The sequence below is a fragment of the Marmota flaviventris genome, chromosome 3, assembly GCF_047511675.1.
Source record: "Marmota flaviventris isolate mMarFla1 chromosome 3, mMarFla1.hap1, whole genome shotgun sequence".
NCBI classification, from domain to species: domain Eukaryota; kingdom Metazoa; phylum Chordata; class Mammalia; order Rodentia; family Sciuridae; genus Marmota; species Marmota flaviventris.
In genome coordinates, this window is record NC_092500.1 from 167098745 (window position 1) to 167242923 (window position 144179).

General features: G+C 39.8%; 1 protein-coding gene across 1 annotated transcript; it reads left to right on the top strand.

The window, feature by feature from the left end:
• Window positions 1-23126: 23126 nt before the first annotated feature.
• On the top strand, window positions 23127-83039 carry Adam7 (ADAM metallopeptidase domain 7). Its single transcript, XM_071609321.1, has 23 exons — window positions 23127-23179; window positions 24102-24207; window positions 28138-28214; window positions 30339-30417; window positions 31619-31695; window positions 33138-33327; window positions 34441-34494; window positions 35994-36065; window positions 42708-42877; window positions 45420-45504; window positions 47353-47483; window positions 48989-49163; window positions 50606-50695; window positions 51561-51756; window positions 52157-52259; window positions 53178-53364; window positions 58465-58545; window positions 59800-59878; window positions 60398-60503; window positions 60870-60969; window positions 64929-64994; window positions 67768-67824; window positions 82668-83039. The coding sequence occupies exons 1-23, from the start codon at window positions 23127-23129 to the stop codon at window positions 83037-83039; spliced, it is 2706 nt and encodes a 901-aa protein (XP_071465422.1).
• Window positions 83040-144179: the final 61140 nt, after the last annotated feature.

Consider the following 144179-nt stretch of genomic DNA (forward strand, 5'->3'; position numbering starts at 1 on the left):
CCTTTTTCTCCAGAAAGCTGAATTAGAGATTTGGACAATTTTTAAAGTTTGTGCATGATTGATACATCATCAAATAACCAATTTAAATGAAAATTTTCCATTGATTTTACCAGCGGTCATAAAAATTTTCAGAAAAAAAAATAATTCATTACTAAGATAAAGAATTAAACACTATTTTTGGAAACTTCCAGATGACTGACATGTTGGTAGACCAAACATCTGGATGGTTTGCTTTGCTGATCGGCAGTGTGCATCCAGCCCAACTCTCACATAGCATGCACTTGAAAAGCTAGCAATGACTTTTCACGGGCACAGTTCTTTTTCCAACCTCAGCAAAAACAGAACACAGCTTGCATCTGTTCCTTGCATAAATTTCCAAAGCATTTTCACTTCTTTCATCTAGTTTGATAAGGAAATGGATAAGATGTGCAGGCAAGGCATTATTTTATCTTATTGGGGGAGAATCTTGGCCAAAGAGGTTAATAAGTGATTTGCCTAAGGTTCCATAAAAAAAACTTATGACAAACTTAGAACTCCAGTTCAGGTCCTAGGTTCTAATGCTTCATGCCCACCATTTTATCCTCCATTCAGATGGGATTATCCCTAGAGATGGATGACTTCACACACTAAAGCACCCAGAAAGAACTTTATTTTTTCAGACTTACAACGTGTCCTAGATCCCAAGGGAACCCAGGGTGACGCTGGAAAGTGCACATGAGCTCAGAGCACGGGTGTCAATGGACAGTGCTCAGTGATTTGCTTTCTAAAGGTAATGTTGAAATGGCCTAAACTTGTTCCTTGCCAAAATTGCCTGACACTAGAAGTTTATTGTTAAGATGAACAGTATCCAGCCTTGCAGTACACACGTGAAATTGAAGTATAATTTATCAGAAGAAAACTGAGTTCACACAAGGATAAAGCAATATACCCTTCTTTGGTAACTGAAAAGCACATTTTTCAATTAGACATTCCACTCTAGAATAGATGTGTTCTAGATGGAAGCTTTTGGATCTCTACTGCATACCCAGCACATCACAGACAAGAAAGGCAAAGAGTATTTTTTTTCTCCACCAGAATTTTTATTTGAAGAAAACATGAAATATCTGCACATGAAATATTTCCAGGATAATAATAGAAGGAAGCAAAGGTGACAGGTAATTTTAACTTCTGTACACATTGATAACTGTTTTAAACTCTCAAGTACTCTATGTAAAAAAATAAATCAGAAACGTGATTATTGAGGTTTACTTAGAGTGGAGAAAATTTAAAAAAAAATAAAGATGAGAGAACAGATTTTGTGATGCATTTGCCTGCGGGGTGTGTGTGTGGGGGGATCTATATTTGTTTTAGGAAGGAAATCATCTGGAGTCCCTACCCAACAGCTAGAATAAAGCACAGTAACAACCGCGATCACATCAACAAAGTTAACACTTGTAATTTTGACAATTTGCAAACAAATGTTAAGATTCATGAAAATGAAATAATTGACACTCCTATGGAAGAATTCTTTGCAATCCATAAGAGGGCTAGTGTGAAAGGCACGTGCTTAGTTAATGAATAAGCCAAGCCAGGCCCAGGACAGACTCCATGTCTCAGTGTGGTACCATTTTGCTGTAGCGGTCTGTTGAATGCCCAGTTAACTCTGAGAAATGAGAGAAAAAATAATAGGAGATAATAAGGAAAGGGGGTGGGAGAAACAGAGAGTTGTCTGTGAGAGGAGAGAACGCTGAGAGAGCTCAGATTAGCATGTTGCCCTCATCTACAGACCTAAGAATATGGTGGGAGGCCCAGGCAGTGGCCGGACTTAGGCTCAATCAGCTACATGTCAAGATTCTCACCACCCCTTCCATGGGTTCAGTTAATTGCTAGAGACGCTCACAGAACCCAGGAGACACGTTTACTGGTTTATCTCAGAGGACGTTACAAAGAATACAGCTGAGCAGCCAGATGGAAGAGATGCTTAGAGTGAGCTTTGGGAAAGGGTGCAGAACTTCCACTTCCTCTCCAGGCCCAGGGTCTTTCAGGAACTGGAAATCCCACAAATGCTGTCCTTCCTGGTTTTCATGGAGACTTTAACAGGAGGCATGACTGATTGCACCTTTGGCCACTGGTGATCAGTCTTCAGCTCCTCTCACCCTGGAGGGCGGTGCTTAAAGCGCCACCCTCCAATCACAGGGTTGTTTCCCCTGGCAACCAGCTGCCCTCTGGTGGCTATCCTGGGGCTCCCACCACAGTCACCTCATTAGCACATAAAACAGTGTTTACCAATTTGGAGATTTCAAGGGTTTTAGAAGCCATTTTTCCGGTAAAGGGGGAAAAGACCAAATATGTTACAGGCCAAGATGTTATATCTGAAAATCAACACAAATAACCCCTAAGTCATTGTAAGCCTCATACTTTTCAGACCTTCTGGAAGACCAGTGAGATCGATTTGACCTCATTCCTTTTCAGCGATCCTTGAAAGCCTTGAGTGCTGTCAATTAGAAATGGGTTCCAATATCATCAAACTGGAGCTTTCTTTCTATGGTGGTTTCTGCCTCAATTTCTATGCTCCCCCACTTCTGTCCATTCTTGAGATGTGACATATTCCTTTTTACTGACCTTTGTCTCGCTGTCTGTACCTTTGCACTGTCTTAGTGGTGTCACCCACCTGGAATCTCTGTCTTCCTGGCCTGCCTCTGCCTTTCCAGTTAAGCTCTGACATATTAACCTCTCCTGACCTTAACGGCACCACCTCTGTTGCTCAGATGGGCACACGGCCCTGTCTAGCTGCACAGTCACTCAATCAGCTGAATTCAGCAAGGGTTGCCAGTACTCTTCAGAGTTTCCTTAACCAGTCTCCTGTTGGGCTTCTGAAATGCTCCCCACTTGGGCTGGTTGACTCACCCCCTGCCTCCTCTTCTCACATACTGACTGACTGCTCTTCTTACAGAGATGCACCAAAGCTCTCCCAGGTCCAGTGTCTTCCTTTGCTGGCATCAGGCCATCTCTAAGTCCTCATTTCTGCCAGGACCAAGTCTCCCTGACAGCTGAGCATCTGCTCTTTCCCTAGGGCCGCCTCTAAGAGGATGAGTCTTTCTTTATTTTAGTGTAGACTCCTTCACCCGTGTGAAAGGAAGGGAAGGGAAGGGAAGGGAAGGGAAGGGAAGGGAAGGGGAGGGAAGGGGAGGGAAGGGGAGGGCAGGGGAGAGGAGGCTCATTTCCTGCTTGACTGCCTTCAGGATGACTCCACTGGAGAGGTCCCTCTCTTTACTGACTTCACCTGTCTGCATCTTCCCTCTCCATTCTCAGCACGCTCTTCAGTCACTCCTCCCCGTCCTGTTCCTAAAACCCTCACCACAAATCCTCCCCAGCTGCTCTTCTGCTTTCAGTTGTCCCTGGTTGGTTCCCCTGGCCTCTCTCTCCCTCCACTTCCCCTCCTAGAAACCTGCTGAGAAGAACCCTCTCCACAGACAACCAGTGGGAAGGAGAGGAGTTGGGCAGGCAGCAGGGACGTCTTTTCAGGCCCCTTTGAAGACAGTTCATTTCTGAGTTGCCGCCCGGGTGCACAGGAGCCACACATGTTACAGAACTTGTGCTTGTTTTTCTCCTGTTAGTCTGCCGCTTGTTAGAGGGAGCCCTAGTCAGGAACTCCTGGAGGGTGGAGGAGACAGCTATTTTCACTCCCCTACATTTCCCTACCGCATCATCCTTTCTTAGCTCCTTGAGAATGTGACTCTGACCTTGGTGCAGTGTTGAGTCTCCTCCACTGCCTTTTCTCTGCCAGGGTTGCTTGCTTTTTCTGACCTCCGTCTTACTTTTTATGGCTGTGGACTCTCTCGATCCCCTCTTCCCACTTGAAACCTCTTCTGCTTATATTCTAGGATGCTGAGATGACTTTCCTTCTCCTTTTCCCATTTTCACTCTGGGAAATAAATTCTGAACCTTCTAAACTACCTTAATGATCGACTTGACTAGGCCCAGCTGAGCACAGCATGTGTCCTGTGCACCTGCTTCCTGAGCTGTGGCCACCAGTACTCCTAGGGACCTACTCTACATCTCCTCTGGCTGCCTGGTTTATATCTCCAATTCATAAGGGAGATGAGGTCTGATGATTTTCTCCCCCAAAGAGCCTCATTTTCATGTTTTGGGGAAACCTTGAAATCTTTTTCCCCCCTCTCTTATTTAGAACCACCTGGTTAATCAACAAACTGTAAGACGCATGCTGAGAGCTGGGACAGAATATAGAAGAAGAAGCAAATTCCCCGGCTGGGGCTTGCTCGCCTTCTCCTGCAGACCCACCATGTCTTCCTTTGCTGAACTCCGGATAGGTTTTGCTTTTTTTTTTTTTTACACACACACATCTTAGAGGATGAAATATGAAAGCAAAATTAAACAAAGGGCTTTCACGGAAATAAATCCACTGTATACTTAAAATAAAGGCACACAATCAACAGTATAATAAAACACAAACCTGGAGGCATCTTTCCAAAGTACAGCAGTCTGCTCTTAGGACAGACTTCAGCCCAGAGGACAGGTGACTCTTTCTGTAGGGCGCCTGGCCCGCTTTCTCCTCCTCTTGATTTCCAAGCGGGGAATTCGGACTAATTCCTTTTTACTACTGACGACTAATCTTTCTTATGAGCCATCCCCATAAGTCGTCAGAGAATTTATGGACTAATTTCCCCATAGGCAGCTCTCTTCCATGGACCCTTTCCCTGGGGATGGCAGCCACTTAGCCAGGGACAGGGGAATGCCCCAGTTTCGCCGCCAGGGGCCGCTGTGCCCTGGCGCAGGGAGGGCTTCCCCTTGTTCCGCTGAGCTGCAGGGACTCCTCATCTTTCCACTCCTTCACAGGCTCTCTACCGTACCTTTTCTTGCATCAGAAGGGCAAGGCAGTGACCAGTTCCTGAGCAATGGAGAGGACTCCAGAATGAAGGCGGGTGGAAGCTTAGCCGGGGCTCAGGCCGAGCCAAGGTTTGCGGACTCCAAGTCAACTCGGGCCTTTGTTCACAAAATCTAGGGCTTTGTGCGCCCTCCTGTGGCCACGATGCTTACTGCAGCAGCGCCCTCATCTACATCCTCTGTTCAATCCTCCATGATGATACAACTGTTCTTATAATTGGATATAAAGATTTTTTTCCTCCTGAAATAGCCTTGTAATTAGGTTTGCTAACGGAAACCAAAGAAAATATCTTTTATTTTTCATTACGTAGGATGTGCTATTAAGAGGGAAGCACTACCTCTGCCCTAAATCAGTGTGGTTGATCAATAATCCCTGTCTAGAGGACTGGTATTTTGTCCCTGGACGGGGGTTCAGAAAGAGAAGACGATGTATTGCCCGGACATATAAAAAGAAGAGATGGGCTGGGGGTATAGCTCAGTTGGTAGAGTGCTTGCCTCGCATGCATAAGGCCCTGGGTTTGAATCCCCTGCACCGAATGTATGTGTGTGTGTGTGTGTGTGTGTGTGTGTGTGTGTGTAAAGAAGGGAGATGGATTAGAGGAGTCAGAGGCCTGTGTTAAAGACCTTGGGGGCGGTTTCTTGCTGCAGGCCGTGGCATGTGGATGGAGACTTCCTCCAGGGTCTGCCTGGTCCTGGAGCTTCCTTCCGCGCAGTCACTCCCACAGACTTCTGCCAGCTCTGTCCCGTAGACTTGCATTCGTGAACCCTCCCGAGTCTAGTTATTAGGGACATAACTGGCAAGGGGGCACATTATCCTGTTCTTCCTGAGAATTAAAACTGGGGACTAAATTGGAGAAATTTGTATCCCCTGCTCACATAATCATGTCAAAATGAGCCCCAATATAACGTGTAAGTGTAATGTGCTAATGATTTTTTTAAAAATCAGTCCAATCATGGTGTTTCCTATTTTAAGGTTCATCGAATTTTCCTTTCACCCTAGAGTAAAGGCAAAGCTAACCAATCACATCCTATGCATTCTCCTCAACCTCAGTCTCAAGCCAAAAACGCAGAATGGCTTCTTGGTTGACTTTTCCTTGGTGGTTTTGTGGGGAGCTGGAGTCTGCCTGATTTGTCCCCCAGGTTGAATCTCATGGATACTATCTCATAATATTATCTATTATGAGAATCTCATGATACTATCTATTATGGTCTTTAGGACTTACACTCTAGACCCAAGTCCCTATTTCATATGTGTATTGCAAATATGTCACATCAATATATATCTACACACACACACACACACACACACACATTTGGTGCCCGGGATTCAAACCCAGGGCCTTATGCATGCGAGGCAAGCACTCTACCAACTGAGCTATATCCCCAGCCCATCCCCTTCTTTTTATATCAATATTTCTCCCAGGCTAGGGTCTACTTTTTTGTTTTCTTTATGTTGTCTCTACAAGGCTTAAATTTTTCAATTTTGATTAAATCGGATTTATCATTTACCCCCTTTACATTTCTTATTTGCTCTGAACCAACACATCTCCCTTCCCCCTGGGTTGCTCAGATTTTCTCACTTGATCTTAGCCAAAAGGCCGAGAAGCGATGCTCAGATTTTCTCATGTTTTCTTTCAGGACTTATATTCTCTTAGCTTCTACGTATAGGTACATGATACATTTCAGATGAATGTTCACAGTGTGGTGTTTGGTAGAGTTCAGTGTTCATTTTTAACAAATGTAGTCAGTTGTTCTAGCAGCGTTCTTTGAAAAATAGTATCTTGTTCCCATTGAATTACCTTGAAACATTTGTCAAAACAAAACAAAACAAAAAATCAATGAGCAAATGTGTGAGACCCCATTTCTGGCCTCTCTGTGCTGTGCCATTGATTTATGAATCCATCCTGCAACCTTGATAAATTAGCTTATTGTTCTCCACTGACTTTCCCCAGTATTTCCACACCAGTGACCACTCCTAAAGCAGTTTGTGCAGCCAGCGCAGTTACCACCAGCCCTTGCTGGGCCTGGGCCAGGCCTGGGACTCTTGTTGCACACCCTGGCACCCCACTCTTTCCTGATGTCACCATGAGATGACCCTCTGGACTACACACACCACCTCCCACCCAGGTTGACAAGCGTATCATCCACTCTTCTCCTTCCTCCAGGTCAGAGACATCATCTATATTTTGCTTAGGCATCAATTTTAGCCCAGTGTTTAAGTTCAGAGATCTTCCAGCTCTTATCCGGGAGGGGGTGACCTTCGTGGAGAAAACAATAAATCCCAAATACATTGGTAATTGACAATTTGCAGGATCAATATTTTTCTGATTTATTTTAATATTACTTATTTATTATTGTTTAGAGTAATATTTCTTCCTCTCAGGAGATAAACAAAAGAATAAAAGAAATAATAGATTTGAAGGAAATGTACTTGTGATGGAATATACCAGGGCCCCCTTTTAAGATGCATCTTAAAACATCTTTTAAGATATGCAGCTGCTGTCCTGCAAAAGAACACTCACATATAGAAAGACTTCCTAACCTTAGCTAAATGGAGGGCTCGGGATTGAGTATGAGAGCTACCCTATGCAAACTGGAGTGCTAATTTCCTGTCGTAAAAGAAAAAGAATCCATGCAAACAGGATTTACGTAAAGGCACAGGAAGATGGAGCCTTCTGTGGACTACTGGCAGGTGAAGATCCTCCTGACCTGTTGGATATTGATCATCATCATCCAGAGGTGGGTAGCTGGCTTGTTTTCCCTGCATTAATTGAGTTCCCACTATGGGCCAGGTAGCAGGCCAATCAGCACTGAGAATAGAGAGCAGAGAGAAATCCTTCTTTTCCTCCTAACCACCCCGAAAGTGCAAGTTGAAGGGAACAGTGCCACCTGTCCAATTAGCGAGTCGCTCAGTGCCCAGCACCATCCACCACTGTAGGCCCTGCTGCCTCCCAATGCTCCACCCCTGTCCCAGCATCCACCAGGAGGAGCATGGGCACTGGGCAGGGGAGCCTCTGTTAGAGGAAGGCAGAAGTGGGCACAGGACTGTTGGCCAGCCAGGAAGCAGACATAGGGACTATGGGACTCCCAGAGAACCTCTCAAACAGCAGGGGGTCAGTTGTCCTATTTCTTCCATGAAACACTCCTTCCCATTTTAATTTGGGATACAGCTTGAGGTGTATTTTACACACATGTGCACACACACACACACACACACACACACGCTTTATGAGGCAGGTAGTGTCCCTTTGTTCCTTCAACGATGGCTAAATCAATGCTGCAGTCACCAGCATGCTACCTGTGAGCTGGAGCAATGCCCTCAGGATCCTGGGGACACTAACGTTAGTGGCACCAACAAAGTGTGTTTTACAGCCCTATTAGGAGGTGATCAGTGCCTTTCTCTTTTGTATTAGCATGCTTCTCGTTTATTAGGCAATTGTGACACCTGCTGTCAGAAATAAAGAACTTTCCCTCCTGTCAGGAAGCAGGTTCTTGAGGAAAAGGCAGAAGTATTGCCAGGCCACGGAAAATTCTAGGGAAAGATGAGAAGATCACAGTAAAATTTGCCCTGGTTATTAAAAGTCCAGTTTTAAGCAGGTAGTGTTTTGTGCTAGAACACTGTAAACAGCCCAAGGCCTCTCTCTACCTCCTGTCCCCGATTTTTCCGGAGGATAAGGTAATAAGCCATTTTGTGACCACTAGATGGACAAACACTTGCATTCATCCACCCAATCTTTGGACTGGACCATAGCATTCTCCCCTAGTTTCTGGCTCCCTCTGTAACACACACACACACACACACACACACACACACACACATAGTTTTAAGCAACTTTACTGAGTTATAATTTATGCTATTACCTGAACAGCGTAGTTCAATAAACTTTGACAAAATGTAACCACTCTCCCAACCAACCCACAGAACACCTCCATTCCCCCTTGCTCCATGTCTCTACCCATTCAGCCTCGGTCTCACCCAGGACCCATGCATCACTGACCTGTTTTCCATTACCATAAATTAAGTTTGTCTTTTCTAGAAGAACAAAGGAAATCATACAATATGTGCTTTGTGTCCAGCATCTTTCACTCACAAAATGTTGAAGAGATTCATACATTGCTGCAGTTACTATTGCTAAATAAGTAGTTTCTTCAAACTCGTGGCATTAGTCAGTTTCCGTTACTATAACAAATAAATGAGGTGAACACTTATAAGAAGAAAATGTTGGCTTTGGCTCACGGTTTTGGAGGTTCCAGTCCATGACTGATTGGGCTGATGGCTTTGGACCTGTGGTGGCACACCATGGCAGGAACATGTGGAAAGGAAAACTATCTACTCCTTGTAAAGAAGACAAAGACACCAGGGTCCCACAACACTCTTGCTTCTGCTAGCTTGCAAATTAGTTATTCTTCTCTTTCTAGTTAGTTAGGTTTTGGATCTTTCTTCCTTTTTTATGTATTTACGATGATAAATTTCCCTCTTGGGACTTCCTCTCTGTCTCCCATGTGTTTGGGTATGGGTTTTCCTTTGCATTGGTTTCAATACATTTTCTGATTGCCTTTGTATTGATTGTTTTAGAGGGTGGGGCTTAACAACATACAATTGTGGGGTTTCCAGTTTACTTTTTGCTATCATTTTTCTAGTTTCATTATGTTGTGACATGAGAAGATACTTGATATGGTTTCAGTTTTTTTTTTTTTTTTTGTAAGATTTGTTTGGTGGCCAAAGTGTGGTTTATCCTGAAGAATGTTCTTTGCACACTTGAGAAAAACACTATTTATAGAGTGCTGGATGGAGTAATTGGGTGGAGTTTTCTGTATTTGCATGTTAGATCCAGTTGGTCTGCAGTGATGTTCAGGCCCTCGGTTTCCTGTTGGTCTCTTCGTCACAGAAAGTAGGGTACAGAAGTCTCCTGCTATTACTGTCAAGCTATCCACTTCCATTAACGCTTCCCGTATTTACGGGCTCTGGTGCAGGATGTTTACAGTTGTCATATTATCCTGCTGGGTGGACCCTTCCATTGTTGTTGCTTGTGTTTGTCTTTGTAGGTTTTTGACCTGAATCTCTTTCACTTGGTCTTAGTATGGCCCCACTTGCTCTCTTTCTATTTGCGTATCTTTTCTACCCTTCCTCAACCTGTTTCTTAGGTGAAGGAAGTTTCCTGTGCAGGGCATACAGTTGGACCCTGTTTTGGGTTCTGTTTTGTTATTTATCTATCTATGATTGAGGAATTTATCCCATTTACACTGAAATAATGACAGACTCACTGTTGTCATCTTGTAATCTGTTTTGTCTAATAGATTTTATTCTTAATTGCCTCCCTTACTGCCTTTGTTTGGGTTAAATTGATTTTTCTTTTGTAGTAAAATGTTTTGATTCCTTGTGTATATAATCCACAGTAATTTTCTTTTGTTTTCCCCTGGAGATTACATGTATAATATTCTAAAGCTATAACAGTCTAATTTAAATTAATATCAACTTTATATTTCTTCCTTCCTCTCATGGTATATAATTGATAACACAAGTAATTAGATCATTATACAGAATAAACCCATTACCAGAGACTAATAATTGTTTTATGCTTTTCATTTTAAATCCCATAAATGAATAAAAACTGGAGTAATGAATTAAAATTATAATTCTCATTTATGTGAGAATATTTGGTTATACTAAAAAGTTTGTTAATGTATGGCCTCAATGATTCTTCTTGGAAAAATTTTAATTCTATGAATATTTGGAAAATTTTCATGCATTTAATTTTAAAAGATTAATGAGATCTGCAGTTAGTATAGTCAAATATTTAACTTATCACTTGCAAATTTAAATTAGCTTCATTTATCCTATATATAACCTTCAACAAAATCCCTCAGTGTGGAACTAGTACAAATAAATATCAGAGCTCGCTGCTTAACTTATGGATCTCTTTCTGTCTTTGTCTTTTTATGTCTATTTCATCTCTTCTTCCAACTTATTATCTTATCTACACCAACCTACTTATTTGTACATAGTTTTTTTTTTAAGTTTAAGATAACTCACAGGGGCTGGGGCCATGGCTCAGTGGTAGAGCGCTCCCCTAGCATGCACGAGGCACTGGTTCAATCCCCAGGACCGGATAAATGTAAAATAAAGATATTGTGTTCACCTAAAACTTAAGAATAAACATATTAAAAAAAAGATAACTCACAATGGCAGGTGATGTGCAAGAATAAAACATAAATATGAAAGAAGTAAAGAAGAAAAGTGAACCTTGGGTTTTTAATATTCATTATTATTACTTTTACTCCTAATATGCATAAGAGGTGTCCTGGATGAGAGTGAGGTTAGTTACCAGTATTTTCATAATAATAACACTGCCCCCTTGTGGCAGCTCTTACCCTGGGATGACACAATGACAGCCTGATGGGAAGATCCCCTTTGTGAGGGCCAGACACTCCCTAGACAAGGATCGGGGAGATCTGGGTTTTCTTTGCTTGCATCTAAGAGAAGGCCCAGTGCTTCTTTTACTTTTAACAGAAGAAGGAGGAACAGCCTTTGATCATCTCAGACAGAATGAAAAAGACCCTGGATTTTCACTCTAATCTTTTGGGATGTAAAAATACACTCACCGAAGTCTCCAGCTTTGCTAGGCTGGGTAAGTCTCCAAGGTCCTGGGACTCCTACCTACAGTTAGGCACACTCCTCTGGATTCCCCCAACCACCACCTTATTGTAAATCACCTCCAAGCCTTGCTCTCAGTCCAGGGTATGTAATATGTTTAAATTTTATTCAGAAAATTCTAAATCTTCAGAAATTTGAAGATAATTTTTATGCATCCCACAGAAATCTAACAGCAAACCCATGAAATTAATACTAACGAGAAAAGTAGATCTAAATACTGCTGGTAAAGTCCTTGAAATTCTCTTTTGGAATACATCCCAGAAATCCACTAGTTTCCGAGTTAACTGACTCTCTGGGATCAAATGTATCTGCATATAGACCTGCGGATGTACACACAGGAAACAAAGGTGTAAAGCAAATCCATCATTCTTACTCCAAAGAAAAAAAGTGACTACATTGTTTGTTGGTTTTGTTTTTGTTTTGCATCCACTTGGGAAGTTAAAATAAGCTTCATAGAAACAGAGGACCCAAATATTCTGTCTGTAGATTAGAGAGAAAGCCTCATTGGGTTTACTGAAAAACGCTCTTTCAGTAATTTTACTCTTTGAGAGTGCTTTTTACAGAGCGCGTGGTTGAAGTCAGATTTATTATTATTAGGAACAGAACATTTTAGAGCTAGGAAAAAACTTTCACTACCTAATAACCTTAATGGATTCGGAGCTAATTTTAGAAAAATGGACACACATCGATCCTGGTGCTGATGAGGTTTGTGTTTTCTTTAGATATATATGCTCCAATCACCTTTCTGTTTTTCCAGTTACTCAAATGAAATTTCTAACTGGTCTGAATCAGAAGTTTCCGCAGGAGAAATGTGCTTGGGTTTAACAAAAAGATTATGTACCTTTGAAAGAGGTCAATGTGGTCTTCTGACCAAACCTGGACCTTGCAGGAGAGATTGAGATGGAACCCTTATGCTCACTTAGGACATGGGTGGGACTGCAAAGCTATTGGTTTGCTGGTCTGTGAAACCCCCAGCAACACCAAACCCACTGCACAGAGGAGGACCCAGGTTCATGAGCATGGGAGGAAGCACAGTCATCTTTTGGAAGCTTTGGAGGATTTAACATTTAGCTGTGTGTGCGGGCTACAGTAAGCGCTCAAATCAGCGAAAGACGATGTTAGTAAAGGTCACTAATAGAGGTTGTGTTCATTTTGTCTGATCTTAGAGGTGATGTCTAGATTTTCTTGATTTTTCCATAGTGCCATTTTTCTTTTCCTTGCTCTTTTCATTGGCCCGTGTGTGTGTGTGTGTGTGTGTGTATGTGTGTGTGTGTTTGCACGCCCCTCCCCATGGGCGTGTGTGCAGTGCTGTTATATGGCTCTTTGAGAGGTCTTCTACTCCTTCTACTCTCCAAATTCTCCTTTCAGTTCTTCTTAACTAAAATGTAATATAAGAACCTTCGAGGGACAAAAAAATAATTCAAGACAGAAATATACTCTTGGGAAAATGATTCCTGCTTTTCTCTGCCATGGCTTCCATGTAATAAAATAGCCAGTTCCAGATGCGGGTGTGTAATTATAGAAGGTCTGCTCTAGAAGGGGTATCCTGAAGCAAAGCACTTCATGGCTATCTGTTTCAGTCTGATGCTTATTTCCTTGGAGTTTAACCTGCCTAGCATTAATTTTTTCAACATAAGTTTGAGAATCTGTTTTATTTGTTCTTTTTAGTTATACATGACAGTAGAATGTATTTTCACATATTATACATACATGGAGTGTAACTTCCCGTTCTTGGGGCTGTACATGATGTGAAGTTACTCTGGTCATGTATTCCTATATGAACATAGGAAAGTGATGTCCAATTCACTCTACTGTCTTTTCTATTCCCAACCCTCCTTCCCTTCATTCCTCCTTGTCTAATCCAATGAACTTCTATTCTTCCCCACCCCATCCTCCTTATTGTGTGTTACAGTCCCCACATCGGGAAGAACATTCAGCCTTTGGTTTGAGGGGACTGGCTTATTTCACTTAGCATGATAATCTCCATTTCCATCCATTTACTGGCAAATGCCACAAATTCATTCTTCTTTATGGTGGAGTAATATTCCACTGTGTATATATACCACATTTTCTTTATCTATTCATCTGTTGAAGGGCACCGAGGTTAGCTCCATTGCTTAGCTATTGTGAATTGAGCTGCTATAAGTATTAATGTGGCTGCATCACTGTAGTATGCTGATTTTAAGTCCTTTGGATATATATTGAGGAGTGGGATAACTGGGCAAATGGTGATTTAATTCCTAGTCTTTTGAGGACTTTCCATACTGCTTTCCAGAGTGGTTGCACTAATTTGCAGTTGCAACAGCAATGTATTGAGTGTACCCTTTTCCCTACACCCTCACCAACATTTATTGTTTCTTGTCCTCTTGATAATTGCCAATCTGACTGGAGTGAAATGAAATCTCAATGTAGTTGTAATTTGCATTTCTCTGATTGCTGGAGATGTTGAACCTTTTTTCATATATCTTCCTACCTTTGTATTTCTTCTTTTGAGAAGGGTCTGTTCAGTTCCTTTGCCCATTTATTTATTAAGTTATTTGGGATTTTTTGCTTTTTGTTGTTGTTGTTTGTTTGTTTGTTTGTATTGGTGTTAAGTTTTTTGAGTTCTTTGTATACCCTGGAAATTGAAACCTAATGATTTTCTGTGATACTCAGTAATGAGAGGATGGAATAGTAGAACCTTATAAACTAATTCTTTAAGAGACCTGGGCTTGCATGAAGCTCCACCGTTTGCTGATTGTCTTTAAATTTTTCTCTTGAGTCTCAGGTTTTTATTTGTAAAATGTCTCAATAATAGCTAACACTGATTGTTAAAACTGAATGACTAAGTGCCTTATAGAAGCCAAAGCTCTGAGTATCAGTTTTCTTTCATCCTGGCTGGAGGGGTTAATTCAAACCTGAATCCAATGTGTGCATTCTGACCTAAGGAATCTCTGGGTGCCCAAGTACCCTCCGTAACTCTCCCTGGTGTCAAAGTTAGCAGTGGGGAGTTCCTGGCACAGGCTTGGGGGCCTCCTCGGCCTCTGACCCTTGATCAGTGAAGTGCTGCTACTCCAGGCACACAGAGATCCAACTGTGCCGGAAGGTACACTTGTGGGTGAGCGCAATCTGCAGGCCTTGAATGGGCAGATCACAGAGATGCCCTTGCTTTCTTTTCTATTTTCAGATGAAAAACATGATTGGATGTCCCAGCGATCTCAGATTTTAATATGACCTTGGCTCCCAGCATTTGATAGTCCACAAATAACCAGGGAACTCTGGGGCTTTTAAGCAGTCTTGGGTTTACACTACAGAGACCAGGAGTGGTCCAAATTTTACTAGAAAAATGAAGGTTGCAGTGAACACTTTCAGTCACAGTAACAAGCGATAGTGATAAAGTTAAGATAAAATAATCAAATTATTGAACTCCCATTTGAGTCTCCGTATCTGTGAGTATAGCATGCTTGGACTGGTGGTGTTAGACCCTGCACAGGACAAATGGATAGGAGCCACAGATTCTGTCTTCCAGAAGCTTGCACATATTTCTAAAGATAAAAATCAAAGTTTTCCTAATAATTCCTAATTTTACTAATCACTTGCAAATACTTTGGAACAGTCGTAGGCAGAGGCAATGTGACTTTACAGATATGACTTTAAGATCTAAGCCAACAATTAAACTTAACATCCAGACCTGACTACGACTAGTCCGCACCAAGAAGAAAAGAGAAGAGGGGACCCTCTCTCCAAGCTGCTCACCACACACTGGCTACCGACTGCTGGGCACAGGCGGGCACAGTGTTAGCAGTCGGGGAAGAGTGACAGATGTCATGAAGTCCATGGGCCCCATGGAGCTCTGCGTTCTAGAGAGGGACTGACCATATGGTCAAGCTGAAGGAGAAGGGCATGGAGCGAGACTACCCCAAAGCCACCATGGAATAAGGAGGGCTTTCTGAGTTCCGCTCAGTCAGCTTTGAAAATGTTGCTTCAGCTGAAACCGTAGGCAGATGAAAGGCGAGTCGTGTGGGAGAACCCACCCAGTGTGACAATCAAGGGGTCAAAGGTGCCAAGAACTGGGCTGATCACCAAAAGGTCATTTGACTAATGGTGAGGTCCTTTCTTCCTTTCCGTGGATGGCTATAAAATAGTTTGCAGATCGCAACTGGACACAGCACCTTAAGTCTTAAGTTGGACTCAACATGCTGCTAGGAAATCCTCCCCAGGAAGTCAGAGGAGTCTAGAGTCTCAGAAACTCATTTATGAGACTTGGGTTCTTGAAAATAAAATGTAAACTAAAAGGACGATATGGTTCCATGAATAACTTTCACTACAAGTAGCTACTGAGAGTCTACCATGTGTGAGGGATGGTTCTGGGCATTGGAGATGTTGACTTGATAATAGACAAAAATCTCTGCATAGCATTCCAATACCTGTAGATGGATCATCCCTCCGCAATGGGGAACCCGAGGAAGGCATCCTGGGTGACTTGGTCAGGGTGCAAACATCATAGGGTGACCTTCCACAAACCCGAGGTGGGTGAGGTTGCTGCTGGCGTGACTCAGTGTACTGGGTCACAGAAGACTCTTTCTCATTAAGAAGAAGCACGCTCTAAAATAATGATACAAATACATGCCTTGCCAAGTTCAAGGAACCCAGAAATATTTCCTTGCCTTCATGACAGAGTAAATGTGAGAGTGAAATAGCCACCTATTATCATTATAAAGCATTATTACTGTACATTAATTATATGGCTATACTTTGACGTGAGTGGCAGTGCAGTAGGCTTTTATACACCAGCATCACCACGAATATATGAGCCACGTGCTGTCACCCTGAAGGGGTGGCTTAGAGAGAATGATGAGAAGGACAGGGATGGTGGTCCGTGTTAACTCTTGGAGAACATTTTGAAAACCACTGAGGTTGCTGGAGCGGGATTTGAACTTCAGAGAGTTAATAGGACATGTTTGTAGATGAAGGAAGTCAGACCTTGATTCTTCGCCTGCGGACCTTCTCTAGGACCGAGGGGAAGGGAAGATGAAGGAGGGACCCTGCCTGCTGCTGTGAGGTCCTTGAAGAGGGGAGAGAGGCTGGGGCCTCGGGTTGTGGTAGAGATGTTGCTGCTCGCTGAGAGCGTGGCCCGTCAGCCACGGTCACTAAAGCAGTGAGGATCTGGGCACAGGAAGGTGGCAGACACAGTCGGGGAGCTTGTTCTTCTGAAGGTATGTTTTTTCAGTGGATCAGAACGAGGAGTTCATCACTGATACTAGATACCAGGAGGGACGTGGGAGGGCAGAGGGGTGAGGGGAAGATGTGACTCTGTTCTGCAGGAAGGTGGGACTCAGGGAAATGTGAACGCTATCTCCCGGGGCCTGCTCATCCACGGGGGGATATCTGATCAGACTGCGTCTCACATGCTGTCACCGTGAGGACTTCAGTCTCCACTGTGTAAGCCACTTTGCTCTCCCTGAAGCCAGTGGACTCCTCCATCAAAGCTGTAGTGAAACCGAATTAACTTGAAAGTGAGAAATAACATCCGCTCTCTGACGAAATTGAGAGTTAGACATATGCTATGAATTATTTTTTGTTCATTATCTTACTTAATTTACATACTGATCCTGTGTAGAAATCACTATTGTTCCCACTTTACCATGAGGCCACCAAAACTCTAGAAATACTAATTCGTTTAATGTCCTTAGCTAAGGAATGCGATTACTGCAATTAAAGGGTGAAATTGTACACTCTGCTAATGATGGGTCTGCCACTCCCCAGGAATAAGATCATCCCTTCACATAACAGCCTGACTCGGTTTTTTTTTTAAAAAACTTCTTGTTGCATTTATTACATGAGATTTACTATGCGGGCTAATTAATAAATTCATGATATTCCATTTGCAAAATGGAGACTATGATAGGGATAAAATGCCCTCGATTTTTCATAATCATATTTTATCTTCCATTTTTTTCAAGTGAAAGTTTTTGCTTATAATAGAGAAAGTCTAAGAAAAGGAGGAGGGGAGGAAGTAAAAACATGGAACCGAACACCTTAATATTAAAAAAGACTTTAGACATCAAACATGACAACAATCCCAACTTATAAATAAGGCATTGGGGCCCAAAGAAATCAGTAACTTGCCAAAGGAAGCTGAATTACTTACAGGAGAACACAGAGCTCCTGGTTTTGAATGTGGTGTTCTTTTCAGTGCACTTAAAATGTAATTAGTAGGCTGCGATTGACTTCTGAGCCTACCAAGAGAATTACAGGTTGACCTCAACTAATGTGGCTTTGAACTACTGTAGAATATTTCTTTAAAGTCAGACAGAAATATCTAATTTTTAACCCCATGTTAGATGTGCAGTTGGCAAATATTTCCTCCATCCTGTAGCTTCTCTGTCCACTCTGGTGATTATTTCCTTCACTGTGCACAGTTTTTAGATTGACATCATCCCATTAGTCTCTCTTTACTTCTGTTTTAGGGTCTTATCTAAAAAGACCTAAACATTCTGGAATATTCCCCATTTTCTTCTAGTAGTTTCAGGTCTTACAAGTTATGTCTTTTTCTTTTTTTTTTTTTTTGAGTTGATTTTTTTTATCTGGTGAGAGGGTCTAGTTTCATTCTCTACATACAGATGTGCATCTGCACAGAGGTACAGGCGCTCACTTCCCGACTTTCTGTTCTGTTGCCTTGGTCCACCTACATAAAATGGTCCACCTATTTTATGCCAATGCTAGGCTATTACCACTGCTGTTTTCAGAAGGAAAAGTATCTTGTTTCACAAAGAAATATGGCTGAAGACTTGGGGGTAAGGGAGGACTTTCTTGAGATAGTGACTCTAGAACTGAGAACTGAAGGATGGGGAGTTAATTTGGCCACAAGGAGGAGAGGAAAAGGCTACAGGTAGAGAGACAACTGAGCCTGGTGTCCCTTTGAGGGGAGAAACGGTTGAATTTTGGAGTAAATACAGATATCCAGGGAGGCTGGAGCTTAGACAGAGACAGAAAGAATATTAACAGTTGAAGACAGGAAAGTACCCACACTGAAGATTCATATTTAAATACTCCTTAAAATATTCAACATTCATTGACTTAATATGCAGGAGGCATTGCTTTTAAGTGATGCACATAAATTACTTCATTTATTCTTTACAACTGCTACAAATTAGATACTATTGTTTTCCTCATTTGGGGAAGAAAAAAAATCTTAGGTGCAGAAAAATAGGATATTGTCTAAAATCTAGAGGTAGGAAGGTTAAGTGCTAGGAATTGAACCCAGGTGAAGGGGCTCTGAGTGGGTACTTTTATCTACTTTATAATTTCCTCATAATTAAAATAATAATATTTTATTTTGATTAAGTGCTTTCTCCATACCAGATATCTTTCCAAGTTTGAAAATATATTAATGTCTTTACTGAATAAAAATCTATTGGCAACCTGTTGTTCCAGGCACTGATGATTTGGTGGTAAACAAAACACAAAACAGACACCATATTGTCCTCACAAAGCTTATATTTTAAGGAGTGGAGGGGTTTGGGGAGGAAGGGGGAAAGTGCTGGGGAGTGATATTGTGTGCATATCTGAGTATCTAACAATAAGTTCCATCAGGATGTGCAACTATAGGGCACCAATAAAAATGTGGGAAGAAAAACAATAAAATAATACAAAAAAGCAAAAATAAATAAATAAATAAATAAATAAGTAAATGTACATTTCTGATGGTGACTAACGCCAAGCAACAAAGGTCCCTGCAGTGCCAGCACAGACATGGAAAGGTCTATTTGGCACAATGTGCTTGGAGTAGACCTCAGTTATGAGATGATGTTTGCACGGAGACCTGAAAGGAGAGAGGAAGCAAAACACGTGACTATCTTCAAGGAGAGCGTCCCTGGCAGAAGGTACAGCAAGCCAAGACCCTTGAAGCGGAATGTGCCTGGCATGCTCCATAAATACGCATGGGCACACAGTAACTGGCTCCGAGTGGAGAGGGAGGGGGATGGTAAGATGTGAAGCCAGAGAACATCAAGATAAACCATGTAGGTCCTGGAGGCTATCACAGGACCGTGGCTAGCACTCTGAGAGGGGAAGCCATTGAAAGGGTCAGGACAGAAGAATCACATATGTGGTGCATCTGGAAGAGGCACAGAGAACACATGGCGAGGGACCAAGAGTAAAACTGTGAGACAAGTGAAGAGGTGATTTCAATAAACGAGGGTAGAGATGAAGGTGTCTTGGATCAGCACAGTAGAAGTTAAGTGTGGGAGGTGGTGAGAACCTTGATGTCATTTCAGGAGAGAAGCAACTAGATATGCTGACGAGGGTGCTGCCAACTGTCAGGAAAAGAAGGGATCAAGGATGATTCCTGAATAACCAAGTATGGAGTTGAAATATCCCAGATAGGAAAGTCTGTGAAAATACCAGGTTTGGAGGATGAGAGCAGGGTTCAGACTTTGTGCTTGTGTTTGAGATCTTGACTAGACCTTCAAGTGAAGAGGTTCTAAGTCTGAAATTCAGAGACCAGGTGAGATGGAGAATTTGGAGGTCATCATTTTATACATGAATGTCTAAAGCCAAAAGATGGGAAGACAACCACCTCCTTTGGTGAGAGAGAAAAGTTTCAAGACTTGAGCCCTGGGAATCTGGAGCATTTAGACACTGTTATGAGGAGGCAGGAAATAAGCATGGAAGAGAGGCACTGCCTACAAGGAGCTAAGCTCTTTCCAAAAGATAGAAATGGGCTAGGAGACGTGGAGCTCACCTGTAATCTCAGCTAATTAGGAGGCTGAGGTAGGAGAATCACAAATTCCAGGCCAGCCAAGGAGAATCAGTGAGATATAAAATAAAATAAAGTAAAATAAAATAAAGGGCTGGGTACACAGCTCAGTGGCAGAGCACTTGCCTCAGATGTGCACAGCCCTGGGCTCAAACCGCAGCACCTCAAACACAAAGAAAAAAAGATACAAATATCAATTCTGTCAAATCCTGCTAAAAGGTAAAGTGAGTGAGTATTGAGAATGGACCACCAAATTTTGCATGGCTCAGATCACTGGTAACATCCACAAGATCTGATTTGTTGAGTAAGATAAACTGTTTGACAGGGACTGGAGACCAACTGTGGGATCATTCATTGAGAAGTTTAATAACTGTCTAAGCCAAGAATGGGTAATAGCTGGGTAAAAGGGAGAGTGACATTAAAAAATAAATAAATAATTTTATTAAAGGATAGAAAAATGATCACAGTGATGTATGCATATATTAATTGAAATACTTTGAGTCAGGGAATAACCATTGATTTTGGGGTGGAGGAAGGAATAGAAGTGAATACTTTAGTGGTGCATATACCTTCAAATAAGGGATGGCACATCCATAGAAAACAGGAGGCACACAGACCATCAGGGCACAGGTATTGATTGACAGCAAGGTGGAGATGGTAATGGAGAAAGTGAGAGCTCTTCTGATGGCTTGTTTCTCAGTGAACGAGCAAGGCAACTAGATAAGAGCAAAGAAGAGAAGATTTAGAGATTTGAGGACAGAAGAAAGAGTGTAAAATAGCCAAGTGAAAGAGTGGACAGTGAATAAACCAGGAAATAGAAGATTGCTTGTCGCACAGATTAATTTACTTCTCATATCAGCCCCATGAGATAAATATTATTATGCCCATTTTATAAAGGAGAGAACAGAAGTATAGAAATATTTCACGTCTTGCCTGAAACCTCAAACTTAGTGACATACAATACAGCTTTGGGAACTTTAAAGTCTACTGGGTCTTTCTGCTAGCATCAATGAAAACCTATTGAAGAATTTTTTACCAGGGACTTGACATAATCAAGTTGGTCATTTGAGAAGATCTCACTTGCTAGACTTTGGCCCAAGAGAGTCCATGGTAACTTAGACTAAGACAAAGACAGAAAAGGTAGAGAGAAGGAGATGGGATCTTTTTTGTAGGTCAAATAAACATTCTTAGTGATGGAAGGATTGTGAGAGGTACAAAGATGGTAATGACTTTGAGAATTGTCATGATAAATGAATGGGGGATCAGTATCTGAGACAGAGATTCAGTGTGTGGGGGGGTAGAACTTTAAGTCCTGCTCATGTGGAGCTTGTGTCTCCCAAATGAAAAAGTTGAATAGAAAGTTGGCTGTGAAGGTTTGTTGTTTAGATGGCTAGAAACATAAAATCTGAGACATAGAGCAGAAAGATAACCAAACCACATCTGAACATGAGATGGTTTTGGAATGAGCATAATTAGAGGAAAGAAGGTATAGGATAATCCTGGAGGAACTCCAAAACTTAAAGGATAGATAGAATGGGTATGTTTACTAGTTGCCAGAAAACTAGGAAAAAGTTAAGAAGTCTGTCAAGTCAAAGGAGCAAAATAGAATATTTTAAGGGGTAGTATAAGGACAAGTATGATGAGAAACTAAAATGCCCATTGGATATAGACATGATATATCCACTAGAGACATTAAGCCATTCATTCAGATAATAATACAGGTAGATGCCATCCTGAAATGTATCAGCATGAGTTGGATATAAGAAAAGTGCCTCAAGTAGGGCACGGTGGTGCAAACTATAACCCCAGCAGTTTGGGAGGCTGAGGCAGGAGGATCATGAGTTAAAGCCAGCCTCCACAAAAATGAGGGGCTAAGCAACTCAGTGAGACCCTGTCTGTAAATAAAATACAAAATAGGGCTGGAGATGTGGCTCAGTGGTGGGGTGCCCTTGAGTTCAATCCCAGTACTGCCTCTACCAAAAAAAAGTGCCTCAAACAGTCCTGGTAAGACATAATATCAAGATTGAGAATTAAGGGTAAGATTTTTCCAAAAGGGGAGTTTCAAGCTTGTTTAAATCTCAAAAGGACACCTGCAGTTGGCATGGATTGCTTCAGTTGGTGGGAATACTAGGGAGACATTGCGAGGTGCAGAAGGGACAGAATCCTAAATGCAGACCAAGGGCTGGTACTGGCAGGGGAAGATCTCCTCTAATACCTCAGGGAAGCCAGACCTTATAAAGAGCTTCACCCCAGTCCTTTGTACACTTGGCTATCTGTATATTCTTTTTTGTATTAATTTGAAACCATGCTATATTAAAAGGCAATCCACACCTTTTGTTAGATATTTTGCATTCACGTCTAGAGTTTCTGTCTTTTATGTGATTTATGACATATATAATTTTCAATGTTTTTATCTTATTTAGTAAATGTCCCCTTATGGCTTTTACCTGTGGTCATCAACATGGCCGGGACTTCACCTTCTTCAACCAAACTAGATATCATCCCTTCAATATTTTTTTTTCTAAAACATTCCTGATCTTTTCACTTTTGAAGTTTTAGTAGATCAAGAATCATATTCTGTTAGGCATGAAGTAGGAATCTATGCCAAGCCACCTCCACCACCACCTCAGGGGTTCTTTAATTAGCACACGCTGTCCAGCCCTCAGGTTTTGGCCTCAAGCATTCTAGCAAGTTGTGCAACTTGGTCAGGAACACTTCCTTGTGCCAGATCAAAACTGCCCATCTAGCTGTTAGGCTCTGCATCCTTGCGGTGGACCAAGGACAAGGAGCAGGGCACGGCTCTTCTCAGGTGCCAGCGGTGCCCCTCTTCCACCAGGACCGTTCAGAATGCTCCCCAGGTCTATATTTTTGATGATTTTACTCACTTCTCAGGTCAAAGGTATGTCTTTTTTTGTCAGGGTTTTCTGGTTGTACTATGAGGCAATATCTCTTTAGCCACAAAGTTTAAATTGTAAATAATAAGAACATTAGCTATGCACAGGTGATTTTGCTGAGAACCGTTAGTGTAGGGCTTGGACTAGGTTATGGCTAATCCTGAGGTTTGATGATTCTATGAAATTCCATATCACTCTTAAGCACTCTGACCCATAGTGGACATTCACCAAATACCTACAATAGTGCAGGACTGTGCTAGCCATTAGTCACATTGTACATTAGAATGTTTAAATTCAATAATATCATCTCCACTTTACAGATAAGGGACATGCGAGTAGTGTTTACAAATCAGAGAGCTACTCATAATCACACAGCTGTTAAACTGGTAAAAACTTGATTTGAATCAGAGCATGTTCCAAAACGTGCATGCCCTCTCCTCTTTATAGCTCTTTAAGGTCCCAGGTCACCTCACAGGTGACCATCAATGTGATAGGACCTGAGTAGAGAAGATTGTGTTTATCCTGACGTGGGGCTACCTACAGTTCACTAGCAAGTGAAAGCCTTACCCTTCACTGTGGGAGTTAAGACCTCAAATGTCAATGTTTCTGAAAGACAAAAATTTGTTAATTTACAAAGCAACAGGACCTTCCAGTTCAGACTTTGACAGGAGGCAGAACCAGAGACAGGTCTGAGGAGACAAAGATGGCCAGTACAGAACAGGGTGAAACTATGGAGGAAGATGAGGGACATTTATGTCTTTGACCCCTTTCCAATTTTACTTATATTTTCCTAGTTTGTAAATATCCATCTCAATGTTGTTGTGTATAAAATGAGAAAAATGCACATTCAGTCTCTGTGTGGATGAATGTTAATATCAGCTGGATTTCCCCCCTCATGTTTTTGTTTTTGTTTTTGCTTTTTTCCTGAAAAAGTGATCCTTGGAGCAGATCTGTACCAACTGGTCCATGTGAAACGGCTTTCTCTGATGCAGAAGCGAGACCTTGACTATGCCCATGATCACCATGATGTGCCGGTAGGTATGAGTGTCATTCAGTAAATACAGTTTATTGCTTTCACAGGAATATGGAAAGCTTCCTCTGGGTCCAGCCAGAAGCAAATAGAAAGAGAGGAGTCTCAGTTCTTGGGAGGACTCCCATTCAGCTTAGAGCCTGTGCTTAGGGGTGCACAACCCCTCAATGGGCTAGGAAACAAACATCAGGTTTTAGGGGGCGCCATTAAGCGAGGTGTTCCAGCCACACTTCTCCAAGTTGGTCTAGAGCCACCTCACTTGTTCTGAGCTGGTGCCCATGGAATGTCATCCTGAGAATTTATTTTGTTTTCCCTGAGACCTAGCATGCAGGTTTATTTGCCGTACAGCCAATATATTCTGAAGCAGAATTGGACCATTTTCTTAGGAACAAAAAGTCCTTCTTGGCCTGTACTTAGAAGGATGTTTGTGCAAGTCTTGAACTTTAAAAATATTTAAAATATTATTGTCAAAAGAAATGAATATTTATCATGGAAAATGGATAATAAAAGGGAGCAAGATTCACAATTAGTTTATTTTCAATCCCATTGTTATGAAAGGTCTTAGATGAATGTTCTTGATGTGTATCATTAAACACTTGCAGTTTGCATTTTAGGTTTTAAATTTGGTGCATGGAAAATATGGACAGGCATTTCACTCCAACAACTATCCCAAGGCAAGGAATTGTTTCTCTCTACCACTGCAGCAGCCTGTTTCCCAGGCTCTCACTTATTAGAGTTCTCAATCAAAGGAAGATATTTTTCAACTTTCCAAACTGTCCTATTGATACCTCTGTCTCAGGGCTTGAGACAAAAAGTAACTCTCCTTCCAATCTCATTTGGTAAATGATGTCTATTTTTCTCCAATAATTATCTTTATAAATAATTTTTCTCTTGATTTCCAACTCCTTTTTCACCTTCCCATCATTTGTACTGGTCAAAGGCTGGTATCCAATCAAGGATGCACAACCAGTTTTCTACCACAGTGGGCTCTCCTGGAAGCTATTATCTTAAGCCTTCAATATTAATATTAAAATTTCCATTATTAATATATAGCCTGAATACAGGTGGGAAAGATTCAAGATGAGCCTGGAGCATTTTGTAGTACTAGAAAGTGCCCAAACAAATGAACAACCCCCTTTTCCCCAAAAAAAACCACACAAAGCTCCAAACTCACATTGATGAACTCAGGAAATCACTTAAAAAACTCTCAAGGGCCAAAGCTAGGATAATTTGAACAAATAAATAACATGGCCTTGTACTATAACCTGAAGAATAGACTAAGATCCGTGAGCCCAAATAGACATAAATAAATCAATGTGGAAGAATAGGCAAATCTCTCATCTACAAGAATTAAATAATTTATGTAGACATTTCTGTTTCCAGGAGGTGGAGCATGAGTCCCCACCCCTTACGTATGGGCTGGGCTGTGCATTATGATTTCCTTACAAAGAGTACAGTATGGAGGGAAAGAAAAGAGTAACTTCACAGAGGGGAGAGGTAGCAAACGCCACCTCAGCCCTGTGATGAAGGCCAACCTCATGAATGCAAAGTCCTCCTCATAGCAAGGACTCTGGATGTGACAAAATGGCACCTTCTCTTGTGGCTTTCACCCTCATATCCATAACTACAGTCTAACCATAAGGGAAAAAAACATCAAAAAATTGAGAGGCATTCTACAAAGTACCTGTTGAGTATACCTCAAAACTGTCAGTCATTGAAAATTAGGAAAATCTGAGGGTTGAGGAGGCTGAGGAGACATGACAAATAAACAATGTGGTGCCTGGAAAGGGATTATGGAAGAGCAAAATGTCATTATGCAAAAACTAAGGGAATCCAAATAAGTGTGGATTTAAAATAATAATAACACATCAATCCTGATTCATCAGTTGTAACAGAAATACCACAGTAATGTAGGATGTTAACAGTAGGGAAGACTTAGTGCAGCATGTATCTAAGTATGAGGTAATGTCTTCCCAAGTATTTATAAGTCTCAAAAAAAAAAACACCTAAAATGAAAATCCCATTAATTTCTTAATTAATAAAATTTCACACTCAAATATTCAAATGATACAAAAAGCCCCACTGTCCCATCGTTATGCTCACACACGCGCATATATGTTGAAATATGTGACTGGACCCTTCTGGATGGAGCACATTGCTTCTTGCCTGCCCGACTGTGAATTCCATGTCTTTATTATAAGTCCTATTTTTTTTTTTGCAACCAAAAAAGTCTGAACTGTGCACACCTCACTTCCAACAAATACAAAACTAAGGCCCCCCACACCTCAGAGCCGTCCCTCATCAGATCCTCACCTGGTCAGGACAGAGTTAAACAGATAGAATACCCCAAACCCTGGGCTCCTTCTTGACTCCTCTAAGGTTTGCCTACCCTGACAATCAATGACTGGTGCATCTGGAGTCTAGCAGAGGTGCATATCTTTGAGGTTACTTACTCCTCGTTAATCCCCTGCCAAGGCACCTGCTCTGCACGAGCCGCCTTCCAGGGGCTTCCCCTCCTCAGTGCTGATTTCTCAGACCCAGTGTCTGAAATTCCATGCTGGCCTTTGCTTGTCTGCTCTTAGGAGAAGTCTCAGGCCTTCACCTCTGTGGGCTGTTCTTGCTCATCTTCTTCCTGTATCTCTCCCTCCCACTTGTGCTAAACGTGTCCTTGATTCTCTAGCAACCTTGAACTTCTCCCTCCATGTTCCTCCAATCAGCCGGGTTCCTTCCTACCTCAGGACCTTCACAGATGCTGTTTCTTGCCTGTGGTGCTGGAATACTGCTGTGGTTCTCCTGTTATGATGTTAATCACACCTGATTCTGTGGCTATCTGGTCACCTTCTTTGCCAATCTAGAGCTTCTGTGAGGCCAGCGGCCTCCACCTTGTACACCACTCTGTCTTCATTATTATCACTGTAGTTGAAGCTGCAACTGTCAAATAAATGGACATTGAGCTCAAAGAAATTTGTACAATGAAGACCAACAACTTAAATTATGAAAAAATTATTATCAATCATAAGAAAATAAAATACTACCAAAGAAGATGGTAAATGGACATGAAGCAGAAATTCATATTTTAAAAAAACTACAAATAATGAAAGACACAAAAGAAAATTACCAATGCCAATGCTATCAAACAGAACATCACAAGTTATAATGTATAAAAAAATTATTAGTAGTAATATCCATGACTGGAAAGTTATTTGCAGCAGTCATATCTATTACTGGTATGTTAAGCAATCAACATACCAGTAATAGATATGACTGCTACAAATAATCACATGAAACCAGTATTAATTTTTGGTGAAGTTCTACATTTAGATTTCTTTTCTTTAGGATATTTATCAGTATTTATCAAAAGCCCTACATTTTTTCCAAGTTGTCAACAATGCAACTCTAAGTACAGTGAACATCCCAAAACAAATTTCTGATAATTGATACAGATTAAATAAATGATGTATGATGTTTCACTCACATTTTTTTTGGGGGGGAAAGCCTTAAAACACACTCTTGCAAGAGAACATTTGTAAGGGAATGGTCATGATTTCTTAATTGAAAATGGAAACTATAAAACAGCATATACAAAACTGCTAAAAACAAAACCAGAAAACAGAAGATCTGTGTGTTTTGGAGGCATGCTGTATGGACATACAGGAATTTGTGTATGGCTGGATGAGGGGAGAATATTTATTGTATTTTATTATTATTTCATTTCTAGAGAAAAATGTCCTTTGAAAATTTTAATTAAGAATAACTTGGGTGAAATCTTCCTTCTAATACTAGTTCTCTTTAAGACAAGCACGCCCAGTGTTTGCTCCCTGTAAGGACGGCTAGGAACTGGGGATAGGTGACCACTCCTACCCCACACCACCCACTAGCAGCAGGCTCCTGACCAGCTTGTGTGGAAGTCACATGACAGATCTTGTTTTTTCAGGAAGCCTATGAAGAAGAATTGTTGTATGAAATAAAACTCAATAGAAAAACCTTAATCCTTCACCTTCTAAGATCAAGGTAAGTTCTAGTGTGATTCCATCACTTATAGATTTTGCCATCTCTGATATCCCAGTTTTTCTAAAACTGCCAGTAAAGTCAATTCTTCAAGTCACTGTTATCTCTGTATTATGTGAATTCTTCCTCTTCAGATATAAAGTCATTGCCTCTCAACAACTTAGAGACAGCTATCGACACGCTTGTGTGGTTTCTAAGTAACTCTTTGGGGCACTTGGAGTTCCTGAGCTTCATATAGACACTTTAGGAAAAGAGTTGACACGTTAGTGCTTTTTGAATCAGTAGAATAAAAGAATTTTGAAACCCATGGTTTTGAAATTGACTTCTATGTTGTTTAAAATAGATATAGAACTAAGTGTTTTGGAGAGTAAGCTAAGAACTGGGAAGAATTTGCTTCATCCTGATATCTTATATAGTTGAACCAACCCCGAAATCTCTTCTTGAGTCCTTCCCTTTGCTGTTAATTTTCACAGTTTTTCTCGGAACCCTTCCTACATGGGATAGCTGTATCTCAGAGACCCAAACTATAAAAGCACAGGTTGTTGTTGATTGTTCAGTCACTTGGAATGATGCCACTATTAGAGAATGGAGACTCAGGTCTGTTAGCTAAAACAAACAAAAAATACAGAAAAACGTCCTTCCCATCCTAAATCTCCCACTAGACAAACATGCAGAAAATGCAAGCCTAATAGCATGATCATATTGATAATATTTTCAGATTGCATATTCTCCACATGAAGGGAGCTAATATTTATTAAGTGGTTTCTGTGTATTTTTATTAAAGTTATTTCTTGAGTCTTACAACATCTATATGAAGTAAGTACATTAAAACAATAGCTTATCATATATATAGCATTGAATCCCAATAAAAATATAGAAAAATAATAGCTTACCCAGGGTCACAATGAAGGGGGCTTTATGTTTCTGATTAAAATTTAGAGTCACGTTATCAATTGACTGAAGGTCATTCAGATTCTCTATTTCCCTTTGTGTCAGTTTTAAACTAAAACTTTCATGGAAATATGGGTTTTGCCTAAGTTACCACACTTTAGGCATGATGTTTCATAATATTCTCTTGCTCTTTTTTAATGTCTATAGTATCTTCAGTGATAATCTTCTTTTTTTCTGATTTCAATAATTTGAGTGTTTTTTTCCTCCAAGAGAGTTTATCAATTATTGAAAGTGTTAAATATTAAGTAATTAATATGACATTACTTTATAGATATGCCATTGATGTGAACTATTAAGAAGTTTGTTCCAGGTGTTTTGTTTGCATTCATCTAAACATCAATACTGGGATTTACACTGATTGATTGTACCTATGCTTGCATTCCTGAGATAAAATCTTATTTGCCTATTATTCATTATTTTAAATTATATTGTGGTATTCAACTTACAACTTGTTCATGGTGTTTGAAACTGTGTCGAAGTTGACATTAGATGACATTGGTCATATAAAATTAGTAGGAGCCCAGGACTGTGGAGCTTGCCTGTAATTCCAGTGGCTCGGTGGGCTGAATCAGAAGAATCCCAGATCTGATGTCAACCTGGGCAAATTAGGATACCCTCTCTCAAAAAAAAAAAAATTTTTTTTTTTTTTTAAAAAGAGAGCTGGGGATGTGGCTTTGACCAGTAAAGCACCCCAGGGTTTAACCCACAGTTTAATCTACTCATTTTAATAAATAAAATGAGTTGGGTAGTGTTCTCTTATCTTACATTTTCTAAAGATATTATTCTTTTAAAATGTTTGATAGTACTCACAAGTTTTTAATTTTGTTACCTGATATTATGTGTAGACTTCCTATGTTTACTATTTACATAATACACTATTTTTCATTCACTTTTCACTATGCTTTTGTCTTTACATTTAAAATGTGCATTTTGTAAGATGGCAGTTAGTTGGCTCTTGATATTTAATGAATTCTGTCAAAAACCTCTGATTTTTTAATTGGGATATTTAGTCCATTCATGCTGCATGTTGTCATCGGTAGGGCTGGATTTTAAGTTTTGTTTGTTTGTTTTGCTAATATTTGATCATGGTCTGGAGGCCGCTCATCACATGGTTGCCTTTATCGCTTAGGGTTTTAGAGTGAATCATCCTCATATCCTCTCTGCTCTCATTTTTAGGGAGTTCCTGTCCTCAAATTACAGTGAGACCTTCTACACCTTGAAAAAAAAAATGCTCGTCCATCATCCTCTAATCACGGTAGCTTACAGAACCTTTCCGTGTCACTTTTCTGAAACTAATATTTCCTGATGTGATTCCAAAACTCAATTCAAGCCTTACCAATTTCTCCAAAAGGCGCCATGTCAGTACCAAACCCTGAATTGATTCATCTCACCAAATGAGACCTGAATAGAAAACAGGCACCTTTCTCTAACAAATGATCCCCATAATGTGTCTCTCTTTAATCAACTGACTTTTCTAGAGTCAATATTGTGCTAAGCCTGGAGGAAGGGCAAAGCAGGACCCCAAAGAAGACTAGAGCATCCTGGTGGGATCTACTTAAGCTAGTGATGGTGGTTTCTTCTTATTTTCCATATGAAACGTTGTTTTAACCACTATTATTCTAGTGGATATAGATTATAGTTTTTACTTCACTCCCCTTCCAGAACATACCGTCTGCCACCCTCTAGCCAAGAACAATATAAGTCCTTCTTACCAAAATTATGCGTTAAAAAACTTATTTCCTCTATTTAAAGCAAATGCCAACCTCTGGGGGATCTCAGTCATCATATCGTCTTAAGACACAGAACCAGAGGAAAACTTGGTGACGTCCCTTTATGCAGGGGCTGGTGGCCATCCTGTGAGGGTGTGAGGTCCCCAGAAGGCCTCTGTCATCTACAGGCAGGAGCTGAACCATGGAAATAATGGGAAGAGTAGCACCGGACAGGCTCACCATGAGCAAACCACCATGAGGAGTTGGGGGCTGCCAGCAGGATTGAAGCAGAGAGGCCGGAAAGAAGGGCATGAGGGGGGCTTGGAGGAAGGCAGGGTCTTCTTACAGGAAGCATCAAGAGCTTGGCTTCATTTCATAGGCAGCTGGGGAAATTGTGATATGAACACAAGAGGGTCAGCATGGCAAAGATTTTAGGATGAATTGAGGGAATGATATTTATATAGAAAAGGTTTGCATATCTGAAACTGGTGTCATCACCTAGTAGACTATGAAATGTGTGATGAAAGAATCCATACTTGGTTTTACACAAAGTAATGATGTGATTCAGGTACAAGATCTCTAAAGCAGACTCAAATGTTTCCGACTGAGACAGTGTAATTCAGAAAGCACAGGAAAATGTGGAACCCAGGAATGAAATACTAACGTGTCTGAAAGGAAAATAATGAGATAATAATATTTACACAATATTGATATTCATACTTACATTAATACACTCTTCTACGTTAGGAGCACTGCTTTTACCAAGGATCCATTATACATGAATTTGATTCTGCAGCCAGCATCAGCACGTGTAAAGGTCTAAGGTAAGGCAGAGTATCTTCCTCTTTCTTTCTCCCCGCCCCCCCCCCCCCGCCTTTTTTTTTTTTTTTTTTTTTTTTGATTTCTTTTGGTTCTAGGGATTGAACCTAGCAGTGCTCTATCCCTGAGCTACACCCCCAACCCTTTTTATTTTTTATTTTGAGACTGGGTCTCCTTAAGTTGCTACAGGGCTCACTAAGTTGCTCAGGCTGGACTCAAACTTGTGATCCTCCTGCCTCAGCTTCCCAAGTCACTACAGGCATGCACCACCCCTCACAGTTTCCTATTTATTTTATAACTTTTCCTATAAATGTTTAAAGACACCTGTTTTGCTTATTTCTTTTTACTAACTCTCTAAATAGAAAATATAATGGATAAAGGGCTATAGTATAATTTTAGCAGTGAGTGTGAGCTCCTGCGATTTATGTTCATTTTGACAAAAAGATGTCTAACACACACCCTTAGCAAGAACAGATTTGCAACATATGACCAAAGGATTCAGAGCTGGGGGTGGAGGGTCCTGGAAATCTTTTAGTTTGTGCTCTTATGTTAGAGAACAGGACACTACATCAGAGACTTGCTCCTGAACATTCGCTAGAGTAGAACTGAATCCAAAGTCCAATTCTCTTGAATGCTAGTTCTGAGTCCCCACTATACCATGGCACTTTAGTGAGTTAGCATTTTACTCAATCAGGCTGTGTTTATGATCTCTTTATTTGGGGGCGGTTATTGGGAATTGGGAACTCGAACACTGAGCCACATCCCCAGCCCTATTTTGTATTTTATTTAGAGACAGGGTCTCACTGAGCTGCTTAGCATCTCACTTTTGCTGAGGCTAATTTTGAATTCTTGATCCTTCTGCCTCAGCCTTCCAAGCCTCTGGGATTACAGGTGGGCGCCACCACGCCCAGCTGTCTATGATCTCTAAAGAGTAAAAGGTCAGAGGTAATTCTCTATAGATCTTGGACTCAAGGACAAAGAAAGGTTCAAGGAAAAGAAGGAAGATGAGGGGTCATAGAGGGTAGAACAAGGAGCTTTTCTTTGAGTCATCCCCCATGTTCCAGCCTTTTTAAGAAGGAGAAACCCTTTAGTGACAAAATTTCCCCAAAATAGTTTTGTATCTTCATATATTTATTCTGCACTTAATGCACAGACAAAAGAATGAACAAAATTTCTGCAAAACCTGAAGCCACCAGGGTGGGAATTATTATTGTACCTAGAAATTGGATTGTCAAACTTCTGAAAATCCATGTGGACTGACTTTTAGAAAATGTTCTTAATTCTACCAAAGCCCACAGGCTATCTTGCTTCTTTACCACCAGAAAACCTGGATCCCTGTTCATGAAGTCTTGACTTTGTAGTTTCCCATTCTTCAAAAGAAAAAGTCAACAAAATAGAATAGGATAGTTATGGATCTTGAATGCATATGGTGTTCCAATTCCCACAGGGGATTCTTCAGAGTTCGTGATCAAAGGTATCTCATTGAACCAGTGAAATACTCAGATGAGGGGGAGCATTTGGTGTTCAAATACAATGCCAAGGGGCCGTATGCTGCCAATTTTACTTGTGCGGAGCTCAATTTTACCAAGAACGCTGCTCCAACGGACACCTCACACAAGGGAAACTACAAGATGGAAGTGAGTGCTGTGTTTAAGTCCTCTTACCCCAGGTGAAACACACCCATTCCCCATGATTCCTGTAGGCTCTGGAGATTGTGAGTCAAGCTAGTGAGCACATCGCAATCTGTTTCATCAGTATCAAGAAAGGGAATGTCTACAGCCCTCTATATCGAAGACAGAAATTTTCAGTATCTTGAAACTTGTCTTAGATAATGTCTCTCTCCTTGCCTCCCCTGCCACCTGGGGACTGTCAATGACAAGCCCTATTCTCCCTTCCCTCAGGCCAGATGTTCTGATGGTGAAGGATAACTAAGAACAATAACAGGTCTGTTTCTGATGGGATGGTGGCAGAGTCCTTGGGTTTTAGACTTATATATAACTAGTTGGGTAGAAAACTAGTTCTTATCCCCAAAAGAACCAGTTGATATGAACTTGAAAGCTCCATGTTTGTTTATCATCTTCTCAGGTCCAAGGTCCAGTGTCTGAAACTTACTGGATGACTAACAAGTGTCTCCCGATAGAATCACTCAGGGAAGAGACAATTCCTTAGTTCATGAAAGAATGACTGACTTAAATCTCTGAACAAGTCCCTTTCATTTGTCCTCAGAGAACATGCCCACTCCTCATTTATGCTGAAATCATAGAAGAACTTCCTGGTATTGGTGTTTTCTAGAAATAAGAGACCTAGATTTAGCAATATTCATCGGTTTCCTTAAAATTGAGACCATGCCAATTAGGAGTTTGGGAGGCAGGAAAAAATTAGGAGGGACATGGTCAGTTCTGTCATTCAGTCTGGTTGGAGCTCTCACTATATATATATATTCATGGGTGCTTCCTACATGAACTTGCTTATGAACCATTTAATCTGTACATGAAAGAAAAAGAAAAGGAACCTTAAGTATTAAACATGGGATTCATGATTATATTATATCTCTTGTCTAACCTTAAAGACTAAACAAAGGGTAGTCAAATATGGAATGTTGCTTCAGGATTATTAGATATGCTCATTTAATTCACCTTCCAATGTCAGCAAGATTAATTTTCTTATCTTAAAAATGTTAGCTTTTCAGAAATTCACTGTTAAGGTTAAAAATGTTAACATACTTCATTGAATTGTTCATCAATTTCCAGAGCGTCCATGAACAAAAGTATATGGAGCTGTTCGTTGTTGCTGATGATTTCGTGGTAAGTTTCCAGAGAACATTTTCGCTTTTCATTCATCCTCATGAAACCGCGGATGTGATGGAGCCCAGAGTAGTGGTGTTCTAATCGGAGTGCTATTCTGGTCTCAAACTTCTGTTTTTAACTTCTTCAAAATACATGCATATAAGAGATGATTTAGGTCTTTTGATATTGCAGGGGACTAATCCAAACTAGAACCCTCCTCCCCACTGTGAACATATGGAGATGCTGAGCAGCATATGAAAAGTTGAAGACTCGTCAACACTCTGTTGACCAAAAGAAAACATTGAATATTTCCAGATACTAAAAATTAAGAAGAAAATCTCCATCAGAAAAGGAAGTAAAACCCAAAGCCTTGATGACCCGTGACATAGAGAATACAGTTGTAATGAGTGAGGAATTAACCTCCTTACAAGCAAAAGTCTGGCCTTTGGAAACGAGTCCTCCACATAATTCTCAGAGCTAGAAGGGGCTGCCCCATCCCTGAAAAAGAAATTAGAAAAGCTCCACTGAAACCGTAAAAGATAAAGGAAGTTGGTTTGCCCGTAGGCATGGGAAGGGAAAATATCACCCAAGAAAAACCAGAAATTCTAAGCCTGCACCATGCACAGAGAGGGCACATGGTGGTTGGTGATTTTGTTTTGTTTTGTTTTTCTTCAGCTGCAGACATACCACGCAAGGCTTTCAGCATAAAAACTGACTAGATATGTATGTGGTAAACAACTTGAGCTGAAGTAAAAAATGTCCTATAAAGACACTTTAATAATCCAAGACGAAATGAATCCTAGGAGGCAGGGTCAGCCAGCATAGTGAAGAGGAGACTAAGACTACCAAGAACTATCAGTTATCCAGTGATACCTTCAAATCATTCTTCATCACGAAAGTATAGGTTTACAGTTATCAGAGAATATAGAAAGTGAATAGAATAGAAATTACAAAAAAAAGAATTAGATGAGATGGTAAAAAATGGCCAGCTTCCTTGTAAAACTATTCCACATTGATAAAAGGAAAATGCATATATCCTTGAATGAATGAAACAGCAGATTAGACACAGGTGAAGAGAGAATCAGTACACTGGAGGATGGAGATGACAGGGAAACAACCACTTATTGATCACAGATAAGTACAGTTGAAAACTATGAGAAAATAGGAGACATTAATGCAGAATAAAAGATTGCAGAGAATGAGTATGGGTTACTGGATGACAGACACTCTTTGAGAGGCAATTTTTGAAAATGTTCCAGAAATAAATGGGGCTAAATAAACCAGATAACAATGTAGAAAAATTACAGAATAGTGAGTATGAGGGGGAAACTGTAACAAAATAAACACCTTAAATATTAAATAGAACAAAGAGAGGGAGTTGCACACTATTTAAGCAAAAGAAGAAGACTTAAGTTTTTTTTTTCTTTATAACAGCTCATGATGGATGAAGCATTTTTATTGAGCTTTTATGAAGCTCCTACTATGAAAGCATGTTGATATGATGTTTTTATTTCCAGTATCGCAGGAATGGTCAACCTCACTATAAACTAAGGAACCGAATTTGGGGAATGGTCAATTTTGTCAACATGGTAAGTTTTGCTATAGTGTGAGTCAAGCTGAACATACAAAGAACATTCTGGGGTCTATCTCCATTGGATTCTTATAGTAACCTTGATACAGTGGGAGTTCATATCACAAAAATTCATCAAGTAAAATGACTGGCAAAAATTTATTGAAAACATTGTAACAACCAATGACAGCTCTGAGATTTTGGTTTTCTACATCAATAACATTTAATATTAAAATAAGTTTTAATATTTATCTCTAACAAAATTGATGAAGCAATGTACAAAAAATTTGAAAGCCAATCACATGTAAACTGAATCTCACGTGTTATATGACCTTGTATGAAAAAAGTTTCTTCAAGCTAAAATGTATTGCCCATGGTTTGGCACAGAAATTATGGGAACTATTTCAGTAAAATCTATTAAGATGACTGCTTTTTGTAGATTTTAATGAATTATAAATCTTAAACAAATTGTGAATTGTACACATCTCTCTTTGCTGCCTCCTTAGACACCCCTGCCCTATTACCAGGATAGTAAAGAACTATGGGAACATGCTGGAAGGAATAGCTAGTGGCTGTTCATTCATCAGTTGAGAAAAACTTAATCTAGTTATCTTATTTGGCTACTATGAAAACAACTACTGCAGACATTTGAATGCATTGGTGTGGGTGAACACAGAATTTTATGCAGATAACTAAGAGGTGGGAATGCTGGGTTATATGTCACATGTATGCCTCCTTAATTGTTTCCCATGGATTTATATTTTATTTTTAATTTTCATTCAGTTGAAAATGTTTGATGTTCCTTATGGATTCTTTTTGTTTCAGTGCTTATAGCTAGGATGTTGCTTCATTTGCCAATATTTGGGGACTTTTATGGTTTTTGTTACTGATTTCTAATTTTCATTCCATTAGAATTAGAGACTATTTTGTCAATTTCAATTGTTTTACATTTGTTGAGTTGTTTGTTTTTTCTTGACCCAGAATCTGATTGTGTTAGTCAGTTTTTTTTTAACCACTCTGACCAAAATACCTGACAAGAATAATTTAGAGAAGGAAAGATTTATTTGGCTCAGGATTCAAGTTTATACTGCTTGAATTCTCTGAGCTTCTTGGATCTATGATTCAGTGTTTCCTATTATTTTTGAAAGTTCTCTTCAAATACTTCTGCTTTATTCTCTCTCAGCTGGCTCCATGTTGGGGGCCTGAGGTGAGGGAGAACATCATGGCAGAAGAGTATAGTCTAGGAAAGCTGGTCAGCTCATGGTAGCAAGAAGGAGAGAGAGAAAAAAATTAAGAGAAAGCACTCACAAGGGGCCAAGGATTTTGAGGGTTCATCCCCAGAGACCTACTGCTTCCAACTAGGTTCCATCCCCCAGTAGAGTCCGTTCAGCTATCAATGAAATAATCCACTTGATGGATTCATCAGAATGGATTAACCCACTGATTAAATGTATTAATCTATTGATGAAGTCAGAGTCTTCATGATCCAAATCCTTCCCAGAGTCCTGCCTCTGGACATTGCTGCACTGGGGACGTCTTCAGCATGAGATTTTGGGAAACATTCCAGATCTAAACCATAACATTGGGTCTAGCATAGTTAATGTTCAAGAGTACTTTAAAAAAATATTCTGCCATTGGTGGTTAGAGTTCTCTATAAATACTAGTTATGTCAAGTTGATTGACAGTGTTTGTCAAGTTCTCTCATTTCTCACCCCCACACTCTTGTCTCTGGAAGAAAGTTACCATGCACAGTTCACACTTCAGGAGAGGGGAGTCATGCTTCCTTTCCACGAGAGTAGAGAGTCTATATCAATTACTGGGAATTCCTCACAAAAGGTATTCTCTTTCAACCCATGAAGTTATTTCTTCAATTGTTGTTGTATATCAATAAGGGCCACAGGGCAATACGCTAGTTGATCTGTGTGTCCCTTTGGCATACCACTATCAAAGTGTGTGAGTGTGTGTGTGTGTGTGTGTGAGAGAGAGAGAGAGAGAGAGAGATGGGGGAATGTGTTAGTTTATACTGTTTGAATACTGCTTGAGTTCTCTGAGCTTCTTGGATCTATGATTCAGGGTTTCCTATTATTTTTGAAAGTTCTTGACCATGTTCTCTTCAAATACTTCTGCTTTATTCTCTCTCTCTTCTTCTTCTTCTGGTATTTCAGTTATTAATATATTAGAACCTGTGATTTTTCTCTTCTGTTTGTTTCACTTCTTGTCTTTCAATTTGGGTCATTTCTATAGAGTCAATAGAATTCTTTCCTTAATTGTGTCTTGCCTTTTCAAGTGCTTATCAAAGGTATTCTTTATCTTCACTACTATAATTTTTCTATCATTTCTGTTCATTCTTTCTTATAATTTCCACCTCTGTGCTGAAATTCAAATCTGTTCAAGAATGTTTTTCACTTGTTTTTTTTTAATTTCTGAACAACAAATTACTACAAATTTAGCACCATAAAACAACATCCATTTCAACTTTATTTTAGGCCAGTCTAGGTACAACATAACTTGGTTCTCTGCTCACATCTCATAATGCTGAAATCAGGATGGGGAATGGGGGTTCAGCTCACATATGTTGTTGGTGGAGTTTAACTTGCTCAGTTGTAGAATTGAAGTCCCCACATCTCATGCAAGTGTCACCTGGGCTGAACTTGTTTCTAGAGACCCTGGTCATTCCTTGATGCCCAGTGCTTCCATGGACCCTTTCACAGTGTGGCAGCTTCTTTAAGCCAGTGAGGGAATCTCTGCTGCTTCAAGTTGGTGGTCTTTTATAAAGGATTAAGTCAGGTACACCCACAGAAACCCTCTTTGGTTTAATTGCACTGATTTGGGAATTCAAACTACATCTGCAAAATCCTTTTACCTTTGTCATATTATAGCCTGATCATAGTAGTGAAATATTCACAGTCCCACCGACATTTAAGGTACTGGGGTGTTTGTGTCAGAAGACAGAGTTCTGTCAATTCTTTGCTCTTGAACAGTGGGTGGGATTTCCTCACCTTCTAGTGTGTTCCATTGGATAGTGGGCACTATGTGAAGATGGGTAAAAATAAGGAAATAGTCTTTACACCTATTCATGATGCACTTCTTCTTCACAAGGTCCTTCACTGTTCAGTGGAATCCATCTTGTTGGAAATCCTTTTGTTGCTACTCTTAATTGCAGTGCACCAACATTTCAAATCCCACTGGCTCACCTTGTGCTTAGCCTGGGGCCGGGGTTGTTGGTAAGTGTTCGTCCATGTTCTTGCTCCAAGTTCACTTTGCACATTGGTGGCCAGTACCCAGATCCCTCCTCAGGCTCTCGTCTATTCTCCAGTGGTGATCTGTTGATCAATACTTGATGCTGTAAGCCTGGGTGCGGCCTCAGAGCATTCTCTTATCCTGTTCTTTTTCACCCTTAGAAAAGCACTGTGCAAGGGTCACTGGGTGGGCAGTTCTAAGGACCATTCTTGGAGACCTCAGCTGGGCTCAGGACATTTCCTGCCTCTCCTCCAAGGGCAGAAGGTTTTTCTATTTACCCTTTCTTCAGTCACATCAGCCTTCGTCCTTCATTCTAGGCATAAAAAAAAAAATTGCTGTGGTTTCCTCAAAGCTTAAGGCTTTTGCTCCTTGGGAGAAAGAGTCTGATAGATTTGGTTGAATTTTGCAAAGTAGCAGCTGCTGGTAGCCTTCAGGCCTCTTCCGCTGAGGGTGTCTCCATTCTCCCTCCTGGTCCTCTCTCTTTTTTAAAAAAATCTAAATTAATTAATTAATCAATTTTAATTAGGTACATATGACAGCAGAATGCATTTTGACCCATTGTACACGATTGCAGCACAACTTTTCACTTCTCTGGTTGTACATGATGTAGCGTGGCATCATATGTGCAGTCACACATGTACCTAGGCTAATGATGTCCATCTCATTCCACCATCTTTCCTGCCCCCATGGCCCCTCCCCAACTCCTCCTCCCCTTTGTCCCATCAAAGTTCCTCAATTTTTTCGATGCCCCCCCCCATTATGAATCAGCATCCAGTTATCAGAGAGAACATTCAGCCTTTGGTTTTTGGGGATTGGCTTACTTCACTTAGCATGATATTCTCCAACCCCATCCATTTACCTGTAAATGCCATAATTTCATCCTCTTTTAATGCTGAATAATATTCCATTGTGTATCTATACCACAGTTTCTTGATCCATTCATCCAACAAAGGGCATCTAGATTGGTTCTTTAGTTTAGCTATTGTGAATTGAGCTGCTATCAACATCGATGTGGCTGTGTCCCTGTAGTAGGCTGATTTTAAGTTCTTTGGGTCTAGACCAAGGAGTGGGATAGCTGGGTCGAATGGTGACTCCGTTCCAAGTTTTCTAAGGAATCTCCACACTGCTTTGCAGATTGGTTGCCCCAATTTACAGTCCCATCAGCGGTGTATGAGTGTGACTCCTGTGAGCACCCAGAGGTGGCCTGTGGAGAGTCTGTTCATGGATGTGGAGTCCCTTGCGTCTGTGTCCATATTCTGTCCCCTGCTGGTACCTTAGCAGTTCCATAAAAACGCTTGTGAATTACTCTTACCTGCTCGTAAGGTACTCAGCCTCTTTTTCCCTCCCATTCTGCCCTCTGTCCTTGAAGGAGACTGTCTTGCCCTGGATTCCAGCCTAGCTGTAGGCCCTGTTACCTCAGCTCTGTGATGATTTCAAGAAAAATGTACAATTGGTAAGTTCTCAGGGTAGAAGCAACATTCTTTCCGGCATTGTACTTCTCAGGCGGGAGAACTCCTTCCACATCTTAACTGTGGCTATCAATTGAGAATCCTCCCCATGACTTTTTATAATTGGTAGGAATTATCAAGGCTCTGGCACTGACCCCAATTCAAGACTTTAATTCTCTCCTTGGTTTTCTATCTTACAAGTAAGCATACACAGAGAATTATTGCTGAATTCTTATTAAATTTTACATTTTATATATGAGGCGGGGGTGGGGGGTCACATATTATGTTACAAATAAATCCAGGAGTCTTAAAAGCCCTTGAGTTTTCCTATCATATCACTTCTTTTTTTGGGGGGAGGGGAGTGTGTACCAGGGATTGAACCCAGGGGCAATTAACCACTGAGCCACATCCCCATCCCTTTTTATTTTTTATTTTGTGACAGGATCTTGCTAAGTTGCTTAGGGACTCACTAAATTACTGAGGCTGGCTTTGAACTTGGGATCCTCTTGCTTCAGCCTCCTGAGCCACTGGGGTTACAGGAGGTTACTGGGGTTACATCACCCCGCCCAACTTCCACCATTTCACTTCTGATAATTACATTATCTCATAGGATCTCTCTCATTTTATCTTTCTTCATGCCTTCACCTCTTTTATCTCAGAAGTTCCAAGGTTCTTTCTAGATCATGACGAGTAATTCAACTTTCTAGAACCTTCCAGATATTATTTCAAACCCACCCAAACATCTAAGAGAGAAAACAGGCTTTTGTTGTCTAGGTTCTGTCCTCACCCAACAGGATGCACCTTGGAGGACGAGTGTTTTCCATCTGCCCTTGCATGCGGTTTTATGACATTAAGCACCCCTGGGAAGGGAAACCCTCCACAAAGCTCAGATTAGAAGATTCCCCCTGTGCAGGACCCAGGTCAAAACATTCATCCCACAGTAAAGAGGAAGATTTGGGAATCATAGGCAGGAGTGTCAAATTTGAGGTCATGACTAGATGTCTAAGCTCATGTGAGTTTAAAAGAAGCCTCATTCTCATGGTTATCATAGGTCATCATGGAGACATGAAATTCAGCGTATTCATATCCTACAGGTTAAGAAAAGTAGAAAATCATGCAGGGTCATTGTCATCATCATGACATGACTCTGAAGTGTTTTAATGACTAGTTCCAGTAACACTGCATGAGTGACCTTTCTATTTCGGTTTTTTATTTACTGTTCCTCATTCATCTTTCAATCTCTCCTTCAACTGGTGCTGTGAACCGGCAGTCCTGGAAGATCAGGCTGATAGAACACTTGTTCCTTTTTCTGAAAAATCTCCATAATAATTGCCTCTCTGTGTCAACTTTTGTCCTGCCATGAGACATCTGTCAGCTAGGTGTTTACAAAGCAGTTTGGAAGAGGGGTATGAGGGCTCAGGGTTTGTGACTATTTCTGCATGCTTTGAGAAATCCCCAATAAGGTTTCTCAGACAAAAAAGAGGTAGTTATAAAAACCAAGCATGAAGATCAAGCATGTCCCAGCTAAGTTTCTGAATACCAATACCGACATTCAGACCTGCTGCAGAGCCAATCCTGGGCCTAAAGTACAGAAAGAAACAAAGAGTGCTCATACCGCCCTGTGCCACTTGTACTGACCATACGTTTTCAGGAGATGTATACCTTGGAACTTTAATAACCTCTTTCTTCTAGATGCATTTGGAGAACGGTGCCTGTGAGGCTTATGATAGTTCAAGGAAAATCAGACCTTGTTGGTCAAGATTCTTTGTTGAGAATGGAAATTTCCCCAGTATCTTGAACAATCAAATATTCATTCTGTTTCAATATATCAATTTGTAAAATAAGAGTTGACTTATTTTCTTAGGTATCTAACAAGTTTACAATGCTTTTTTTTTAAAGTATAAAGGAATACAGTTGATGAAGGATTCTTGTAGCAATTTGAATATGTGAAAAATGATTTCTTCTTTGAACAGATTTATAAAACCTTGAATATTCATGTAACGTTGGCTGGCATTGAAATGTGGACAGCTGGAGACAAAATAGAAATAGATTCAAACATTGAAACTACCTTAATGCGTTTTTCAATTTGGCAAGAAACAATCCTTAGAAAAAGGGAGAATTTTGATCATGTTCTGTTACTAAGGTATGTGACCCTTCTTTTCCTACCCACCTTAGGTAGATCATTTAAGAAAAAATAATCAACAAAGAAATCTTTTAGATTAATTGACTTTGGGTAAGATGAAGGGAAAAATACCATTTCTTGCTATATAGAAAATTTCTAAGCAGATTCTTTAATAATCCTTATTTTTGATATTGATCAATACTACAGAAGAAAAATCTGGTATATTTCCTGGACAGAGTTGAAAATATCATTAGGTGAGCAAATTGCTTTGATAATCTGTGTATATTATTTACAAAATTCTAGCATCAACTTCTTCACCCTCTCATGCTTTGCAAACCCAGTATTACATCAAAACATACCCTTCTGGAAAACTCCCTGGTCTCTGGACACTTCTCATCAAAGGGCGGGCATCCAGCCAGTGACATTCTGCAAAACCATCTTCTGAACTATATAAATTGACAGACAAATAATCTGATACGTTAAACCAGCCACAGCTTCAATATTTCTAAGTAGAAGTTTGCATTCCTCTAGACTACTCAGTCATAAATTCCCTTTATGACGGAGCCACATTTTGTCATTACTGTTATTCAAAATACCTAGTGTGATACTTATCCCAGAGGGAAATGATAAGGAGTTATGAAATGGAACTTAATGCAACCTTATGTTTAGCATAGTACTGATATACTAAGAAATGTTAAATTGTGAGAAAAATGATTTGAAGTGATGGCATCTTTCAGCACATCTTCGGATGGCCCTACAGTTACAATATTCAAACAGTACCCATTTTATCTTACTTTATCTAACTGTAAAGTCAGTATTTCTCTAAAGTTCTGCAAACAGCCTGCTGATCTTCTTTCTGGTGTTATTCAGATATTAGCTTGCAGGCTGTATTCAGAAACACAAAGCTTCTAGAGCCTACAAGGAGGGGTCAGGTCTAGTTCTTTGGTAGATTGATGGGCATGAGTCAGACCTCCAAGGTAATATCATGCTCGGTGTTCATACTTGGATGGTCCATAGCATATAGATCCAGGGGCATGGCTGTGCCTGGCTTGGGCTTGCATATTCATGCACTATTGTGCCCCAAATTATGAAAGTTGAAGAATAGTAAAATATCACCATAAACTTCATAGTGGGCAAGAGAAGTCCCTTAGCTCCCTGTTTGCACATGTATTTAAAAATAATTAATAAATAAAGTCCAGAAATACTTAAATGGCGATAAGCAAGTAAACTTTTACTTTCACAGAATTTCTTGTTTCTCCAGTAGCTTCTCATATCAATAGGAAGTGTGTAGAAGGGGGACTTAGCATGTTGGGTTTCTCGTGTGTCTTCCCTTATACCTTCTCATAGATTTAGAGGTGGCCAGCCTATGTGGCATTGTCACAGTGTCACTTTTCTCTCAGGGACCATGAGAGAGGTCAGTCTCTATAGGGTCCTTCTGTGGTGCTTCATCTCCATTCATGGAATTCTCCCAAGATCTCCAGAGTTCAGGAAGGCCAGAATTCTAAGGTCCTCCAAGATGCCCAAGTACTGATACTTGGAATGGAGGTGCAGAAGCATTTCATTAGTACAGAAAGAAATGGTGCATCTACTTGACCAAAAAAAATAAAGTCCCCAGGGGGCCACCTCACCTGGCCACATTCCTTGGATTTGATCCTGTGATAGTCTAAGTGTTGTCTTCCAACCCATGGTAGCTCTCTTTAATTTTCCCACTTTAAAAACTGTTCCTAAATAAAATTGAGGCAGAATTCATATAATATACACATCTGACATTATTTCTTAAGCAATTCAGGAATAGAACGCTTTTTTGGGGGGGTGGGGACGGGGGTAACCAGGGACTGAACTCAGGGACACTCAGCCACTCAGTGTCCCTGAATTCAATCCCTGGTTACCCCTTTGTATTTTGTATTTTATTTAGAGACAGGGTCTCCATGAGTTGCTTAGCACCTTGCTGTGGCTGAGGCTGGCTTTGAACTCTTGATCCTCCTGCCTCAGCCTCCCAAGCTGCTGGGATTACAGGCATGCGCCACTGTGCCCAGCTAGGAATAGACCTCTTTTTACATGACTGCTCTTCTAAATGTTTGATTATATCTACCAAATCCTTTCTGAGTTTCATGATTGATTGAAAGTTTTAAGATTTTTCAATCACAGCTAATTGTCCAAGGTGCTACGTGAGTTCACCACATTACATTTCTCTCCATGAACTGTTTTAAATTTAACTCATTAATTTATTTTTATTTTTTGTAATTTAAGTGGTTTTGTCCATAACTGAATTCACAGTAGACTAGAGTCAAGAAAGACTCTGACCTTATAGTCTTTTTTATTGAAAATAACCTATTTTTAAAATAACAATTTCAACCTAAAATTGGCTTTTTCAATGCCTCTCATATACCATATGCTTCAAATGAGCTCAGTATCAACTAAGGTCAAATTCAATGCCAGAACTACAGAAATAAGAGGGATCATTCATGTGTAAAGGCCTGAACATTGTGCTGGTTCAGTGCAATTTGCTCTTTGTTTTAATTACAAATTTAGATTGAAGAATGTCTTTGTCTCTTGTTTGCAGTGGGAAGTGGCTCTACACACAGGAGCAAGGAATTTCTTATCCAGAGGGCATGTGCCAGCCCTATTATTCCTGCAGTATCGTGAAGGTGGGCTGTGTTTTATCTATGTTATGTTACCTAATCAAAATGTTCAGATTACATTTCTGTAATGTTCTGTGTCCCCTTGAAAGAGACCACGTGTGCATTTGTCATATATTCCCACCAAGGCATGACATGATGAAACTCATACTTCCTTTATTAAATGAGAAAAGAAATGTTTTATTAAAAGAAAAAAAACCTATTAATGAATGATAAGGGTAATTGTCAGATCATAATGAAGTGGAGTTTGGAGTTGAAAGGACCATCATGTGCTGGTTAACATACAGTGATTAGTAAAGCTCGTGAGCATGTTAAATACTATTATTTACAAAGACAGGAAACATTCACAAAACTGGATGGCTGATTCAGCAAGTGAGGATAGTTGATCCTGCATGACAAGGAAGCGCATGGAGCACTTAATGTCATACATGACAGTCTTGCCTTGCACGTTCAGCAGGCACAAGACTTCTGAACAGTGTCTCCCTCGTTTATCTGATCTTTTCCCAAGTCTCAAAGAGTCTAGTCATTGATGTTCACGTGACTTTTTTCCAAGAGATTATCACAAACATGAGGTTTTCGTTTTTTTCCTGCATTCCGTTACCTCCTTATTGCTATGCCCATCCTGGTCTTCAGACCTCAAACTTCGAAGCTAGTACTTATTAAAAAGACTATATGATGGATTTATATTGTAACGAAGTAATTCGTAACTACATAGTTAATTGTGATGCCTGTAGATTTACAGGCATGTATTGAGTATTACATGAGGCTCTGATGGAGAATGTTACTCTTTCAACTACATTTTTACAAATCCAGGAACATTTAAAATTCCATATGAATAAAATGAGCAAATTTAAGGTGCTCCATTAGCTTTATCATAAAATGATAGCCTAGCTCTCTTGGGAAGTTATTTTTTTCACTAATACAGGGATTAAAACATGAACTAGAACTATGAGCCTAGGTGGCAGATAGTTCTGCCACGTGGAGTCTATATTTCTGACCTTCAGGTTTTCCTTGTAACACAATCTCCATCTGCAATGTTGCATAGCAATTATTGAACAATGAAAGACTATCAATTAAAAACAAGAACATCACATTTGTTTTTATTTGTATCCTTTTTAAAAATCTGGTATAGAGCAGATGAGCAGTAACATTTAGTTTATTGTATAGGACACTTGTCGTAGTCCATGCAGGCCGCTGGATATGGTAAACCCCACAAACAGGCTGGCTAATAAACATGGAAATGTACTTCTCACGTTTCTGGAAGATGAGACACCCAAGATCAATGCACCAGCAGATATGGTGTCCAGTGAGGGTCCACTTTCTGCCTCAGAATTGGCACTTTCTCTCTGTGTTGTCACATGGTGGAAAGGACAAGAGGACCCTCCTGAGCCTCTTTTATAAGGGCACTGATCTCATTCCCGAGGACTCTGCTGCATGACCTAGTCGCCTCCAACCTCTGGGTTGCAGACTTTTTAAAGTATGGGTTTTGGAGGGACACAAGCATTAGGCCATAGTGACATGAGTTAATAGTTTCTAGCTCTTTGCCAGAATAATGGTGTGTAAATCCATTAGTGAATATTACTGTGCCTCCCCCCACACACACATATAAAAAAAAGAATGCCAAAATTTAGAGCTAGAGATACTTAAAAACTCATTTTCCCAACTTTTTTTCATATAATTAAAGAAACTGGGGCAGAGGGGAGGGAGGTAATTAAGTCCAAGATCTCTCAAAGACGTGCTCATTAACTAGTAGCTAGAAATCAGGTTTTCCAACAACCATTTCAAAGTGCTATGTACTATTCAGTGTGCTTTCTGTTGGAAATTTCTAGTGAACGTTTTTTTTTTTTTCCCCATCAGGATCTCTTACCTGACATAAACACAATTGCCAGCAGAATAGCCCATCAGTTGGGGCATAACCTTGGCTTGCAACATGACGAGTTCCCGTGCACCTGTTCCTTGGGAAAATGTGTGATGGATACTAGTGGAAGGTGAGGCTCAAATAATGTAGAGAACACATTTAAATATTTTGAGAGTAGTTTGGGGTTAATTCCATCACTTTAGGAATATATATATATGGCTTTTTGGTGTAATTTTCTGGGAGATCTTTCAAAATCACGCACAGGGAAGAATTTCCCTTTTGGAGTTAAATCTAATCAACTGAGACTCTTTCTAGTGATACACCAGAAAAAAAGTGACACTTTATTGCATATTGCAAACATACGTGATGGTCAACTGGTACCAATCTCTACCAAGGTCTTAGTGGAGAAATAGTTCCACACACCTTGGTTTGCTTTCCCTGCTAAAAACTAGAGTTTCCTCCTTTACATCTTTCCTTTTGTCATTCTCAGCAAAGCCCTTCCTGGCCAACTGCTTCAACTTTTAGTCCTTCTCCATCACATTCATGGTCTGGCATTTCACGCTCTTCCTTATTGTTTTGTTTAGTTTTTCCTTGGTACTTACCACTGTCTAAGGCATTCTACCCTTTGCATATTTAGCTCATTTTCTAAGTTACTCCTGAACTAAATCCAAACTCTGTGAAGTCAGAGGTTTTGACTGGTTTGGTCACTGTTTCGTTACTGTTGTCCAGAGAAGTAACAGACACGTTAGGAGCACCTTAAATAGTTACGGAATGAATGTCTAGCATTCCCTCATTATTCTGTGAATCACTTTGTGGTTAGGTGTTCTAGAACCCCTTCATAGCAGGCATAGTAATGCACAGTGTACAATTTTTAAAAAGCATTAAAATGATCAGCCATTCCATGCATTGGTTAGATGATGTGAAATGGCACAGTGGCGGGCATGGTGCAAGAATTCAGTAACTAATCATCTAATTTTACATCATTATCTGGACATTTAGCAACATTTGCAGGGTCCTGACATCCCCATCTCATGTAATCAAGATTCTAGAAATCCTTCTGTGTTCAATCATTGTGACAATATTACTGTCAAGGAAATCAGAAAAAAAGGAAGATAGAATGGAGGTGAATTTCAGTTATGAAGAGAGTGTGTTAGACTCCAAAGGATGTGTATGATATTTTTAAATAGTTTGTTTCAACAAACATTTAGAGGAAACTACTCTGCACCAGGCTCTGTATTAACTAATGCTTATTTTCTTTTTAATGAATGTGATGTAGCCTTGAGAAGTTTCTAATCTTTCAGGGATGTTAACATGAATATACAGTTATTATAAGATTGTTTCAAGGACACATTAGAGGGACTATGGGAGCATCACATACAACCAGTCCAAAGGTGGCTTCAGGTAGGATTTGCTTTGGAGGGAATATATAGCCAAGTACTTTCTTGAAATAACATGTGTTAGCATTGTTTCAAGAGGCATTTTTGGTAATAATGATCCCACTTCCTGCTCTACTCTCAAACTTAACATTTATATGGATTTGTTCTAAATTCTTCATAAAACTTTCACAGGTGCTGTACCACCTGTGAAAGATATGAGATAATAAAAATCTTTATTTTTACCCTACCCTATTTCTAGCATTCCTGCACTAAAATTCAGTAAATGCAACCAGAACGAGTATCAGCAATTCCTGAAGGACCATAACCCAACGTGCATGCTCAATATTCCATTTCCTGGCTCGTCAAATGATTTTCCATCTTGTGGAAACAAGAAGGTGGATGAGGGAGAAGAGTGCGATTGTGGCCCTTTTGAGGTAATTTGCAATTGACGATGACCTGAAATTACCAAGTTTATGCTCAGCTAGAATCTAGATAGGGGTGTAGCCAATCACATCAACCATCATCTTCCTTGTCCAGCTCTGGACTCTGCCTTTTCCGTTTTTCATTTGGATACAAGATGTTTGGGCGCCTCATTTCAAGGGTACTTGGCAGATCATGCATCGTGCATAGTGGTCTTGCTGGAGTACATACACAGCATTACACTTGTCTGCTTTATGTATTAATTGGCTTGTCTGTGAGAAGGACCCGAAGGTGTATCATCAGGTCTGACCTCGCATGCACAGTAGGACATAATGTCCTACAAGTATCTCACAGAGTCAATCAGGTTTTATTCAGGGCCTTGGGAGGTTCATCTGTATCACAGCTGGACAGCTCCCCTTATTAGGACACTTTCTTAATAGAGCAGAAAACTTCAAACCTTTCATGTTTTATTTCAGTCTGGAGCATTTAGAAAAAGCCTTTGAGCAAATTTTAAAGTAATTCTTAATCTGCTTTTTCCCAAGATAGAAACTATTTTCTTCAGAAGCACATCTAATAAGTGCATGTCCTAGACTCAAATTATCAAGTGCATATAAACCACTGCGGGGTGTTGTTAAGGTGTGGAGTCTGGTTTAGCAGGTCTGCAGAGGGTCTGAGCTCTGCAAACTTACTGAGCTGCAAGCTTCTGCCCTTGAGCTGGTCTGAGGACTACTTTTACACTGTCTATGCTCAAGGACCACAGCCAACAGACCCCTTAATCAGAGTGGAGATGGTGACCTGTCTAGAGACATGAACTAATCTTATAATGGCGCATATTAAAGGTGAAGAGGCTCTTAATTTTGGAAATGGATCCTCTTGCCCATGCACATTCTTTGGATGGGTCTTCAGCTTCACCCTACACATGAAGCACTTCACCTGATCAGACGCAGTCAATTTCCTTTGCATTTGGTCTGATCAGACAGGGTCCAGGTGATCGTCCTGCTGTTGTTGCATAGTGATGTGTTAAAAAAAAAAAAAAGGAAAGAAGGAAGGAAGGAAGGAAAGAAGGAAGGAAGGAAGGAAGGTAGGTCAGCCTGAACTGAAATACTTGGCATCTTGAGAAAAAGGTAAGATGAGAGCTTTAGAAATTATACTAAATCAAACTCTAGCATGAGGCAATGGTAGGACCCTTTGAGGAAGAGGGTCCCTGGGAGAACGGCAGGTCACAGACTTGGGACTCTGAGAGTTCACAACCTGTGCAGTGTTGAACAGCTCGGAGGAAAGGAAATGTGATGAAGTCCAAGCAGCAGCTCCAAACCTTTCTTCACGTGCCACACGTGACTAAGGATTACGCGTCTGTGCGGTGCACACAGAGTCACACAGAAGCACAACCAATGCTCTCTTCACCCAGGAACCGGATCACAATCAGCCTCTGACATTTCACTTTGGTTTTTGCCAGGAGTGCACTAATCCTTGCTGTGATGCACACAAGTGTATACTGAAGCCAGGATTCACTTGTTCAGAAGGACCCTGCTGTGAATCCTGTCAGGTAAAAGCCTGTGCTGGGAGAGACAGTGTTTGTTTCTGTTTTCACTTTAAGTCTATGTAGGACCAAAGAGCTCTCCAGCCAGGGATGACTGTCCCCACCACCAGTTTGTACACTGGGCCTTGCTAATTCCCCGCAGGGCTTGTTCAGGAAGGCTCAGCATTGCAGAGTGCTAGGGTCTGGGGAGGGACAAGTGAGTAAGCAGAAACAGGTGTTTTAGGAGTGAAATCACCTGCCCAACCCTATTCTTACTCCTCTGTAAATCATTGTCAAGCTCTTTAACCTCAGCTGGGAGGAAAACTGGTAACAGCAGGGAACTAAAAAAGGAAGGGATTATCCTTGGATTGCAAAGCAGTAGTGGCTAGTGGTTAGAAAAAGTCTTAGGGAAGAGGACCAGAAATCCAAATGGTTCTGCCTAAGGATTTATTGACACTTTTTCAACTCCATTGAAAAGAAATTTGTCACAATGAAAAGAAAATTGCCTTTCTCACACCTGCAAGGGGCTTCAGAATCAGCGCAAATAAATGCAGCTTGAACAGCTGAATGAGAGAATCGGGATGTGCTGTCCTCCAGCTGCGAGAGCCAGACTATTCCAATTCATATGCAGGGGTCTGAGTTGGTCTACTGGAGCAGGAGAGGAAGAAATGACAAGAGAACTCCTGCCAGTTTCTCCGTTTTAGGTCCATTCCAACTGTACCCAGGGGGAGTCTAACATCAGATTTTAAAATCACTATAATGTGATGCTTAAAATTACATGAAAATCAAGGCCTTTATAAATTACAATAATGCTCTGTGGGATGAAGAGGGAAGTTAGGTTCCAAGCTTAAAGGCATTTTTGCACATGAGAGTCTCTGTTTTTCTTCAACAGATAAAAAAGGCGGGGTCCACATGCAGACCGGCAAAAGATGAATGTGATTACCCAGAAGTATGTACTGGCCACTCACCCGAGTGTCCGAAGGACCAATTCCAAGTCAATGGTTTTCCTTGCAAGAATTCTGAAGGCTACTGCTTCATGGGGGAATGTCCCACTCGCAACGATCAGTGCTTGGAATTGTTCAGTGACGGTAAGATATGGTCACGGTGAAGGCTGACAAGGAGAATAGCCTTGTCACCTCCCTGTTACTGTCCGGTAGGTCTTGGGGGCAAGATTGGAGATAATATCGCCTAGCATCTCTTTAGCTATTACCTCCATTATTAGCTGACCTTACCTCCAGTATTAATGGACCTGCTCAGTATTGAGCTGGTGCACGTTCGCTACTATTTGTATCTCTGTCCTCCTTCCTAGAATATTCTCCTGACTCAGTAGAACAGTTTTTTGAATGATTTATTTATTTCATTCTCCTGCACCACGACAATATAGGACATGATACTGAAAGAGCAGTTGCATTAGAAAATAAAGTTTTACGATTCACTAATATCCATGCCTTTGTAATTTTACTTTCATCCTATCATTTTGTATCCCAGGAGCAAAAGAGAGCCACAATATCTGCTACAAGATGAATAAGAAAGGAAATAAATTTGGTTATTGCAAAAGCAAGGACAACACATTTGTTCCCTGTAAAGAGAAGTAAGTGTCCTGTGGTGGTGGTGGTGGTGGGAGCAGAAGTATTTCATAACAGTGTTTTGAAAACTCAGGAAGGCTGCTCTTCTGACAGCTGTTAATCTCCTGTGCTCAGAGATTAGGAAGAGAGCGGGTGGAAGAGAGGGTGTGCACCGTTGCTGGTGTGGACTGGTATTCACATACCCCGTCTACTGCCTGACAGTCATGGGTTACACAGAAGAAAGAAAAACGGGGCCGGAGGGAGATTAAGATGCTCAGGAAGGAAAGGGAACCAAAGCATGCTGCCCCAGAAAGGGAATGGGGCAAACCGGATGAGAGAGGGCATAATTCAAAAAAAGGTGGGGAGGAGGAAGGAAGTGAAGGCAAGGAGGAGGAAGTTGAAATCAGGAGAGTGGGAGAATTTGGAATGATTTATTTATTTCATCCTCCTGCATCACGACACTATAGGACATGATACTGAAAGTGCTGTTGCATTAGAAAATAAGGTTTTTCGATTCGCCAATAGTCATGCCTTTGTAATTTTACTTTTACGTGGACAGGGACCTGCCCCTTTCCCTTCCCCTCCCTTGCTGTCTCATGGCTGACGTGTTCAATGCAAGAAAGAATAAAAAGGAAACCTCTTCCTGCTCCTTAAAGTCATGCTAATTCAAATCGCTACTAAGGAATAGTCTTCTGTAAACTTGAACGAGTGCTGATTTCTGAGGATCACAGAGGAATGTTAAAAATGCTTTTTGACACACTGTATCTACTCATTTCAGTTCCCAGGGTCAGGGCTTAGCTGTCTAATGGCTTTCTCAGCCTGTCTCGGTCCCTCTGCCCTGCTGGTGTGCTTACAGTGACCGGCCCACTTGGCTGACAGTCTAATCTCTGAAGCTCTGTTTTTGCTCCCAAGTTTGAGAATAACCCCCCACCCCTTCTCTTCAGAGATGTCAGATGTGGGAAGATATACTGTACCGGGGGACAGAAGTCATCTCTTCTTGGAGAAGACAAGATCTATCACATTAAGGCTGCAAAGCAGAACATTACTGTCAAATGTAAAACCATCTTTTTATACCACAATTCTGAGGATATTGGCCTGGTGAATACAGGAACAAAATGTGGAGATGGGATGGTAAGATTAAAACCCTTTGTTTATGAAAGCACTTTGATTAACTGCTCAAAAACATCACTGGGACCTGTAATTGGTTCCGGAGGGCCTTATATATGGGAAAGCAGGCAATTTGTCTTTATTATTGAGGAACAGAATAGCAATAATTCAGTAATACTCTTTTATTTAATTTTAGTTATACTAAATGGTATGACATTGTTTATAAATATGCTTAATTAGTATATTTCAGTAGACATCTAATGAAGTTAGACATAAGATTTTTCTAATTAACGTAACCATAAATAGGCATACATTCATTTACTTGATTTGTCCAACCACACTTACTGGTGAAGCCTAGGTTGTCAGTAACTATGCTGGACACAGATGGTTTAAAGATGAGTGTATTTGACAATTTTATACATTCACTTAAACAGATCATTACGATTTAACAAAAGTGCTTTCCTAGTATTGGGATCAGCAGTATGTATTTGGATCTAAAAAGAAGTGGCTGGTTGCTCATAGAACACATGTGGCCTCTTAAATTTCAGCTTTGGCTTGATGAACATTTAAAAGAATTTTTAAAATTTATTCTTTTTAGTTATACATGAGAGTAGAATGTAGTTTGACATATTATACATATATGGAGTATAATTTCCCATTCTTGTGGTTGTACATGATGTGGAGTTTTACTGGTGGTGTATTCATATATGAACATAGGAAAGTGATGTCCAGTTCATGCTAATGTCTTTCCCATTCCCATCCTCCCTCCATTCCCTTCATTTCCCTTTGTCTAATCCAATGAATTTCTATTCTTCCTTCCCCCAACCTTATTTGTGTGTTAGCATTAGCCTTTGGTTTGGGGGATGTTGGCTCATTTCACTTAACATGATAGTCTCCAGTTCCATCCATTGACCAGCAAATGCCATAATTTCATTCTTCTTTATGGCTAAGTACTATTTAATTGTGTGTGTGTGTGTGTGTATATACACACACACAAAATGTGATATATATATATATATATATATATATATATATATATATATATATACACACACACACATATATCACATTTTCTTTATCCATTCATGTGTTGAATAGGTTGGGATGAACATTTTTAACTCAGAGAAAATGGGACCTTTTATTTATTTATTATGTATTTATTATTTGTCTTTTCACCTTTGACATTTTGAATTGATACTTAATAATTGTACATGTCTGTTGGATGCAACATCACATTTTGATACATGGGTGCAACATGTGATGATCAAACCTCAGTAGTTTGTTATCTGTCACTTCAAATGTGATTTCTTTTTGTTAGAGACATTCAAAATCTTTGTTCTGTTTTGGAATATACAGTAAGTTGCTGTGAACTGTTGTCGCCATACTGTACCATAGAACACAAGAGCTTATTACTCCTAACTGTAAACTTGTACCCATCAGCCAAACTCTTCCTGTCCCCTTCCTCTTCCCTCCCTCCCCAGCCTATGGTAACCACAATTCTCCTTGTTACTTTCATAAGTAACATTTTTAACATGAGATCAACATTTTTTTATCTTCCACATATGAATGAGAACATGCAGAATTTAATCTCTTTCTCTACCCGGCCTGTTTCATTTAATATAATATCTCCCAGTTTATCTGTGCTGACATAGATGACAGGATTTCATTCTTTCTTATGGCCAAGTAATATTCCATTGGTGTATACATAAAACATTTTTTATCCATTTATCTGTTGATGGACACTTAGCTTGAGTCCATATCTTGGTGTCATGCAGGGGCTCTGACCCAGAAAAGAGATTCAGGGTGTGGCAGGTGCAAGAAGATGCAAGACATAGTTAGGATAGTAGATATGCTTTATTCATTGGTGGCTACAGCCTCCAGCCTCAGCTTCAGCCCCCAGCCAGTTCCATTTTAGTCCCATTAGCCCATTGACCCTGGAGTCTTTCCTGATGGCCTCTTTTCTATGCAGGCCAAATGAAGAAGGCACAACTGCCAACAGGTTACATAAGGGGCTGCATGCTCTCAGGTTAATAATGTTCATGACCTTGAGTCTACACACTGAATCAATGTTTCTGCCCTCAACTAAACATAACATGGCTGGTTCTCAGCCCTGGGTACACACAAAAAAACATAACATAGCCCACTGGAAGTCTCGGCAAGGGAGCCTAACTACAGCCATTTGAGGCCTGCCACAACCCTTGGCTATTATAAATAGTTCTGTAATAAACATGGGAATGCAGAAAAATCTTTAGGAAGAAATGCCCACATAATATGCAAAGGTGAAGGTGCACAGCATATTCAGATAATTGATCATTTCAATGTGGCTTGAGCTTCAGGTACAATGGCCAAAGAAACAGCTGAACAAATAAAATGAGGCCAAATTGGAAAGAGTTTATCATACCTCGGTGAAAATGCTAGAATCTGTGCTGTACACAATAGCCAGCTCTTCCAGAATATGTGGAAGGCACAGAATACTTAAAAAAAAATCAACTATTTGAAATTAAATAGTTTCTCTCCAGGGCCTGCTTCCTGTCCCTCTTGACACCATTGCCCACAAATGCTACAGTGGCATTTGCAAAAGGTAAAGGAGAAATAAAAATTGGACAGTAAAAATTCAGGATGGAAAGAAAGACAGCACAAAAATGTGATGATTTAATGGTGACTGACCCAGTCCGCGTGGGGTTTTAGCTGTCCTGTTTCCTGCTAAAGCAAGTCAATAAATATCAAAATGGTGAAAATTAAGGTAGGTGTATCAACCCCAAAAGCAGAAAAGTTAAGAAATTCAGTGAGATAAAGTGCATAAGAAGCAACAGCTCAAAGAAAATGCCAATTTTCAGTTCACTTCAGATTTGCAAAATCCGCTGAGGTGTGAAGCCAATATCTGGCATCCTTTTTACCAAGGGCAGCAGGGACTGAGATAGGGACACTCAATCCTGCAAGTGCACTGTGTCCATGCCACCAGAGTCCTGTCCCTTCATGAGAAGGTGAGGACAAATCACCAGTCCCTCTCTTGATAGTTCTTCACCAGCTCACGATGGCAGATTCATTGCTTAGCAAATGCCAGTTTATGGTGACATCCCAGTGACATCAAAGAGCTTTTCCTATTATCCCCTCCGCCCAACACTGGAATACAGCCTTTAAACCCAGTGAACTTCAAATGCAGACAAAAACCTTTGCATTCTCTTTGTGTTTATTTTTACTGGCAAATTTTAATTTCGTACAGGAAGATGGGGGAAACACGGCCCGTTCCCAGGGTCTTTTCCTTCATTACAGGACAGTATCAGGAACATAGAAAAGGAAACAAAAAGAAAAGAGGGAAGAGAGAGGAAAAAAGAAGGAGGAACTTAAGTAGTCCATTCTCTGGCACAGAAGAGCTAAGGCAAAACTGTCTTCATAGTTGTCTCCGTATTAGACCCACAGAAAGGACAAAATCAAAACAGCACAGATCTCAGTATCTTCAGTTGGGCTTGAAGTACTTAAGAAAGCTCTGTCTGCATTTTAAGCACTCGGTCCCCAGGCTACATGATGCAGGTAGAAAGACAGGCAAAGAGAGCAAGTGGCGGGAGACACAGAAGAATTCCAAAGCCTGGAGAGAGGAAGCCCATCTGAGAAGGCAGAGATGATAGCTGCCCCCCTCACTACCCCCCACTGTGAAAGAGCTATACATTGAAAAGAAGTTCTTAAAAAGCTAAATGTTCATAGTTTCATTTTACAGAAGTTTTATGCTAATAGTCAAAATAAGGAAAGAGTCCAGAGATTGCCCTTCTCCTACCAGAGAGGTACATTTGTTACAAGTGAGAAATCCAGATGAACACATAATTGTCACCCCGTATCCTTACTAGAGTTCACTCTAACGAAGGTGAAAATGCTGTACATTCTATGGATTTCAATGAATTAGTGACGACATTATGGTTTCATACAGTAGTAGTTTTGCTGTCCTAAAAATATCCCCTGTGCTCTGCCTGTTCACATCTCCCTCTCTCCCTTGCATCTGGAAACCCCGGATCTCTTTTCTTGCTCCCAGGGTTTTGACTTTCCATAATGCCACACAGCTGGTATCATGCAGTATGTAGCCCCTTCTCCCACTTAGTAATAATCAGGCAAGTCTCCTCCGTGTCCTCTCGTGGTCCTGTCTTGTCACTTAACTTGCCAGGCCCATATAACACACCTCTGTTTGGAAGTCCCTCAGTCTACTCATTGACCCCTGCTCAAGAACACCCTGGCTCTCCCCAGGTCTGGGCCCTTAGGAACAAAGCTGCTATGACCGTCCATGCACAGACCTCTGCGTGGTGCAGGCCTTCATGTCTCCAGGGTAAACACCAAGGAGAGCAACTGCCGGGTCATATGGCAAGAGCATGTGCAGTCTGGCTAGAGAATACCAAGTGGCCAGCCAAGAGGCTGCGTGACTGCATTCCTAGCAGAAGGAGAGGCCCCCTCATGAGTAAGAAAACATAGACAACATACAGACATCACTGATGTTTCTGAGGGGAAAAAAAGGAAACCATTTTAGCAGCTGGGAAATAAATTTAAATTAAAAAGTTAAAAATAGGGAAATAGGATATTTAAAAAAATGTTACAAGCAAAAAAGTCTATTCAGTTGAGAAAATCCTAGTTATTTATTCTTAACATATTTAGTTTGAGTTAAAATATGCAGTCCATACAATTATTTTTAGAAATCTAGAATCTCAATTTATTCAAACTATTCAACATATGATTAACTGAGACTGATAAAATGCTCTCCACCAATAAACATGGTTTAATAAGTTTAGATCCTTACAGAAGAAATCAGAAGAAACTCAATGGAAATATAAGAAATCATTGTAAGTATAATTGTGGTGTTTTTTGGCAAATTAACATTCAAAGAATAAGGATGTAAACATTTTAATAATTAATGAGCCCATATATAACAATACTTGCATATCTAATGCTTTCATCAATCATTGATACAGGATTGTTCCATCCACCAAAGATTCTACATGTGGAATTTCACAACAGAAAACAATCATACCAATTGCAACTAAATCACAAATAGTGGGATGTATAATCTCCCATGTGATCATGGGAGGTTCCAATGTCACATATATTATAAGTCATTCTAATTTGTGTTTGCTACTTCACGTCCAGGTATGCAGCAACGGAGAATGTGTGAACACTGAAAAGGCCTACAATTCAACCAACTGCCCCTCTCAATGCGAAGAAAATTCAGTAAGAGTGGATTGTTTCTTACGTTAATGTCTTATCAGCCAGTTATTTACATAAGCCTTGTTCTTGAGCTTGTGTGTGAGTGTGCTGTTTTTTTTTTTTTAATTAAATACATATTTGGGATCCATTTTTTAATGGATTATAATTAATACAAAGAGCCAAACCAGGTATTATTACATACAGATATTGCTAGTATTATGAGTAAATGCATTATTATCAGATGGGTAATCTAGAAATCCAGTAACTTATATACATATGAAGTTTAAACCTGAGGTTTAAAATCTGACCTATCACAATGTCACATAATTAAATGACACCATTGTCAGGATTAACCTAAAGCTTTTGAGAAAAACAACCAAAAATTATTTTAAAATTCAACTCTGTTTAATTCTAGCACTTTATGTGACACTGCTTTCCTAAACTCAGTTAATCAAATCACTTATTAACATTTATTTGAATATGCATCCTATACTTTCAAGTATTGTATATTTTATGTGGAGATATATATATATATATATATATATATATATATATATATATAGCACACACACACACATATATGAACTGTCATGCAGCCACTTGGTAGGCAGTTTGGTATTCTCTAACCAGGCCGAACATGCTCTGCCATATGAATAGCAGTTGCTCCTCTTGGTGTGTTGGGTGTGTGTGTATGTGTATACACATGTATATCCACTGAAATGTTTAATAACATTTAAATAAACTTAGGAGATGAGTAGTATTCCTATGCCTTTGTTATAAATGGAACTAGGCACACTGGTGTGTTTTGGGGAAAGCTGGAAAGCCTAGATTTAACTCCGAATGTATGACTCCTGGGTCTCTTTTACCATTACATGGTGCTCTTTAATGGACTTAACCTTCTGCTACCACTTTTTCCCCATGCCAGTATGATCTCATTATTTCTAAGTTTAGTATCTGCTCTTTGACCACAATGGGTCTAACTCTAGCAGAGACTATTTTTTAAAGATATGAATGCTTTCGGAAAGACATGGCATGCTGTCCTGTTCACCTGTCTGAATATGTTGATATAATTCTTTTGTGCAAAGATGTTCTACAAAGGTGTTTGCTAGTTGTATTATATTTGCTTACTTTTGTGCAACATTGATTTTAGTATTCAGTTTAATTCATAGATCAATAAGTGTGTGTGCATGAGTGTGTTTGATGCAGAATTAGTATGAACCAAAATGAGGTTCAAAACATAACTTATGCCAGTCATTTGGTAAAATTATGATTTTCCAGGTGGATAGCAATGAACTTGAGTGCCAGTGTGAGGAAGGACAGATTCTCACCGACTGGGAAGAAACCTTAAACATTACCAGTGAGCATCCTAGAATATAATCTCTTACATATACCAAAAGCTGCGTAGTGAAAAAGCTGTTTCCTTATTTTCCATATTTGCTATATATTTATTATCTTCTACTGGATTTGTATGTTTTTTTTTTTATTTTGTATGCTTGGGAACCCAAATAGAATTTATTACAGTCACCCTTTAGAATTAATAAGTCCTCTTCTAGCTAATCTGACTCAGTTGTTCTGAAAACCCCAACACAACAAAGCCTTTTCTATAGTCAATTAATAACTAAAGACCAAAACTCTTCTTACCATTGTGGTTCTCTTAAGTGTGGTGGAATCTTAAGTTGAGTGTCAATTGGCAATACAGATGATTATTTGTGTAATGTTTTGGCTTCTTATTCTGTATAAAGTACCTGGGGGAAGGGGAATTATAAAGTACCTCAGGAAGGAAGAAGTTGGGTTTCTAACTGCTCCATTAAATGTTAATACTTCCTCGCCCTAAGATCGTCGCCCTGATCAAAACCCATGTTTCTTGACGTTGCAGATATCACGATCATGGTCATTGTGCTTGTCCTGGTGATTATTGGTGCTGGAATTGTCATGTTATTTATTCGTTACCAAAAATGTATTAAGTCGAAGCAAGTTCAGAGGTACGTCTACAGTTTTTGTGAGAGAGGGACCGTTAACAAGAGTATATAAGCCTTGTGGTCTCATGAGATACTGTGGGAGGAAACTGTCTCTTACTGAAAACATGTAAGATTAGTAGGAAATCAAACTTTTACATGCTATCTCATGTCCATATGTTTATCCCTGTGGTCCCCAAGCTTTGCTGCACTCTGAAATCATCTAGGGGGCTTGGAAAAATTACAGATGTTGATTCCTTCCCAATATATTGTGATTTAATTGTTTTACAGGGCAATCCGAGCATAGCATTTAATTTTTTTTTTCTAGATGATTTAGTATTTCCAGCAGTCTTATCCCATGGCTGTGCCAATGTTCAATTTCCCTCCTGACAGCCCGCCTGGAGATACCCGGGGAGTGGAGAACAAAGGATACTTCGGTGATGAGCAGCAGATGAGGACCGAGTCAGTCCTGCCGGACATCCACCCCCTGCACGTAAGGCACTTTCACCTGCCGCAGTTAATGAACTGAGAAGCGGAGCTGACCCTAAGCTAAGTGAGGCGAGGCAGGCAAGGAAGCCATGTAACAAGGCCCCATACAGTGAGGCTGTCTGTCTGTCTGTCTGCATGTGCAGACAGCAGTAACCAAGCCACCATTTCCAAGCAGAATAAGCAGACTAAATATAATGTTTATTTTGTGTTCTAATCATGAACATAAACTATATTCTAAGTCATAAAACAAATCTCAATAAACTTAGAAGAATCAAAGTCATGCAAAAGATGTCCTCAAATAAAATATTAGAAATCAGTTACAGAAAGATATTGAAAAAATTCCTAATTAGAAATTAGATAACAAATCCTAAAGAGGTCATGCATCAACCAAAAGATAATTAGAAAATATATTAAATTAGATGAATATTAAACACTTATCAAAGTATGTGGGGAACACTGAAATTAGTCATTAGAAGAAAATTTATAGCTCTAAAGGCTTATAAAAGAAGAAAGATGTCAGATTAATGACCTAAGCCTTTATTTTAAGAAACTGGAAATAGGAAAGCAAATAAGCCCATCAAATGAAGAGAACAAGAGACTTCAGATAAGTCACCAATGAAATAGAAAACAGAAAAATAACAAAGAAAATCAATAAAACCAAGAGTTTTTTTTTAAATTTTTTTTTAGTTGTAGATGAGTACAATACCTTTATTTTATTTATTTATTTTTATGTGGTGCTGAGGATCGAACCCAGTGCCTCACATGTGGTAGGCAAGCGCTTTGCCACTGAGCCACAACACCAGCCTCCCCAAGAGTTGTTTATGAGAAGATCAATAATTTTATAAACTTCCAGCCACACTGTTTAGAAAAAAAAGTCAGCACCGATTATCAATATCAGGAATCAGAATCAGGAGATTCTATATGTATTAAGTAAATAATTTAAAAAGATGATAAAAAAGCATTATTTTAGTATATTGACAGATGAATGAAATTTTTAAAAATTCTGAAAGATACAAATTACCAAACCTTATGAAGAAAGAGATAATCTAAATATTCTTATATCTAATAAGAAAATTGAATCTGCAGTAAAACAGAAGACATGGTCCTCTACAGAAAAAATTTTGTGGAATCTCAATAACAGTGAATTTAGTAAGATTTCAAGATCCACAATTAGTGTACAAAAAATTATTGTGATTCCATAGATGAGCAAGAAACAATTCCAAAAACAAAGTGAAATAACAAAATAGCATAAAAATACAAAAAAAAATAATTAAGGTTAAAATGAACAAATGATGTGCAAGAAAAGCTATAAAATATTAACAAAAAAATAATTTAGTGCCATAATAAATAGAGTGAAATACATGATCATGGATCAGAACATTCACTGTTGTTGCACTGTTAGTTGTCCCATATTGATCTATAGTTTGAAAACAGCCCAATCAAAATATCAACAGAATATTTTTGTAAAACTAATTAATGAATTAACAGAATAACATGATAAGAAAATCAGTAAACATAGCCTGAGACCTAGAAATTTCTGACATGAATTCAGAAATTTATACCTCAGAGAGCATTTACAGCAATCTTCTAACAGCATAGTTTGCAAAAGTTTAAAAGAGAAGAAATCCCAAAGGTCTAGCAACAGTAAAAGGAATCCACAAATTGCAATACATGCATCAATGGGCCACTACAGGAAAAGGATAGTAGTTGATTGACTGATGTATAACACTTGAATAAATCTCTCAACCAGATTCTGAAGCTAAAGAATCCAAATCCAAAAGCAAACTGTTAGATAATAGATGATATCAAACTCAAAAACTGGCAAAGCAAACCTGTGGTATTAGAAGTCAGCATAGCAGTTACCATAGGAGAGAGAGGATCTGCAGGGGGATTTTAATTTTCTAATTTTCGAGCTACGTGGGGGCTGGTCACAGAGATGGTTCATTTGTGCAAATTCATCTACCTTTACACTTAGTATTTGTGCATTTGTTTGTGTATACTTATACAAAAGCAGAACATTTGTTAAAATACCAGCCTTAGCAATGCATAAAACCTGAGAAAGAAGCTGTCAAATCCTGCAGACGTTCCTGCAAATAGTGGCTTGTTTCACGCCCATAACAGCTGTGTTTTCCAGTGTGTTTGGCTTACTGAAAGCATCATGTGGACAGATTAAGAAGCTATGTGGTCATTCCTTTTTTAAAAACATCAATAACTGGTGTAAAAAGGAACATCGTTCCAAAAATCATACTGATGAAACAGTGAAAAGCATCTTAAAAGAGGAAAAGCCTCAAACCTTGGGGCTGTGTATCAACCGACTGTTGCTGCATGTAAATGCCAGTGAGAACACGACACCAGTACTTTAGAACTGCTGTCCAGTCCTGGTTGCTGTTGCTCTGTATACACAGATCCAGATGCTTCGGAAGCTTTGTCCAGATGCAAAGCACCTATAAGCCCTGTATCTTTATTGCCCAATGTTGAAGAACACGCTCCTCTTAACCGCTGTGAGCGCACAAGTCACATTTTGGCAGACATGCTTCTGTTGAACTTCCCTGGAGTGTTTAGAGAGGGACAGCTTTCTTTGTTATATGAAGGTTTGCTATCATCTTTATGCACGTGTATGTTTTATCATGGTAACAACAACAACAACAAAAAAGTCTGAGTTTTAGAAAAAAATGTAAGCCTATGCTGAAAGTTTCTGGTCTGAAACTACATGAAGCTAATATCAATCTCATATGTTGCCCCCAGGTTGAAATGTTAAATGAGAAACTGTATGTTACAGTGTTGGGTGTTAATTATATTAATTATTCTGTGCCTCACACGCTGATACCATTACTTTGCTAATTATGGCTTCCTTAAATTCATGTGTAAGTTAGGCACGCTCCCAGAGAAGGGAATCCATGATGCATAGTTATAGAAGCCAGCATGAGATTCAAGCAAAGCAGAATCTGGGGGCATATTTGTTACATTTCAAGACTAAAAAAAATGAAAGGCACTAAGAAGAGAAGCTTGATAAATATTTGTTGAAAACCAGGATAAATTCAATTTACTACTAAGGATGCACTGATGATAGACAGGTTTTACCACAGAGTTTGGGCCATCAGATCTCACATTCAGGGCTTTTATGTTACTTGACAAAATTATTTGAATGATGATGATTTAACTCATCTTATTTGACACCTTAGCTCCCCATTAAAGACCAGTCCTCTGCAAAATTGTGCTTGGGGGGCAGGGATCTTTGGTGTGACTTCCTTGTTACATTACTGAGGCTTGATTTTCCTCCTTTGGCATCCAGTGCCTCTCCCAGGTTTTGTTTCTCCTGGGCCACACCTTCTGGTTGTTTTAATGTCTCCTGGGGACTTAACAGAAAACACTTTGCAGAGAGTGGCCTCAGTCAAGCCCCGCTGTATTTTATTTTATTTTTTTATGTTTTTGGTACTGGGTATTGAAGCCAAGAGCACGTAACCCACTGAGCTGCATTCCAAACTCTTATTATTATTATTTTTTGAATTTTGAGACAGGGTCTCTCTAGGTTGCTGAAGCTGGCTTTGAACCTGTGATCCTCCTTCCTCAGCCTCCCAAGTTGCTGTATATGCATACACCACCAAGCCCATCACCCATCTTTTTTAATAGGAAGTTCTGGAGATTCCAAAAGACCGTCAGGTGCTAAGGAATATATCTGGCTGTGGAGCCTCAGGATGCAGACCTACTAAGATTAGAGACTAGCAGACCCACCTGGTGCCATACACAGTATGTAAAGGAAGTCACTCTAATGTGTGTCTTGGCTTTGTAGACAGGTCTTGGGCTCTTGGATGCATGACAACCATCCAGGGAAGAATAGTGTTTTTCTGACTTTCAGTATTCCTACATTTACTCGGGATTTATCCCAGGGATGGCCGTGGGCTTGGGAAATAGTCCTGCTTTCGTGAGTACTAATTGCAGGGAAATGGTCTCTCTTTTCTCTAGCGGAGAACTGCAGAAACCTTGGAGAGCCTCCCATCCAGTTTCTCAAGTCCCCATTACATCACCCTGGTATGTCCCTGCCCTTTCTGTTGGTTGTGGTAGCCTGTGTCCATTTCATTAATCATTTTGATGCCAGGTAATCATCTGTTGGATCTTTGAAAAGGCCAGTCTCACAGCTTTCTGATTTAGGGTAGAACAGGTCAGTCTGATAGAGGCAGACTTCTCAGCTGCATGGGGATTAGGGCGAGGAGAGGAGCTGGTAAATCCTGGGCAGCCCTGTCTCTGTTTAACATGTTGGCATTTAGATCATCATGAATTCTTGTCAATTAATTTTTACCATATTAACATATTGTTTATTGTGATTATTGATTTTGTTTTTATCCCTTAAATTCTGCTCCTGAGAGTAATGCCTTGCTCACCTCCCCCTAGTCCTGAGACAAAACACAGTGGGGGTTTTCAGTGAGGCCTTGACCAGCTTGAGGGCTTTAGAAAGCTTCTTTAACCAAAGTGGTAAAAAAATAAAAAATAAAAAAATAAATCTCAGAGAATCACCCAAACTGCTAACTTGTACATGCAAAGTTGTTATGTTAGCTGAACAACTCTCAGAACTGGGCCTGAACACATCAAGACTCTCAAATCTGTATTTCAAAATGAGCAATGGTCCTTGAGGTTTCTTTAGGGATTGATGACTGTGATCAGAATACTTTTCAGTCTATGGTTTCACAGGATCCTCAGACCATACCAAAGGATCTCAGAGGAGGCTAGACAGTATTTCTGGAGCTAAAGGGCAAATACCCTTGTATATGTCCAAATACCCGCGGAGCCAGAGCAGGCCTGTCTTTGAAGTAGGTTTGACTAGGATTCTAGTGGCAAAAGTTTCTGAATGAAGGCTCTAACTTAAAAAAAAAAAAAAAAAGCTTTGAGAATCTCCTTTATTTTTATTTGTTCTTTCTAGTTATACATGACAGTGTGATATTTATACTCCATGTATGTTGATAATATCATACATACATGGAGTATAACTTCCCATTGCTGTGGTTGTACATGATGTGGAGTGACACTGGTCGTGTATTCCTATATGAACATGGGAAAATGATGTCCGATTCATTCTACTCTATTCCCCATTCCCATACCCTCTCCTTTTCCCTTCATTCCCTTTTGTTTAATCCAGTGAGCTCTTATTCTTTCCTCCCTGCCCCTTATTGTGAGCATCTGCATATCAGAGAGAACATTTGGCCTTTGTTTTGGGGAAGACTTGCTTTTTTCACTTAGCATGATAGTCTCCAGTTTCATCCATTTATCAGGGAATGCCACAATTTAATTCTTCTATATGGCTGAGTAACATTCCATTGTGTATATGCACCACATTTTCTTTATCCTTTCATCTGTGGAAAGGCTCCTAGGCTGGTTATTGTGAATTGAGCTGCCATAAACATTGATAGGGCTGCATCACTGTAGTATGCAGATTTTAGGTCCTCTGGATATTTTAAGTCCTTAGGAGTGGGGTAACTGATTCAAATGGTAGTTCCATTGCTAGTTTTCTAAGGAATCTCCATACTGCTTTCCAGAGTGCTTGCATAATCTGCAATCCCACCAGCAATGTATGAGTGGACCTTTTTCCCACATCCTCGCCAACATGTAACATTACTTGTATTCTTGATAATTGTCATTCTGACTGGAGTGAGATGAAATCTCAGTGTAGTTTTAATTTGTGTTTCTTTAATTGCTAGAATGTTGAACATTTTTTATATATTTGTTGGCCAATCATATTTCTCTTTTTTGAAGTGTCTATTCAGTTCTTTTACCCTTTTATTGACTGAGATATTTGGTTTCTAGAGTTAAGTTTCTTGAGATCTTTATATATCCTGGAGATTAATGCTCTGTCTAAAGTGCAGGTGGCAAAGATTTTCTCCTGTTCTATAGGCTTTCTGTTCATGTTTTTAATTGTTTTGTTTTTTTTACTATGAAGATTTTTAGTTTGATTCCATCCCATTTATTGATTCTTGATTTTACTTCCTGAATAGTTGGTTCCTAAACCAACTTGATGGAAAGTTGGGCCTAAATTTTCTTCCAGTAGGCACGGGGTTTCTGTCTGAGGCCTACATCTTGATCCACTTTAAGTTTTGTGCAGGGTGAGAGATAGGGGTTCAATTTCATTCTGCTACATATGGATTTCTAGTTTTCCCGGCACCATTTGTTGAAGAGGCTATATTTTCTCTAATGTGTGTTTATGGTGCCTTTTTCTAGTATGAGATAACTGTATTTATGTGGATTTATCTCTGTGTCTTCTCTATTCTGTTCCATTGGTCTACATGGCTGTTTTTATGCCAATACCATTTCATTTTGGTTACCGTAGCTCTATAGAATAATTTAAGATCTGGTATTATGATGCCTCTTGCTTTACTTTTCTCACTAAAGAGAAAAATAGATATTCTGGGCCTCTTATTTTTCCAAATTAATTTCATGATTGCTTTTTTTTATTTCTATGAAGAATGTCACTGGAATTTTAGTAGGAAATGCATTAATCTGGGTAGCACTTTTGGTATGTGGTCACTTTGACAATATTAATTCTGCCTATCCACGCACATGGGGGAAAATCTCTTACCTAACATATTCTAGGAAAAAGCTGCAAGTTTTTACAAGGACTAATGGTTCCAATAAGACTTTATCTAACTAGTACTATCCACTCCCTCTCCATTCCATAGCAATTTACAAACTGTCTTAGAGTTTTCATGGAGCAAGAGGAAGTGTTCTATATGTGTGCGTATATGCTCATATGTGTGTGTGCCTGTGTGCTCCTATCTGGTGCAGTTCCTGATACAACGTAATTTATTGATTACAGAAATCTACAAATAAAGATCCCAAAGGAGTTGCAGATTCCAATCAAAGTGCCAAAGTGGTAGGTTCCTTTAATGGAGCACCTCCCCTTTTATTTTTCAAATGCTTTTTATCTACTTTGGATTAGGGATGCCCTCTGAACTTATCAAAAGAACAGGATGGTTCTTTTCACCAGTATGCTGAAATTTCTAATGTAGAATTCTGCCAAGCATATTTTGTGGAAGGCTATTAAACTTGACCACAAGAGCAAGCTAAAATTCAAGAGTGCCCGGGTCTTGACATATATTACAAATGACAACAACAATGTTTCTCTCTCAGACTCTTGTTGGCCAGAGTGTACATACCTACAGGTTCTCCAAGTACATTAAGGAATAATAAGAGAAAAAGACATGTTGTTCTGATGATTGCTTGACTAAAGTTTTTTTTTTTCTTACTAAATAAAATATTGGCTGTAGGTGAAGGGTGATTTCACATTTGAATTACTATGTCTGTTTTGGAAAAAAATGTGAAAAAAAAAAGTATGATTTTGGTCAAAGAGAGAGGAAATGATTCTTGTTTGAGTTCGTTTCCGATGTGCTGAGAATTGTTTTCCTCCACACAGTGTTCTTAGAAGGAATTCCGACCAATACAGAGACCCTGTCCCTGCTGAGAGAGATACAGCAGAACATTTTCTAATGATCATTTCACTCCACAATGACAGGTCTGTAGCCTAGAGAGAAGAGTGGAGATGGTCCTTAGGGCAAGCAAACTGTTTGACATCTTGCACTGGAGAACACATTGTTTTCTTTCTTTTCTTGATTGGCTTGTCATTTTACAAGTGAACAGTTAGCCATGGCTAAGGAGATCTAAAAAATAAGTGTGAATCAATGTAGTACAACAGAATCCAGGAAGGCTCTCCTAGTTAGTAGATAGAAATGACTAACTGAAGTACGTGTCTGTGGATCTCCTGGAAAGCAACTTATCTCTGACCATCTGTTTCTGTTTAGACCTTGAAACTTGACATCCAGAATGGCTGCACAAGCCTGGGCGGAGGATCTGGAATATAAGATCTTCACCACCATCCCTCCATATTTGTTAAAAGTATTTCAGTACTTTTTCAGATGTTCTTTATCAACCCAGAAAACGTTTTATGAGAATTTCTTTCTGTTAAAATTTACTTGTAGAATTCACAACGTACAGCATAGGCATATGCTACAGAAAAAAAAAATGTCTATGGCTTTTCGAATGCTCTTTAGCTTAATATGAAAAGGAGAGTCTCTATGCTCTAGCATTAGCCTGCAAAATGTCAATCTGGTTACTTTTAAAAAAGCTAAAACTTGGAGGATGCTAAATTACAATCCTGAGTCTAAGAAGCAAAATTGCTCATAAGTGGTTAGTTCTTTGGGGGCATGAAAGTACTTTAATTGGAACTGGTGTCCTGATGTCCGTATCATTAAATCTGATCTAAACTGTGGCCTGCAGAAATGCCTAGGAAGGCATGGCAGGGTGGCTGGTTCCAATAGTTAATTAATTGAAGGAGGCAGAAGAATAGTTACCTTGACTGCAGGATAATCCTCAAAATCACAGGCTGGCAAAGGAGGACACGGAAGGCTCCTGGCAGTTCTAAGTTTGTAGGTTTGCCTTTCTAGAATTCCTTAAGAGGCTGATGGACAAATTGAGAGGAAACAGCATTTCAGAAAATTAGCTCCGGCCAGCTGGGAGGACATGCTCAGACCACGGGGATGGAGGGGGGGGGGGGGGCTTCAAGGTCCTTGGGATGACACAGGAGCACCCAGGGTGCAGTTTCTGTACCTGACCTGCAGATGCCAGTCAGTGTTTCAGGGTGCATGCCTCGAATTGGGTTCTCCTCCATTCTCAACTTTCTCTCTGTGAGCTGTTTGACCTATTGCAGTTGTTTTGTTCATTTGCTAAAATAAAGATCTCAAGTGCGAATTTCGCGTGAAACTTTTCTGACTCAGTGAAACAAGGCTGTGGGTGAGGATGGCTGCTGGCTGTCCTTGGCTGGTCTCTTGCTGAGCGGACTGGCTTATTTCTCCATCAGGAACAACAGTGACTCAGCACTTGGTCCCTGTCAGCTTTCCATGAGCTTTTATTGTCCTCATCAGAACTTCCACTTAAAAAAGGAATTTCCATGAATATGTTCTGAGAGCAAGATGCCAATTTAAATATTTTATATAAAAAAATTTGGGAGGGAAAAAATCAGATGCATAGCAGCCTCATTAAAGCCCACAGTGATCCTCTGACGTCACATTTAAGGGACAGCCATGTCTTCACCTTCTCCTGAACATCACCAATGCAGAAGGGCTGTAATTTTGGTAATATCTTCTGCCCTCCATGAAAGGATCACCCTCCCAATTTTTTTTTTTTTTTTTTTTACTGTTCCCTATGTCTTCTAGGAAATTTAATGACTGTTGTCTACTCTTCTAACTCGGGCTCCACATTCAACTAACTACTAAATTCTGATTCCATTTCCCCTCAAATGTCTTCTTCTTTCTCTAATAATGTCTGATATCCTGTGAGTCATCCTGCCCTGCTGTTTCGTGACTAGAGAATCTTTCTAGATTTCCATCTGCTTCCCTTTTCTTCAGATAAGGGGCCTGCTGACAGGGCAGCCCCTTTTTGATTTTAGGTCATGTTCCCAAGCTTTGCCATCCTGCTCAGCCCAGGCCTCAGGGGCTTTACCAGGCTCCTTTCAAATGCTGCCTCTGCTACCTGCTTGATTTCTTAGGAGTCCTCTCCTTCCAGGACTTTGGAGAGATGAGGGAGCAGTTCTTCCAGCTTCTCCTTACTAGTTGTCCAGCTAAGACAGAGAAGTCCTGCCCCTGGTTGTGGAGCCAGTCATGACGTCATAGGAATATGCATCAGGGGTACTGCTCCATCCTTTGGGATGGGGGTATGTAAAGACTTGGAATTAAGTTATTCTGCTGACCAGATCCCATAGTCAATGTTTTAGGGGCTGAAGATCTCCATAACCTCCACACCAGCCCCAGGGGGCTCTACTGGATGTCACCCACATACTACAGCTGCATTCCTATATCCAGCCCCAGGATGAGAGCCCTGCAGCCCAGGACTGTTCTCCAGATGCATCCCTGACCTGATGCTCTCTGGCTCTTGTCGCCTCTGGGGAATTGAATTCTCTCCCTTGAACCCAGAGTTGCTGATAGGAATACTGCTATGCATGGACTAATCCACTCGACCTGTGACCTAAGACCCTAAGCTTCACACCTGCCCTCGTGGAATTTTTGCTGCCCTGCCCCACACATGGACTTAGAATCCTACCTGCTGCTGGAACCTGGCTAAACCAAGCTGGTTCTCTTCTGGGATGCTGGGTTTGGGGCTGTAGTGAGTCATGGCTTCTGTGTCCGGAGCAGAGGCAGAATGATCAGGAAATGAAAAAAGCTTAAACTTGGGGCCCAACAGGTTTTAACCTATTCACCTCTTCAGCATCTTTTTTTTAATTTATTTTTATTTATTTTTTTATTGGTTGTTCAAAACATTACAAAGCTCTTGACATATCATATTTCATACATTAGATTCAAGTTGGTTATGAACTCCCAATTTTACCCCAAATACAGATTGCAGAATCACATCGGTTACCTAATCTTTTTTAGCACTGCATCTTTTTTTTTTTTTCTTCAGTGGGACAGATTTGAGTTGAGGAGGAGGAAACCAAATATTTTGTAAGCAAAAGTGACAAAGCTTATAAGAAACAAATGGAATTGGGTGTGGTGGCACACAGTAATCCCAATGATTTAGGAGGCTGAAGCAGGAGGATTGAAAGTTCAAGACCAGCCTCAAAAATTTAGTGAGCCCCTGGGCAACTTAGTGAGACTGTATCTCAAAACAAACAAACAGGACTGGGGGGGGTAGTACAGGATAAAGCACCCCTGGGTTCAATCATCCCTATTACAAAAAAGGGGGAGGGGGCAAAGATTCATCTCTGCTAGCTTGAGTTTGTAAACCCTAAAATGAGGAGTAGATGGCCAGAGATGGAATTGAGAGACAGTGTCCTAAATCAAATCTCCCAGCTCTCCACGTACTCCTGGGTTGCATGTGCATGGGGCTGGGGACCCAAGAGAGGAGCACAAAAGATAAAATCCATGAGAGATCTGAAAACCAGCGACACCATCCCAAAGTCTGAAGTTCCACACACTCCTGGGGTTTAAGCAAAACATCTGCCCAAATCACTTACCATTATACAGAGCAGGTCCAAGGGCAACTCGTAGAAAAGAAGATAAATACGAACATGAGAATCAAAATCTGAGCAGGCATATCAGTGGCTACACACTGCAGGAAGGGGATTCCTATAGGGGGACATGAGGGGCAATAGATTTTGCAGTATAAGTCAGGCAAGTCACTTAAAAAAGAAAAATCAGAATCCATTTTTGGTAAATGATTAAATGCTGTTCTACCGACCTTGACACAATCTAGACTATATTTTGACATAAGTTCTGCCAGGAATACGGCACTGGTGATCCAAAAAGAAACGAAGACCTTCACCTCTCTGTGGTGATCACCGGCCCTCACAGTACTGCATTCTCTCATCTCAATCATCTCGGACAGCCACTCTACCTTTTTCTCAAGGCATCTGTCTTGACAATGATTATAGAATTCAAAAACTCACACTGGCTATGCTAAATTTGGAAAGTTACATGCCAAAGAAAGGTATTAACTTCCTTAATACCATGCAAATGTCTGTGTACCTGACCGCCCATCAACGAAGTTCACAGACCCACCACTAGGTGGCCACATAGCTAACTAAATTTCACCTTAACTGCAAAAATGCTCAATGATTCTCTCCCTTTTCCAGACATCGCTGGGCCTTCACAACCTTGACTTTAAATAAACTTACTAAGAAATTTGCTAAACTGCATTATTGATTATTAAGGATGAAAATATGGGTGGATTTGACTAGAAACCACTTCCTTCTCTGCCAGGAGTGTGGGTCAAATAAACAACAGGGACCACATGCTTAAATGAAAGGTAGGGGGTGGCGGCGTTATCTGCCCTGACACCTTTGAATAGATATTTTAAATGGGAGAAGCAAATGCTCTTTACTCTCGGCTCTCAAGTCCAATCTTCTTGATGTTGGAAGGCCAACACACCCAAATAACCCAATCTCTTGAAACCAAAATGGAGCTCTCGTTTTCGTTTGTTGGGTTTTTTGTTTGTTGGTTGGTTGGTTTTGCTTTGTTTTAACTGTATCATTTGTTAATTTATTTTTTCAAAGGCCAGCAAATTGACATGGCCTACTGCTGCCATGTGTGGAAACCTGAAGATCCCTCCCCAGCAACGTGTAATGGATAGTAAATGTCAGGGAAAGGCAGCAGACCCCGTGAATTATCTGACTTTGTGGTGGACCCTGGATGACAATCAATGCCCACCTACCAATCATTGCCAAAGAATGAGAAATATTGATGAGATCCCCAGGCGTATTGGAAGCTTCCTGATCACTTTCTAACTGAAGGCCAGCTTTTAGAAAACTCAAGGGCCTTTATCTAAGGAAGTGGCTGTCTTGTGGGCTTGACAGACTCCATTAACATCTTTCTCCAGGAAAAGCTGTAATCATGAGCTACATGTAATGGATATTGATTGCTAAGAAAAGATATATATAACTTTAAACCTCTGGGGTTTCCAGGGGCTAAAGGTATAGAAAGGGGGTCTTGAGGATTACAGGAAAGCCATCTGGACAGATACTGTATCAGAGCCGTTGGGAATCTTACATAAGTGAATGCAGAAGACAGGGCACCATGACTTGCTACAGCCACCCAAGGACAAATACAACTTACTGAGCATACACTGTTGTCAGGCATCACTCTAAACTCTTCCTTTGTATTATTTCATTTAACTTAAAAACAGATCTATGAACTAACTACTATTATTATTCTCATTTTGCAGCTTGAGAAAATGGAGGTCAATGATTTGCCGAGAGAGAGAGAGAGAGAGCTGATTAAGCCTTGTAGTCAGAATCTCAAACCAGGAAGTCTGCCTGCAAAGGTCGTGCCTTTAATTATTATGTGCTGTCGGTGTAAGCACAGTTTTGATAGGGAAGAAGAATTCACAAAAACGACCACCCCCACTGCCACTGTCACCACCTCATTTAGACGTTTGCAAGTGAAATTAATGTATCTCTCCCCCACTTTCCATCTACCAAGCTTCTCAGCTCTCGCAGCCATAGTCACAGTGCTGTATGGGTTCACAGAGCAAGGAAGAGAAAGCAAAGAGAGACAGCTGTCACCCAACCGAGGTGCCAGCCACAACTGAGGTGCTGTTGTAGAAGATGGAGTGCATTTGTGAAGGGACATGAGACTCTCAAAGTCCACTCCCTGGCAGGCACTTTGCCATCCTGAAATCTTGTTTTACAGAGGCCTCAGGTTCTGAAGGATGCTTTTCCAATGGACAGGCATCGTCCTGGGCGGTGCCTTGATTCTGCTGTGTGTGTGCCTGGGCAGACCTGTCCCTGCTCCACTGTGTGGTGACAGGAAGGCAACAGAAAATTGATGCTCAGCAGCCAGTGGATCAGGGGACATCAGGTGCCAGTAAGGAGGGCCCTCCGATAGAACCTTCTTCCTTGCTTTCACAAAATAAAAGATGGAGCCTATGAGCGGTCACTTTGGACACCTAGGGAAAAGGAGAGCATCTTTATAGCACATTGGTAGCCCTGAGACCCACTAAGTCATTTCACATCTGTGAAATACGCAAAGCTCTACAGCAAGGGTTATTCTAGAGAGGAGGAGACTAGGGATAAGAGGTTCTCAAACACACAGCAGGTAAAAGGAATAGCAGAAATCTGAATGGACCCCAGACCATGGCCCTGATTTTAACCATTCCCCACTCCAGTTTTGAGCTGATTCATGTAACTGCAGAGTCACAGGGAACACTTGAGAGACCTGAATCCATATGGGAAAAGGCAGCTTTGATCTTAAAACTAGCTGGCCAGCAGAGAACAGTCAGTGGCCCTCTCTGATCCTAGTCCACGCTTTCCCCTTAAAGCAGCAAGTTATCAATTCTATTTTTCCATCTTCTCCAGGTTCATCAAAGCCATGACTAGAGGGGAGAAAAATTTCAAAGGTCAACTGTCATTCTTAATTGGACTCAAGAGAGAAATCACTGCTCACATTTTGGAAAAATATGAAAAACAATGCCCCATCCATATTTCAATATTTAATCTCACATAATCAGCATCAGCCTCTTGTTATTAAAGTTTGTGTCAATAAGCCAAGAACGGGGAATAACAATTTGAGTAACGACCTAAGCTTCCAGGTTGTTCTCTCTTCTCCCAAGGTCCTGACCCTGCAGGTTCATCAGAAAAGTGAGAAAGTGGCTCTGGACTAATTTGATTTTCTCTGAAGTGTCTCTGATGTTCTCTCTGCAGAAGGACATAGCGGGTTCAAGATAGCATTACCTGCTTCAGTTTGGGGGTGGGCTGAGAGGAGGGCGGGATAATCTCATAAGCAACCCACTGAGCAAAATCTTATGACTTGACACCCAGGCGCTGCCACGCAATTCAGAAGAGAAATAAATCAATTTCTTCCATCTCGTTAAAGCTGCCCTGGTGGTTTGACAGGTTTCGGTGCTGAAAATATCACAGGCTGGACACTGGGACACTCAATATCCCACCTTCAGAAATGAATTATCAGGTGCAAGCCCAACCAGATGCTGCCCCGGAGTTCACTTCAGTCTTCAAGTGGGAGAACATGGCTCAGTAGCACAAGGGCAGAATCAAATAACAGCATCTCCCGTGTCACAAAACAGCCACTGATAACTTCTCCACGAGCAGCTCTGGGGTCTCTTCTAAAAAGAAACAAACAAAAGTAGGGACAAAAGCCAAGAAGACTTGTAGATTTTAGAGAACAAATGGTATGAAAATTTAAAATAAATAAGGAGAAGAATGCATTGACACCATTTAGGTTTTGTGTACTTATTCACTTAAGAAGGAATCCTTGTTGTATTTGGGTATTGTTCTAGGGACAGGAGAATACATACAGGTGCATAAAGCTCCACCCTAGAAACCCAAGCCCCTCCTGGAAAAGCAAACAGGCTTCTAAAGAGAGGGACACAGAGGGATGGGAGTGAAGGATATGGAAAATGGCATCCCCCAGGATAGAGAAATGACCACCCCCAACACTGTCTGACGAGGAGGAAGAGGGAGGAGGATGACAATCATTAACCCTCTCCCAGTTAAACCTGTCCCAGTAACAATGGGTGGGAGGGGAGGGGAGCAAACTTTCATCCCCTCCTGGTTCCATCCCCAACATCTCCACCAAAAGCAAATCTCCATCCTTCCCAGCCACAGTGGGTCCTGAAGGGAAGAGCTGGATACGGAAAGGCTGGGCCCTGGACTTTCACCCTTTCCTGTTGCCGATGAGTCCTGGAAGGAGAAAAGCCAATAGTGAGGCTCTGGGTGACAATGGGTCCCAGAGGAGGAAGATAAGCAGCGCAGTGGTGCCAGCTGAGTTCTGAGCTTTTCTCTCTTCCTAGTAACAATAAGTTTCAGACTTTTTACAACTTTTTTTCTGACTGCCCAAACCAACCACTCTGCTTCAGTCCCCAGTGATTATTTCACTCTCATTGTAACCTATAAAACTCAGAGCCCTTCTGGAACAGGCCACCATCTTTCTACCCAGAAAGTGAGCCCCCAGTGCCTGAGACTGATGGACTTCCCCGTGGAATAAAGGAAAACTTGCTGGTCCACTTGTCTGCTCCTGGGTCATTCGTGCTTACAGTGAGGAATGGCACAGAGAAGGAAATGGCCCAGAGGTGGGTGCAATGGCCCAAGGGACAGGAAAGGAGGCATACAATGCTTATTGGGATGGAAAAGGCTTCACATTGGCAGATTCTTATCAGGGTCAAGCCAAGACTCGGCATTCCCAGGAGAGGGAGTGGATGTGAACGTTCAGGAATCTGGTAGACTCGCTTGTGGTGGGTAGTTTGGTACCACAGAGGGCGTGAAAGCAGATTGAAAGTGGGCTGTGTAGCTATTCTATGCTGAGGCTGTAGTAAAAGCAGTGGACTTCCTAAATGACTTAAATAAGAGCAACGTGGTCAAACTTTGAGGTTTAAGGGGGAAGGGAACTCAGTTTTAAAGGGTGGATTAGAGGAAGGCTAACGTGCTGGCCTGGTTAGAAGATACCAAACCTTCCAGAGACCAGGGGAGGTAGACACATAGAAGAAGATGGTTCCCAGCGGATCTTTCCTGATTGGATCAGGGGCAGGGATGAGGAGGGAGAGGTGGCTTGTCTTCTAGGTTTCTGATTTACATGGGTTACACTGGTTCCTTCATTAAGAAATTAAATGTGAAAGGAGAAGAAAGTTTGAAGTGAAATGGAGGCTAACTCTGAGGTATTTTTAAACTGAATTTTATGTAAATAAAATATAATGAACAAATATAATAATAAAATACATTGGGACATATTACTCATATATATTTTTCCTCCTCCCCCAAAAATAAGACCACTTAAAAACATGTGCTCCATTTTACTCAGTTACTATGCTAACAGCTGACTAACTAAAACCCTGGACCAAGATCACAGGCATAGTACAGAGTGAATTTTTCAAATACTATTTTAAATTTAAAAGAAATGTATTCCTTTTAGAAGTAATGAAAATAAAGCCCAATGAAGTCAAGTAACTTGTGGAAAACAATCAAGATATTGATAATTCTAGATATGGTACCCAATTTCCCTAGCTTCTCAGGCAGGGTATGGTCCCTGCCCATCCTCAGACTAGAGTAGAGTATAAGGATACTCCAGAAATTCACCCTAACTCAAAAGATTCCATAATCTTCCAATAAGCTCTACTGTAACTGACACATGAGCCCCAATAAAATCCTTCAAAGGAGAAAGGTATCCTGTTTGAAAAGACAGAGTGACACTTTTATTCAATTCTATCCAACATAATCTTCTTTGTCTCCTTTCCTGGGAACATTAAATCCAACACTAATCTTTAATATCTTTTGTGCCTCTACCTAAAGTCTTGAATGCATTTAATATTATAATAATAACTGTTGTGCTAGTCTGCCTTTGTTTGTTCTGAGTCAATTTGGTTACATTTTCTCTTGCCAAAGGTCCATACCTTCCTGTTTGTCTACATGCCTGGTCGTTTTTCATTAGTTGTCACACTTTGTGAATGTCACTCTTGTTGGCACTGGACATTTTTGTATTCCTATAAATGGTGTTGAACTTGGTTCTGAGAAGCAGTGACATTTTTGGGGAAACAATTTGATCCTCTGGGGCCTTGCTATCAGGCAGGACTGGAGCAGGGTTAGTTCAGAGCTGTTTATCCTCCTACAGAGGCAAGACCCTTCTCAGTACTCCATTGAGTGCCCCAGAAATCATGAGGCTCCCCATCTTGCTTTGGGGAGCAGATACTATTCACTCCTGGGAACCAGGCACATTTTCCCAGAAGCCTTTGACGTGTTCTCTTCCCAGTCCTAGGTGGTTTCCCCACATGTATACACTGACCAGTCCACATTGCAGGTTCCACGTCTGCAGCTCTGTCTTCTCAGGTGCTGTTTCCTGTAAAATATGATTTCAGTCCCCTACCTGGGCTCTTGGTTCCTTCTTCTTGGGGACTCCAAAGGGTTATGCCTGGGTTCTTCTCCTTGGTGCTGTAGCCTGGAAACCCTCCAGGGAGTGAGTTGGGGAAGCCATAGTTCAGCTCCTCATTCACAGTATCTGGGATCACCGACCTTCATCGTCCTTCACATTTTCTTCCATGCTCTATGGCCTGTGTGATTTCACAATTGTTCCAAGTGTGAGGGTAAATCTGGCCTCTGTCATTTAAACTCGTGCCTGGTTGGGGACACAAGAGGAATGAAGCCAAATTGTAATGTCACTCTGTCAAATGGTAAACTAGAAAGCTGAAGACATACCTTCAAGAAATTATGGTGACTTTTTTTTTAACCCTTAAATATAAAACTTCATGCTGCTCTGGTACACAAGCAAAGGGAATCCTCAGTCCTGGAATAATGAGAAACATGAGATGAGAGGAAACAGAACCCACCTTTTGACAATCCTAATTTTTTCACAATGATGTTCTCATGAGACCACCTTTTAGAAATTGCAAAATAAAATTGGAATTAAGCCATCAAGAGCAAGAATCCATAGAAAAGTAAATAGTAGCCATGTTAAGATTCACAAATATAATCAAATTGGAATTAAAAGGTGCAAAATATAAAATAAGGGCATTTATTACATTTAAAGAGTCACAAGATGACCACAAAGTGGAAATAATAAACAAAAATAACCTGTATGATTAAAAATAGATACAATGTCTTAAGCAAGTTATTGGAGGATATACCCCATGGTTTAAGAGATTAAAAAAGAAAAGAAAAGAAAAGATTTGAGAAACAAGGATTCACCATAGTAGAAAAGCAAAGGAAATTCTCCCGATATGGGTGGAGGGAGACCCAAGGTGACTGTCACTGAGGGTGCTCTAGGGAGGCTACTTGTATTGCAGTGGGAGGATGTGGAAGTCTGGAAGAGGTTTCTCCAAGAGGAGATAAACCAAAAGGGAATTGTTGGGTACAAAGTGGTCCCTGCTGTTCTGAGATGCAGTTTCTACTCCCAAGGGAGTGGTGGTTCTCAGCAGGGGTGACTTTACCCCTCACAACAATTTGGTGATGTCTGGAGACATTTTGGGTTGTTGCAACTGGATGACAAGGGATACTGCTGGGATCTAGTAGGATGACATCAGAGATGCTGCTGAACATCCAACAATGCACAGGACCACCTCTAGGCCTGCACCCTTCCCATCAAATCATCATCAGACCCAAGCATCAACAGTGCCAAGATGGAAGACTGGAGAGTCTGAAACAAAAATTGTAAATGGGTTAACTTCAAGGAAAAAGAATGTATGTGGAAATAGATGTAAATCACATGTGGTATGCAGTTCAAATATGAGCAATATTTAAAGCAACTGCTATAACTTATTTAAAGGCGGTGAGATAAAAGATGAAAAAAGAATCTTTTTCTTAGTTGGAAAACAGTATATATTCTTTAAACTTAAAATGCACCAATGAAAGTATAAACAACTTATTTAGAAATATGGAGATAGCTGGTATAGAAACAATGAAAACTGTTGAATGTGTAGAATGTAACAGTGGGAACCAGGAATGGGAGAGTATGGGGCACAGGTTCCTGCATTACAAACCTTTTAACATTATTTGATATTTAAAACTGTATGTAATTGGTATTAAAATAATAAGACCCAGCAAACTAATTAAAAATTAGAGTCTGTTCAGGTAAATGGGTAACTTGGACAATTTTGATGACAATTTACTATCTCTATTCCCCAGTTGAAACACCAAAAGATGCAGTTTTTCTAATCTTCTTCATAGTTTTTCCAATTATTTTAAGTTGGTTTCCCCTAATGGAAAATTGAGACTGGGAAGGTTGAAGGGGGGATGCTGTGTCCCCTTGTCATTGCTTCATAGTGCCAGAATGCCAGCGTCAACTTGTGATGGGTTCAGGATGAGCCAAGAGGATAGGCATAAGGTGCCCTTAAAACTGGACAGAGGGAGCATCGAGAGCCCACATACTGAAATCAATGGGAACTGAAGAGCTAGGCAATTTGGAGAGAATCAGCTAGAATCTGTACATTCTTTTTCCTTGAAGTTAACCCATTTACAATTTTTGTTTCAGACTCTCTAGTCTTTCATCTTGGCACTGTTGATACTTGGGTCTGATGATGATTTGATGGGAAGGGTGCAGGGCCTAGAGGTGGTCCTGTGCATTGTCAGATGTTCAGAAGCATCTCTGATGTCATCCTGCTAGATCCCAGCAGTATCCCTTGTCATCCAGTTGCAACAACCCAAAGTGTCTCCAGAGGTCACCAAATGGTTGTGAGGGGTAAAGTCAATATCTGCCATTAGGTTTGTATAAAATCTCCACATATTTATTTGCATGTGTGAATGCATCCAGTTTTAGGGGATAGGATAAAAAAAGAACTTAAATCAATCATGTGGTAAGAGGGCTCAGAAGTTGAACAAATATACATATACAGCACACAGTTTGCACAAAGGGTAAACTCTTACTTTGAAAGTCAACTCATGGTCTCTGTAAGCCAACCAACTAAACTGAACAGTTTAGATGAGCAGTCTACAGTGATTAGAGCAAAAACATCATTTGTGCAATGATGAGATGGCATTGCTGGATGATAGCATCACTCGTTATCCATTCACTGGATGAAATATCAGCATCTGGCTTTCAATTAAAGAGTGGAGCAGCCAGGGCTGATTCTTCTGGTAAGGTGAACCTCTTTGCTCTAAGTAGCACTTTTCATTTAAAACTACTAAAGCCAAGGCTTCAATAATAACCCAAGGATTCTTTAAATGATTTACTCTTTTAATTAGATGCAGTGGCCAGAATATCTTGTTCTACATTACAGAACTTGGAGGGTGACAATGCAATTTCCCTTTCTTCACTAACATAATAATTTTTATTAGTTTGGGACTCACAGAATGTCCATATGTTTAAGAGAATTTGGAAATGGTTTTTAGAATAGTTATGTTGCAATAAGAATTTCAAACTCTACCAAGCTAATGATATTAATATTTGCTTCCATTTGGTTAAAAATATTTCCTTTTTCAACTCAACTATCTCAATGATACATATGTTAATGTATTATTTTTTATCCTTAATCACAAAAGGTACAAAATGGTTCATTATGGTGGTGGCTTCTTTATAAAATATTAGAAGTGGAAGGAGTAGGCATTTTGTTTTACTTTTTGTTTTGTTTTGTTTATAAAGTCAATGATAGCCAAGGAAATTCTAACCTTTTCAGTGGGTCACCAGAGTATGGTGGGATAGGCCAAAGGCACAAAGGTGCACCTTGGTGCTGATGAGTTGGGGTTGGCTTGGGAGGTGGGAAACAGAGGTGTGCTAGGTTGGGATAAATACATACAGGGAAAAGGAAATAATCCCATGTTAAGCAGCTTGCACACAGACTAGAAGCATGAAGTGAACTCTCTAGTGAGTGTATGAGTTTGAATACAAAGAGCCTTGAGAAATTATTTTCCTGAATCTAAACATTGATTAGTGCAAGGAAGGGAAAATAAAGGAGGTAGGGAGATTATTAAATTCCTCTGTATAATTTTACAATTATTCACTGGTTAAACTCAGTGGGGATTAGTTTTTGAAAATGAGTGATACTTGATCTGCTGTTTTCCCTTCTCAGAAAATCCCGTGACCTCCGTGAGGCCCTAGAACAGTCAAAACCACAATAAATGATCTTGTACCCCAAGGGTGTCCCCTGCTCATCCTCCCACACACAGCAGGTGAATCCTTAACCATACCACTGCCATCTTTTTATGGCATTTCTCAGAAGTTTTATGTGGATAAACTAGCCAGAAGCAGACATGTGTTTCTATTTACATATGACTGAGTTTTATAAGATTTTAGTTTTCAAAGGCGGGTAAGTCATCAAGAAACATTTAGTTAGTACCTACTATGTGCTTAGCTCTTAAAAGCATTAAATTTCTATGATAACTATTTTTAAAAAAGTAATTTTTAGCTCTCTACTTAGACTGTGAAAAAATCTACCAATATGCAACAGAAAAGAGTACATCACTCAAAACTGGAATTCAGGGCGCATTCAATAAAGTGCTGAGCCATTCAATATTCCAAGTCTCCACATATGTGACTTCAAAACAGAGGCAGAAAAGTGAAGCCATTGAAAATGCAGCCTCTGCAGTAAAGCCCCCCAATTAGACGCTCCAACTCTGATGCATACTGGAGGGTGTCCCTGGTCATTGCTTGACTTCTCGGGGTCACCTGCAAACATTAGATGGGTGCATGGGTGACATCCCTCATGTCACCTGCAGAGATTATTTTCTTCTCTAAATTCCCTTCTTTTATTTCTGAGGGCCCTACAGGAGTTCTCCTGTGTGTCCATAAATCACAGATTGGCTGCAGTCACCACAGTGGGGGCACCTGTCCGTCCACCAGGCTTCGGCTTGCTCACATCTGCCGCCTCATCCTTCCCACCAGCCCTGTCCACATCCTCTCTGGCTCATTCCTCACTCTCAGTCCCTGGGAGGCCTCTGCAGGAAGCCTCCATGTGGCCCCCAGATCCACTTTCCGCCTCGTCTATGAACTGCAGCCAGGCACCGTGTCCCCCTCTGGCTTCCTTTTGAGTGTGTCCCCAGGAGCAGCCAGCAGCAGGTGGATAGGCCGGGATGCCTGGGCTTCTACTTCTCCCTCCCTGTCCTACAAGGCTGCGGTGGGAGTGGCTGGGCTTCTCACTTGTCAGCCACCGCCTCCCGGTCCCTTATAGCTTCTCTCTCTCCCTCTCTACAGTTGAGTCCCTTCCTTCTCCTCTTCAGGGTCATGGCAATAAGGGCCAGCTGCCATTGATAGCATGAGATTCTTTGATGACCTTTTTGAGTTTCTTAAAACCAGAAATATACATTTTTATAAATTAGCAAATCTTCCTCCTCTTTTCAGGACACTATCAATTACCCCCATCTGTGACCCTCAGGGACCCTGACTGCCACGGCGTCAAAACTCTACCATCTCATGCAGACAGAGTGAGCATATCCACGCTCTTCTATTGGGTGCCACACAAAGATAGGAGCCCCAAACAGACCAGCTTATATCCAGCTACGTCTGCTCACAACAGCTCCACAGAGTCTCATAAGACTCAATTCCCTACAATCGGGAAACAGACCAAGTCAGTGGATCAGTGCGATCAAATCAGTCTCTCTGTCCTCCTCACAGGCCCTGGACCCACTCATGACACCCCTCCCATGCAGGAAACAAACTGGCTTTGCGTGACTACAGATACAGAGGGACACGGCTGGGGACTGTGAGAGGAGGGAAGCCTGGCTTCAGGGCATTAATTCATCCGAACACAATGTTCTCAACTCCAATAACAGCAAGAGGCAATCCAGAGACTCAATGTACAGAGCTTGGACAAATCAGAAAAGGCTTCATGGAGAAGACAGGAATGGCCTGACCTTGACGGATAAAAGGATTAAGGGGTTTTAGAGAGTGTCTCAGGGAAGCTTCACATTTTCCCAACAGGCAGATGTAGGCCCATAAGAGATGGTGGGGTGCGGGTCCCAGGAACCAGATGCAGATGAGGTTGAAAGGCCACTTGATTCAAAATCTTAAACACCACGTGGAGATATTTAGACTCTAAGTGGTCATCAGTGGGTAAACATTGAAATTATAAAATCAACTTGAAGAGGCAAGCCCAGGGCCCCTGGAGGCAATTCTGCTCTGGCAATTTCGGTGAATTGAGCCGGACCAGGAATTCTGATAGCACTTTTTTCAGAACAACCTTATTTGACTTTCAGGATCGTGGAGAAACCAACAGAAGCCAAGCCAAGCCAACATTCCATAATAGCACAACTGAGCACCTTTAAATCTTAAGTTAAGGGAGGCTTACAAAGAATTATGGCCCTTTGCTAAAACTCTGCTCACTAGAGGAGATATGACAGATAAATGGGCCTTGGACCCAGTTCTGCACTTGGAAACTGCAAAGCTGTCACAGTCTTCAGAAACTCAACCAAAAGTGGTTGCTGCACAGGAAAATTTCCTAATTTCCATTTCTTGAAAAATGAGTAGATAATAATTCTTTAGGCCCATGCTACATCTGTAATGGGGCATGGTATGATTTGCAGTCTAAAGAAAAAGCAAAATACAGAAAAAGGGCAAAGAATTGAAAATGATCAAAAATAGCTATAAAAGAAGTCACTCTCTCATGAAATCCAGTGAGATTAGAAGTTGTAAAGTGGTCTATGCCATCTGATCACCTGAAAAGTCTGCATATGACTTTTTCTTTTTATCTCCATAAAGAAGGATAAAAAAGATACAAAATCTTTAAAGGAAAAAAAAACTAACAGGTTTTGAATACTTAAAAATGACCCAAGTTCTGGATTATGTTCTTTGTCCTTCTTGATTTACTAACAGCATTATCAAGTCCTTGAATGTTACATAGTTTGCTCAGGATCACACAGAATAAGTTTTAACTCAGAACACTTAGTCCAACAATCAATGCCTTTTACATGCTACCCACTTGGTATAACTGAGCAAAAATAGTTTCCTTAAATTTATGTATGCTGTATTAGTCTATTTTCTGTTGCTATAACAAAATGTTTGAGGTTGGATATTTTATAAAGAAAAGAGGTTTATTTAGCTCACAGTTTAAGAGATTCAGGGACAAGCTAGAATCTACTTGGCTCTGGTGAGGGCCTCTGGCTACATCACATCATGGGGGATGGCATTTTGGTGAGAGTGGGAGAGCACATGATGAAACAGAAAGCCAGAGAGGTTCAAGGGCAAGGCTTGATTTTTTTTTTTTTTTTTTTTTTTTTTTTGGTACTGGGGATTGAGCTCAGGGGCATTCAACCAATGAGCCACATACCCAGCTCTCTCTTGTATTTTATTTAGAGACAGGGTCTTGTTTAGGGCCTTGGCATTGCTGAAGCTGGCTTTGAACTTGCAATCCTCCTGTCTCAGCCTCCCAGGCTACTGGGATTACAAGTGCACACCACAGCATCCGGCAGGCTTGCTCTTTTTGTAATAACTTTTCCTGTAGGGAACTTGCCACAGTTCACAAAAACTCCATTAATCCTTTCCAAAGACGGCATCCTAACCACCCTATGTTAGGTCCCACTTGTTAAAGGTTTTGCCCCTTGACCTGCCATATGAGGAGCTAAGCTTCCCATGCATTAAGCTTTGGGGATATACTCAAATGTTAATTAAACCACTATGTATGTTCAACTCAATAGATCAGAGACTCATCAGCAGGGATACTCTAAAGCTGGGCTCCTGCAGGACTGTAAAAAATGCTGTATCTTTCTGATCTAAACTGGATATCTAGCTAAAATAAATATACTCTATATTCCTTCCTGACTCTACTAGATTTCCTTATTTTAAAAAATTCCTTGATTGTGTGTATTTGAAAGAAACTCAGATTTGGAGACCATTTATTCACTCGTATTTTATCATCTATTCAATGCAATTTGTTAGTTAAAATTAAAAGAAAAATATAGTAACAATGCTTTATTTAAGAAGTTGAGTGAGAAAATGGGTAAGTGTGCTAAAAATGCTATTGATCCTCTAAAGTTATACATTATATATTTGATATTATATTTCAATTGTGACCCTGAAAAATATAACACCTTGAAAGTGGTAAATTATATTCTGTGAAGGATTTGAACCACCAAGTTTAGAGAACTGGAAATTTATCTAGTCACTGCAGAGTCATTTTATATATTTGAGCAGGAAAATTATTTTAGTGTTCTTAAATTTGTGTAGTTTCCGAGTACAACTTTGAGGTTATCTATACTCCCAATATAGAGTAGAATTAAAGCACAGAATTCAGAACACAGAATTACCTACTTCTGTCCCCTCATTGGATAAGGAAGATGTTCAGGCCCAGAGAGGTGAAAACCACTTATCTGGCTGTGATGCTTCTTTTTAAACTTAAATTTCTTGATACATTGTCAGTGAACTGAATGTCTGCTAACTAAGAAATCGGTACTTCATATAATCTATGCATATTGACTGCATAAATAATAACTCGAATATGCATGCTACACACTGAGCATAATGAACAAAACACACATGGTCCCTGCCCTAGATGACCTTCATGAGATGGAGAAGGCCAAAATGCAAAGCAATACATTTGTTAATAATTTGAATTCCCATTCAGGAAACGGTGGAGGGGGGTTCGTTGCCTCCTTTAAACATTTCTGACTGTTTTGTAGCAACAGGCCAATTTGCTGAGCTATGGAAATCCCTCTTCTATAAAGAGATTTTACCTCCCTGGTGCAGAGGGGTTCAGGCGGTAAAGGCCACCAGGCCACTTTCCTCATGTTCAGGTGGGGACACTGGCGCCAGAGAGGCTGATCCCTTGTTAGTTTGCAGCCAGATGCAACCAGACACCTGAACAGCCAGCACCTGTCCCATGTTGTTTCCATGACAACACGCTTTGTTGATATGTTCTAATGCAACTCCCCCATTGTCCATGAGATCACAATGGCCCCATTATGGAGCAGGTTTCAAGAAGACGTCCACCTAGTCATTCAGCACTATTCTAACGTCCCTATGAACATTTACCTCAAACAGAGGAACAGGCATAAAAAGACCGAACCATAAAACCACCGAAATAGGTTTTCTCTTTCTGGCACTTTGACTGGAATGGACCAATTATTTGTTTTTTATGTTGAACAATGATTCCTTCAATGATTTATGAAAACTTGAAGACATTCTGCTGAGCACCTTGCACCTTGCTTAGGTCATCTCATTCAGCCCTCACAAGTGTGTGTGTGTGTGTGTGTGTGTGTGCACATGCACACACGTGTGTGTGGGATATCTTTATTTTGCAGATTAGTACCCAAGGCTCTGACAGATCATGTCTCTTACCTAACGAGTGCTAAAGCTGAATGTAAACTCCAGACTTTCTTGGATCCAAATCCATGCTCTTTACCCTGTAGCAGGTTATTCATCAAACACTCTTTCTAAATTAAGAAAAGCAATATTTGTTTTCATGCAAGATAATCATGTGTGTATGGTTCTAGGTTTACAACTCACAGAGCCATGTGTAAATCAATATGGCATTTTGAATTTTCCAAGTAGTTTGCATTCCTTTTTATTGTTTGTTCAGTAAGGAAAATCTTTACAGTGAATTTTGCAAGTCATAGTGGTTTAGGGAAAAAAAAAAAAAAAGCTAGGCAGCGATAGGCTCTGCCATTCTATGTCCTCAGAGACAGGGACCAATTGCAACTTTTAAAGTTTCCTGGGTGTTATTAATGCCTTGCATTGATACACCCATTCATATGACTTGAGATTCAGCATAGAATTGTCAGGGCCCTGGAGAACTATTCTCTGAAATATCTGCTCTCTCTGATAAGGAGTAAAATGAAAAAATATTATAAGGGGAGACCTGGGAGTCACAGAAACTAATGCTTGTGATTTGTGGGTGCCTCATTACCATCACTGAAATATCAGTGTCTCCATGCAACATGTAAGGAACCAGGTGGCCTTAAGGCACCTGGTGCGTGTAATATCACAGTACTCCACAGGTTGAAGGGGAGGGAGATTGAGATTGCAGCGGCCAACACACAACTGCTTTTACACTCATTTCCTTGGCTTCACTGATTATGCCACGTGAATATACAACAGCATGGCTGTCAATCTGGTTCATACAGAATGACTTCTAGTTAGCACCATCAATTTTCCTGCAACCCCAGCTTCACAGTTCCCAGAACTAAATGCTTGGGAAGGGTATATTAAGCAAAATTGAGGTACTGCAGGGTTGATCCAAAATGTGGGAGTTAGTCTTCTCATCTACCTCCAGCTACAGAAATAGAGAGGCCGTGGAAACCTATTTTGATCATGAGCAGAATAAAAACAAGAAATGGAACTGTGGCAAAGGAATTGAACCAGCAGGTAAGAAAAAGTTGCCGGAACAAATTCTTCTGTACAGCACTGCAGCTGAAATCCAGGGGCCTCCAATCACAGTTGAAGCCGGGTACCCAAAGAACTTGAAATTGCTCCTAGCTCTGCATTGACTCTGAATAACCTTGGACTCAAAGTTTGAACTTGGATATTTATTTCCACTTCTGAAGTTGGGGCATTTATTTATCTATCCTTCTGTCAATATATCTAAGTCCTATTTATTACAACCAGAACATAGAAGTGACTGAGATTAGGTTCATTGAATAAATTAGCATTTGGACTTTTATGACCTTTGTTGTTCATGCATTATTAAGAGACAGCAGAGTGTGGTACACAGTTTGGTACAGAAAAACCTGTGACTGACTCTTGAGGACACTACTTACACAGATGAAGTCAAGTTCAGGAAACTTTGTGCTTCATTTTCCTCAAAGGCAAATCATAATAACAGTACCCAGCTCCTGAGGTTGTTATACTGATTAAATGAGCTAATATAGGTACAGAAGTTAGGGAAGAGCCTGGCACATGGAAAACATTAGTATGTTAGCAAACATTACGAGGTTAGTGGGAGCATCCTTGACTTTGACTCTACAGGGAACTGTTTTATTCTCTTCCTGGAATATTCTGTTAAAGATATGCATGAATGCTGAAAACATTCATGGAAAAGCCAGGATGGCAAAGATGAGTAACCCAGAGAAATAATGAACATTTCGTCCGTGTGCATGTCCCCCACAGTGTGCTCATGTTCGGGGAGTCTCCTTCATAAAACACGAGTTATTACTACTTGTTAACTCAGGAATTTGAAAACGAGAGGCATATTCTTACATTTGTGCAAGGTAAGGGGCAGGCAGATCACCGTGCTCCTGTTTGAATTCAGGATTGCAGTCAGCTTTCTTTTTTAACACCATGCTCCAGCAGAGCGGTCCCTTATGAGCCTCCCTTGGAGGCAATCATTGCAGTCCCTCCCCACGCGTTCTCCCTGCAGACGCACTGGGGAAGCATCCTTCAGATCCTTTGTTTCACATATAGCCGAGAGGTTTACCTGTCTTCATTTCACATTCCACTGAGTAAAGGAAATTGTTTCCAATGGAATAAAGCAGTAACAGTCCTAAGTTGGTCTTTCAAACCCATGGACATGGGGCCAAAGCACTTGACAATATAGCAGCTGAGTCCGTTTCTACCCTCGCCATCCAGGTCTGAAGGTAGCACTCGAACAATTATTTGAAGTCTTAGCTTTAAAGAGTATATAATAGATAACTTGTGCTCCTAAAAAAAGGGCAAAACTAAATGGGAATAGAGGTTATCTTTGGGCAGAAGTAGAAGGGATGGAGAGGGGCCCTGAAAGTGTCTTCCAGGACACAAGGAAGATGACATTATTCTGCAGGCCCTCGGTAAAGCAACACCTTCACATTTGATATCTGGGCACTTTTCTGAATATATATTGTATTTTAATTAAAACATTAAAAATAAAACCAAAGTCTCTGTCATTAAGGTCCTGGCTACTTAATTCGGGGGCTTCAGGTTAATACATAATACACATTATTTCCTTTGGTCATCACCCACCTTCGTTCTAGTAATGCTCTCCAGTGGCCAGATGATGCCAAAATCTACAGCTGGGTCCCCACCATCGCTACCCTCCTGTCAACCAGAGTTGGTGCAGGTGATAACCTGAGCACCTTCTCGCCCAAAGGCCTCACCCACAATACCGTTCCTCCTGTCTCTGAAATCTCTGGAGTCCACAGGCCCCTCTCCTCCCTGATGACCCTCGCTCCACCTGCCACTTTGGGACTTTCCGACCACAATTACAGCAGTTGCCTGACTGGCCTTCTGACTGAAGTTTATACCCATAATAAATAAACCTGCTCAAGCCCATGAATGTGATGATGTTCATATCTGTTAATCGCCAACTGAATGAAACCAAAGTCCCGGACCTTCATAGCCGGCTCCAAATGTCTCACTAGTGACTTTTGCAATTCTGTTTCTTACGTCCTGTTCTCTAACAAGACCGTTTGCTCAACATTTTCTGTAGACAGTCTTACTGTTCATAATGTTTCCTTCCCATGTTCAAAGTAGTTCCTCTTCCAAGGATTTCTTTCTTCTTCTCTTCAGAGACTTAATTCTATGTATCCTACAAGGTCAAAGTCAAATGCTACTTCTTCAATCAACTCTTTGCCTCACTCAAAGATGCAGATGCAGTTTCTCCCTCCTTCTCAAAGACAATATCTCCTTATTTTTCTAACTCTTGTCTACATGCCAGTCTTCTCCTTGTACAAGGGTGCAGCTTGCGTAAAGGTACTAACTGTCCAGCCAGAAAGCCTCAGTCAGAAGTCCCTCTCTGTTGCTTCCTTGCTGTTTGATTAGAGGGAAGTCATTTAACTTGAGCCACAATTTCTGTTTTGTCACAATACAGAAGACAGATAAGAATTTCACTAGAATACAATTACTGTCATAAAATGAAGTTCTTCCAAGTCTCTAGGAGATCTGGAAGTCTCTGCTCTACTCCAGGTTTCAGTAACCCCTCCACATTATAAAGGTACCTCTCTTCCGTCCAGGGCTTCAAGCTCCTGGAAGATGGTGTTTGTGGCTATTCGTGGTTCGTCCTTAGCACCAGCATGTGCCTGCCACGCTGCTCACGCTAGAGGTATTTGTTCTTTAAGTAAACCCTGCAAAAGTACCACGCACTGGCAGGGTGGCATCTTTCACAGAAAATGAGGTAAGCAAGGAATTTGACCAGGGATGGCCAAAGATGCCATGTTCCATGATAAATCAGGAGCTGCTCCCAGGTGCCACATCTCAGAGTCCAAGATTCTAACAGCATGATGGTTCCGTCAATCATAGCTGAGTCAGTGACAGGAACTCTAGTGACCACATGGCCACACACAGCATTAGGTAGGCAAGTTTCCCCAAGTGCTGAACATGTTCCACCAGGACTACAGCAGGCAGGCTCCAGCAAAGACCAGGTTTCTGCTCTTCCCTGGAGACTTCTTCAGACTGTCACATTGCTTACCTCAGAAGGTGCCGTTGCTAGGCAACCACGAGCTCTTTCAACCACTTAAGTTTTAAGTGCGTTTTATGAAATTTCTCTGCTTGACATGCTTGAATGATGGTGGGGTTTGCTAACGAGAAAAAACAAGCCTGGAAATGGCCAGTTCATGCACCTGGTGCCCTTAACTCAATCAGCTTCTCAAGGTGGAAATGGGGTGGTTCGGCCCGAGGGGAATGATGAGTAAGCAAGGAAAAGCCATTGCAGTGCCAGGCCCTGGTCCCGGCAGGCTGGGATCCTCAGGGAAGCTTCACAATCGCCTTCAAATGCAGTGACTAGTATGCTCTTTTAAAATACAGATTTTCACCAAAAAACAAACAAACAAAAAAGCAACATTTTTTACCATTTGTTTTAACAGGGTTTTCAATTGTAGATTTCTGCATTTAATCTGATTTGTATGGCAATTTAAAGCAGTACAGAGACCTTTTTCTTCCATCTGATTTATGATCTTCCTCTGGAAAACTGCTCTAGGGACCCCACCCCGGCCCACTGCTGAACTCCTGTGCTCTGGGTGTCTTTGGCTCCTTTGCTGGGGGTGGAAGAGGAATTGGAATTGACTTCTATAACTGGATTCAGCACTGCTGTTCCCGTTTCTCTGCAATGCACCACAGAAGCCTCCTCCAAGCAAACCTAGCTCACCCTGCACTGCATTCATAATCTAGAATACTTCTCAACATTGGAACTTGGATCATGCATGGAGGAGGGTTCCATTTTTTTTTTCTTCTCAAATGTTTGGAGATGATGAAAGGTTTGTAACTAATTGCCCTCTGAACCATTCTTCTGCCCCATAGGCAGACTCTGAAGTCACGTGATGTGCCACAGAACATTCTGCGGAGGATCACCTAAGACTCATAACTTCAAACCCATCATTTTGTTACTAATGATACTCTAAGTGTCAGAAAATCATATTCAATGATCTAATGCTAACACCCAAAGTAGCTAATACATTTAGAAGTAATGTTTCATTACATAGGTGCTATTACTTCCCCCTTTTCACTGATGAGGAGACTCAGGCAGTGACAAGTTACACAACTTGCCAAACATCATGTGCCTAAGAGAGGGATATGGATCAGTCCTGGGGCATCGGTGACTTTGAAACACCACTACAACAAATGTAGCAGATTTAGGGTCATGAGTAGAAGCAACTACAGCGCTGAGAAGCAAGTTCACAAGTTCTTTGGGTACCCATCTTGTGGTCCCAAATTCATTAACACAGTACTAGCCTGCTACAGGCTTCAAAGTTTGGTTTGTGAAGGAAAAGTACTGTAGGCTGTCAGCATTCTGCCGGTGAAGAACATCAGGCTCCAGTACAGGGGTCTCAGCGCAGTTCAAGTAGAAGAGGGTGCAACCTCTTCTGGGGCGCTGATTGGGATACTTGCTTTCCATCCTGCTATAAATTCCTAATACATCTTTCTGTTTTTCCCCAGTGAGAAAGTTTAAATAAGTTTCAATACATGTGATGATCATAATTCCCTGTTTTCTCTGATCAGCTGTTTTAAGTCTGCTGTCCCAGAGTAACTGTTAAGAGTACCCTTTTCATTCTCAAAAACCTTCCCAGAATGGATAGCAGATTACACGGTAAGGAGATTAGAGTTTCTAATCTATCAAAGTTTTTAAGTGAAAAAAAAAAACCCTAAATTTTGTCATATAATTAACTTGATCATAGATTCTAGTTAATTTTACATTGATTAGATTATCAGTTATCTTGGTTTTTATATCTTTCACCTGCAAAGTGATGATGCCAATACAAATCATGCATGTTGATCCTGAGGATTAAATGATGCACCTTCACAGTGTGGCTCAGTAAGTGTTTGTTGCATTCCTCATTTCCAGTACCATTTATTCAACATTTAAATGCATGCTGACAGTTGCATTTTCATTGCTATGGAAAATTAGATCCTTTCCAAATTAGATGCATTCCTCAGCAAGCATGATCCGATGTTAAATCATTGCATATCTCCAAATACTCAGAATGCTTCCTTGCAGTGGTTGTTAGTGTAATAAATGTCTGTTGATAGTAGATTTGCCTATTAATTGATCATGTTGAAATATTTAAGCATTAAATGATACAATCGTCTCATGGAATCAATGTTAATGCTAGAAAGCCACCCAGCTCAACCCAGTCATTTAATAGGAGAGAAAACTGACGCTCAAAGAAGAATAGATCTTACTCTCCCTGGTATAAGCAAGTCCCTCTTGGCAGTTAAAATGCTTCTTTCATGCTCCTTAGCAAGCAACTCTAATAGTTTGTATGCATACTGTGCATTACAGGAAGAAGTTTTTGCATGTATTATCTCTTTTTGATTCTTATATATTTATTTTTTACATAAAAAATAATAATTCCTTCATCAAAGTGTGAATAGCACCGCAGTCGCCTTAAAGTGGACCACGTGTTCTATAAGAAGGTATGAGCTCTGTATGCAAACACTGCATTGAATATTAAGAAGGCATTGACTCAGTTTAGCTATACAGAAAGTCAGTTCAAGTTCAGGTTTGCAGATATGCTTGCAGATGAGGAACTGAGATATGGGGAGGGGTCTCTGCAGCTTGTAGACTGATCTGCATAGGATCTCAGGCCTGTCATCACACACAGGGAGGCCGGACAGTAAGACACAGAAGTTAATCTGAGGCACACACCAGAGTCCTGCTGGAAGAGACTGGCCTTGCTAAAAGGGTAGTTGTAGAATTGACCAGGCAGCTATAGCAGAGTGAAACAGGTCTCAATTAAGACTTTTGCAGTAGTCAGTGTTGAGGAATAGGATTGGGTGGGGAAAGAATGGTGTAGGGAAATGCAGGGAGAAGGGGGAAGGATTCTTGGCCATCAGATAAACTGTTGCCATGATTTTATGAAATGTCCTAATTGATCAGAACTCGGGGTTTGGCCTCTCCAGGACATATGATGTGTACTGGCCTGATTAACACCCGCCACATTTTATAGTAATTCCTTATTAAACATTAGTCACCTCACTAGACTGAAAACTATGGGGAGGTAGGAGGATCTCAACCTTGCTCCTACTCTAACCTAACCTGAACAAGCACACTGTTATTGTTCAATGAATACTTGTTGTCACAAATAGAATAACTGACAGGACCTTATTCATGAGTCTAGATGGGATAATAATAAAAATATTCATAAGGGAGGTAATGAATGGGGCAGAGAAAGCTCTAAGGTGGACATCAAGGTGAGATCCTACATACAAGGCTGAACTCTGGCTGTAATGTGGACTCACTTCCATATATAAAACCCAAGTCAACCTGGCAGAGAAGGAGACTCCATAGGACCCTTGAAACTCAGGCTGGAGTACATGGCTTAACCACAATTCTACCCAGAGAGGAGCCACTACCACTAATATTCTCTGTGCTTGCTCAAATTAGCTCAGAGGACCCAAGTCGGACCACCAGTGGGTAAGCAGTGAGTGGTCATTAAAGCATTGAAGTCCTTGCAGTTTTTCACTTAAAGCAAACAGTTCTGGAAGATTCTGCAAAGTCTACATATTCGTTTCATATTTAATTGTCATTTAGTGGACAGCACATATTGATTTTTTTAAAGTAAAAGCAAGAAATACTTGGAAAGGTTTTGCTCATTTCCATTAACTTTATTAGAACTATAACAAATCAGCCATCTATTAAGACTAAAGCTTTTTTGCAGAGGAGACAGAGTCCTGCATTAAATTTATTTTGCTGCATTCTCTGCCCTGCTCTAAGAAAGAACAGTATGTGACTTAACTACACTTCTCCTAATGCAACATTTTCTTGCTCAATCTATCCTTTCCAATCTATCCTTTTGTTAATCTCTTTACTTTTATTGTAAATGATTTCACTTAGAAAAGGTAATTTGCTTGTTTGGTGACGAATGAAAGACTTCTGGAAATATCTAAATTATTCAACATGCATTAGGATCTGTTAAGATTTTCTTCATTTTCCCATTTTCTATAAACAGTTTAAGTTAGATTTTAAGGATGATTCAGGCTCAGCTATGAGTCATACTGGGATAAGTGCAGTGTGAGGTGAAGTTGAGATATGGCCAGATCAAAACCAATGGAACTCACTCCAGTTATTTAACTCTGTATCCTAGGGCTTAGGCAAGGGTACAAAGTAGGATGTGAGCTCAGACAGATGAAAACCTGGAAGAGTGAATGAATTAACCAGCCAAGAAGGGTGTGTGTGTATTAACTGCAGTAATGAAAAGTAATATCCAAAAAGGTCAAAGCTTACGGCTCATTACTGGTAGGGATAACATAGACTCAGGCCAGTCTGTGGCTCATGACAGGAGATTCCCTGCTGGACAAAGATGGCACAGCTCTGTCTTGAAGATAGGAAGGTGGCAAAGAACAATGTCTAGATCCTAGTAATGTGAACTACAGTTGAGTTTGACACTCTCTTAACATCATGGAATCAAAAAGTTGAGTAGGAAAAAAAAAGTCAAGAGAGAACCTAGAGCCTCCACTTAGGGGAAAAGGTGAAGGATGCAGACTTGGAATTCAGAGGCTCACAATTCATTAGACTGAAGCAGATGGATGGCAGCAAATGTAATTCAAGACCCCTTAATTCACAAGTTGGATGCTCTCAATACACTTACTGATGGGGACTGACTACAGACGATGTGGGAAGTCAAGACAGAAATGAAGCTTTTCAGAATCTCATGGCAGGAATGAGTCAAGTAGGGGGTGATACTAGAAATTTCCTCCTAATGCAACATTTTCTTGCTCACCATCCAAGATGAATGAGTCCTGCCCAGAGTGAAGGGGAGACAGTAAGGAGGACAGCCAGAAGAGTGGGTCTGCACATCTGTCTGAAATCCCTAGGATCATTTTTGGAAGTAGGCTCCATTTCCCCCCCCCCCCTCCCCGCCATTTTACAGACAAAGAAAGTGAAGCCTCTGGAAATCCAATAATGTATTAAAACTTTCCATACAGATAGAGATGAGATAGGCATCAAGTCTAGCTCTTTTCCAAGCGCACTGCATAAAGACTCAAGAAACTAAGTCTATGAATTATGAAGGAGAAAAAAGACCTAGCTCTACTCTTCTGGACTGGACGGTGCTCATCCTCTTAACTATTAGGAAGTATGGCCATCTTCTGGCCTTTATTCTGGAGTCTGACTCAAGTCATCTTAATATCAGCCAATTTCTGGGTGTTTATTGTTTAGGTTCTGAGTGCTGTTAAAAAAAAAAGTGACACTTAATTTTTGTCCTTACAGGATTTACAAGCTAATTGGTAAAACAGAATAAAAAATATTGCCTAACAATACAATCAGGTCACAACTTCAGCACAGAATTGTCATGTAACAGTAGAAAAGAACAAATGGGCCGGGGGTGGGGGGAGAGTCGGCAAGTGGCATCAGAATAATGGGAACTGCTATAAATAGAAGAGAAAGGATTTTACTTCTGCCTAGAGGATTAGTGGGACTGGGAAGAAGGGTATTGGAGAAGGTGTTCCTGTACTGTAGAAGGACATGATTAACTACAGGAGTCTTCTAATCCCTGGATCCCTCTAGTGCTGGTCTAATCCTTTATCTGTATTCATCGTTTTTTCCACATGTGTAGATTTCTATTTAACTTTCCAACACCTAAACTCAACACTAAGCCCAAGCTTGCTGAACACAGATGGGTAAGGAGATAGATACCATGGAGAAACAGGCTATTTCAGAAGACACAAGGTTTGGTACACACAGCAAGGCATCACTAGGGTTATCTTTGCTCTTTTTCCTTCTTGTTTGGACTAATATTTTTATAGCATTCTAGCATGAAAATTGAGTCATTATGAGTCAGCAGAAAAAGAAAATTGAGGTTTTCTTTTTTATCAAATTGACCACTAGTATTGCTTATATATTTTGAATGGAAATAAGTGGCATTTGCTTCTTTAATCTAGCCATATGTCCTATGTATATCCCACAGAACAGTTTTATTATCAAGGGTTAGCTACAATGCTGTACTATATAGATTTATACACACAAGGGTTAAAGTATTAGAAACTTATATTAAAGCTACTTGGAAAGTGAGCAGCCAATGAAAACCTCTTTTGATGAGGTAATGTTGTTTGCTTGAACTTCATTGGTTGTGTCTAAAATTCCTGTTTCCAGGAGTTGGAGGACAAGTTTCTCTGCAACCAGAAAGAACTGGATATTCTCCAATTGCTTATGTAAGATATTTTATGACCACTCAATAAAAGCAAGTCCATCCTTCACTTGCCAATAGCCTTCTTGAATTATTTCCCAACAACCCTTGAACATAAACTAGACTGCAGGGATTTCTGTTTGTTCCAAAAGAAAACCTACAGAAGAGATTAAGGAATGCACAGATGAATTTTCTCTAATTATGTTTGTGTGCTTTGCTGGGAAGAATACTGAACTCAGAGTTAACACACCTGGTTCCTCATCCAAACTTGGATACAATCACCTCTGCGACCCTGTGCTGCTACTCAGTACTTCCAGTTTAGTTTTTTCTCTCTTTCCCTAAGACTTTAAATTTCTTAGCTGACAATGATAATAATTGTCAGTCCCACCCACCTCATAGAGTTTCTGCATGCAAGGGCTTAAATACTTAAATATGAAGTGCACAAGAGTTCTGAAAGATATAAATGTCTACCTCAACTTCCAGGGTTGCCTATAATTTTAAGGAAAGATGACATTAATAATGTCTTATTTTTGAGGCAATGTTAGCACCCTTTGCAAGCCTCTTAGCTAGAAGTGATATCTCCATATGTTAAAAATCCAAGGAGCTGGGAAGGCAGTCTGTGCTTCAGCGCTCAGGAGAAAAATCCAGGCTCTCTGTAGGTAGAGTTCTATCTAAGCCAAACTGCCATGAGGCTTAATTATCTAATTAGAATAGTGCTCTTATCTCGGTGGATCATAATAAGGCTGTCCTCAACATTGAAGACTTGAACATCCATCTTGGAGCCCACTAGTCTTTTAAACGAGCTGCCCACATCCCTTTCCAATGTCCAGTCATCTCAGTCCACAAGCCACCGCATGGGCACAGCTGCAGCTCTGAGTCGGCTGCTCTCTTGGCAAGAAGAGAGATGCAGCTTATTCCTTTTCTAGGAGACTGTGCTAGTTATAGATTGTAACATATTTAAAAGCAAAGCTTTTGATATTCTTACTACCCAACTCCCACTTCCCAAATCACTATCCCTCCCAGCCTAGGACATGGCAATTTCATTTGTCACGTAGCTCAGACAAAACACTCTGGAGTCATTCTTGACTCCTCTTTCTCTGCCCTCAAATCCTGCAGACCTGCCTTCAAAATGCTTCCACAGTCCATTCCACTGCTCACTATTTCTTCTCTCACCACTTTGGCCAAAACTGCTGTCATTCTCCTGCTGGGGCATTACAATAACCTCCTAACTACTCTCCCTGCTTATGTCCCTAGCCCTAATGGCCTATGCTTCATACAGCAACCTGAGTGATTCTCCAAGAAAGTAAGTGAGCTCTGCCACTCATCTACTGCAGACTCTCAGGTGGCCCAGTCTTACTCAAAGTAAAAGCCAGAGGCTGACAGTGATCCAGCCCCAACACCCATCTCTTGCTCACATACTATTGCCCACTTCAAATACTTCAAGCTCAAATACATCAAGCACACTTTTCTCTGACCGGAACCCCCTAGCTCCAGTTCTCAGGCCGTTGGCCTTGGATTGACCGTTGCACTATTGGTTGTTCTGGTTCTCAGATAGAATTATACCATCAGTTTTCCTGATTCTCCATCTTGGGACTTCAAAGCTTCCATAATCACTCCCATAATTTGAGCCAAATCCCATAGTAAATCTCTCATCTGGATCTCTATCTATGCTATTTTGATTCTGTTTTTCTGAGGAAACTTGACTAATAATTTAGATATACATATCCTTATATCCTTACATTCATTATAAAACCAAAGCCTCACATATATATGTGTGAGCACAAAAGTACTAATGAGATACTAAAAGTGTTGTCTATTATCCTGGGTATAGACACTCAAATGCTAACACATGAGTAAGTCATTCTCTGAAAATAAATTAAAAACAGTTACATAGGTTGCAAAGAACATAGTTCATTTGCTTCAGATATATAGAATTAAAAAAAAAAAAAGATCTGGAAGAATCAGCCTGCCTCTCAAAGTTTTCATTTATGTGCAAAAGGGACATAAAAGAACAATGTGGTTGTGTTAATGAAAAAAATGATTCTGATATTTGTTATAATCATAAGGAAGATTTTTTTTCAGGACTATTGTAATAGGTGTGAAGACTGTTGACATCAGGGAGAGAGATAACCTACAAATATAAAACAAAAAAGACATTTGAGGATTGATAGCTAAGAAGCAGAGTGAGGGAATTGGAGGATGGAAAATCACTAAGAGGAGGTAGGTATCCAGGGGAGGGTGATTCTTGCTAAACTGGATTCTTGCTGCTACTCGACTGGATAAGCCTAGGGCAAGGCCCAAGGACCAGGTTTTGCCTAAAAGAGGACTCAGGGGAACCTGACTAAAGCTTGGCAAGGCGAGAAACTTTGTGACATAAAAGAGGTCAAGAGATTGTCTGAAGCCCATTTGTCTCCAAACATCAATAAATACGTGTCAGCCATCATTTTAATTCAATAGCAGGCATTTAGTTAGAATCCTGCTCTAGGCACCGCACTGCAGATGAAGGGTAGAAATTCCAACGTGATACAATCCTGACTTGGGAACTTGCACTCTCAATGGGGAGACTAAGGTTTAAATTGCTAATTGCGATGTGATACAGCTGGACTCTGACAGAGGGCTGAAGAGCAGCTAGACAACAGGATGGAGAGGGCATTGAGGCTAAGCAGAAAGGGACAGAGGCCAAGGAAGGCCGCACAGGGAAAATTCTTCCGGTTTAGATTTTGATGGAAGGTGACAGGTTTTCTGGTTAGAATGAAAGGACGGACAGCGTCTTTCAAGGCAAAAGTAATAACATTTAGACAGGTACAGAAATATAAAAGCAAAAAATGTAATAAAGCTCACTGAGAAAGGTGGGAAGGAGCTGGACCCCACGTTGGGTTCCTGGAGGGACTTGGAAATGGGTAAGGCTGGTGGCCACCTGAAGCCAGACTATGAAGGACTTTACTCCAAGCCCTTGTCCTTGGGCTTGACCTTACAGAAGGAGCAGAAAAGGGAATGTCAGATTTCTGGTATAGAAAGATTTCTCTGGCACAAGTGGAAGACCAATGTACTAGAAGTTTAATAGATCAAAGGCAAAAGGACAGTTTCTAAAGTCTAGGGAGAACAAAATAGTGTTCAAGGAGGGCTGATGCAGTTGGAAAGGAAAGATTGAGAGATTCAGATGTCCATTAGCATTCACACGTTAATTATAAGGAAACAGTGGGATTTCATAATAGCTCCCACATAACTGAGTATTTGTGAAGATAGTGGTGGTATTAGAAAGTATGTAGAGTACAGACAAAACAAAGTAAAGTAGGTTCCTTTGGGATATATAGTGATTTGCTTTGAACATGTTGAGCTCAAGGTACTTGAGAGGCTTCCAAGTCTATATGCCCATAAAGCTGATCTGCACATGTGGTTGAGGCATATAGAGAGGCAGAAATTGAGAAGGAATTTAGAATCACTGTACAAGGAATAGGAACTGGAAGCCCTAGAGAAGAAAAGGGTATACAGCAAGAAGATCATGTGAGAAGACAATGAAGGATGGTACCCAGGGTACTCACACGTAAGAGGAAGCATTATGTGTCCAATAAAACAAAAACAAAAACAAAAACCCTCATGATTTATGCTAAGCAGCTCCAACTGTTTCTAAGGAAGGTATATCAAGTTAATGAGAAAAGCCTTGTTCAGAAAATATACCAATAAGTTTAGATGAGCAAATTTAATATGTGCAAATCTACTGAATTATTTTGCAAATTGGAGAATTGAAATGTTTTTAGATTAAAAAATAGGGGGAAGAGAGTCAAAAGGGAAGGTCAGATGCTTTTTAGCCTACTGTTCAAAGAAACCTTGGTGGGAACTTTTTAGAAAAAGCACATGCCAAAGAGAGATTTAGAGTAAGTTCAATGTTATGATTTAAATTCTTCTCCCCAAAAGAAAACTTTCGGAAGTCTTCAATTCATCCATGTTTTGTCTGTGGGTTCATTGGTTGGGGGTGGGGCAGGGGCAGGAGTGGTCAGTTATCAAAGAGCAATGGTTTCCATTTTTGGCTATTTAGTGCAGGTAGAAGACAACTTATAAGATAGAGAAGGCTATGAGAGAAGAGGCCCCAAGAACTGACACAAAAATTAGTGTGGGGCCTCCTATGACTCCCAGGGACAGGAGAGTTCCCACTGACTGGTGTGTTACTTGGTGTAGACATTCATAAATGATGCATATGAACAAAACATAGTTGTATAATGAGCTTAGCTATCTAGCTGTGTGATCCTAGGCAAGTTGCCAGCATTTACCCATATATTGATTCACATATGCCTCTGTATCCATATATCAAATTCAAATTCAAAATGATTGCCTCATTGAGATGCTTAGCATGAACCATCATGTCTGGCTATATATTTAATTGTCTTTTTACATTCATTGCCATGTGAATATGCAAAATGTTGCTTTACTGTATGCCCCCAAATAATACAGGAGCAGTTTATATGTAGTTTTTAAAGCTTTTTATCTCTCTCTGATTTTAGAAAATGTCAATTTTAATTTTATAAATATTTTGAGATAACCCAGTCATGTAAAACAGTTAATGGAAGCTTTTAAATATTTCCATGATACAAAAAAGTAAATCAGAAAAGATTTCCTATAAAAAGCAACAAAGGAAAGCAGATCTTGTGTGCATTCTGCAGGCAGCTGGTGTCAAATTTTCATGTTGCCCTGTGAATCCCAGAGGACACTCTTATTCATGCCGCAGAGACTGCAGAGATGTGGGTGTGGTTTCTAATACAGAAGCAACTGTCTATGAATATTCATAGACACACGCTACATAAAGCCCTCTAATGGTTTTCTGGGAACAGTTAAAATAGCAACAGTAAATTTTGAGCTAACCAGATATAAGTAGTTCAGACAAGATACTGAACCCTGAAAATGAATGTAAACAGCACTCTTCTCTCGAAGCCTTCATGCCTAAGGGAGTCACCTCTGAATCAGTCTCCTCTGAGATAAGGAGCATGTTACTTGAAATGAATTAGTAAGAAACAAGAAGCACAATTCACAGATAGCTGCAAACAACAGAATCACATTTTCTTAAGACAATGCCTTATAATTGGATATTTCTGGATGTCAGAAAAAAATACTCTAAAACTCAGATAACCTCAAACTTTCCTTACATAGTATTTATTTAAACAAAATTGTGCATTTAATTGGTGTAATGTTTTTCCTATTCATGAGCTGATCTTTGCCCAAATAGGGAAAAATATAAAATTGCATAAAGTCAAAATACATTTAATTTCCCAATCCAAAAATTATAAACACTGTAACATGAGATAATTACTACCACATAGATAAATTGCTTTATACAACTTTATCTGTGTATACATCTATCTGCCATCTATTTATATGCACATACACATATACATAATATTTTACAAATTCTCTTTCTTTTCAAGTTACATCAAGATAATTTTTTAAATTTATGAAGGATCTCAAAATTCCACAGTATGGATATACTAATACATATTTAAATGTTTAATTACTTTATACTCAATGATTTCTAGTTTTTGCTATCATACATAAGAATATAATAAATACTATTTTACATAACTCTTTGTGGGGCATCTCTGAGGGTTTCTTATAAATAAATCTGCTTATTAATACTAGTCAAAAAATGCCTTCAAAAACTTGGCAAATTAATGTGTTCATGGGCATGGTGCCAGGCTGGGGTGACTAGCAGCCATGTCTCCCGCCAGGAGAGAAGGACAACTTCCAGAAAAGGGACTGAAGCCAACACACAAGAAGCAGAGGTGAGCAGGTAAGAGAGAGAAATGGAGCTCAGGGAGAAATTAAAGAAGACATATTTCAAGTTTGGGTTGGAACACCAGAGAGATACAATGTATGAAAGCAGAATTCTAGATCAAGAAGCCACAAAAGTAATATCTTCACTCTTTCACTCTTTCCCACCATGCCTTATAAATTGTGGGTACATGAGGAAGACTTCATACTTTCAAAGTCCATGGGCTCATTTGGAGTGGAAGTGCAGTGGATGAGTGTTCCTGTGGCTCCACATCATCACCAACGTTTGGTGATGTCAGTGTTCTGGATTTGGTTATTCTAATAGGTATATTGGGATCCTGAGCATAAAGGGATTTGATAGTGGTCAGACTCTTCCACAATGATTTCACAATCAAATAATTTATCTAGAGAAGGAATTTGGGAATCCGTTGTAGTGATCTAGAAGAGATGTTGCATAACGCTTTAGAAGAAAAAAATCTTCCAACTCCCTTTTCTTGGGGACTAGACTGATCCCCAAGATGCTTCCTTTTAGCCAGTATTTCTGCACACCATTTGTAAAACTGGGCAAAATTTAAAAAATAAGAATTAAATCTTTAAAGTAGTTGATGAAAATAGCATAACATAAGATGGTAAGATAAAGTGGTATAAAACAGGCACTGAAGAAACCAAGATGTGATAAAAATCAGATAATGAAAAGTGGAAACAAAGATTAAAGAAAATCTTAGATTTAAAACACAAAGCTAGCAGAGTAAACTAAATAAAGTCATGAAATATAATGTATAAATAGCTAAGAGAAGGTAATAAAAATGGCCAGAGTAATAGGGAGGACAGAATTGAGGGATTAGCCGAGGCTGCTGTGGCCTGTTCCTAAGCTTCATACTGGGTTCTTCTTCCTGGCCGGGGAGTCTGTTGGCTGGGATTTCTAGCCTTTGAGTTTCTCTGATAGTTAATTTTAGGGGAGCAGAACCCTGAGTTTTGGGCCATAGAAGTCCCTTCTTGCATTTCCCCTAACAAGACCTCCCCTATCATTTCCAAAGTTGACCTCAGCACTCTGCACCTCTCCAAACATGATTGATGCAAACTTCAACACATATTTAAATACCTGATTTTTAAAATACCAGTTATTTTGGAAAAAGGGAAAGATTAAAATGAAACTGAACAAAAAGCCCTTGTGTTCACTCCTAGCCATTATTAACTTTTTCAAAGGAAGAACTCTTCCACACAAGATACCTTCCCAATTTGTAAAACTGGTTTAAATTACTTCTGTGCCAGTACATTACAAAACCTTACTGTTCATTTCATTTCACATACATGAAGTTCTTAGAAAGCTGATATTTTTCCTATTATCTATTCTAAAAAGCAAGTGGCTCAGACTGGTTTGACTCTCAAAACCTATGAACAGTTTTATGAAGGTTTCATTTAATTTTTCTAAATAAATGCAAACATTTCCTAAATGAAATTGATAGCATGGACATCTAAATAATGAACAAAATTTTTCTTACTTGGACTAGTTTGAGTTCATTTTATTTGATCAAACTGCAAGGATTATGTCATAAGCATGATTTAAATTGAGCAAATGTCCTTGAATAAAATTTCACCTTGACTTGAAAAAAATTGAGGAATTTCTGCTCACAAATTTATATTAATTATTTCTCATCATATTCAACACAATTAATAAACCTGATAATATTGTAATCATGATTACAAAAAAGCTTAATCTGCAGTATTTGATTATTAGAAAAGTCAAGTTTTTATGATTATTCATTTTCTTCCTTTTTTTTTCTTTTCTCAGTGCTGAAACAGCTTTTTAAGGGCCCAAATCAGTTTGATAGTATTTAGTTTATGTACCTTAAATAATAGTCTCTCTCTCTCTTTTTCTCTGTCTCTCTGTGTTTCTATCATCATCAGGCATAGATTTTAGGAGTAAATAAATTTTTCACTGAATGAATTAGGAAGCTTTTCATCTTTTTTTCTTTTAACATAGCTTAATTTATTTGTTATAGATATCAAATCTTTTTGGATGTTCAAAATAAAAATGGAGATGAAATTAGAAGTTGGGACAACAGTATTTTTCAACTTGTTTTTTTGACAAAAAAGAGTCACATTTCTTCTTATCTACGGTCAAATCATATCTTCTATTTTTTGAACAAAAGAAATCATAAAATTGCATATGTGTCTTATCAAGATTTCAAATGAAATAAAATTTATTGGTAGAAAGTTATACATAAATATGATTTATTAAAAATTCATTTGATTTAATTTATTTAGAACTTTATAGTGGTCCCCCCCACCCTTTTTTAAAGAGATAACAAAAGTTTCCTCCAATTAGGAGTCTTTTCAAAAACCAATACTTCATTTTCAGGAGACTTGAGATTAGTTTATAAATGATCTTCTCTTCCTATTTAAAACTTTTGTTCTGGAATTCTTTCTACTTGATGTGTATACTTTTCTTCAGTATCTTTTAAATTATTCTTGGTCTAAAATATTCTCTCCATCATTATGCTGGGCAATTATCCTATCTTGGTCTCCCTTTAGGAGAGTATGTGTTGGATTTGTGTGGTTACAAGTTGAGAATGGAGGAACTAATTCTCTGTTGTCTGAATTTCTAGCCATTCACCCAAATATCAATCATTGGTTAATCAATCCTTGCCTATTTGGGAAAGCCACCCAAATATACTTGTACTAGAGATGTCTTCCATCACAATACTTCATAAAATTAATTTTATAGTGCACTTATACATCTTTCACAGATGAGGAAACCGTAGGTAAGACAGATAGCTGTGTCTTCCCCAATGACTTAGATTATCTAAAGCATCTGTCTACAGCTCTCTGGAATGCAGCCAAACCCTGTCGGAGGGGAAAAAGGCCTTGGCCCTATCCGTGAGAACAAGCCTGGAACCTCGGCTTCCTTCTTAGCATCCATGTGTTCTCCGCTGAGGTTCCACTCAGGCGACCTTCATCGTAGAGCTCCTGCATCACTAAGATTAGAAAGTGGGGAGGGAAACAAAAGATGATGCCCGCATGGGGTGGTAGATATGTCTGTTACCTGCTCTGATCATGGCACACCACGTACCTCTATTGAAATGCCTCACTGCACCCCACGAATGTGCGCAATTTTACTGGGTATCAATCAAAAATAAAAATACGCTTTAAAACGCAGAAGGGGAATTAAATCTAGAAGACTTATTGGGAGCAGTGAGAAATGTCACTGAACTCTGACCCCAATAGAAAAAACAAACAGAGCAAGGTACAGACTTGGGACAAGAAAGGCAACAGCTGAAGACCCTTCAATACAGTGGCAGATGATTTTACTCACCTCGCAATGGTGTAAAAATTTATTTTTGGGTCATTAGTGATAAGCCAAAAGCAAACAATATTTTATGTGTCAGTTTAAAGTGGCAGGAAATAGAATGTCTCACCTCAACAAGGTGACTTCAATGAAATGCAAAACGGTGGTCAGAGCTTTATGCATCCCTATACCAAAATGGACTTTTGTCAAATACATCTGGAAGACGCTGGACTAAAAGCTTTCTACTGGTTGGAACAGAGTCAGTTCTGTTGCTGTGCAGTGGGGAGTTGACTCAGTGTGGGCTTGGGCACGTAAACCCCGCATGTCCAGAGGGAAGACTGGCCTTGACCAGCTCCTGAGAGACGACCTCTAAGCCCTTGAAACTTCTTGATGAGGGTTCCTTGTATACCTGGGGCCTGGATGCCAACCACATAATGGGCTACCAGTGTGATCCATGAGGAGCACCTGTTTCCGTTCACGTGGGTCCCTAAGCCATGTTGTATCAGCTGACCCTGGGGTAGGGGGAGGCAGCTAGAGACTCAATGGTTAAGGTTGGTGGAAATACTTCAGACATGGCATCACCACTAGAGAACTAGTGCTGTGTACCTAACCCACTGGGAGAGCACGGCTGGATGCTCAGGGCTGGTTTCTTCTAGACACAGCCTGTGCACATCTTTCCTTTGCATATATCCACCTGTAACATTAATAATAAACCTGAGCTGTGCATATGATGGCTTCACTGAGTTCCATGAATTTTTCTAGCAAATCATCAAACCTGAAGGTGGCCTTGGGACCCCTGGAAGTTACTGAGAAGGTGGAAAATCTTCAATAGATGCTTGGTTAATGCAGAGAGAGTAACTGGTACTTAAGCTCGGAAAAGGCGACCAATGAAGTCTGGGATACAGCCGGAGCAATACCTTGGACCCAGGAGACAGAACTCATCCAGCTATGAAAAACCAGGGGACCTAGAGTGGAGTTCAGGGCTGGAAGTAAGAGTGCAGATATTTGGATTTTGCACCTACTGCCTCTTATCTCCGTATACATGTGCAAGTGAATTAACCTAAGTGAGCCCTAGCTGTGTCTCCTGTAATGTGGACGTAATAGTAGGTTGTATGAATGTTGTTTTAATGTATGTAAATAGCTAAAAGCAGTATGTAATATTAGTTCAACAAATATGGGTGATCATTATTACCCCGATTACATTGTTTTATGGGTAAAATTCCAAGGAAGCTATCACAGAATCGATGATGGAGTTATTTAACTCATCTAGGAAAGAAAAGTTCCTCCATGATTAATAAAACTAGCCTTGTCTTATAAAATACTTCAGATATATTAAAGCAGTATTTTAAAACAAATATAGAAAAATTTTAAAAGTAACTGTGAACAATATTAGCATACAGAGATATGAAGTCTTATCCCACAAGCCTTTCCTCATTCTTCCTTTTGAATAGGCACATTGATAATTCATTATTATGTCCTTGTATTGTGGCTTTCTTTCTTTTGTTGAATTATTCTCATAGGATATACTGCCCGGGGTGATATTACTGCTATAAAGGATAATAACATTTTTTATGATTGTGCTATTTATAATCATATTGTTTTATAACAAACAAAATGCCACAATTCAGCACTAGCTAGACAATGCGTGCAGTGGTTAAGCCATAGGGTCCTGAAATCACTTGATTTGGGTTCACCAACCACCTCTGCCGCTTACAAGTTTGTGACACAGCCTTCTCCACTTATGTCCTGAGCATGACTTATTCCTTTATAGGGTTCCAAGGATGAAAATATTTGGATTGTTTGGATGTTGGGAGGATTAAATGATAAATTTCCATGAAGGTGGTTAGAATCATCCTGGCAATTGATACTCCCCAAAATATGAGTCACTTTTGTTAGTGTTAATGTCAATCATGCAGGATTATGCTCCGTGTGCTTCTATTAGGCTAAGCATGAGAATACAAGGATCTAACACATTTTAAGATATGGCTAAGTATAGATTCATAACAATGAAAATAAGTGTGTGCCAGAGTTCATAGTTTAGGAAGGAAACAGATCTAACCAAGCAGCTTAGGTAGAGGAAAGAGAGGAGCATCTGTGGGTTGAGGAATGACATGGCAAGTAGACCCCACGGTCAATCCTCAGGTGTGTATAGGTTTCAGGAACAAAGAGACAGTGAAAATTATGAATCCCAGTAGCAGGAAACTAGACAGTGGGTAGAAGTGGGGAGGGTCGGCATGGCACCTGGATGCAGGCAGTGCACTATTTCAGAGCCTCTGTCTTAAAGCTGTGGTACCCCTAAGACTGTGCAGTGTGTTCCTTCAGGAGCTAATGACTTGCCCTTTTGGGTATGTGGCTGAGACTTCTGCAGAACAAGCTGTCTGCAAGGCCTGCATTTCCAATGAGATCTTCCTGATTTATTTCCTCTGCAGTAATTAAACTTGCCTTCCTTTGCAGCAATGACTTAAAATGCCAGGCGCTCTGGGCCACAGTGAAGGTGTTTGTTCTTGTCACTGTTGGGTGACTCAGGGACAAGTTTAGATGTCTCTTAACCCCTGCTGAGGCCATTTAAAAATTTTCCTGCAAAATCCAAGAGGAAAGAGCCCCTCCACTACAATACTGAGGCACACCGCCCAGCCATCCTGTCTATTGCATTGAAGACTGGTGACAGTGCTTTCCATCTATTAGTGTCCAGACAGGAGATGGCCCCACCCTCTCAGGGTGTGCTTGTCCACCTCTGCTCCCCAGGGCAGCCACAGGGGAGCAGACCTCTGCCAAGCTGTGAGGAAAATAACAATTTGAGGGACATTTTGTGCAAGAAAGTACACGAAACAGAGAGACTTCAAGCCGAAAAAGATACACAACAAGCTTTTTAAATATTAAAAAAAAAGAATGCTATTAAAGCGAGCATTCCACTTAAGAAATCCATGGACATTTAAAGTAAGGTTCTGTCTCCCATCTGCAAAGGCATGAACTCATTGTCTCACTGAAGAGTGTGCAGGCAAGTTTGAATCAGTGCAGAGAAAGATAAGGGCATCAGCTTTTTTGTCACTGTGATCAAAATGTCCAAGAAGAACAACTTAGAGGAAGAAAAGTTTTATTTTGGCCCATGGTTTCAAAGGTTTAGCCCATGGTGGGCCAATTCCATGGCCCCAACGTGAGGCAGAACATCATGGCAGAATGGATTGGTGCAGGAGGCTGCCAGGAAGTGGAGAGAGGAAGACAGGGGCCACAGGGAAGATGCACCCTTCCAAGGCACACCCCCAGTGACCCACCGCCTCCAGCCATGCCCCACCTGCCCAGTTAGTCCATTCAAACCAGGGTGGACTGATGAGGTGACAGCCTGACAATCTAATCATTTCACCTCTGAATATTTCTACATGGACGCAGGAGATTTCGGGCCACCTCACATCCAAGCATCACAGAATGAAAGGAAAGACACAGACAGTGGAGTCAGTCTTTGCAAATCATCTCCCAGTCAAGTTCAAAGCCAGGTAAGCACGCCCTTGGGAAGTGGATGTGGTGTAGCAAACCCAGAAGGAGACTGTGTGCCGGAAGGTGTCGGAGATCAGAGCATCGACACTGATAGAGCCCCATCCCTCCCACACTCCCCCATGCTGGGGACTAAGCTAAGCCTGTCATATGCTTTATCTTATTAAAACTTTATGATGGCTGGCCCTGCTAGGTAGGAACTTCCTCATCCCAGGTTTGCCATGGAGGGGCCTAAGGTACACAGAGTGGACTGGTCAAGGTCATTCACATCAGGAGCTGGGTAAAGACCAAGTGATCAAGGGCTATAAGTTATCATTTAAACTTCCAGGTTCCCTCTGAAAGCAATGAGGAGACACACAATCAGTTCTAAATAAAGACAGGCCTGGAGATGGAGGTAAGAGAGGAGAGGGGGAGACATGAGGGAAGGCAAGCAAAGTAGCACCATTTAGAGAGCTTTAGGTGACATCTGGGGTTAGTAATGAGGGAGAAGTTGTTTCTCTGCTGAGAGGGGGAATCCACTTGGGGAGAGAAGGGAACTCTAGTGGCCCATCCTAGGCAGTTCAAGAGTTAAAGTAAGGAACAAAAGCAGATATTAAAGACAATTCATTATTTTATATTCCCCAAAGGATGATAGGAATCTGCATAATTATGCAGGATTTATACTCTATAAATATTTACTTGGCAATCTGGAAAATCTGATTAGTGATTAATAGACTGGGTGATTTTAAATTCATGGGCCACGGTCATTAAGAAAGAAGAAATTGCCTCCCTTCATGCATTATATTTTAATTCCAAACAGGAAGACTTATTTAGCAGCCTTTGTTACAAAGCTTATCAACACAGTTGGAAAATGAGATAGCATGAACAAGTGTCACCCCAACACTGCTTGAGCCAGCTCTACAAAATAGGACAGATGTATTTCTACAGTCCAAACCACTAGTCAGAGCTTCCAGAGAAGATGCCGAAATGGCTCATCCCTTTTTGAGAAAAACAAACAAGAAGTTGCAAACTGATCTATGAGGACTTCAGTTAGAAACAAACAAACAACAACAACAAAAATCATCAACTTAGCAGTCCCAGGAACAGTTTTCTTCAATTTCTCTCTGAGTTGTCCATAAAGTCTGGCCAAGGATTATTACAGTTATGGTTTTCATTTTTTTTAAAAGGAAAGCAAAAGCAGTAGCTATTTACAATTTTTCCACGGTAAATGAGACCACAGAACTGTGACTATGAGAACACAGTATGCCTGGCTTCAGAATATTTACACACACACCAACACTATGGGGTTTCAGGTCATAAAATAAAGTAATTTGATGTGTTTCACAAAGGCCAAGTGAATGTTCAGTTCCTTCTAAATCCTGTTTTTGAAAATTGTAAACCATAGATTCATGATTTGTGTTGAGTTTCCATAAATCATATTCAAAATAAAGCTACATATTTGGAAAGCTTGAGAGCTTTTTGAGACATGGCATATAAGCTGATTTTAAGGTAGGAAAACTGATCGAAGTTGATATAGATTATTGTTTAGGCATATTTCTTAAGTAAAAACAGAAACAAGACAACTAAAAAAAAGAAACAAGAAGGCATGAAGTTAAATATTAGAAGAGTATCATGTAGAATTTTTTGAGCAATTTGATTTTTTTGAACATACACCAAAATGTGCACAGATCTTAAAGTGTACAACTCAATGTGCCTTTACAAGAGGTATATGTCCACGGAACCAGTGACCAGATTAAGAAAGCCAACTTGGCCAGCTCACTTTTGACTCCTTCCAGGAACTATTTTCTCCTGAACAATGATGGTATGAACTGAATAATTTTGTCCTACCTCCCAGTTGGTATGTTGATGCTATCACCCCCAATGTGATGGTCTTCGGATGTGAGGCGGTTGGGAAAGAACCTGGGTTAGGGTGGGGCCCTCATGATATAAATAGTGCCCTTCTAAGATGAGACACAAAAGTGCCTGCTCTCTAAAAATGCACCAAGAGTTCATGAAGACAGAGCAAAATGGTAGCCACCTACAAGTGGGGAGAAAAGGACTATAAATGAACATGCCTTGCTGTTACCTTGATCTTGGACTTCTCAGCCTGCAGAACTGTGAGAAATGAATGTCTGTTGTTGAAGCCACCCAGTCTACATTTTGTTACAACAGCCCAAGCCAACTAAGACATTCTGACTTCTGACAGCATAGATTCCTTTTCCTTGGTTTTAAATTTTATGTAATTGGAACTATACCAAAGGAATTCTTTTTTTGGCTTATTTTCTTTCATGAAATGAAGAATTCATTCATATTAACTAGAGTAAGGAAAGGCTTTTTCTATTTCTAGTTTGTGGAAGGATGTTTTTCTTATGTTTTGCTTTTTCTGTTTGTTTGTTTTCCCATGAATAGTGTTGAAATTTCTCAAATTTTCTTGAAACTAAGGAAAAGGCGATGTGATTCCCCATTCCCACTAACAATTTCCTGCTAATATGGAGAATGACATCAGTTGATTTTCAAATGTTAGCTGACTCTTACATTCCTAGAATAAGACTAGTTTAGACAAGACATAGTTTCTTTTTTCTACATTTTGCTAAATTCGCTCTGCTAAAATTTTGTCAGAATTTTTGCCTCTGTATTTGTAAGATATACTGGATTATAATGTTCTTACTAAATTTGGGGATCAAGGATATCACAAAGTAGTCTATGGCTGCCTTTATTTCAATAACTTGAGTGAATTTTTAAATATTGGTATCATTTTTTTTATTTTGGAAGAATTTATTGGTAATGCTATATGAGTGTGCCTTTGTTATTGTTTTGTGTAGGTGGAATACATTTAGCAATGAGTTCAATTTATTTACCAAATATCAGGCTATAGAAAATTTCCTGAGGCTTTTAGTTTGTATAAGTTGTTCTCTGAAGGACTTCATCTATTTCATCCAAATAATTTTTTTGGCAAAATTTCTTCCTAATATCCTCTTATCACTTCAAAGTTTATAGGATATGAGGTAATTCTCATTCTTTTTATTGGTAATTCGTGTTTCCTTTCCCTTCCTTTCTTTATTCCAGGCTTCATCCTTTGTAGTTATTTATCAATGCTATTATATTTTTTAAGGGTCAACTTTTGAAAGTTGAAAATTAAAAATTTGCCCCAGAACTGCAATTAAATTTCATGAATTCTTCTTTTTTAATATTGTATCTTCCCTAGAATTGAATTGAGAATATGCTTTAATTTCAATAGTAGTTTCTTTTTTGACCCACGAATTACTTATTGTTTAATTTCCAAAAAGTTGAAGATTTTTAAAACATTCTTTTCTAGAGATCAGACATCATACTCTGGAATGATGTTAATTCTTTGAGATTTGATAAAGCTTTCTTTATGGTCTGGCATATGGTGATTTTTTAGTAAATGCTTTATGTGCACTTGAAAACCATGTGGATCCTATGGTAATTGGGTGGAGCATTCTCTATAGGTCAACCACTACATGTTTATTCCTGGTGCTGTTCAGATCTTTTATATCTTCACTGAGTTTTGTCTGTTTGATATGAAGTTTTTAACAGCTATTGTCTATCACTTTGGATTTGCCTATTTCTTCTTTAAATTATGTTGTTGTTATCATTATTATTTTGCTTTACAGATCATGAAGATCCATTATTGAGGACAAACATTTAAAATGTTAATATAGTTTTGACAGATGCAGCCCTTTATCACTTTGAAATGGACCTCTTCATTTCTAGCAGTTTCTTACCTTCTGGGCTATTTTGTTTGATATTTACAAAGCTACTACACCTTTCTTTTACTGTTTGCATGTCATACACTTGTTTATTTTGATCCATTTATTGCCTTTATATTTAATATGTTTAAATATACATATTTATTCCATTAATATTCAATTTCTTATAGATCTATGCTCATATATAACATTTTAACTTGCTTCCTATTTGATTTACATGTTTTATTTCCCCCTTTTCTCATTACTATATTTTACATTATTGAAACATTATTTTATTCCATTTTCCCTCTGTTAGCTTAGTTATTCACTATTATGGCTCTTGTGTTACTACATAACAGGATAGCAGGCATTTCATTTTCTATTTAGTTTAATACAGCATAAATAACCCCTTTTCTACTCCCCAGTAATGCTCCAACTTAAAACATTTTGACTCTATTTACCCCTGTGGTATTCATGTTATTTTTGTGACACATTTTAATTCTACAGGTTGGACTTTAATCCAGAAAACATTCCCAGTCTTCTTTTCTGCAGCCAATATTTCTTCATAGTTATCTACATAAATCCTCCTTTTTGATGCTCTTCATTCTTTCTCTTATTTCCATATTTTCATTTGATTCATTGATTCTTTTAAACATTTCCCAGCATTGTTCTTTAGATACAGACCTGCTGGTGATAAATTTACTGAGTTTTATTTTAAATATGTCTTGATTTTTATTCTCATCTTTGAAGGACATATTTTCTGGGTATAAAAGTCTAGGTTGGCAGGTATTTGTTTATGTTTCAAAGGTCATGCTTTTACTTTCTTCTGACTTCCCGTGGTTCTGTAGGAAAGTCAAACAGTCAATGGATCCTTTATTTCCCTCTGATGACTCAGGATTTTCCCTTTCCCTTTGATTTTCATCAATTTAACTATGATGCACCCACCAAGTAGCACTTAATTTACAATTTATCAATATGACTTTCCCTGAGCTGTCAGAAGCCATGAGCTGATGATCTTTCTCACATTAGTTTTAGAAACAATTCAGGTATCTTTTCCTTTAAAATATGTCTATTTTCCATCTCAAATACCAGTAACCAGGAACATGAGTCATATGTCTCTTACCTATTTTACTTAACTCATTCTCCTCTCTGTGTGCTCATTTTGGATATTTCTGTTTACTGTTTTTCCTACTCCTTATTCTGTCTTCTAGCTTATTTTATTTGGTATTGAGGTCTTCATTCAGAGATTTTACTTTTTCAGTTAAAAAAAAATCCATTTGATTTTCTACATGGATATTCACTTCATGTTGAAATCCTGCATGGTTCTATTTTTATTCTTTTTTCTCATTTTGTTAAATATATATATATGTGTGTGTGTGTGTGTGTGTGTGTGTGTGTGTGTGTGTGTTTTGATACAGGGGATTGAACTTAGGGCCACTTGACCACTGAGCCCCAGCCCCAGCCCTTTTTTGTATTTTATTAAAGACAGGGTCTCATTGAATTTCTTAGAATCTTGCCATTGCGGAGGCTGGCTTTGAACTCGCAATCCTCCTGCCTCAGCCTCCTGAGCCACTGGGATTACAGGCATACACCACTGTGCCCAGCTTTGTTGGACATCTTAATCCTAGTCACTTTGAATACCTTCTCTTCTAACTCTGATAATTTGGATTACTTTTTCTTTGTTTCTAGGGCCTCTTTTGTGGCTTTGATCCAATAATTCTCTCTGTTCACATGCATAGCAACTTTTTATTGATTGTCCTATGATGAGTTAGAAGATTTGTGGAGACATCAAGTGATGTTATCTTAAGCAGGGAGAAACCCTTCATGTGTGGTATAACATCACTTGTGGTAAGATAAGTGGTAACAGCAGGGCTACCACTTTAATCCGGTCAGACTGCTCTGGGTCAGCCTGGTGCTGCTGTTTTGTTAAGACTGTCGGCTTCTTTTCTGTGCCTGTTCCTAGGGGATGTCCCTTCAGGGCCTTCAGTTGAGATCCTTATGATTCATTGCCTCCTCCACAATCAGAAACTACTGGAACTTCTGCTCTGATTTTCAGAGGTTTTCAGCTTGGCTCTTTAACCTCCTGTCTCATACCACATGGAATGTTGTCAGGGGCTTTCAGGAGGAGACCAGCTGTGGGGAAAGGCCCTCCACTTTCCAGTTGTATCACTCTGGCTCCCAGCAGGTGCCCAACGCTCTGCTGGTTTCTTTGCCTACTATGGTGGTCCTCTTGCAGAGGTCACTGGATTCGTGGCCTGGAGCTCTACCCAGATCCACAGATATCTCTAGGGAAAAAAGTTGGAACTATGCATCTCTTTGCTCCATCTCATCTCTTCTTTTCAGCTGACTTGTTTTCAGTTCTCATCTCTTGTTTTTAGGTGTAAGTAGTAAGCATTCATTTTCCTGGATAACAGGAGAGTATGGAAAATTCCACTCAGCTTTTCTGAGATTTGGGCTTATTCTTTAGCCTCCTGTCCTGTGCAGATTTGCAGCTCTGCAGATATATTAAAAGGGAGACTAGCTATCTGTTCAAGGACTTTACATCTCAAAATCTGTCACTCAAACCCGTCATGACTCCTGAGATCACTGTTGCTTGTTTGGCACCCAGAAGCAGTTCACAGACTCTGAGCCCAGATTCGTTCCTGGTCTGTGCCCAGAATCAGATGGAGAAGCGAAAGATCCTGACTTCATCTGCTAGGTGTTCCTGTTCCTCTCCCTAGGATTTTCCCCTGAGTCCCTCATATTTCTGTGGTTCTCTGACAGTATTAAATCTATAAAAATTGTATTTTGTGTGACTTCTCTAGGAGGTCTCAATGGAAGCATTGATCTGTTATGAAATTCTTCATCTTATTCCAAAGTTGAAAATCCTTATAAAATAAATGTCATTCTTCATTTTTTTTAACTTCTTCAAATCCAGTGGATTTATTTAGGACATCTTTTCACAAAGATAAAGATGGGGAAAATAATTTTATTTCAAAGGAAAGGAAGATTCATATACCACAATTTATTGTATCATATACAAAAATTTTGGGGTGCTTTTAATATAGAACCAATGGTAAAAGAGACCATTAAAACTCATTTTTCTATAAATGTTGGTACTTGTACAATGGGGTATCTATGACTTCTACATAGGAGTTTTTTTTTTTGTTTGTTTTTTTTTAAACTCTTAAATTTTGTGGATGTGTTTTCTAACTGTGCATCAAAGGATTGGTAAAATCAACTGTCCTGACTTCTCTGTCCCCTACTGCCTCTTCAGTGACAGTCTATACAGGTTAGCTCTGCTCTTGCCCCAGGCTTGTATCCAAACATTCCCTATTCCCTTCTTCTCCAGTGTAATCCATTAAAAAATGTTGATGGTTTTCTGTTTCATAATGTAATTTGAGTCTTAGAGACGTGTTGGCAGAGGGATTTGACTTTAAATTCATACAGGCTTTTGAGAGCAATAGCATGATATCATGACTTAAGTAATTTGATGCCTCTTTACCTCTATAGAACAACATGGCAATAGTGTAGCAGTTTACACTCACAAAGTGGTTTTACATGACCTCCCATTTGCATCTCATCAATTTCATAACAAAGTTGCTATTATTATCCCCATTTGAAAACTGGTGATCTGATTTTCCCAAAGGATGACAGCTGGAAGAGAAGATACTAGACTGAGTGGGACTCAACCTCAGGTCTTCCAATTATAAATTCTGTGCATTTTCATTGACTTTAGTGATTTAGTTTGGATAACTAGTATACCAGATATGTGCTTAGAACTTGAAAAAACATAACCATTTAAAGTCCTGCTATTATATCTGTGGAGTCCATGAACAGTCAGACAATAACTTCCAATTTCCAGAATGTAATAGTAACATGCCATGCGGGTGATGATAAGTGAACATAAAGCATTCACTTTTAAACAACAAAAAAGATGAGTCAGTAAACACTTGTCTAAAGAATAACACTTGTGCTGAGTTTTATAGGTTACAAAGATTGTGTGTAGAATAGAGGAGGAACAGAAGCTGAGAGGTAGCAGTAAGGGGAAAGTCGCAGAGGTGTATATCACAAACGTTTGAATATTCTAAATATAATCTATTTGGGGAATCACTCAAAAAGCAATCATTAACCTATATTCTATTAAAGATTCCTAGAGCTAGAAGGGTTCCCCAGGGTCTGCAGAGTCAATCCACCTGTCAGCTGCCCCACAGCATCTTAATGAGACCAGCCAAGTGGGTCATTTGTTCATTAAATAAAACTTCAAAGTCTTTTCAATACTGTTTTCCACTAACTAACAATGTGTCTATTATTTCTTAGTTATTTTAAGAAATGTTCTTTAGAACTTTCATTCTACTTGTTTCTGCTTTGGTGTGATTTCTTTTTTCTTTATATCATCACCGACAAGTGAGAACACAAAGAATAATGTGCAATTGCTCCAATTTTTAAACTCACTGTATATTTTATCAGCTATTCTTGGAAAAGTCCCTGTAACCTTTGAAGACATCAGTTTCTCTCCAGGTGGTCGTCATAGATTCTCACCTAAATTGTTATGCTTAATGGAAGAACATTTATAAGCTTTTGTTCTGCAGATTTTTCATTCATTTAGCAACAGTTTTCTAGTATAAAAAAATAAATAAAACAATGCAATTACCATTTCTGTATTACAGGTACTATGGTGAATTGGAATGATTCAGCCATCCTAACTGACAAATGTTTATAAAATGTATGCTTCCCAAAGGTAAGTTGTGTATCTTATCTCCTTTCATTGTATTATCACTTTTTTTTTTTGACAGATTCTGGGTCACAAGGAGACGCTGGGTCTGGGTCTGCCTTGCCCTAGTCACCAGCACTGAGCCAGAATTAAACCTGGTTTTTAAGGCAGTGATATCCCCATTACTCATGCTGTCTGACTGCTAGCTGCCTCTCTCCTCTTTTTTTAAAATTTTATTATTTTATTTTTATTTTACTGACTACACTCCAAAAAATCTCATTATACCTTGCAAGTGCTACAGTGAACAGGCAGGTGTTGCCTTCCCGGGAGTTTATGCTGCTGATTAGAGTTCCTGAATCCAGAACCAAATGACAAATGACTTTGATTTCAGGGAGCTCTCCCTTTGTGTCAGTTACCGAATATTCCCTTTTAGAATCTTAGATGCATATTTTTGTCCCTGACACAGAAGTAGGACCTGACCTACTTTCTAAATTTATATTACATTGCACTTTACCCTCACTTCTAACGACCCAATTTATTTCACTGCTTGCAAGAGGAAAAAAAAATGATGTGAACATATATCTGGGTGATTTTTAAGTTAAACTGTTAACAATTCCATCAGTTCAAGGTAAGTCATATAAAACTACTGAAAGAAGAACTGGAAGAAAAAAATTAAAACATTGTAACTTATCATTTAATTGGAAGGGTAAGTATATTAAAATAGTCCCTGATGTGAAGCTTATTAAAACCACTATCCTCATAGGCTAGTTTGGGAAATGGCTTTCTAGTAAATCATTTCAATCATTGTAGCGAAAATATAGTAGAATGGAAATTGGAATTAAAATATAAAAAAAAACTCAGGGTTCAATTAAGAGGAATTTAAGAATAAAGAAAAGAGAAAGACACCCGAAAAGCAATAATACAGGAAAATTCCCAGAGTTGAGCAAATGGGTTTCCAGATTTAAATAGATGGAGTTACGATATGGTACAGGAAGAAAATCCTCAAAACATCCAACAGGAAAAAATAATTCATGAAGAGCATCTGGAATTTGAAGGTCGTCAAACTTCTAAACCAAAATGTTTTCAAAGAGAAATGGCATATTTGATTTATGATCTTATAAAAAGACTCTGGATGCCATGTTAATAATGGATTGGAATAAAAACAGGATGATTGGGAAACTGTCACACTCATCCAACCAATATGCAGTTGACAGTGAGATTGGAGGCTTGTCTGCAGACCTGAGATAGAGTCAATAGGACGGTGAAAATAAGGTACCACAAAGACCAAGAGACTTCCCAGGTCCCAAAATCCCTTGGAAAGTCCCTATGCAGTCTCTTTGTGTAAGTGATACTCAGATTTTATCTGCAATAAGCATAGTCTGAAGACTTGGAATTCTGTTCATAACAAAGAAAGCTTGACTTTTCTATCCCTGCATCCCATACATTGTTCACTGAGTATACAGAAGACCTTCAGCACCGCTGGATTTCCACTCTCTTTCCTTTTCTCATCCCACATTACCCAACTGCTTTAGTCAGCTTCGTGTTGCTGTGACCAAAAGACCTGACAAGAACAACATGGAGGTCTCAGTCCATGGATGGCCAGGTCCATAGCTTGAGCCCAAGATGAGGCAGAACATCATGGTGGAAAGGTATGGCAGAGGACAGAGGACGGCAGCATTCAGCAAGAAAACTAACTTAAAAATGTCTTTTCTAAAGGGCTTCCTGAATCCCCAGTATTATGTAAATCTTAAGTGTTGCTGCCATTTTCTTTAGTGTCTAACAATGGTTCCTGAAACAATTTTGATTTCCTTCAAATCCTTTTCATAAGGTTACTGTATCCCAAACTGCAGGAAATCCTATTAATCTGTGATTAGACTTCAAGAAATTTGGGCATGAAGGTACTAAGCCGAATTACTTAGGTCAGGTTGCTCTGTCTCTCCTAGCAATGCCAAAATTACAATTAGGAACATTAGTGCAATAGAATATTAATCCAAAAATTTGGGATGCTTTTGTAATATGGTTATATTGGACTGAAGTATATATATATATATATATATATATATATATATATATATATATATATATAAAATATAACTATATATATATTTATAATATATATTTTATATAATATATTATTTATAATATATTATTATATATAATATATTATTTATAATATATTATTATATATAATATATTATTTATAATATATTATTATATATAATATATTATTTATAATATATTATTATATATAATATATTATTTATAATACATTATTATATATAATATATTATTTATAATATATTATATAAATATATATTACTACTGAAGATAAAAGAATTTGCTTTATATTTTAGTCACCAAAAAAATTTAAAAATTTAACTTAATTTAGGAAGAGGAAAAAAGGATAACTTGATTAGAATCCTGGGATCAGAAAAAACAGAAACATGTTCTGCCTCACATCAGGCCTAGAGCAATGGAGTTGAGTAATAATGAACTGAAACTCTGAAACTTGGAGCCCCAAATAAGCTTTTCTTCCTCTAAGTCATTCTTGCCAGGTATTTTTCTTACAGCAAAGAAAAGCTGACTAACACAACGTCTTAACCAGAAATGTCATGGATTGGAATCAGCTGAAAAGCAATGGGTGACATCTCTATCACTGAGTGTTTGCTGAAACCCACTGAATAGCCACATTGTCCATTTTAAATCTAAAAAAAAAAAAGAAAGAGAGAAAGAAAGAAAGAAATTAAGCCTTAAATTTTTATAAATTATTTATCCCTGGCTTTGTATAATTTCAATAGAAGCTAGAGGTTTACTTAAAAGGGTGATCTTAAAAGACATGTTATAATGGAAAATACCAGGGGAATGAAGTTTACATTAACATGCTAATAGTAAAAAAAAAAAAAAAAAAAAAAAAAAAAATTTCCTAAAGATCATGCATGACCTCTCTTTAAATATCAGCATCGTAAAAATCAAGAATAAAATTGGTTTTGTTAGAGTCCAACATTCTGGGAAATATCCAAGCTTTTATTGAATACCAGAATCAGATGGGATAATTCCGTTAGTTTTGGTTTACCTTAGGGTGAAAGGTGTTTGTTTTGTTAGCCTGAATGTGCAATAAGAAGTGTTCTCAGATGCAGAGCAAGAAGCTGACTTGGTTTCTTGAGGGCTGAACTGTTAGAGTCTGTAAACAAGTCAGGATGGCGCCTGGCAAATGTTAGAGTCTGTAAACAAGTCTGGATGGCGCCTGGCATTTTGCCAGAGGGAGTGGTTTGTGAAGTAATGCCAGTGAGCCATTAAGTGTGGAGATTTCTTATTGGTTGACTGATGTATCTAGTTTATGCTAATTAAGATAAGCTGTGTGGAATGTATAAATACCTCTGTTGTCCTACAGTAAATGGCTTCCACTCCTGCTGTATCAACGTACACAAGTTGTTCGTCACCCCCCGGTTATTTTGCTGCAGCTGGCCTGCGGCACTGAACAACTTGCCGTAAGTCATACATGCTTAGAACAAAAGCTGGAAACCCAACTCTCTTCTCTCCTCCATGCTATCTTGGATGTGTCCCTGTCCATCTTGGCTGTGACCCTAAAACTGAAGGACCAAGCTCTCCCAAAATTAGAATTGAGGTTCTATTTGATTGGATTCGTAGCCTTTTCTTAGATCTTCCACTCTGGTCCTCTAATGAGAAATCTAGTTTGTTTGTTTTGGTACTAGGGATCAAACTCAGGGGCACTCAGCCACTGAGCCACATCCCCAGCCCTATTTTGTATTTTATTTAGAGACAGGATCTCACTGAGTTGCTTAGTGCCTTTCGTTTGCTGAGGCTGGTTTTGAAATCACAATCTTCCTGCCTCAGCCTTCCGAGCCACTAGGATTATAGGCTCACACCACTGCACCTAGCTTGTTTTTTGTTTTTAACCCCAAGATACTATTAGTGATGGTTTCAAAGAAAGTCCCAGCCCATGACATTGGGGGGCTCTGTATTTCAGACCAGAATTCCAGAGCCCCCATGAGCTGAGCCCACCACTGGGCTGTGACCATTCAAGGGCTCCCTGTCTCTCCCATCCCTAGTCTTGGTCAGAGATAGAGACATCTTTGGTTTCTATCATTTCTTCATTTCCCACACAGAACTTTAAGACTTGTTTTCACATCATTCAAAAAAATTAAAAATTTGTTCTGTCAACCTCTTGAGAATAGAGAGGTACTCCTTATTATCCAGAGTCATTAACATGAAAATAATATTCAAACACTTTAACATAATAAAATTACTCTCACATACTCAGTGTTTTCTAAATCTTTGTATTGTTACCTACTCTGATCTTCAAAACTCTTGGGATAGATATTATCCTCATTTTAAAGAGGGAAATATGGGCCAGGGAGGTAATTTAGAAAATGGCTTACAAAGAAATTTTCCAAATGGCTCAGCTAATAAGTAGAAGAACCAAAATCCAATCTCTTTAATGCAAAGTCAAGGTCTCCTTTATGCAACATAACCTGGGAACAAAGACATCAGCATAGCCCGCCATGCACCCAGACTCAGAAGTTGTTACTGACCCAGAGGCAACATTACATCATTCTCTTAATAGTCTCCAGTGGCATGGTTGTTTTTTCACCCTTGCATTATACCTAAATTATCCCATCTGTTTTCAAAGCCCTATTGTAGCTGAGCCTAAACTTCTTTTCAATTATAAGAATGACTCAAAACAGAGCTGTTCTGTGTGCTGAGTAATATGAAAAAGCATTTTAACCCCATCCTCCATGACTCTCTTACAACCATATCATTGTAGTCTTCATGCAGAAAATAGAAAAGACTTAAGCTAAGAGACTGACTGACCAAGATAGACTTCACTCTGCAATTTCCTGCAATGATTAACATTTGTCTTTATGCAAAACACATTTGCCTAGAAACTTTCTTTCATTTGAAGGCATTCCTAAGTATGTGGTAGACATGGCTAGAGAATGGCTATGTCCTACTGCACCTCCTATAGCACAAATCCACATCTTAGGTTAGACAGTGTCATTTATTGTGACATCATGGAGGTCTTCATTATGACTGACCTCAAACGTCCACCCCACTTTTTGTGATTTATTCGATCCCCTAGTCCAGGAACTTCTTGTTCTAGCTCTCATGCACAAAGAGCCTAGAGTTTTCATTCCCAACCCTACAATGAGAAAAAACTTAGATAATCTAAAAAAGCAATGGCTTTTCTTGGGCACATAAAAGAATTCAAGATACAGGTCCAAACACCAACCTCAAACCTGGAAAGACAAAGACGTCCATTGAGAGACAGAAACTGTGTTCTGTTCCTTTGGAATGGAAACAACTGGAGCTATGAACTGGTAGGAAAACTCATAATTTTGGTGAATTGCTGAAAGTTGAATGTGGACTCACATGAGAGAGAGAACCCACAGGAGCTGCAGGATTAGGGGGCAGGGACCCACATTTTCCTGGGCTTTTCCATCTGAAACCACATCAGGCTTCCACAGTGAGAATCCAAGAAAGATCCTCTCTTTGACTCCATCAGAGTAAGACAGGCACCCATACCCCTAGAACATTATCCATAAAAATGCCTACCCTCCAAAGCAGAAACCTTAAACTCAATTCTGAAACCTAATCCCTGCTGGGAGAAGGAAATTTCTCACCATTATTTTCGGTCTCACCTCAAGGAGGAAAAACATTTGAAAGGAGTCAGGACTGCAGGGAAATGTATTGGGAACTCTGCGGCCAGGAAAGAAAGTTTTGCAGGGGCAAAATGTCATACAACTGGAAAAATACTCGTGAATGTCACAGACGTGGGCACACGTCTGCTAGACGACTGAGATTCAATCATATTATGGAACGTTCCTCCTAACCAGTACTTTCCTGTTTAACCAACAGGCCTCCAGTATAACAGAATTCCAGCAGAAAGAGATGCTAGACCCAGAGACTGAGAAAATGGGATCCCACAGTTAATAGTGAAGAAAAAAATAAGGTCGCCAGAGACCTTTGAAGCCTTTGGCACCTAGAATGATAGCAAGTATTAAACAACCAAATTTCTAGTTGGATTAACATAACATAAATCTTAAAGGTCCATACCTCAGCCCTTTTCACCCAAGACAACAAATCTGACATCCAGCTGTTACAAGCTGGGGCTTCCAGGAAACTGAGGCAGTTGAAGACCCCTACCCCATCAAACACCAATTATTGTGATCAACTCAGAAATATTTCAGACATGTCACTCAGAATAAGAGGCATGAGTTTATTGAAGTGATAGGAAAAGGGAAAGGGGACACTCTCAAGGGAGAGTGGGTCTTCTCAGAGAGGAGAGGGCCAGCATGCCTCTCCTGCACTCCTGCCCAGGTCCACCTCTAGACATTTGACTGACAGCAAGATGATATCAGACTTTCAAATCCCCACTGCCATGACAACTCCAAGTCATTTTGGCCCATGCTCACCCGTTCTAACTGGATTCATAACCATTATTATTATTATTATTATTATTTACAGATTTTATGGTTAAGAGGAATTATCCTTATCTCCCAGAGTTTCAGGATCTGATCTGTGAAAAGGGTAACGAAAATCTTCTCCTTCAGGGTAATGTAGGTTCCTCCTCTTGACATTATTTGGGGCCTGCATTTCTCCTGCAGATAACAGGTTGTTTGCTGAGGAATGTGACATATCTTGTCCACTTCAGCTCGTCAGGGCTGCTGATAGATTGCTTCTTGGAAAAGAGAGCATGTAGGGGTCAGCACAGTGGGCCCAATTTATAGAATTATTCCCTTAGTCCTGTGTTCTCAGTACTCCCATCTGTCTGTCCCCATCACAACTAAAAATGACAAGGAGCACCGAAGGGCAAGAAAAAACACCAAAGAGAAAAAACAGTCATCAGAACCAGACTCCTTTATGACGCCAACGTTGGAATGATCAGGAAAGGCACTTAAAACAACTATGATTTGTACTGAACGGTTCATCCTTATCCTAAGGTTTTTCTGTTGTAACAACATACCTTGGGCTGGGAAATTTACAAAAAAAGTCAAATCAAACAAAACTCCTGTCTCCAAATATAATGCTGAAGTAAATCAAGATGTTGTCGCCTACGCTGGTGGGTAGGAAGACGGAGACCCAGAATGATCTGAGTAGAGAAGATTGCCTTCTGTTACAATTATAATCAAATATCTCTATCTGTGATCACACAATCCAGGAAGCATTTCTATTACACGATGCTCCTGTGCTGAAGAAAGGCACAAGAGCACAGTGGGGTTGGCACCACTGTTGCCTGCCATGTTGGACCCTGCAAAAGTGCCACTGCAGAAATCGCCTGCATTATTCATCTGTCTGATGGTAGCTTCACTATGTGCCACAGATACAGTTTCACAAATTTAATGTTAAGAAATAAAGAAGTCTTAGAAATGGGGCTGGGGATGTGGCTCAAGCGGTAATGCGCTCGTCTGGCATGCTCGGGGTGCTGGGTTCCATCCTCAGCACCACATACAAATAAAATAAAGATGTTGTCTCCACTGAAAACTGAAAAATAAATATTAAAAAATTCTCTCTCTCTCTCTCTCTCTCTCTCTCTTTAAAAAAAAAGTCTTAGAAAATCCACATAATGTTTGCCACTGTCCTATTCATAGGGCAGTAAGAAATTGTTACAACTAGTGGTAAGATTGAAAGAAGAGTCAGATTCCAAGTCAAAATGGATTTATTTTCTTCAAGCTTTCATCTAAAAATATGTTAAAGGGAAAAATGGTAAGAAGCCAAAAGTGATGATTTACACATTTTACATTAGCAATTTTATATTTGGCATTACCTCTATCAGATAAAAAAAAATACATTTAGGTTTGATATAATGCCTTTGGTATTGATGGCCTATAAAATTACATTGAAAAATGAGCATGTTGTGACGGTGAGAGGAACAGGGAAGTCACTATCATTTTACACTGCCTTTTACTTTCTCAGTTCTAAAATCCTTGTTGTAATACATCCATGATTTACATCCATTTTCTGTCTATCTTGGAATAAGAACTCCCACCTTACCAACTCAGAATTTTTTCATGCAAATGAAAAAATAATGTTCACAGATAAATTATATTAGGTATGGCTCTATAAGAAAATCATTTCTTTTGATTTTTAAAAATATATGGCCATTGGAGAGATTAGTAGTGTCGAAGATACGGAAATATTTTGCTTAAAAATTGAAGAAATTCACCCTGGCCTTAACAGAAAAAAGTAAAAAATTTCGAGAGATTTTTACTATTCTTTCTTGAAATGGAGTTTGATTTAGAAATATTATGTGCTCAAAGAACTCTGCCTTCTGATGTGGACTGTAAGCCAACAGAACCCCATCTCCAGGGAATACCGTCATCCTGGGTGAACCATCCATACACAAGAGTGATGAATCTACAAAGATAGAGAGATTACAGAACAGATTGCAGAAATATTTTGTACTAATTTCAAATGAGTCCTTGAATCAAAGGAGAATTAGGTCTGAGGTTTACTTTCCTTATAACCTGGTAGTGAGGGGTGGTAGAGAGACCTAACTTACTTACCCAGCTGAAATATCTCTAATATTCCAAATATGTATATTTGAATATATTAATAATACATATTTTGAGATATATAATATTTTGAGGTGTATGTTAATATTTTGAGAGATATATTTAATAATTAATATTATGCATACCCATATTGGTTTCAGACTATAATCATCTCCTATTTCAGATCAGTCCATGCATATTAGTTCTCTCAGGCTGCCATAATAAAAGACCACAGACTGTAGGTTTCAACAATAGAAATGTATGTCCCCAGAGTTTTGGAAATCCAATATTGAAGTGCCGGCAGGGCTGGTTTGTTCTCAGAGCTCCCTCCTTAGCTAGTGGACGGTGATAGTCCCTATGCCTTTACGAGGTCTTCCCTCTACGTTCTCACATGTCTTCCTAAGGACACCAGGCATACTGAATCAGACCAATACCAATGACCTCATTTTAACTGAGTTACCTCTTTGAAGATCTTATCTTCAAATGCAGCCACATTCTGAAGTACTGAGTAGTTAGGACTTTTAACAGATGACGGCGGGTGGGGTGCACATAAGCCACCCTTAGCTGAGTGTGTAGGAAACAGTATATAATTGAAAGTCATGAGGACTCTGCTCACCAGCCCACCCGCCCGCCCTCTCTGTTTGTTTACCTCTTTATCTTTTCAGTCTCCCCATCCTATGCTTTTCCTGGAGACAGGTTGACAACTTTTTATTTCCTTAAGTAACAACCTGGATGGTCACCAATTTTCTTTCCCTTCACCCTTGTCATTTCCTCTGAAGAGCGGGGACTTCTTGCTGAGTTCTGACAGCCACACGATGCCTCTGTTACCCTTGAGGAGGTGTAGCACAGACCTGGACTCAGGGTTCCTGAAAGCACAGGGATCTCTCCCTTGCTGCTGCCCCTTGCCCCACCCCCATTCCTTTTCTCCAGTGGTCAGTGGGAACCTGGAAATCCCCACCATACGAATGAGCCTTGTCTCCTGGGGAAGCTAATGACAGAGACTTGTGTCCTTCTGCCGGTGCCATCTACTCAGATATTTAAATTATGTTTTGGTGGCACCAGGAGGGTCACCATGCTGGGCCTGGAGAATGAGATCCCAGTCATGATTTACCCAAATCTCATGTTCAGCTGTGTGAGGGTGGGGTGAGGAGGACCAGGATATCTTTTCCCCAAAATGAGAATAAAAGGTGGGAACGTGAGTCAACAATGTTTAACAAATGCTTTCTGAATTCCAAGACCCACCTTTACTGTCCTAGCTCTTTTTCTGTGCCATCATGTGGGCTTTGAGTTGGGAAAATCTAGTGAGAGAAGTCAGCAATTTCAACCTTAAAGTGAGGTAGCCCTAACACAGAAGTTAAGGGAACATTAAATCTTCACTAGAGACTTAAGATGTGAGTGTTCACCTGCTCACCTATTTCAGTTTTCTTTACTCATAAAAATAATGAATATTTTCAATGAAACCTGCCAGTCATTTGGTACATTGGGTTCCTTAGGCTAAGATGCACGATAGACTGGAATGGAACTGGTTTCCATTGTTCTCTCTCTTCCCGCGCCATATTAAGGACCCCAGGAGAAGAGATTTCACACAGTGGAAACACAAAGTACTGAGTACAAGGAGACCTGGATTCCAGACCTGTCCCTGATGCCAACAATCTCTATTTTGAGAAAAATGGCTTCATCTTTAATGCCTGTGTTCTCACATCTAAAATGATAGATTGAATGAAATAAACTCTAAGTTCCCTACTGCTTTTATTCGCTGATGGGAGAATAAGACGTCTTCTAAAGCAGAGACAAGAACAAGGGTAATGGAAGCCTGGAGGTTAAATGCTCTGCCCTGCCGTGTTTTTAAAAAGCAAGCTGAACATCTGCAGTGCCAAAGCTCTATGGCAGTTTATAAATAAAACATTGTTCCACCATGTGAATAAGATACAAGTCATCTAAAATTGGCAAGTTAATTTCTCTGTATTGACTCTTTATTTCACACTCTAAAGGGAAATATGTTTATAAAGTTGATGCTGAAAAATAAAGCCAACCATGATTTCACAGGTCTCACTGCCCAAAGGGTGCAAATAACCATGCCATATGTTGGTGAACCCATCTTTAGGTAATGGAGTGAACTCTGTGGGGCTCAACGCATTCTGAGTTCTGGGTGTCAATAGGAATGTTTTAAATAAAAGAGAATAATATAGAGGAGAATATAAGTAGAAATAAGTAAAAAAGAAAGCACATAACTCACAGTAAGAAGCATCATTCTGTGAAACTATTTTCATATGCAGCATATATGCATACACAACATGCATTACTACATGCACAGATAGATGTGTGTATAACAGAGATGACATTTCTGGGTATATGAGACTATTGGGTCGTTCTATAAACTTATTTATTCCAAATCCAGGTTTTAAAAATATCATGAAAGTCACTGCTCCAGGGCACCTCAAGTCTTTCCCAGTCTCACATCTACCCTAAACTGTGGACAAGAAGAGTTCTGACATTGTATGCTTTCTTGCTGCAACCCTCTCATCTCTCAGTTGTGGCCATTAATTAAGGGGTACTGGATACAGGGGTGATGGGAGATAAAGAAAAGACAAACAGACACAAATAGGGAGAAAAAGCTGGGAGCAGGTGGGTAGCCAAGCCCTGGTAAAGCTTGACTGACTCCAGAGCTAGCTCAGCAAGTTTATTATATAGGTTTCATCAAAAGGTTATTTTGTCGGAAAGTTTCAGCAAAGCAAACAATATGAAGGACACAGGACTGGCAAGACAATAGGGTCCTTTTGTTATGCCCAGAATTCTCTATCCCTGGGAGAAGGTGCTAAACTCAAGGACTTGACTGATAGAGCCACATGCCTTTGCATGTAGCTACCTGGCCAGCATTACCATAGCAACTGGGGCATCTTAAGCTGTACCTTCCCACAGGCAGCTCCCCACACAAACACAGCCACAAGAGTCAGGCCATAATTTAGATTACTGCTCACCACACTTTCTGGAGAGAAATTATCTTGTGATGGAATGAAGCATTTGTGTTATGAAATATTCTAACTTTCATGATACCTCTTGATCTTTGGATTTGTGTCTTTCTGTGAGTTCCTGTATATACATACACACACACACACACACACACACAACTATACATATGTTAGATGTTATAGACACACATATGTATATATAAATAGCATATATATAGTTGAAGATGAATGCATGATTTCATACAGAAATAGTGGTCATGGGCTATTTTGCCTTCTTGGGGAATGATACTGTCCTCTGCTCCTTAAAGAGTCAAGAATGAAGGGTAAGGCAGGGGCAGACCTATTGTTGATACCTTCTAGGGCCTGGGGACAGGGGCACTGAGCAGTGAAAGTCAGAGAAGGCTAGAGAATTAAGCTAGGGACAGACACGGGAGTGCCCTGTATGACATCCTATAGAATTTGGAAATGATGCTTTGGAAGATGGAATACAGGGTTCAGGGTCACAAAGAGAAGACACAAGATATTTAAGAAACATGCAGCTGTTAACGAGGGTACCAGCAGTGTGGAGGGAGAGGAGGATGGGTGTACCCAAGACTTTCTTAAGAGATCGAAGGCTTGGCCCCAGATCTCCAATGTATTTTTTCTCTATTTTTATTATTTTGCTACACACTCAAAGTATCTAAAACTAATTTATTTTTATTTTACGTTTTTAGAGAAAGGGAAAAAAAAGGCTTTTCTTTCCTGCCTTGACTTATTGCTAATGTAAGCATTATCTGGATGCTCAGAGGGAAAAAAAATCGCAGTCATTGTCCTGCATACAGTGTCCTTTGACCTTCTCTTTGATCAGTTGCCTAGAAATTCAAATCCATTTCTCCTTGTCCTTCATTAAAAGACTCCCTTTCTGCTTGCACTACTCTCCAGCTGGGGAGCTTACTGAGAGAACTTTTCTATTGAATGTCTTGCACCTTCTCATCCTTTTCTCCCCCATTTATGCTCTTCCCCTAAATTAATTCTTCTATAACACCTTTTTTCTATACCTCCTTAGTCGTAGACACATTATGGGGTCCCAGTGACAAAGAGGATAAAATCAAATGTTTTCTGCTGAAAAACCACTACAGTTGATTCCCACCTTATCCCTCCTACTTTATTTCTCAAATTCTCTTGAGCAGTTTCATTCATTCAACAAATAATCTCTGAACACCTCCTATATCCCACATATTACTTAAATTGTAGGCAGGAGCCTTTGTAAAAATAACTGAATTTGTTTCAAAGTGTGGCTGGAATCCATCAGAGGTGTTTGCTGTGTTTTCAAATTTTGTCCGTTTGTGCTTTTTAAACAGAAATGGCATGATCTGCCTCTGCTTCAAGTTTTTAAGGCTCACTCTGGAGACTGCGGAGAATAGATTCCCAAGAAACAAGATAGAAGAAGCAGGAGAGCCATCACAGTGTTGGGGAAGGTTTCTGTGACTTGGACTAAGGTGACAGTGGAGATGGAGAGAAGCCGGTGGGTTCAGGATTTTAACAGGACCTGGCTGATTGGCTACACAGAGAAACAGAAGTGATTCGGTAAGAACTTGGAGTCAAACGTAACTGTCTGCCCCTGAGCTGATTTCTTCTGAGACTAAATTTATCTATTTAATAAGGTTAATAACATTTGATGAGACCAAACATAGCTGCCCATTTTGACTTTTAGCAACCTTAAAAACCATATACTTACATGTTCAGTGTAATACCAAAATCAGAGAATTATCGGAAGTATTAAATGGGATCAAGTATGCAAAGATGCCAAATAATATGGACCTTAGTAGACGTCAGTTTCTCCCCCTTTTTTTCCTTCCTTCTACTTCAAGATCCAAATTAAAAAAAAAATTATTGTAGTCTTCTTGGAATAACCAGTGCACAATGATCTCCCTATCCTCAGAACTCTACCTTTATATACCAGATTCTCTAGTGCAACCATCTTCCACATCTGCCTGTTTGCACAAGTGAAGACTGATCAAAAGATTCCATTGGTGTCACAAGGTAAATTAATGATAAACTCGGGACCAACATGATTTCCTGAGCTCTGGGATTCACCACATTGATACTGCTTTGCTACATATTGATTAAGGTAGGTATTTTATTTCTTCAAGTAGATTGTAAGCTCCTAGGTGACAATGAAGGTATCAGTTGTTTCCAACTCAACATTGGCTTGCATCTACCGTGTATTCAGTAAGTATTTCCTAATGTAATTCAAACCAGATATCACCAACCATTTATAGTAATGAAAGAGAGAAAAAGTAACACTTGGAAAAGAACATGAAGTTTACTATCAAACTCATGCAAAGAAAATGACTAAACATTCTCGAACTGAAGAAGCGATAAGGGAATTATCAGAAAATTTGGGTTAATTAAGGAAAATTTCTCAAAGTGAAAGTTCTCACCATTGCTACTAATGCTACTAGTTCTCTCAAGGCCTTAGGAAAAAATGTTATTTATTAAAAATACAATAAAACAGCAAATAGGACATTGATTCAGAACCAATTGCAAGCACTGGCTCCAACTGGCTATAAGCCTCTGTTAGAGCAGAGGAGGATAACAATGGATCTGAAAGAACCTGTCCAACTGCTTAGTGCGAGGTCTTAATTAGCATCACAGAACTGGAGAAGTCTCATGTTTCAGTTTATTAAGCAATTTGTTTTTACACAACAATGCTTTTTCATCAAAGCTGCCTGTAATTCTATACACGACCAGTTCGACCAATTTAACCCAAGTTAGTAATCCAATCAGATGAGATACCCATGAAATTTATTTGAGTTAATGGATTAGTTTTAGTTTAAGAGCCATGTAACCTTAAGAAGGCAGTTAAATAATCAGTATGCAAATACTGTGGGATAATTTGCTTCACCAGTTTAAGGAATTTGAAGAGAAGGATCATGAAAAGGGGGCAGCTAACAACTATTCTTGAATTTTTCAGTTTATGAAACATTTGGGGTTCCACTGGCTTCCATCAACTTTAGCATAGCTACTATATTTTTCCACTTTGCAGAAGAGGAAATTAAAATTCAGAGAATATAGGCAATTTTCTCAAAACCCCAATTCTAGTACATGAGGAAGCTTGGTTTCAGAACTGAGTATTTTCTGTACAAATAACTTTGCACCCCCAGTGCGGGTGGTTTATGAACAATGCTGGTGTTGGAGTCACCTGGAGTTTTGTTAAATGCACGTACCTGCACAAACAAGAGGAACACACCTGGTGGCAGGTGATCTGAGCATGATACTTTGAGATACATGATCCTGTGTACTATCCTGAAATCCATGAAGGCCTAACCACAACCAGATACATCCCTTCAATAAAAAAACAAACAAACAAACAAAAAAAACACTTAAGATGTGTTTGAGAAAATGCCTCCAGAATACACCCAAGCACAGATTGAAACCAGCTTTTCAAGAATAGACATGCACAAAAGAAGCCAGTTTGTTCACTCAAAGAGCTTTTGATGTCACAAGCTCAACATGCACAGAAATGATAACTCCCCTCCAAAAGACACGCTCAGCCTGTGAAGAGGCATGGTAACATCTGCACCTGCTCAAAGAAACCCCCAAAGGTCCCCTCCTTGACACCCAATCGACAAGCAGCTTCTCCCCTCTCCCTACCTATAAATCCCTCCACTGCATATCTATTGCTTTGAGCTTTGTTTTCCAGCTGCTTGTTTCCTGGCCCATTAACTTTACAGTAAAGGTCTTTGTTGCAAAAACTAGTGCCATTGTATGTGGATTAATAGGAGTTAGGTAGGTGCCAAGTTTTAGGTATGAAGCCATCTTTTAAGTAAATGTACAAGAAATGACATATTTGTAGGCATTTTACTCAGTGCAAAGACACCGACATGAACATGACTCCACTTAGAGTAAGATGAAGGTTAGCAGGGATGTGGAGCCAGATGCAAAGTATCTGCATCCCTGAGGTCATGCTGTGTATCTTTCTGACTCCCAAAAGCAAGCTGTGTTTCACCACTTCAATGACACTTACACAAAAGTCCCTTCAATCACACTTGAAGCATAACTAGCCAAGGCTAAGGCCGTTGCAAATATTCTGATTAGGAGGAAACCAAAGCACCATCAATAGGAAGCCAGTTTTTAGGAATATGTCAAACTTTTCACTGAATGGGTTTATAAGATAAATGACAGTAGTCACTATAGTGGATAACACAATCAAGTTATTATTGTTAGGTGTATGTGAAGAAAATATGAAAAACAGACTGAGCTCCACCTCCTTTTAAAAATATTGGGTATTTGTTTTAGTCAGTTTTGCATTGCTGTGGCCAAAAGACCCAACTAGAACTATGCAGAGGAGGAAAAGTTTATTTTGACTCATAGTTTCAGAGGTTTAGTCCATGATTTGCCAACTCCACAGGTCTGGGCTCCAGGTGAGGCAGAACATCATGGCAGAAGGGTAGGCTAAAATAAAGCTTCTCAGTTTGCCGCAGTCTGGATGGGCACAAAATTATGAGCCACTCAAGCAGGAACAAACTTTATTTTTGAAACTGCCGCCAATGCCCTGTACGCTCCTGGGAAGATTGCCGACTGACCCATGCGGTGTTCTCCCGGACCCCAACAGGAAGTCCCTCCTCCAGAATCCCTTCCTACCGCACTTCCCCAACCAATGGGAACTCTCCAGGAGTCCGTAGCAGGCCGAGGTGGACAGCAGGAGTCCAATATCCATATGAATGCAGATCTTAACATAATCATATCATCTCAAAGGCTTGCTGGTGTCACCTTTCAACCAAAAATGCCATGCATCATACTACTTGGCTGTGGCTCTTAGCATCAGTTCATGACAGTCAGGAAGAGAGAGAGCTCCTCCAGCAACAAATACAGACCCCAAAAGTACACCCACAGTGACTACTGCCTCCAGCCACACTCACCAGCCTACAGTTACCACCCAGCTAATACATTCAAGTGGATCATTTCACCTCTGAACTTTCTGGCATTATCTCATCCGTGAGCTTTTGGGGGATACCACATACTTGAACCATAACAGAGTTCCAAGGTTAGGGTGAATAGTCTGCTGATTTGCCCAGGACTGGGTGGGTTGCTGGGATGTAAGATTTATAGTGTTAAAATAGGGATCCTCCCAGACAAATCAGGAGACATTGGTCATTCTATTCAAGACATTTCAAGGAATGCTTTAAAAATTCTTGATTATTTAATCAATTTAAAGTTTTAAAAGAGTATGTTCCCCACAAATCTTTTCTGGGCAATAGCAGTTATATTGAAGTATGTGGTGTAAAAACAGCTTGATAACCATACGGAGCGACGACCCCCAAAGGAGTGGGAATTAGACATTCAGAAATCCAGTTGCATCCAATGAATTTGTGAAGATTGTTCTGCTAGCTCTGTGCTCTGTGCTAGAGCTTGAAGATTAAAAGATGACCGGGGATGGTCCTGTACTGCAATAATTAACAAGATGTAGCACAGCTTCTAGGAGAAAACATGTTTCCCAAATAATGTCAAGCAGCAGTAGTTCCCGACATGCCCAATGCAGCAATAGGGAAAGAACAGAATGGTGCATAATGAATTTGGGCATAACCCAGCAGGAAGAACCCCTGTGCAGAGCTAAAAATGCACAGGTGATTCCACATCCCAGGAAAGACTAAGCCATGTAATGTTAGAGAAACCCCACAGAAGCATTTCTAATAAAACTAACTGATTGAGAGCATCTCGTTGGATAACAGACCTGCTTCCACTTACTCAGGTAAAGTTACCTATTATTGTCTTTATTTTATTTTGTTTTCTTTTTTTATTCTTCTTTTTTGAGAACCAGTTTTCTAGTTATTACAAAATTACTGAGAATATGACAGAGTGAGCATAACAAACAGATCACACACACATACACACACACACACACAGAACACTAACTAGCCTCTTTGCTTCATTGTCATTACCATGGCCTTTTATGAACGTGCAACTCCATAAATTCTAGGACAAGGTCACCTTTGTAATTGAACAGATTCTATTTGAATCATAATCTTTTCTTACTTAGATACCAATTTTCTATCCCTTATTTTAAAAACTTCATTTTTTTAACAGCAAAGACTGTTATCAGTAACATGTTACAGCTAAAGCTTTTTGAAGTATAATAAAATATTGTGAAAAAAAATATTTTGTAAAGAGGACTGGTGTTCCTCCTAGGTTTGGCTCCTCCCTGTGATGATCTGTATTTGGGGGAAGGATGGTGGACCCAGGGCAACATGGAATCAGGTCCTGTCATGTGGGGGCCTGTCCTGTTCTCAAGGAGGGTCCAAGTGGTCAAAGCCACTATGAGCTCTATTGTCTGTCTGACAAGAATTATCACTGAAGTTTCTAAACAAGTGGGCAAACTGCTGGAAATGCAGACATTAACAAACCCAAATCACTCTGTGCTAGCAAATCTCAGAGAAGCACATTTCCCAAGAGAGGTATTTACTTAGCTCAAGTTGAAATACCAAGCACAGTTTTTAAAAGATGGTTGGCTGTAGAAGGAAAGAAGAAGACAATGTTTAAAATGGAATTAGGGAAGATTTGATTAATCCCCTTTGTTTTGTTTTGTTTTTTTTCTTTACAGAAAGGACAAGCTTGAACAGACAGAGCATCCAGAATCAAAGCAGGTGCTGGAAACACACAAGGCGGAAAGCAGAGATGGAACTGAGATCCCTGGACAGGCTGCAGGAAGGATCTGGAGCTCAGGCACGGGCAACCCAGAGGGAACAAGGTGGTGGGGTGTGGAGATGGGCACAGGGGGGTCAAGAACATTCCCATCAATGACTTGAATATCTTATTCTAAAAATGAAACAAGGTTGCATCTAAGAACTAGAGAGAGACTTTGGGAGGATTAATTAAGATTGCTTGAAATAACTTCTAAGAAGAAGGGAATTAAAGGCAGAGTGGGCACGCCCGGGCAATTGCTGAAGTCACTGACCACAATTTCCTGAAAGTATCAATTCACATGGTTCAGAGTTGAACAATCCCCACATGTGGACCCACAGAGTAATTCTTGGTTTGCACTTTATTAAATGCATAGAGGAGAAGAAGAATGAGAAAAATCAGTTGGTATTTTAAGTGAGAAGCTCTGAGTGCTAAGTTGATTGAAGTGAGATAAAAGGCAGGAAGGCACTGATAGGAAGAGAATGGAGGGTCCCTGAACCAGAGCTGTAAGCATCACAGAAGAAATAATTAGTCCACATTCACTAAGTATTTAAGCTGAATGCTCGAATTTAGATTTTGACCTTGAATCAGTTGTAGTTCAAGTCAAGGGGATCATCAGGGTACTGGGAACCTGTGAAGAGAGGCCAGTCAGGACTGAAGGAAGAGTCCGTGATAATTAAAGTGTTCGTGCAGCCGAATAATCGCAGGGCAGAGAGGGGACAGCGGAGTTTGGTGTCTGTAGCAGTTTTCAGCCCTCAAGAGCCCTCGAGCAGCCAGTGACAGGAGGGAGGACACCAGCTCGGAGGCAGGGAGGGTCCATTAGGAGGATGGGACAGGGCTCTGAAGTTGAGCTCAGTGGAACAGGCTGGAGAAAAGGGAGAGGCCTTGGTGCCAGGAAAGAGAACAAATAGAGTGAGATCTGAGCAACAGGGGCCAGGGGCGATGAAGGGCGATGGATACAACAGGCGCTTGTTTGTGCAGTGACTGAGAATCAGGTGGACTGTGCTTCTGAGGGGAAGTTACGCAGGGTAAAGCTATGGTTGACTGGACTTGACAGCCGATCCCCTCTAATTCTGTGTGCAGGACGGTATCCCAGGGGCTGAACGTCTACAAGGACTCCCAGACACTGTCAGAGCTTAAGTTCCGACAGTGAAATGGACTTGAGGAAGCGAGACCACAACCCTGCGTCAGTGACATGGGAGACAGACTCTCCTAGACACCCATGCTTGACCAACTGGTCACCATGTTCTACTGCTGGCCACTTTCTACTGGCACCACAAGCCGCAGAACAGTAAAGCATCAATATTTTCCTGATATTTGCATCCAAACGTTCAGTTATAACCCCTTATTTCTGCTTATTCAGTCCTTCCCATGATCTTATAGGTACCCAATTCCCTGTAGAGAATCTTGTCCATTTAAAATCCTGGAGTGATTCCCACTTCCCATGGTCACAGGTACCACAGAAGTGCACAAGAACAGTCCCCTCTCGGGTCCTCATGGGTTGTTGAAACTAAACGGAAGGGCTCTGGCTTGTAAAGAGTTCACTTACCCTTAGTTGTGTTCCAAATCATCTCTTGATCCAGCCACAGGAATTTGGCAGTTTATGCTCACTCATGCACAAGTTAGAAAGAGCAGCAGTTCCCTTGGAAGGCAGCAGAGAGGAACAGAAAGGAACCAGACCCTTCTTTAAATGGACTCCTCCACCCAGGGTAGGGAATTCATCAGTTAATTATGAGTTCTAAGTGGACTCTTGTTATGCTTTTTCTCTTAATCATTTCAATGTTTTTAACTTTTTATATTTATATAATCATAGAGTCCTAGGAAGCTGCAAAATATACAAGAATTTTCATGCACTCAACCCTCAGCCTATTGAGAGCCACGGGCCAGCTATTTATAATTGCTGTGATGCTGGATTGATTGTATTGTATATTTGACCTTTACTGTCGGGCAATGGGGCGGCTCTTGCTGCCTTGGGCACCCACTACTTTGGAGTTCTCCCGGGGATTCCTGGAGGGTTTGCGTTGGTTGGGGAAGGTCTGGAGGAGGGATTTCCGGTTGGTGTGGTGTGTGTCTGGAAGGGCGCGTGGGTGGCGTTCACGGAGCTCAAGAAATAAAGGAGTTCCTGTTTTGAACCTACAAGTGCTGGTTATTTTGTGCCCAGCCAGACTGCGGCATCAGCCAAAGTTATCCTCTCACATACCACAGCATGTCAAAATCCACATGTTGATGTTGGTGCAATTACCAGAGCTAGTGGGCTTACTCAGATCATCAGTGGATTTCGCTGTTCATGAACCCATGTTCATGAATGCTGTGTCTTTGCGATATTTCTACAAGTGTATCATCCTAACCAGCACCCAAATCAAGATACTCAACTGTACCATCATAGAAGACCTTCCCTGTGTTCCCTCTCTCCTCCCCCATCACTAACCCTGGCAACTACTATTCTGTTCTCCAGCTTTATTTATTTATTTATTTTGGCATACTGAGGTTGAACCCTCGTTAAAGAAAGCTAGGCAAGCATTCTACCATTGAGCTCCACCCCTAACCCACTAAATTGCTCAACCTGTCCTGAAACTTAAGAGCCTTCTGCCTCAGCCTCTCAAGTAGCTGATGTTATAGACACGTGCCACCATGCCCATATAGTTCAACTTTATCATCATGTTATCTCACAGTGTTACATACATAGAAACATATCACATATATCCTTTGAAACAGTCTTTTGTTAATGAAAAATGCTATTTTTTGCATATGTTAGGTAGCAGATAATGTGTAAAGAGAATGATCTTTTTTAAAAAAATTATTTTTTTGTAGTTGTAGATGGACAGAATGTCTTTATTTGTTTATTTTTATGTGGTGCTGAGGATTAAATTCAGTGCCTCACACATGCTAGGCAAGCGCTCTACCACTGAGCCACTGCCCCTTATTTGCTTATTTTTATGTGGTGCGAAGAATCAAACCCAGTGCTTCACACATGCTAGGCAAGTGCTCTACCACTGAGCCACAACCCCGGCCCCAAGAGGATGATCTTTAGGACAGCTTTAATGTCTTGCTATAAAAATACCTCCGCTAGAAAATATTTTGTCATTTGTAGCTACAGATTTATTTAAAGTTCAGAAATGACTTCAATAGCTCAGCAGATTCTAAAAATGAAAAGATGATCAAAATAATTTTCAAAAAGAAGGTAATCCTGTAGTCAATAAGTGTACAGATCTCTCTGAAGAGACAGGAAGCATCTCACTCATGTGCTCAGTGTCCACACTTTGAAGCAAATGAAGTTCTCCCAGTTATTAACCCAGCCTTCACATTTATGAACCTTGACAGTACTTCTTTTAGAAGACAATTTATTCCACCTACTTTGCTTTAAAAAAAATGGTCTAACCCCAATAGAATTCAGCAAATTTTCTATGCATGTGGGCAAAGTTAAAATTAAAATAGAAACCTCAAGGAGGACTCCTGTAACACTAATTTGATTCAGAAAGAGTGATTGGGGGAATACCACTGTGAATTCCCTTATTAGCACGGGCATTCAAAGGCCAGGGCCTCGTCTTTTAAACTCTTTTTCTTCTGTTTAAGCCCTGTATTTTGGGGCAGATCACAAACTCTTTACCCCAACTCTGGAGTCTAAGAGCCCCCCTTGAAATAAATGACTCCATGTTACTACAAAAGAATTTTAGGCCACTTTCAACTAGGTACAACAGGATGTGTAGTTTACATGATGAGATATGAATTTTCAAGTAATGAAGAGTTTTGGGGAGGGTGGGAATAGGAAAGATAGTAGAATGGATCGGACATCACTTTCCTATGTTCAGTACGAATACATGATCTGCACCACAGGGTGTAACTCCACATCATGTAAAATCACAAGAAGAAGAAGTTATACTCCATGCATGTATGATATGTCAAAATAATTCTACTGTAAAGTATATCTCAAAAGAATAAGGGAAAAATAGAAAAATAAACAATTTCAGGAGTATTTCATAAAACTTCAGGACAGATGTAAGTCCTCAGAGCCCTTCTGTGTTCTAGAGCTCTGTAAAACTTTTCTAGAATACCCAAAGCAAAGTGCGGCAAAGTGACTCAAATAGCAGAAATGTGCTTTCTCACGGTTCTGGAGGCTGGAAGTCAGAGATCAAGTTCTGGCAGGCCTGTGAGAGGGGATTAGCTCAGACCTCTGTCCTTGCCTTGTGGATGTCCTCTCCATATTCTCATGGAGTCCCCCTGCATGCACTCCTGGGTCCTACCTCTCCCTTCTATAAGGACATCGGTGGTATTAGGTTGGAGCCCAGTCTACTCCAATATGACCTCGCCTTAACTAATAATAATGATCCTATTTCTATTGAGGACACATTCTGATGTCCTGGTGTTAGGATTTGAACATATGACTTAGGGCAGGGTATGACTCAATCCATAGCAGTGTGCAGGAGATCTGGTTTTAACAAAGCGAGGAGTTACTGGGAAGAGGATTTGCCAGTCATACTACAAATCTACTCCATACTCTACTTCATAGCAGAAGTGTTACCTCTTCTTCTTTATATTGTCACTATTAATAATAAATTTCATTAAGTAGGAAGTGAGCCTTGTAAGACTTGTAGTATAAACTCTTATCTTCTGTGCCTATGTATAGGGCTGGCCCTGGGATCAAATCTTTAAGAATGTTCCTGAATAAATAGCTCAGAAGAGAGACCTGGTGTTTGAAAATCAAATATGTGCTGGGCTTGATGGTGCACACCTTTAATCCCAGCGGCAGGCTGGGGAGGCTGAGGCAGGAGGATCCTCAGCAAAAGCAAAGCACTAAGCAACTCAGTGAGACCCTGTCTCTGAATAGAATACAAAATAGGGCTGGGGATGTGGCTCAGTGGTTGAGTGCCCCTGAGTTCAATCCCTAATACCCACACCCCAAAACAAAAGAGAAAGAAAATCAAATGTGGTAAATCACAGTGGGCTCAGCAAGTAAAAAGACCCAGAACGGTGTCTCTTTATCCCAGCCATCAAGTGGCCAACAGGGGGGTGGAGGAAGAGAGGGAGGAATAAACTGGAGTAAAAAGCAAAAAGAATCTATGCGTGCCTTGGAACCACTCCAGAAAAAAAGTAAAGGAATTCCTATTTCTACCAAGTGTAGAATTCACTCTACAGAAGTTATCTGTTTATATTAGAATCAAAAACTTCAGAATTTCTCTAGTGAACATGTTGGTAGAATCATGTTTCTACATTAAAAAAAAAAAAACACACGAAAAGAAGCTCTGATTTGGCAAAAAGATGCTTCAATAACAAGAACTGCAACATTTAAGTTCAATAAATTCAACAATCACCTACTTGCAGCTTAGAAATATTTATTCTCATAATATTTGACTCACAGTGGGGAGGACTACTACAGAATCCTGCTGTAGTAGAAACTGAATTTCCAGATCTCAAAACAGAAAGAGAAAGCCAGGCATGGTCAAGGGCAGTTCACAGGTCCACCCTGTGGTGCAGTTCCTACATCCAGCACCAGCTGGAAGGAGGGTTTACCTTGCAAAGGGATGTTCTAAACTTTTTACCTGATATACTTAGCAAAATAAATATGTTGTCTCCTTCCCTCGATCATGACAGGACACCCAAAACCAAACCACCCTTTCTGATGAATTAAAGATTTAAGAAAATAGCAGGCCTCTTTTTTTTTTTTTTTTCAGCAGGCAGAGCTACCACAAATAAACAATAGAATTCTTAACATGCATTTAATTTGTGCCTTTCTTAGTTTTGGAGAACAAATAGTAGAAAGAATTTAGTTACCACTAATATCAGTAATTTCTGAGGATTTTTTTTGTTTGTTTGGTTGGTTGGTTGGTTTTTTTAAGCATGTGAGAATGGCAAGAAGAGTGAATAAAAAGTTAATATAAACTGTAGGATCTTTTATTAGGTCCAGACCTAGCTTCATTTAGCATGTATTAACATAACAATTGCTTATATTTGCTGAATGTGATCCAGAAGATTATATTCTTCTGCACAAGTCATTAGTGGAGAAAATCATCAGCGTAATGAGTATCTGGAATTTACTTAATTACCCATCCAGTTAAAGTATATTAGCACATCTTTAGATACTATCTAAAGCATTTATAATGCATGAGGCAAAGTTAGGCTAGCTTATCACCAACTTTTATTATTAACTATAGAGAAGTTGACTAGTGTAAAAATAAGTCAAGAATAAAATTACAAATATATTTTAAAGAAATTCCAATTTTTTTATACTCAGCAGTCCTGTTTTATGGTTAGAAATGCATAATTTGAGAAACATAAAATTCTTAGAAATAAACATGAACCTTTTGACCTGCAAATTACATGTAAATTTTACTTGATAAAGCTTTTTGTGCCTTGTGGAAACAGAACAAGATGGTGAATGGTTGTGGGTGATCCCTTATTAAAGCAACTGCACATCCATGTGTGTTCCCAGCCTCTGGTCTGTCCCACTGGACTATTATCTGTATTTGTGCCAGTCTCACACCATCGGACTGAATTTACTCATCATAAATCTTCAATCTGATAATGGAATTTTATCCAGGGTGTGATTTTTCAAAATTGCTGTGGCTGTCCTTACCCATTGAATATTCATACAAATTTTATAACTAGGCTGTCAATTTCACCACTGAGATTTTAATTAGAATTCCATCTATTTTATAGATCAGGTTGGGGGACTGGATATCTTTATGGCATTCTAGTCTATGAAAATGGTTTTAATCCATCATTTCATTTAAATATTTTAAAGTCTCCAGTGAAGATATCTTCAACTGGTTTTATTAGATTTTATTATGAATATTTGGTACTTTTAAAATCACTATAAATTTTATCACTAAAATGTAATTTTGTTTATTATTTACATGTAAACATTTTAAAACATTTTGCATGGACTCAGATGTAGTAACTTTGATGAATTTACTTGTGAATTCTGTCTTATCAGTGTGTTTTTTCTACATACTAATATCATCTGTAAGTAGAAGTTTATATCATTATGCTCAAGACTTAATTTTTGCTTCTTTCCCTTGCTGTGTAACAATGAGCAAGACTGCTATACAATGTTGAATGAAAGTAGAACTGGATGTCTTAACTCAATCCCAACCCAGGGGGAATCTTTCAATCACTCACTTCAGTTACCCTATTTTATAGGGCTTTGGTTGGTTGCTATTGTTTATAAATTAGTTTAAGGAAGTATATTTTGGTTTTAATGTATCAGTGTTTTAAATTGAACCATTAGATTTTTCTTTAGCTACTGAGATGCACCTATGATATTTCTGTTTGCTTTCTATTTAACTTGGTGAAGTACATTGATAAATTTTAAGGATGAATTAATCTTTTTGTATATTACTAAAGAAAGCATTATTTTCATGAGGGGTATGATACTGTAAGTTTACATGGAAATCAACAAGCTACAGGGTAGTTCATTGAGAAATCTAAACACAATCTAGCCAAGATGATCAGGAAGGGAAAGGAGACAAAGTTGTCCACATCAGGTTGAAGGGGGCCATTGCTACAAATTGGCCCAAAAAAAGTTAAAGGAAGTAAGAATTTATAAAAATTTTAAGACAATAATTTTGAAATTTTGGTGAGAGAGAAATACTCCTGTAAATACATAACTTACCAAATTGAAACAGGAGTATGTGGACAGTCTAAATGATCTTGTACCTAGCAAATAAATAATCTATAATTTAAAACCTTCCCACAAAAACCCTAAGCCCACACTTTAAGAGAAAAGAATTTAAGGGGAAAGTAAAATGCCAACCTGACCAATGCTTCTAGGGATCAGACAAAGGATTC

Excerpts from the sequence above, each read along its gene's own strand:
- Adam7 (XM_071609321.1), top strand. The coding sequence starts at position 23,127 with ATGCTCCCCAGGTCTATATTTTTGATGATTTTACTCACTTCTCAGGTC. Across the intron at positions 30,418-31,618 it reads TCCATCATCCTCTAATCACG|GAGCACTGCTTTTACCAAGG; the intron begins GTAGCTTACAGA and ends CTTCTACGTTAG. Across the intron at positions 50,696-51,560 it reads CCTGCTGTGAATCCTGTCAG|ATAAAAAAGGCGGGGTCCAC; the intron begins GTAAAAGCCTGT and ends TTTCTTCAACAG.